The sequence below is a fragment of the Pygocentrus nattereri genome, chromosome 4 (assembly GCF_015220715.1).
Source record: "Pygocentrus nattereri isolate fPygNat1 chromosome 4, fPygNat1.pri, whole genome shotgun sequence".
NCBI classification, from domain to species: domain Eukaryota; kingdom Metazoa; phylum Chordata; class Actinopteri; order Characiformes; family Serrasalmidae; genus Pygocentrus; species Pygocentrus nattereri.
In genome coordinates, this window is record NC_051214.1 from 14084784 (window position 1) to 14228962 (window position 144179).

General features: G+C 39.2%; 3 protein-coding genes and 1 long non-coding RNA gene across 10 annotated transcripts in view; 3 read left to right on the forward strand and 1 right to left on the reverse strand.

Moving 5' to 3' along the window:
* Positions 1-952: 952 nt before the first annotated feature.
* On the forward strand, positions 953-35727 carry rab32a (RAB32a, member RAS oncogene family). Its single transcript, XM_017712996.2, has 3 exons — positions 953-1412; positions 24739-25016; positions 34712-35727. The coding sequence occupies exons 1-3, from the start codon at positions 1199-1201 to the stop codon at positions 34859-34861; spliced, it is 642 nt and encodes a 213-aa protein (XP_017568485.1). The 5' UTR covers positions 953-1198; the 3' UTR covers positions 34862-35727.
* On the reverse strand, positions 32460-39781 carry LOC108436477. Its single transcript, XR_001858528.2, has 2 exons — positions 39669-39781; positions 32460-32734 (listed from the first exon to the last, which is right to left on the reverse strand). It is a non-coding gene; the product is annotated as an uncharacterized LOC108436477 (long non-coding RNA).
* Positions 38792-106834, forward strand: adgb (androglobin). Of its 4 annotated transcripts, XM_017712993.2 has the most exons (36): positions 38792-39046; positions 39676-39835; positions 39991-40083; positions 41208-41279; positions 41733-41921; positions 47352-47491; positions 48731-48817; positions 52600-52775; positions 54430-54531; positions 60227-60321; positions 61820-61994; positions 62598-62688; positions 65117-65267; positions 68589-68631; positions 74727-74904; positions 75004-75067; positions 75316-75426; positions 76669-76777; positions 77278-77410; positions 80221-80335; positions 80786-80950; positions 83671-83815; positions 84063-84188; positions 88161-88254; positions 89569-89700; positions 89835-89988; positions 90063-90250; positions 92747-92913; positions 93171-93319; positions 93509-93620; positions 100736-100875; positions 101380-101535; positions 103710-103800; positions 103913-104012; positions 105832-106015; positions 106294-106834. In XM_017712993.2, exons 1-36 carry the CDS (start codon positions 38967-38969, stop codon positions 106483-106485), a joined length of 4659 nt encoding a protein of 1552 aa, XP_017568482.2. In that variant the 5' UTR covers positions 38792-38966; the 3' UTR covers positions 106486-106834. The 4 variants fall into 4 exon arrangements, with proteins under 4 accessions (XP_017568482.2, XP_017568480.2, XP_017568481.2 ...); XM_017712991.2 differs by having other exon boundaries at positions 93171-93620; XM_017712992.2 differs by having other exon boundaries at positions 84066-84188; positions 93171-93620.
* A 13820-nt stretch (positions 106835-120654) lies between these two features.
* stxbp5a (syntaxin binding protein 5a (tomosyn)) overlaps positions 120655-144179 on the forward strand; it is a 157553-nt gene continuing 134028 nt past the window's right edge. For 3 of the 4 annotated variants that reach the window (XM_017712994.2, XM_037537996.1, XM_017712995.2), the window contains exons 1-2: positions 120929-121216; positions 123500-123597. In XM_017712994.2, coding sequence (XP_017568483.1) covers positions 121076-121216; positions 123500-123597 — 239 coding nt within the window. In that variant the 5' untranslated portion in view covers positions 120929-121075. Of the gene's footprint in view, positions 121217-123499; positions 123598-144179 lie in introns of all 4 variants that reach the window. The other variant, XM_037537997.1, reaches the window with a different exon arrangement.

Consider the following 144179-nt stretch of genomic DNA (forward strand, 5'->3'; position numbering starts at 1 on the left):
TGCTGTTCTTCACAAGTCTATTTTTTGTCTCATGAGAAAGTTCATCATTGAACATGGAGAAAATGTTTTTTCAATGTTTGTATACTGTTCAGCCATCAGTTGTTTTTTTCCACACAGATGGTGTCTTTGTATTACTGCTAAATGTTTCTATGACTAGAATGTGAGAAGATTTCTAAGTTTTAACTCCTCTTTGTGCAAAAGGGATGTATATGACATGGAATCTGGGAAACCTTCAGATAATTTTACAAATCATCTGTATTTCTTTTTGGAATTTTTAAGCTTTATCTATGGATAGTTGCTTCTAGTGGTAACTCGTAGCATTTACCAGTAAATCTTGTGTTGAATTATGAATTTGCAACTGTAACTGCTTAATTTACTAGTAAATTTCATATAGTACTATTAGAATGCAACTCTCAAAAAACAAATAGCCAATATTAAGTATTGTAATAAGTATTGTAAATTGTAATATTAAGTCTTTTTTGTGTTAGTTGTTTGGAGTTGATTCATTTGTTCAATGTAAAAAGTAACTGACATAGCTATCACCTGTTTATATGGTCAAACCTAGAAATGTCTTTCTTTTTCTTTCTTTCTTTATTATTTTTTTGGCAGGACAAATCATGCTGTAAAATAAATATTTTGTATCTAACTCACTGTGTCTTAGCTGTCTGAACTGGTCTACTATCACTCCTCCTTTCACAATGTTAGTTTAGTTAGTTGATTGTCTACGTTTTGTTTACTTCTCCTCCGCTCTTTTCTAGGGCTAGAACTAATTTAGCTGTTTTTCTCTAAACGCCATAAGCGAATTACGACAGGAACGACGACAGCCTGGACAAACCCCTCTTTTCTCAGCTAGTACAGTCACTGTTGCCCATTCACACGCGGGCGTTCAGGGAAACACAACAGGATAGTTTAGCCTAGCCCGTGTGAGAGATTTGGAGATTTCCGGGTCCTGTGACTTATCAGGTGGTTGTCCGTCAGGAGGAGAGAGAGGGCAGACTCTCCGCTTTCCCTTTTACAATCTCTCTTTATCCCCAGTCAACAACTGAGTCCGGCTGACCTGTTGAAGTCCGACTTGCACACACGTTAGCAGACCAACCTGAGGGGAGAGAAAAGTGGAAGTGGTGGTGGAAAGTTGTCGAGTTAGTCGTCTCCCCCTCCCTTAACAACTAGCTAACTGCCACTTTCTCACAGCAGCAGCATGGCTGGCGGTTCGGTGTCCGAGTGTAAGGAGTATCTGTTCAAAGTTTTGGTGATTGGGGAACTGGGTGTTGGAAAGACAAGCATCATCAAACGATACGTCCACCAGCTCTTCTCACAGCACTACAGAGCCACAATCGGCGTCGATTTCGCCCTCAAAGTCATCAACTGGGACAGCAAAACATTAGTTCGACTGCAGTTATGGGATATAGCAGGTAAGACCTGACTTCATTAGGGTGATGGACACGGACCAAACTTACTGGAAGTTCAGCAAGTTTTATTGGGCAGTGAAATTAAGCTGTCAGTCACTTCATCGAAGTCGACAAGTAGTTCGACCTAAAGGATTGTGTCCCAAACCGCGTAGTACTATACTAGTACGTCAAATATAATATCCCACCGTTAGCGGTGGATTCATTAGTGTCTTATGCATAGTGCAGCAGTATGGGGTTTGAGACGCAGGCCTTGTTATACTGGGGAATTCCGCTGATTTTTCCAAACGTCTGTAAACGTCAATCGTTGAGATGTAAACAAAGTAATTCAGAGCGATTATATGTTAAATGATTTTTTGTAGAGAAACGAACCTACTCTGATTTCTTTATTGTGGTTATGATGGGAACTGTGGGTCATGATGTCTCAAACATCAGACAGCAAATTCATAAGCAATTTTATGTCAACATTTCTGTAGCTTTTAGAGACACTGGACTCTTCAGACATCTGGTTCCTTTCACCAAACACTGAAATTCTGACTCGGTACACTTCTCTAGAACTGTACATTTGCGAAGCAAATCCCTTGTAATGACTAGATCTTAAAAGCTGAAATATGCCAAAATTTTGAGAATGTTGGTGGACTCCCCCTTTATCCAGCCCTTAAATTGAAGCACATGACTCTGAGTGATCCATATGCTGATACCAGATCTGTAAACAGAGCCATAAACGAATAAAGCCGTATGTCTGCAGTCATGTTATACGTTTAAGCCTTTTAGCAGAGACTCCCAAAACTTTTCAGAGAAGAAGAACTAAAACAAAAGCGTTTCTGAGCTCGCTGTGTTGTGGCCATGTTAGCGAACATAATTGCAAACGTAATGTAGGTCATGTTGTGGGGCTCTCCACCCGGTGCGAGCGAAAGAGTGGCACATCGCCACATTAGAGCACAACTACAACAGTGCAAAATATAAAAAGGAAAATCAAAGAGGTGCTCGTCTAGTTTCGTTTCAAAGCCAGACCTTTAGTTCAGAACATTTTTCCACTTTTTATTAGATGATCAAGATGGTATTTAACTGTCAGAGAGTGAGAGCAGGCGCAAAAGGGAAGTGAAAATGTTCACCGAAACTCCGAGCGATGACTTAACTGTGTGGCAACGGAAACGAGGCAAGAGTGCGGATTCTAATGTAGGTACTATTTTTTCAACCATGAGAGAGAGAGAGAGAGAGAGAAATTTCATAACTGTTCTATCTAACTAGCTGTGCTTATGAAACCATGTTATGAGGACTGTGTCATTCAGTAGCTGCAAGAGGCAAATGCACAACATTCACACATGAACTGTACTGTATGCAGACCAACTTTTGTCATCCTATTAAATGCAGAGGCATGTTCTACTGCCAAGCCATAAATGTAGCTCAGCATTCTTTTCCTGCTTTATTTGATTTGAACTTGATTCATTCATTGGTAGCAGTTTCATGTGATCCAGTACACCATTAGGACCTCATTACAGCCTTTATAGTGTCTTCATGATACTCTCTTTGTAGACTGCTGTAACTGTTGTCTTCTGTATTCAGTTTAAATGGCCTACTGCAAAAGACCCTGTCTTTCCATTTTGACGTTCATTTTTGTTCTTCCTTCGATTTTTATATCTTACCATAACCCTATCAAACATATCTATTTGAGGACTTTAGCTTTGTCCTCTGTAACCCATTAAAATAGAGTTGTTAGGCCCCATGCATGTCCACATCAGCTATAGTAAAATGCATCAGCGTGTGCAAATGAAACTCCTGTGTGACAAAAGAAGTTGTGGAATGCACTTTGATAGTTTCGGAGCGTTTTCATGCACATTTAGAATGGAATTCAGAACAATTTGAGTTGATGCCACAAAGGAATTTCTGGCTCACGTATGTGCCACTGAATGTCCTGTGCATGCACACCAGTAGGAACTTAACTTTTATATGAAGGCAGTGGTAATGGGTGATCTACCATTTGGAATTCTTCCTAAGGTTTTAGTTTCACCAATATGTCACATATCCACCAGATAACACAACATACAAGCTGCTGAAGCCCCTTACCTGAATGTCTGAGACGCTTCTTTCAGTAATCACTCACCTCACTCTGTGAGGCCAGTTTGAGTTTGACTTAATGTTAGTCCTGGTTGTTGTTGAGGCTGCAAATATTAGATATATACAAGGATCTGCCAGTCTCCTGGGGTAATGACAGCCTTTAGCCATGATTTATCCTTTACCATATCAACCCACTGGCAGGGCCTGTGTGTCCACTAGCCCTGCCTGCAAGGTGCCGCTGTTGGTCAGGTGCATCATGCAGCAGTGTGCTCTCACAGCCTTTTGCTTCAGCCAACCTTAGAAATATGCAACCGATACTAACAGTGTGAAGGACTGTAATATTTACTCAACTCCTGCAGAGTCTGATTTTTGGAAGTATAAGAGTGAACATGACTCATTTAGGTGTCAAAATACTTGGGAAATTCAGATGTGAAACAACGTTCAGCACCATTTTTTCTGAGCCGTGCTTGAATGTACAGACCACAGATTTATCCATTGTTATTTTTATTGTTTATTATAAAATAGCAAATACTAAGTAGAATAATAATGTCAGGACTTATAAGCTGGTGTCTTGCTGTTCAGTAATTTACTACAGGATGATCATGATAAAAATTTTGAAATGTGTGAAAAAAAACCTGTTTATTTCTGTGATATGGTATATAAAAAAGGAAATATAATCCATCCATCAATTTTCTAAGCCGCTTCTCCGTCAGGGTCGCGGGGGGGTGCTGGAGCCTATCCTAGCAGTCTTCGGGCGGAAGGCAGGATACACCCTTGACAGGTCGCAAGTCCATCACAGGGCAGACAGACAGACACAGACAGTCACTCACACACTCAAACCCAGGGGCAATTTAGCATGTCCAATTGGCCTGACTGCATGTCTTTGGACTGTGGGAGGAAACCCACGCAGACACAGGGAGAACATGCAGACTCCACACAGAGAGGACCCTGATCACCCGGCCGGGGGTATTGAACCCAGGCCCTCCTCGCTGTGAGGCGACAGCGCTACCCACCGTGCCTCCCCAGGAAATAAATATAATATAAAGAAAAAAAAAACTCAGCAGGTTTACACCTTCACTTAAACACACATAATTTCAGGCTTAACTAAGACATAAGCACATAAGCTTAAAGAAAATCAGCAGGTTAAAGCTAAGTGTTGAGACCGAGAGAGTGAAAGTAGTGGGGGGTTGCAGCACTCGCAGGTGTCTTCCCCATCTAACACAGACTTGGTCAAAACAACTATACCCTTATGCAAATTGGATGTAAATTGTACATTCTGTCCATACAGGTGCTAATTCATCATTACACATTAAAGGTCTTGGACATGGATGGGCTCAAAAACAAAAGCAAGATAAGCAAGAGGTGCTTTCAGTCAGGCCTAAGACCTCAAAGGTTCCCAAATGGTCACCTTTCACTCTACAGTGATGGTACATTTACATTTACATTTACAGCATTTAGCAGATGCTCTTATCCAGAGTGACTTACAAGAAGTGCTTTGTCAATCTAGAGAAAGTATCTTTGCTAGTTACCAATAGCTTAGAGAAAAAGACAGTCCTGAGCTCAGATACTGCTAGAAACAAAATGTCACTGCAGACACCAAGAGAAAAAGAAACAGAGTTGAACGCAGAACTCTGTGCCATTCAATGCAATACAATAACAATAAGATACAATACAATAAACTACAATACACAGTGCAGTACAATAAAATAAGTGCAGCTTATGGTAGCACCCAGTTCTAACACGTATGTCATAGGCTGCTGCCATGTCTGGTAGGGTAGTTTGAAAATGGGTTTGTGTCCTTATTTCATGTTACTGTGTCCTTCTCAAGGAACATACCACAAGTCTAACAAAGACATAAAACCCAAAGACCCATTATTCCTTTGTGTAATAAATATATTCTTAAGCATAATATTCTGTATTAAAATTCAGGTTTGATTATGGTAAAAAATCCATGTCTCTTCACTAGTTAGGTTAAAAATGGTTAGCATCAATATTGTTACTCTGTATCAGTGGATACTCAAGGATCAGGTATTGGAGGGGGAAAAGTGGTGCCAGTGTATCCCAATATATTTGCTTATATATTTTGCAGAAATCTGAGTTGTTAGGTTTATGTTTTGATGTACATCAATTGTGAGATCACATTGTTAAAGGAGAGTAGATTAAAAGACAGAAACTGCTCCATATGGTGAGGGCATTAAAGAGTTAATACACTGTAGGCGTTTTAGAATTGGAGTCTGAAAATTCCACTCTAAGCCCGCTGACTATCCAGAATGGGCCAAAAAACACTTTGCTTTTTCACAAAAATGCTGGTTTTGAGATACTGTAACAAGTTTACTTGTGACAGCAATATTGTATGATTTACTTTGCCCCCTCTATACAGGGTCAGTGCATGAATGTAATGCCAGTTCATGCACTTTGTGTCAAAAACTCACCCTGCTGCTTTATGTTTGAGGCACAATAGCATCGTGGAGGCACGTGTAATGCAATCTGCCAAGAGGGCTCGAAGGAAGAATGGCCACATTTAGCATTCAGTTTAACTTTAGTGTCACATGTGTGCCAATATCCTCTGAAATTGCTCTACATTGGCCAGAGACTGTGCTGGTTTATGAGCCTTTGTGCCGCACCACTTAGGATAATACGCATCATGAGGTCATCATAAATCCTAAGACTTTATGAAGGGAATTGCAGTTTAACCTCTGAAGCTGACAGTCTGTACTGTGAATATCATATCAGGAAGCTTGCCAGTAACATTTGTGATTTAATTCAGGAAGATGATAAAATACTCCATGACGATGTGGGGCTGGATGAGTTCCATATGTTTGGTTTTCATTTAGGACTGTATGAAGAGACTTGGGTTTTACTTTCATTTTCTTTTGTTAAATAGCTCTAGGGGACTTCACAGTCGCAGATTTTCCATAATCCGTTCAGTTTTTTAAAAAAATACAGTTTAGGCAAAGTAATTTTGTTTCCTGCCACACTGTTTTGTTTCCTTGTATCTGTATATCTGTACTTTTAGTTAAAAAATCATTTGTTTGTTTTTTTACAAATTTTGTGGCATCTTCGGGGGAAAAGAGTCTATTGCAAAGGGAAATCGTACATCAAACTTTTTTTCTGACCTTTCTGTCACTGTATAAAAGTTTTTTTTTTTTTTTAAATGCTACATGTATACTTTTTGTGAGCGAGTGGTTACTTTAGCTGTGACTCACCAAACCTGTCAAAATGCATCACCTGCCCAGTCTGAAAAATGGATGTTAATAACCATTTCACTTCAAAACTAGGAAGTAAGTGTTATTTGTTTTGGAAAGCAGATTGCAATTTTTCTTGACAAGCAGATAAAAATATATTTTTATGTACAGATTTTTGTAGAGTTGGCCTGTAAACATTTGACTCATTAGTGAATATTATGGATTAGATGTCTGTGCCTTCTTATGTTGTCAGATTTTTTTTGCTTTGGCAGGTTATTCTGTTTCCCTCCATGGGTCATATGTAGTCAATTAGCCAAAACATGTTTGGTGTCAAGAGTTTGCTTTTGTACTGTAGCTTCAAGGCTAATACATAGTAGGTTGCAGACACATATGAAACGATTCTAACATGCTGATCTTGTGAAACGTATGAGGTTTCAAATTATTAGTAGGGAACGAATAAAAATTAATACACTTTAGATGACCAGAAAAATGAACAGAGCTGTTTCATATCTGAAGTGGACATAAAGTATGAAGCCAAATAACTTGACTAAAAGAATATTGTAAATCAATAATATATTATTAAAAATTTAATTATTACATGTTTGCAAAATTCTTAAAGTGCTGAATAAAACATCTGAAAACACCTCTTGCTGAAATGCAAGTTAGATGTAAGGTAGTATTGAATGTACTAATGTAGCTAATAAGTACTGGAAGCAACTCAGCCTAATTCATTAAAAATTGTAGATGTAGTAATTTTTAATTTAGCCACAAACCTATAATTAGTCTAGTGCAAATGCCATATGAACTTTACTAGTTTGTGGCCACTTTCTCTACGAAGCCATTTTTCCTGATGAACGAGAGTTGAGACATTTTATTATGTGCTTTTCCTGAGGCTGAAGTCATTTTTCAGACTGAAATGTGATGCTGTGGTGCAAAGATGTCCATACAGGTGGCTTTTTATACAGGCATGATATCTGCCTGCAGCACAAAGTGTGTTTAACCAGTGCAGCTGTGTTTCTACAACAATCTCATCAGTGTTAGATACAATAAATGTGACATTAATGTGGGAAATCACATGACCATATTTCTAAAAATTCAGCTATGTTCATGTGTGGGAATACTGCTGGTTTGCTATGGTTTGCATGGAATAAATTAATAAATTAACTTTTTTTTAAAACTGGTGGTGAGCTTTTACTGTCACGGTTGGTTGTTACCATGGTAACCTGATGAACATTAACCAGGCACTAGTTTATCGTATAGTGTCAGAAATCACATAACTGCATAAAAAACTTAAAGCATGTTTAGCTGAATGTGTGATGTTTTTGGCATGCAGCTCGCATTATGCTAATTTATAGGATATAGGCTTTAATTGCTTGTTAGCTACATTAGCCTCTAGAGGAAAATGAAGAAGCTGCAAAAGTCATAGCATAAGCATATCTGATTAAACACATTTAGGGATAAAGGAAAACGGTGAAAAAGGTTTTTAGCTGAATTATTCCTTTAATTCAGGCCTCGCAGCGTTCTCAAAATAAATGGAAAATTCTGGAAAATCTGTTCCAGATGCCTGTAAGACTGCATTTTTTTTTCTCTTTGCTTTTCAAAGAAGACATTGCCAGGCACACATACTGCATGTGTTCTCATGTCTTGACCTACACCCATTCTTTCTCGGTTCAAATATTCCTTATGTTCTTGTTTTCTGTCATGGAAGAAACAGAAATAAAGAGATTGGTGAAGAGCGAGAGGTCCAGAGAAACTGGTAGAGAGGAGAGATTGCTTGATATTGGACAGGTCTTTTTATAGATATAGCGGTAGAGTGTGAGTGCAGCAGCAATCTGGTCTGGCAGTCTGCAGATGTGCATCTGGTTTACAGAACCAGGGGAAGGGGTGCTGTAGCTGAAATGTCCGGTATGGTGTTAAGGAAGTCATTTTTTTTTTCTTTTATGGGAAAACTTTGGCATTGAAGGAAGGCCCTGCCACATATTTTAAAATTCCCTGTAGATTTGCACCACCAATACTGGTATAGTATTGATATTGGCACTGGTACTGGCACTTAAATGCAGGATCTGTATCAGTGATGCGGATACTGAAACCTATGACCAATACCACAAAACAATTTCTAATGCATGCGTGACAGTAGAGGGAACCTAACATGTTGATGTTGGTGACAAGCAGCAGCAAAAATGCACATGGCAAATTGTGTAACACCAGTAATTTGTGGGAATGCAGTTGTATTGGATGATATACTAGTTGGAAGGTTTTACTTTCACCAGTCTGCCACAAATAATCCAGTTAACAACACACAAACAGTGTAAATCCAACAAAGTAAATGCCATTCTGACAAGCGTAGTAAGTTTTACTTGTTTATAAAAGTGGAATTGTATAAGAATCAGGACTTCTACATAGAGGTAGCATCAGTATTGGTTAAGAATGAAATGGTTACAGATTTCATGTTAACCATGGTAAAATACCTAATGATTATTATTGCCTTTACAAGGTTTAATTATCATGAAAACCATGGACAATTCAGGCTTTGAAAAAACTCACATTAAATACTGCCCAGCATCAACCAGTGTTAGCAACAGTCTCTCAGATGCAGGCAACATGTGATTTTTTTTTTTTGTGTGTGTGTCAGTGTAAACACGGCTAGCAGTATAAACGAAAAACAGCACTCTGTAAATTTTCCAGCCGTCTAAGAGGACCAATTCTTAAGTGTTGGGTGTAAATCATTGCACAAAGGGGGCAACACTTCAAATCTTAATATCTGTCCCACTACTTTAGCAAAACTGTTCCAACGTATTGTGCTATTGAAACAAGCTATCAAATCAAACCGTTTTACATAAAAGTTTGTTTTGAAAGCTTAAATCTTACTATCAAAAACACTACCACCATTGAATCGATGAGGCTGAAGTTGGTTTCATTTTTGCCAGTTTTAAGGTAGAGAAGAGAATGAGAAGAGGTTCCAGAATGTAACTGTTGTACCATTAAAGGTGGAACAGGAAAAATTCTAACAAAAAGCTAACAAAGTTTCAAAGCCGACCTCAGCCTCATGTTAAAACTGCAGGTAGTTTTATTTACCAGAATGTTACCAGCATTAAAAGAAAAATTAAGATATTCTGAATTACCTTTGGGGGGGGATGTTGGTAAGTAGTAATATTAAGCTGCGTCTGTACTGAATTAACATTAAAAACACAATATAACATTTAAAACACTGTACAAATGATATGCCAATGCTTGATAGGGCCACTGGATAGGTAGGTTAAATTGTTAGAACACTGGCACTTTTTTTTGCCTGAGCCTCAGAGCTACCTGAATGTAAATCAGTATTTTAGATTTTTTTTCCCCTGCTCCCAAAACACCTCATTCAACTAATTCTAATAATAACTAATAATCATAATCCTCATCAATAAATCTCATTACCAACCCTATACTGAGCTATGGATGGGTTAGAGTAGGCAAAGCTCTAAAATACACAGGGCACTGGGCTTCCAGGACGACGGATGGGAAAAACTGCTGTATGTGCACTAATGGTATAATCTGTTATCTCACACAAATTCAAAGTGTGATGTCTGCTTCTAATCAAAAGCTTAATAAATAAAAAAACCCTGCCATGTTTTTATTTTTATGTGGCCATAGGTATAACACTGGCAATCACTGTGTGGCCTGAAATGCCCACAGTCTTGATTAACTGAAGGTTCTTCAATCTGATGTTGGTTAATTGTTATCAAGTCACAAACATTTAGAATCACTGAGATAGCATTAATATTTGCAGTTGAGTTTCTAACTCTTGTAATTTATTTTTCAGTATATTGAACCTCAAACTGAATGGAATCCAAGGCCTGAATCAGTGGTTCTCAATTGTGGTCCTGGAATACCACTAAAGAATGAAAATGATTCTTGTTCAGCGGTTGCATCAGGTGTGTTGGGAGCAGGAGAAACTCTAAAACAGGCATGTTAAACTGGGGACTTTACAGACCAAAGTGCTGTGGAGATATTCAGAACATTTACCCTTATCTAACGTCTGAATTCGTTTCATGAAGGTCATGCTAATTAGCTGATGAGCTGAATCGGTGTGTATAAGGAGGCAGTATGCTGAACTCTGCAGTGTTTTGGCCTGCAAGGACTGGAGCATGACGCGCATTCTCTTAAATATGCATTGCAGTAGTAATCCAGGCTCAATATTGAGAACCTCCAGCCTAAACGGTCTATGCATTGGGAGAAAATGCTTCTCAGGACAACATTGACCCAAATTCTGCTTATTTATTGAGATGCCTTTTTAGGTTTTGTGTAATACCAGTCCCTTGCTCCAGACCACTATTAACCTAAACAGATCAGATCACTTTTCTTCATTCAGTCCTCTGGCTCCATGCCCTCCATTAACCCTGTTAATCAAGCACGTAATTGGCAGTTTGGTAGAAGGACTTTAACATGACTTTTTTTTTTTTTTTAACTCACTCTCAACCTAATGATTATGATAATGATCCCGAACAGGATGACTGTAATCGAGGCCTTCAGTGAAGATGTGTGAGTTGGAGCCTGAGTGAAGCCAGGGGCTCGTCCTCCCACTACAGCCCAGAATAGCTGTACAGCTCTCGGGCTGCCTGAGAGAGACGAGCAGATTACAGCCCTGGAGCTCCAGAGAAAACCAGACTGTGCTGCCAGAGATTTGGACAATTCATAAGAGAATGTAGTGTTTCTCTTTCTGAGAGAATGAAATCAGTTGGGTACAGAGAAGGAGGAATAGTTTCAATGGGTCAAACAAAAGTCAGTGTTTTAATCTGAGAATGACAAGACTGTTTCAAGGTGCTGATATGAAGATGTTTTTGTCTTCTATGAAGCCTGAATGAATTATGTGTTTCTTGGCTTTTTTTTGCATCAATATTATTGAATTATTGAATATTAAATATTAATTGATTCTACATTTTGACACCTCTTAAGTACAACCCCAATTAGAATGAAGTTGGGACATTGTGTAAAACATAAATAAAAACAGAATACGATTTGCAATCCTTTTCAACCTATATTCAATTCAATACACTACAAAGACAAGAACAAGATATTTAATGTTCAAATGGATAAACTTTATTGTTTTTTGCAAATATTCACTCATTTTGAATTTGATGCCTACAACACGTTCCAAAGAAGTTGGGACAGGGGCATGTTTACCACTGCGTTACATCACCTTTCCTCTTAACAACACTCAATAAGCGTTTGGGGACTGAGGACAGTAATTGTTGAAGCTTTGTAGGTGGAATTCTTTCCCATTCTTGCTTGATGTACACTTGCAGTTGCTCAACAGTCCAGGGTCTCCGTTGTCGTATTTTGCGCTTCATAATGCGCCACACATTTTCAATAGGAGACAGGTCTGGACGGTAGGCAGGCCGGTCTAGTACCCACACTCTTTTACTACGAAGCCACGCTGTTGTAACACGTGCACAATGTGGCTTGGCATTGTCTTGCTGAAATAAGCAGAGGCATCCCTGATGGCAGCATACACTGTGTGCACAATTATTAGGCAAGTGAGTATTTTGACCATATTATCATTTTTAGGCATATTTTCTAACTCCAAGCTGGATAAACTTGAATGTTTAATGGATTTAAGCATAGCAGGTGATGTGTATCTGTGTAACGAGGGAGGGTGTGGCCTAAGGAGGTCAACACCCTATATCAAGGTGTGCATAATTATTAGGCAGCTTTTTTCTTTAGGCAAAATGGGCCAAAAAAGTAAAAAATTACCAAAAGTCTCTCAGAGGGATGCAGAACTCTTGAAATTGCTTAGATATTGGGGCGTGATCACAGAACCATCAAACGTTTTGTTGCAAATAGTCAACAGGGTCGCAAGAAACGTGCTGAGAAAAAAAGACGCAAATTAACTGCCAAGGATTTGAGAAGAATCTAGCGTGAAGCTACCAGGAACCCATTATCTTCCAGTTCTGTCATATTCCAGAACTTCAACCTAGCTGGAGTATCAAGAAGTACAAGATGTTCAGCGCTCAGAGACATGGCCAAGGTAAGGAAGGCTGAAACCCGACCACCACTGAACAAGACACATAAGCTGAAGTGTCTAGACTGGTCCAAGAAATATCTGAAGACAGATTTTTCAAAGGTTTTATGGACTGATGAATTGAGAGTGATTCTTGACGGACCAGATGGATGGGTCAGACGCCAGCAAGGTGGAGGTGGGGTACTGGTATGGGCTGGTATTATTAAAGATGAGCTGGTTGGACCTTTTCAGGTTGAAGATGGGCTCAAAATCAACTCCCAAGCCTACTGCCAGTTTTTAGAAGACACTTTCTTTAAGCAGTGGTACAGGATGAATCTGCATCTTTCAAAAAGACAATGATTTTTATGCAGGACAATGCTTCATCACATGCATCCAAGTACTCCTCTGCATGGCTAGCCAGTAAAGGCATTAAAGATGAAAAACTTATGATGTGGCCCCCTTCCTCACCTGACCTGAACCCAATTGAGAATTTGTGGGCAATTCTTAAACGGGAGATTTACAGTGAAGGAAACCAGTACACCTCTCTGAACGGTGTCTGGGAGGCTGTGGTTGCTGCTGCACAAAAAGTTGATCGTCAACAGATCAAGAAACTGACAGACCCCATGAATGGAAGGCTTATCACTGTTATTGAAAAGAAGGGTGGCTATATTGGTCACAAATTTTTTTTTTCTCAGAAATGTTAATTGGAAAGCTTTGAGTTGTTTGTTTATAATTCTCACTTGAACAGATGAAAATAAAAAAGTGAGATGGGAAAATGTGTTTTTCATTTAGCTGCGTAATAATTCTGCACCATTATAGTTGCCCAATAAATGTGCACATATAGATATTCTCCTAAGAAAAACAAAACTTCAATTTTACTTTCTTAAACATTCATGTTTGAGGTTTATTAACATTTTGGATTAACCGAGAGCACTGTAGTTGGTCATTAATAAAAATAATCCTCAAAAATAAGACTTGTCTAATAATTGTAAACACAGTGTATGTTGCTCCTAAACGTGTATATACCTTTCAGCATTAATGGTGCCTTCACAGATGTGCAAGTTACCCATGCCATGGGCAATAACACACCACCATACCATCAGAGATGCTGACTTTTGAACTTTGTGCTGATAACAATCCTTGCCGGACAATCCTTTTCCTCTTTGGCCCGGAGTACACGACGTCCATGATTTCCAAAAACAATTTGAAATGTGGACTCGTCAGACCACAGGACACTTTTCCACTTTGCGTCAGTCCATCTCAGATGAGCTCGGGCCCAGAGAAGCCAGCGGCATTTCTGGGTAGTGTTGATACAGTGGGGCAAGAAAGTAAGTCAGCCACTAATTGTGCAAGTTCTCCTTCTTAGAAAGATGAGAGGTCTGCAGTTTTCATCATAGCTTCACTTCAACTATGAGAGACAAAATGAGAAAAAAAAATCCAGGAAATCACATTGTAGGACTTTTAAAGAATTAATTTGTAAATTATGGTGGAAAACCATTTGGTCACCCACAAACAAGCAAGATTTCTGGCTCTCACAGACCTGTAACTTCTTCTTTAAGAAGCTCTTCTGTCCTCCACCTGTATTAATGGCACCTGTTTGATCTCATTACCTGTATAAAAGACACCTGTCCACAGCCTCAAACAGTCGGACTCCAAACTCAACCATGGCCAAGACCAAAGAGCTGTCGAAGGACACCAGGAAGAAAATTGTAGACCTGCACCAGGCTGGGAAGAGTGAATCTACAATAGGCAAGCAGGTTGGTGTGAAATAAATCAACTGTGGGAGAAATTGTAAGAAAATGGAGGCGTACAAGACCACTGATAATCTATCTCGATCTGGGGTCCCACGCAAGATCTCATCCTGTGGGGTCAAAATGATCATAAGAACGGTGAGCAAAAATCCCAGAACTACACAGAGGGACCTGATGAATGACCTGCAGAGATCTGGGATCAAAGTAACAAAGGCTACCATCAGTAACACACTACACCAAGAGGGACTCAAATCCTGAAGTGCCAGGCGTGTCCCCCTGCTTAAGCCAGTACATGTCCAGGCCCGTCTGAAGTTTGCCAGAGAGCATATGGATGATCCAGAAGAGGATTGGGAGAATATCATGTGGTCAGATGACACCAAAATAGAACATTTTGGTAAAAACTCAACTCGTCGTGTTGGGAGGAAGAAGAATGCTGAGTTGCATCCCAAGAACACCATACCTACTGTGAAGCATGGGGGTGGAAACATCATGCTTTGGGGCCGTTTTTCTGCAAAGGGGACAGGACAACTGATCCATGTTAAGGGAAGAATGAACGGGACCATCATGAGATTTTAAGCCAAAACCTCCTTCAATGAGGGCATTGAAGATAGAACATGGCTGGCTCTTCCAGCATGACAATGATCCCAAACACACTGCTCGGGCAACGATGGAGTGGCTCCATAAAAAGCATTTCAAGGTCGTGGAGTGGCCTAGCCAGCCTCCAGACCTCAACCCTATAGGAAATTTGTGGAGGGAGTTGGAAGTCCATGTTGCCCATCGACGGCCCCAAAACATCACTGCTCTAGAGGAGATCTGCAGGAGGAATGGGCCAAAATACCAGCTACAGTGCATGCAAACCTGGTGAAGACTTACAGGAAATGTTTGAACTCGGTCATTGCCAACAAAGGTTTTATTACAAAGTATTGAGTTGAACTTTTGTTATTGACCGAATACTTATTTTCCACCATAATTTACAAATAAAGTCTTTAAAAATCCTACAGTGTGATTTCCTGGATTTTTTTTTCTCATTTTGTCTCTAATTGTTGAAGTGTACCTATGGAAATTACAGACCTCTCTCATCTTTCTAAGTAGGAGAACTTGCACAATCAGTGGCTGACTAAATACTTTCTTGCCCAACTGTACATGGCTTTCGCTTTGCATGGCAGAGTTTTAACTTGCACTTGTAGATGGAGCGACGAACTGCGTTCACTGACAATGGTTTTCTGAAGTGTTCCTGAGCCCATGTGATAATATCTGTTACAGAATGATGTCAGTTTTTAATGCAGTGCCACCTGAGGGATCAAAGGTCATGGGCATTCAATGTTGGTTTTCTGCCTTGCCGCTCACTTGCAGAGATTTCTCCAGATTCTCTGAATCTTTTGATGATATTATGGACTGTAGATGATGAAATCCCTAAATTCCTTGCAATTGCACGTTGAGAAACATTGTTCTTAAACTGTTGGACAGCATTAGTGCTTGGTTATTTAAATCATGAATTATTGGATTTGTGAAGCAGGTAGTAAATAAGTGAAATGAAATAAGTGTGCTCAACTAAATAAATGATTATCTAAAAATATCCTTTTGTCCTCTTACTCCCAGATCTATCACATGATGTTTCACATTCCAGTTTTGCACTGGAGCCACAAGACTAATGTGCAAGCTTTTACCTCACCATTCAGTGTCTTGTAGAGCTGTGTAATATGTCGTGTTGTTGATTAATCTTAAATACACACTTATGTGGTTTCTGACATTGTGTGAGAGATCACTAACAATGGACAAATACATACTGCCTAGATAAAAACAGCATTAGCAGCCAACTTGAAGGCTGAATTGTCTGTACTCTCTTAATAACCCACTGTAGTTTGAGGCAATTCTGTATAATTTAGGCTTGCATTTCGGATGGATGCTAATAAGTTTCTATTACTAGTGTCAAGGGGTCATTAAGTGATCACCCATTAAACATCATATCCCACTAAACCCGCTGTTTTGTACATGCGTCTAGAGTAGCAAGTGACAAAAAGCTGTCAAAGCGAAACTATTCTGATAAACGTGTTGTAAATGTGTAAATGTGGCTCTAGTGTTGATTCTCTCCTGAATATGCAGTTCCTTTGGACAGATTTCTTTCCCTGCATTTTCCCCAAGCTGCTTTTTCTAACAACTATATGTAACAAACTTTATGGATTTACTGCCAGATGTCAGCTATATTAGCCTTGTAGTTCAAATGCAAATCTAAAGACGCAAGCTTCAGATACCAAACGTGTCTTGAATGATCAACTACATTTGGAGAAAGGGGGAAAATTTTTAATTATGATTTTAACATGTAGATTATTTGTTCATGTCCAGTAGTTAAATTAGAAACACATGTAAACTAGGCATGAGAAGAGCCTATGATTTTAAACTATTTTTAAACTATGTTAAACTATTTTAGACTTTTGTCTTTAGTTAATCAGAGGAAATGGCTTGTCTTCTTGTGTGAGGTAAGGAGAGTTCCTCTGAAACCTGTCTCCGCCCTGCTTGGCGAGGTGATTCTTTACTTGTGTCGTTTCCACTGTTTTTAGTGTCAGTTTCTGTTGGGTTAAATAACAGGCTCCTCTGGAGGATGTTAACTGTGTAGACAGATCACCTCTGTCCCTGTCTGGGCGCTGCCTTCTTGTGTCCGCTCTGCCGTCATTACTCGTGTCGTCGGTGAGGTGAGGGACATTGGGGCTGGTCAGTGTCTGAAGCACGTCGCTTGTCACGCTGCGGCTGGAAATGGGGGTTGGGGGTGGGTTGAGAGGGACAACTTGCAGCTGGCTCGTCTGGCTTGGACTGTTTCCATGGCAACACACCCACGAGATAGTAACTGCGATTAGGACCACGCAAGGAAAACTTCTGGTTGCCATGGCTATGGACGAAGAGTTTCCCTTTTCACTGGCTCTCGCCCTCCACTTATTTCTCTTTGCTTTCTCTTTCTCTGTTCTCTTTTACCATCATCTCTTCCTGCACAAATCCACACTGGCATGATCTGAATTGTCCCATTGTTATATTGTAGCGTGGGAGGGTTGAGTTTTGGCTTTGCGTTTCCCTAAACTGAAGATGAAGATTAATGGAATTAGCCTACTGCTAGAACTCGCAACATTTTAATATTGGAATAAATTTACTTTTGGCTCAGAACTTCTTTTGCTGTTCTGATGATGATTTTACACCACTCACACCAGCATCCACCAGTGTCTCAGGCATTGCATTATCGAGAAAATTATCGATCAGAGATGAATGGAGATTGATCCTTGACATTAGGAGCCCAAGGGAGACACAAAAGACCCCTGTTCACCCTCAGAGTGTCTCTGAGAGCACTATTGACAGGCAGCGTTATTGAAATGAACCCGAAGAAAGGTGCCCAATGCACACCCCTGACTGTGGCGCTTTGCAAACAGAGCTCAATAAAGAGCCCTCTGTCAAAGGTTTTACATGCTGCATACTGTATTAAAGGACAGTGGAGCAGTTACAACTAGCAGAGCGTGGTTTTTGTTAAGGTCAGTTGTTTTTAGCAGCATTGAACTCAGCTGCCCACTGAGTATGAGCACCAGTTGATCTTTTACAAATACTTTTGCTTGGTTCCTCTGGAAGGTATTTTATCATGAGATTGAGCTGTTCAGACGGCAAGATGGGTGGAAAGGATAGTATTTTTATTTTATATTATTTTGATTATTATTTTCACAAACTTGGAGCTTGGTGTGAATCAAAAGTGGACTGCATTTCAAATGCCAGTGTCGTGTTTATTGCTGCTTTGTTTTAATATTCACCCGAGCGAAATGAGTGCGCTATGCAGATATATTGCTAAACTCTTACATCATGAGTGTCTACAGTAGCTGTGTGTCTTTCTCATTCTATTCAAACATTAACCTGTCAGTTGCACCTTAATGTTGTCATCCGTTCTCTTTCAAAGCATTTCCTTCTCAGTATTTCCCTTTCTCTCAATGACAAATAGCTGCCATTCTCTCAAGTGCCATTATTAAGATTGCTTGGCCAATATTAAATGGAGCTGACTTCTCCATCGTTTAGCAGTTTTCTCTGTCTCGCCGAGAAGCTGCGGCACCACACACGGAACACCAGCCTTGAGCTCCGAGAGAGCCTGTCAATTAAAAGGCAAGGAGGAAGGAGTAGCTGTGTTACTATGGCTCCAGTCTCGAGTGTAATGCTGTGGAGCTTTTTCAGGGAGCTTTTCCACGACCAAACTGCAGAAGAACGAGGAGTTCTCCTCTTGTGTGTCAGCCCCCCTGGGCATTCACCTGAGGTTAAAAGGACTAAATTTAGCTGGGCAATCAAGTGCAATTAGCTGTCGAGAGACCAGAGGAGCTTTTGGCATGTAAAGTGTACAGCTGAGAGAGTGGAGATAATGAAATGGAGACCATTGGGGGGTGAAACACATGCTTTAGGGCTGTTGCATTAGCCATACACACTAAATGGCTGAAATTAATTTCAATTGTCCTGTTTTAAAATGCTGTATATAACTGTTCTCGACCATTGATACATATTTCTGCATTGATTATACTGTTATATTGTTTTATTTGTTATGGATGGAAACTGTACTTGTTTAAATAAATGTATTCATCTAGTATGTCTCTGACTTAATGCTGCAGTATGGACTGAAGTAGTAACATGTAACAGCATTACATAATGACACAAAATGAAAGTAGATATATTCTGTTACAGAGAAAAAGACAGCAATCAGATTAAAGAGACATTTTAAAAATATAATGACTGTTGACAGGATGACAGTAAACCAATCTCATATAGTGTCCTGGTGACTTTCTTTTCTAAATGAATTTCACTTTGTAAGTAGCCTTTATTTTATCCACTTATTATTATGTTAATACTTTCTGTGCTATCTCTTGTTACAGGATGTGCTAGATATAGCTAACAGTGGTAAAGACTCATTTCTCCAACACTGGGTTTAGCAGCTGGAACTTAAATACATAAGTTTGTAGCTTAAAAGAAGTACACTTTATATGTTGCTGCTTTGCAGTGAATGTTTTCTTAAAAACTTGAAGATTACTTTTTTATTTACAGGATGTTTCCTCTCTTTCACTGAAATACACAAAGCCTAATTGAGCACTGATGGCTTCTGCTTGTGGACAGTGTTTTAGACACCTATGCTTTAATATGCTACTAACTGGCCTACAGAACAAGAACCTACACTTACACATTTTTATCTTAGTTTTTTTACATCTGTGTTTTTATTTCCATATATTGCTCCTCTTCTGTTTGGCCATTTAAACTAAAGGTGGCATCAATAACCATTTTTAAATTCCAAACTAGACCTGCCTTTTTTAAGTAGACAAGTAACTCCACTATAATATTTATTGACATTTTTGAATGGACATACTCATAGTGCACATGAAGCGCAGACAGTTGTCACCCTTATGGATTTTGTTTCAATGCACTGTGCTTTGTGTGCTTTTTAAAAAAAAAAGAGTTTGATGTAGTTCGTAAACACTAATGAAGTTCTAAAACGTACCGTGGCCATGCACTCATTTATGGAAACTAAACTGTTAAAACATTAATTTATTGTTTTTGTGAAGGCACAAAAAAAAAAAACGCATTTTCATGTACACATCTACAAAGACTACAGCAGTTTATCCACTTTCACACTACAACTCTACTCACTTACATTAAAGTTATGAGTGTTTTGGTTCCGATTCCTTTTTGAATGAAACACAGTACAGCCAGTCAGAAAAGAGCTCAGGATCAGTTGTAAGCTGCAGTAACAAAAACAGTCTGTTTAGTTCAAAGGGATACTATACTATATTCTATTCTATACTAATGAAAAAATAAAGCACAAGAAAAATGTAGATTATGGACACTTTATGTATCTTGGACACTTTATGTATCTTGGTAATTTTTCTCTTCATTTAATTATTTGGCTTTAAACAGAAAAAAAAAAACTAAAAGGAATGGGAAATAACATGATTCTTATTCCCAACACAGAGCATGCGTGTCAAACTGGGAATCTTCGGGCGAGAGTGCTGTGGAGATTAGTGGTTACCCTCATCTAATGCTCTGAATTCAGTTCATGAAGGCCTTGCTAATTAGCTGATGAGCTGAATCAGGTGTGTTTAATGAGGCAGCGTGCTGAAGTTTGCAGTGTTTTGGCTCATGAGGACGGGAGCTTGACAAGTGCTTTAGAGTAACAAGGTTTCTGTCCTGTGGTGGCATAGTCTGTGCATAGTCAAAATGATTACGGGGTTATTTCATATTTGTCCCAAGAACTCACTGATCTTGCAGCCACATCTTGGAGCCATCACATAAAAAGTGATGTCAAGTGATGCTGTTCGATCTTTTTCTCTAAAAACATTCCTTAAATGCTAAGCTTGTTCAAAAACTGCCAGCTTTGATTTCAGATGCCGTGATAACTCTGAACTGGGTGTGCTGCTGATGTGAGAGGGATAGGAGGATCTAAAGCAACAGTCAAAGCCCCACAATAAAGCTGGTGTGATCTGCACAGTTTTAATATTTAACTGATCTGTAAGATATGCAGGAGTTTTCCCTATTACTGAAAAGTGTTACAGGCCTATTACGGGCCTTCTCACATGAATGCCTGCTAACACATACACATACACACACCCTCTGCCTTGCGGCACTCTTGCTGCCTCTCTTGCCAGAGAACAAGAGAGTGAAAAGAACAAAGTGGTGTCAGGCGATGGAGACAGGAGTGTGATCAGAGTCCTCCGGTGTGTGAACTCTGATCTGAGCTCTAGCTTAACGCTGCTTACACACTAGAATTTTCTAGAGTCATCTTACTGTTCCAAGCGTGTCTGGAGAAGTCTTCTTTTCATCACTCAAACGATTCTGCCGTCAGGCAAGATTCTGATGTTGAAAGGTATCGCTGTACAGAAGCTTTCTAATGTTTACCTTCATCACCTAGAGGAACAGATATGGTGTCCTTGCTTAGATGACTCCATTTTGCTTCTTACTTGAGAGGAATGGTTACCTTGCTTACCCCAAGTGTAGTCGAGCAACCCAGGCCTGTTTGTTGTCAGAAGTTTGCTCCTTTAGTTTTGTGCTAGAGATATGGGGCTAATGTAGGTTTATTCACTGAAAGCAGTTGCAATGCATTTACATGGTCATTTTCTAACCTCTGGTCATCATTAACAACGTATGCAGAGAAACAGATGGACTACAGTCCATTTGTAGAACAATTGTAGAACTACGAAGTGCACCTGTATAGTAAGTGGAGTTGATAAAAAGGACAACGAGCGTAGAAACAAATCAAATCGTTTTGAGAATGGTTATAGCACCAAAGAGGGTTCTTCTGTTGTTAGAATTTTTGGTGCTATATAGAACTGTTTTCAAAATACTGTATAGAACTATATACAACTCACGGTGCATCAATCTAAAGAACAATTTCACCGTGCAGAAAACCATTTCAGCATTAATAAAAACATTCCCTTAAATAAAAAAGCCCATGAAGAACCATCTTTTTTAAGAGTGTACATAATGTTGATGGTAAAACAGTGGTAAATCCTTTGTACACTCTGCATGTATGTGGTTTGAACATACGTTTAAGTCAAGGTTTAGCTCTAAAACAGTCATGAAACAACAATTTAGGCATCCAGCAACACATTTGTAGCAATTTTCATGTAGTAATAAAGAATCTTTTTAGGGCATTAAAATCTTCAGATGGCTGTTTCTAATCACCACCACTGTAAACACTTGTGACTCAACAAGTTTCTCTAGAAAGCACATCTTAATAATTTATTCATACAGAAATCAGAATTCCACTTTAACAACAACTAAACATATAACTTATCCTGTATAACAGATTAGAGGCTTTAGTGAAGGAGAGTGATTACAAGGCCTGGTGCTGGGTGCTGCTCTGCACATTTGTGTATTTTCCTTGCTCTTAGTCCCCTGACTCATCTCCATGAAGGGATTGATAAGAAGGTTTAAGAAGTCTGCTGTTGACAAATTACACCCAGGCCATTAATGGCGACAGGCTCTTTTCATTCCCGAACAGGTCTGGAATGAAAACGGCAATTAGACTCTGTTTAACATACTGATACATGGATGAATACACCGTAGAATAATGTATTGTGCATGTTAAGCTTTTTAAAGCTCCCTGTGGACGTCATTGCAGGCATGCTGAACTTGCGGCAATGCAGCCTCACTGTCTGTTTCTCTCTTTCTCACTTACACTCCGTTTCATCCATCCTTTCATTCCCTGCTATTCTGCAGCTTGTCTCTCTCTCTCACTCACACACACGGTTCTTTCTTCTTTCTTCCCTCATTTTCCTCCCCCTCTCTATCTTTTTGCATTAATGCTGCAGTGTGTTAGATGAGAAAGGAGGTCAAGCTCAGTTTAATCTTTTCCCTTCTCTTTTTTTTTTATTGGTGAGTCAAAAGACAGCCATTTTCTTTCAAAGCCTAACAGCTCCTGTTTTTCTGACCTCTCTTATTACATATATATGTATTATTATATGTATATATATTAGTGTTGATACAGTCCTTTGATGTGGTATTAGCAGCCACTGCTAAGGAACCCCTCGCTCTCCACATCTCCCCAATCTTTTTTTTTTTTTTTTTTCCCTGTCCATCCAGCTTTCGAAGTCTTTGCACCATGCTCCACTTGATCTCTCCCCAGGCACAATGAACCTTGAGAGAGATGGAGAGAGAAAGAAAGAGCTCTCAGTGTGAATGTGTCTCATATCCACTCTCTCCTAAACTCTCCTTGCTTAGGGCTAGAGCACTCATCAGTACTACACAGTTAAACACAGTGAAGCTGAAAACGTTTAAACAGAAGCCCTTTTTATTACAGCTACTAGTTCATTTCCTTTTTGTTGTTTTTTTTTTGTTTGTTTGTTTGTTTCCCCCTCATTTCTAGAGGCCATTTCGAATGTAATAGGTTTCCTCTCTCTGTTGTTGTAAAACATCTCTTGTTTTAGTGGGTAAGGACATTTTTTGAATGTGCTTACAAACAAGATTTGCAGCATTTAATGGTACTAGGTGGAATTAGGACATCTGTGGAGTTAAAACTTTTCTTTATTGATAATTATTGATGATTAAGATTAAGTGACCCTTATTAGTCCCACAACGGGGAAATTTCACCTCTGCATTTAACCCATCCGTGAAGTGAGACACCACATACACACTAGTGAATACACACACACTAGGGGGCAGTGAGCACACTTGCCCGGAGCAGTGGGCAGCCCAATCCGCAGCGCCCGGGGAGCAATTGGGGGTTAGGTGTCTTGCTCAAGGACACCTCAGTCATGGACTGTCGGCTCTGGGGATCGAACTGGCGACCTTCCGGTCATGAGGCTGGTTCCCTAACCTCCAGCCCACGACTGCCCCTGAGAGCTATGAAATTGATTAGTATAAATTATTGTTTCTTTTGGTATTGTTTCTTTTACCTGATGTGAATAAGTGTCATGTGTGCTAGGGCACATGGTGAAGTATAAGTATTTAATGTTTATTTGTTATGATTTTTTTTCACAGATTTAACGCATTAGTTGTTCTAAGGGCCATATTCCATATTTTTTGTGTGCATTTTATTTTATCCCCAGATTAAAGGACCATTTTCTGACTTCTCTTCATCCCATACAATTAAATGTGCCTTTCACATTCACTTCAATGTCATCCTTAACTAAACGTAGGATGAAAAAATGGCTCAAAATATGCTGTTTTTGCAGTTCAGTTTCAGTTGTGGACTGGGGAGTGAACAGTGAAAATTTAGCAATGTTAAATACTTCTTCAAACAAGAAAACTTTGATTTATGATTATATGAACCCTTAGAAAAAAAAGAGTTTAGTAAGAAGACACCACGGAAGAATGGCTTCATTGAGTAATAATGGTAATGTTTCTTGTATTCAGTTAGACTGAAAGATGCAGACACTGGTTAACAGCCATTCTGCTCAAAAACAAAAATCACAATAGCCCAATGAGTTCCACCAACTCTGCAGCAGTATGTCGTATCTCTGCTACAGCTTGAAGCTCCAAGCATTAATATGAGTAAATAAATTATTAGAGCAGCTATGAGCTCTGTGATAAATGGCGTTAATGTTGATGTGTATGTTTTAAAAAAAGTCACTTTTTTTTGGTGTGAAAAAGCTGTTACAGCTCTCTCTGCCACAAATGGCAACTATCTTGGATGTACTGAATGTGTAACTGCAAAATAAAAACACTGTGGTTTTAAATAGTAAATAATATATATTTATTGCTAATTTTATCCCAATTTTTAGATTATATAGAATTCCAAATGGTCCAAATGATCAACTCCAAATGGTCCATATGGGTCAGTTTCTGTGAGATAGTGTCTTGCATTTTGAAAGTGTAAACATTGTTTGATAGATGTGACATTCTGTATGTTTCTTTGTTGTTAGGTCAGGAGCGGTTTGGGAACATGACCAGAGTATACTATAAGGAGGCCGTGGGAGCATTTGTGGTCTTTGATGTGACCAGAAGCTCCACATTTGAGGCTGTGTCAAAGTGGAAGCATGATTTGGACAGCAAGGTGAAACTGGCCAATGGCAGCCCTATCCCCTCTGTCCTGCTGGCCAATAAATGTGACCAGAAGAAAGACGGGTCTAACAATGCCTCCCTCATGGACAACTTCTGCAAGGAAACTGGCTTTCTGGGCTGGTTTGAGACGTCAGCTAAGGTAACGAGGTAACGTGTGTGTGTGTGTGTGTGTGTGTGTGTGTGTGTGTGTGTGCATGTATATAGAACATAGAACATAAATCAGATATTAAAAGTGAGAAAGTGAGACATTTTACCATTTCATGAAAGTAATTAACTTATTTAGAGCTTGATGGCAGCAACACATCAAAAAAGTTTGGATGGGGCAACAAAAGGCTGGGAAAGTAAGTGGTACTAATAAAAAAGGAGCAATTTGCCAACTAACTCACATGGGTATAAAAAGAGCATTTTAGAGAGGCAGCTTCTTTCAGAAGCAAAGATGGGCAGAAGATCCCCAATTGGAGAAAATTTATTTTGATTTTCGGGCCCTCAAGCAGCACTGCAAAGAAAACAGGCATGATTCTGTACTAGACGTCACTGCATGGGCTCACGTGCGCTTGCTGTGTAATCCATAAATGCAAGTTAAAGCTGTATTATGTAAAGAAGAAATCCTCTATAAACAGGATCTAGAAACACCACCAACTTCTCTGGGCATAAGTTCATTTAACATGAACAAAGCGGAAAAGTGTCCTGTGGCCCAATTAATCAAAAGTGGACATTCTTTCTGGAACTAGTGGACACTGCATCTGCCAGAGTAAAGACCTCCTAGCTTTTTATTAGCACACAGTATAGCATCATATATATATACATATATATACACACACACATATACACACACACACACACACACACACACACACACACATATATATATATATATACAGTATAGCCAGCATCCATGATGGAATGGGGAAGCATTAGTGCACATTGCATGGGTGTCTTGCCATCTTGAATGCACCATTGATGCTGAACGAAATATACAGGTTTTGGCAACATATGCTTCTATCCAGAAGAAGAGGGGATTCTACACAATGGTAGACAATGGTGGACTGTTCTTGGTCCAGGAGTGACACTGAGTTTGTTAAAAGCTCCAGAAGCACTGCTGTGTCTGATCCACTTATGCCAGCACAACACACACTAACACACAACCAACACGCCACTGTTGCTGCAGTGCTGAGAATAACCCACCACCCAAATAATACCTGCTCTGTGGTGGTTCTGTGAGGGCTTTGATCATTAAGGAATGGGGTAAAAGTGGGATAGCAGAGTATGCAGTGAAACAGAAGGACTACAGTTTGTAATTGTAGAACTACAAAGGGCACGTATATGGTGAATGGAGCTGATAAAATGGACAGTCACTGTATATATACAAGATAATTGGACCTAATAAAGTATATGTTTCACATAATCAATTCTCATATGCATACAAACTAGACTTGAGATACACACACTGCCATTTACATACAGAAATGCTGAAGGACACACTAAATGCGGTGCATGGAGTTGCATAGAGTTGCCAAAGTCCCTTCATGTACTACTAATACAGTTGCCCACACTAAGCTGTGTAAAGTCAGCTATTCTAAACTACGTGTTTAACATCTTTGACATAGTTCTTGGAATTAAGGCTAAAATGGCATTTTTGTGGTAATTCTAAATAAGACCATTTATCCCACCCTTCATGCTTGGGTCACGGGTCCAGTATGGGCCAGTAAACACATCACGTGTGGCAAATATTCTGCTAATGAGAGAGATAAGGTGTCCAAAAATAGCTGGATCACTGCACAAAAATAAATAACAGACATTTTAAGTCACAGTTTGGAAAAGCTAATTTTCTTAAGGGTAAATTTGTTGTATTCCTGTTGAACACCTTTTAAGCATTCAAGATAATGGAGACCATTGTTCAGTTGTTCCTAATTACATATTACACTATGTTCTATACAGCCCTTTTAAAAAATATGTGTTCAAGTCCACTGTTGTTATTATTACATGCTTTGTTTATTACAGTCCTTCCGACCTTTCCAAACTGTACTATCAGGTTGTTTTTTGTTGTTAATTTGCTATCTTATGCTTGTAATTTGTAATATTTTACTGCATAGACCACATACAAATGCCAGGTCCCTTCAGCCTGTGTTTGTTCAATACCTGTGAGATGGTCTCATAGCGACTAGTTCTGAGACACAGTGTCACTGATGCCATTAACTGCAAGTCACATAGACAAATCTCAGAGCGCTTTGTGGTTCCACTTCAAGAGTTTTTCTGACAAATTCTCTTAGTGTAATCCCCTCTCTCTCTCTCTCTCTCTCTCTCTCTCTCTCTCTCTCTCTCTCTCTCTCTCTCTCTCTCTCTCTCTCCCTCTCTCCCTCTCTCCCTCCCTCCCTCCACACACACAAGCTCACTCACTTTAAGAAAGTATCTGTGTGTGTTAAGGCTTTTGGGTGTCTGGCTGGTTGATGGAAGGGGAAAATAAAGAGATGTGTGTGTGTGTGTGTGTGAGAGAGAGAGGGTGTATGAGACACAGACACATTACTGACCCCTGGCCTGCCAATTCCTGTATTATGTATTTTGTTTAGGGTGCTTTAACACATATAGTTCCCGCTCATTAAGAGCCCCTTTAAGTAATTACACAGTCATTTGGGAGCCCCTGGTCAAATGACATTGTGATGATTTTTCCAAGTAAAAAGTTTGCATCCTATAAAGAGAACACATTTCTGCAGATTTTAATGCAAAAGCTTTTTTTAAAAATATTTATTTATTTTCCATGAATTCAGTGTATTGGATAAACTATCTAATTTAAATTGTACAAAGGTTATGGCACATTTTACATGTTCTAATATGAAAATGAAAAATCATTAAAAGAAAAGAATGTGTACTTATTTTTATTTAGAAAATCAACAAAACATGGAATTTAAACAAAATTGTTAACTTTTGCATGCCACTGTACAATGCTGCTTGTGAGTAAACTTGGTCATAGATCTGTGCGTATGTATGTCTGTGTGTATGTTTGTGTATAATTAGGCAACAGAGGCCCAGCAGTAAACACATATTTTTAAACGTTTTATTATTGGACTGGTTTTGTTTGATCGTTTCTGCTGTAAGTGGTGTCCACGGTTTGTATTTTGCATTTTCGTATTTAATACATACATTTCTTTTATTATGAATTATGCTGTTAGCATAAAAACATGAGTGAAAAGTACAATTTTTACAGGAATTTCAGCAAAGTATATGATATATCCCTCTTTTGCTTTAGTGACTACATACACTTGCACTGGCATGAACTCTATACATTTGTGTAAAAGCCTGATTTTAGCTAAAATCACGAACATATGCTTCAAGAGACAAGACTCAGCAAACTCTGATCTTGTTGTACAAAGGCCTTAACATGGTGAATGTCACAATGTGCTTAAATTTGAATAGTGACCTAGAAATACTGAAGAATCTTAAACATTTCTTCTTCATTCAGTTTTCTTTGTTTACATTGTTCAAAATTCTAAAGCTTTTTATTGTTTATTTCCAACAAAAATCCTGATTTTCAATGGGGTCACAGAGCTTTAGGCCCTGCTGTATCTTAATAGTGCTCGTCACACATGGAAATCAGTCTTATGAGAACAAAAAAGATGTAAGGTTTGGCCTTTCGATGTAAGTGACTGTTGGACGATGGAAGTGAATGCACTCGTGTATATGTTTACGTGCGTGTCTGTGTGTGTGTTTGCACGCGTCTGTGTCTGTGGCTGATTGTAGCTGTTTGACAGAAGGTGTCTCATCACCCACTCTGCCTAAGCACATGTTTGTGGGCTAAATCTATCCATTAGGGACTCAGCCTCACAGATGTCTGGCGGGGAGCTCTGGCACCTGTCGTATGTGTATATATGTGAGTGTTTGTGCATGTAGCTGTGTCTCTATAGTGTATATGCAGATGTGTCATTCCTCATTTATCAGGACCTCCTTGTGTTCTCTGAAGCCTCCTGTGCCCAAGTGGACATCAGCTCCCCATCTTTTTCTCTCGCTTTCTCTCTTGCTCTCTGGAGGCCTCAGCTGGCTTGTTTTGTTTCACACTCTCAGCCTCATTTTTCTTGATTACTGAAGAGGAATTACAACGGAGAGCTAAAGAGGCAGAATAAAAAGGACAACAAAGCACATACAGTATTGGCTCTCTAGAACCATGCTTGTTAAAAGAGCCAGCTTTGAAATACTGAAGCATGAGCCAGGTTTTTGTTCTTCAGGGCTCATCATTCCAAACTCTGCTTATATTGGACACAGGCAGCATAATATTTGAAAACGTGTCTGAGACTTATTTTCTGTGTTGCAGATCAATATCTTTCTCAGTAATGGTTTGAAAAGAGAGACATAAACTAGAGAGGAACAGTGACTTGAAAATCGGAAGGTGTGCATCTCTGTTTGCATCTCCATGGTTACTTAATGGGCAGTATGTGATTATGGGCTGTTTTTTTAGACACATATTAAGTGAAGACGTAGAGTAAAGGCTCTTTCACACCTGCCTTGCCTGCGCATACCTGTCAAACCTTTTCATTAGTTTGGTTTGTTTTGACAGGTGTGAACACTCCACCCGTATTTGGGTGCGCACCAAACAGATGAACCAGTCTGGTTCATTTCCAAGTGAACTATGCTTTATTTCACTGATGGTGGGAATGCATTTTTGCGATGGTCTACACCAAACAAAGAAAATCAGCATCAAACGAGGAGTTCCTCTTCTTCTAGGTGCAGGTCCGCACTGTGCTGTCACCATAATCTTGACAGATGCTCATATTGTTTTTGCAGCATGAGCTACTGCTAATAATGGCAGATGAGGAATAAAATAAAGGTAATGTATTTGCTTTTGGCACATGGTTCATTGAATGTGTTTCATCAGTAACATGGTTAGTTAAGTTCAAATTGGCAACCAATCATAAATAAGCAGATGTCAAGTAAGCTTTATTATTATTGCTTTGACTGTGATACGGATGTTGATCTCTGTTTTTATGCAAAGTAGGAGTTCTTTGGCTCAAATGGTGGCAAATGTGAGAGTAATAGTGCACTTGAATCCCTGCACAATATCTGACCAATAAAAAAAAGCACTCACATGTGCCATTTGGTGCTTTTTAGCCATTGCAATGAATCAGACTGAATCAAATGGAAAAGATGCAATGGCACAAAAACCCAAACAATGGTTTAGACTTCAGTAAACTAATGGTGTGAAAAAAACAGCCTAAATGGTGTTTTGCCTGTGAAGGGATGCCATCCCACCTATCAAAAAAAAGCAAAACCTATTCCCCTTCTAAAATGACCGACCAGGTCTTTTTTTCTGTTTTCACAAGCCCCAATAAGTTAATTTACTGCTTTCCTTTATTTACATTAAGTGCACAAAATTCAAATGTTGCATTTTGCAGCAAAATGTGTCTGTGAAATCCAGTAACTGTACAAAATGATTGCAGTTTAAATAATTATCATATAGTAATAAAATATCATATTATTATTATTATTATTATTATTATTATTATTAATATTCTATTGTAATTATTATATTTATTATAGTTTAAATATCGTCTCTAATAACTGCAAATAGGTGATTTTCTAAGATGTCTATTGTTAGTATTTCCATCCACATGAGAAGGAAAAGCAGACATAAAAACGAAGGTTAACCACTTAGAGGTGTTTGAAGTGAATATTGGAGCTTAACATCTTCAGGCTTTATGTTAATAAATAAATAAATAAATAAGAGTAACCAGCAGCACAGCAGAATGGAAATTAAGTTACTGCCAGCAGTGTTGAAAGCGCTATGGTGATGTGTATTAACATCCTGCCATTCTAAATGTTGTTGGCAAATGTTGTGGAGAGTTTTGGAAGAGGGAATAAAATGCTGAAAAAGAATCAAAGAAACAACATCCTGACATCCATTAATAACTTATCTATTGTTACATATAAATTACTGTGTGGAAGTTTTAGGCACCTAAGCACCTGGTTTAAAACCTTTTATCTTAGAACTTTCATACATCGTTAGAATAGATTAATATGAATACAGTAAAAGGGAAGAATTTCTTATTTTGAAGAAAGTATTTGATACCTTGTGAGCTAGTTTGAAGAACAAAGTTTGGCTTCAGACGGCTAAAGGACACCTTCAGCTACAGCATAGATTTGTTAAATTTTATCAGCAGTGCACTTAATTTAACATAATGAAGCATGGAGTTGTCCAGGAGTATGCGCTCCTAGAGTTGTGAGTCCAGGAATTGAATAACTACAGCCTCTTAGAGGAAAGTTTTGGAAATAGTTAAACACATTAACATACATAAGATCAGTAAACACTGTATTAAATTTATATTTGTGTGTGTGTGTGTGTGTGTTATATATATATATATATATATATATATGTGTATATATATATATATATATACATTTACTGTCTATATAAACATATATAATGAATGTGTGTGTGTTTGTTTTTCTTTTTTGATAGTAGTGTTTTCTGAACAAATATTGCTTGGTGCCCAAATAATTTATTCTAATGTTCTCAGGTGCCTAAAATGTTTGCAGAGCACTTTGGTAAGCAGTACTGAGTAGCACATGCCATCTGGAGTTCTTGAGGCTGGATAATGGCCATGTTAAAGAATTCTGTATTAATGTGCCAACTCGCAACTCAGAGTTTGACTAGACTAAATGATAGCAGGCTAAATAGGTTTAAAGATAGCTAACAGGATAAACCATCCTCCATTAAACAAACATATAGTACAGTTAGCTTGATGTTAACACTACATAGGAAATAGCATATAGGTGCCAATGGAAATTTGGCCAGATCTACAAAATGGATGATCTGGGTGACAGCCCAGGGGCACCCAATTCCCTAAAAAAGTTTTTATGTTTTGGTACATCAGTTTACTTTACATCTGTAATCTATTCACACAGCACAGTCTAATAATTCAGCCTTAAATGTCCAAAAAGCATTATGTAAATTTGGTGGACAGTGACCTCTATGTGGGATTTTTTAATTTATTATTTTATTTATTTTTTATTTATTTATTTGACATGCATTGTGACATTAATGATCTTCGAGAGCAAGCTGAGGCCTTCTCATTGGCATACCCAACCAATCTTACCATTCTTAGCAAGCCCTTAGCCTTTAAATTAAAACTAGCTGAAGTTCAGCAAAACTATCCTAAGACCTTTTTCAGCAAAATTACTAATGATCAATTATTATTAAAAAGTGGGGTTTGTGGGAATAGGGCACTGCATCTTTATTGCCCAGGGGCACCAAAGGATCTTTTTCTGGCCCCTTATTCACTGGTAATTTTATGAGCAAAACCTACTAATATTGCAAACGTTTCTGCTTTATACTTCTATATCACGATATCTCCATGGCTTTGTGACTTAAAGAAATTACAGGAATATGCACTACTGTAATATACAATGATGGGTGTCTGTCCTCTTCAGTTTTTGTCCTCTCTCAGTGGTCCATGGTTGCTGGGCAACATATGCATTCTCTCCTCAACAAAAGCAATGTTTTAACTATAACTAATAATAATTATTTTTTAATGTAATAATTTTATTATATATTATGGTGCCACTGTTTTAGAAAAGCAATAAATCACTTCAAACATTGCATTAAGAGTTTTATTTAGTGTCTGTTTGAGACTAGATCGACCCAGAGTTGTGTGGACACTGATCTTGCTCCTTCATGTCCATGTTGTCTGCGGTGTTGTAAGTTGCGGTGCCCACGCTGATTGGGACGTCATGTTCTGTGGGGCCCACGGTAATTGTGACAGTGTGGGCTTGTCTCCATGGTAACCTACTTACTAATCCAGCCTTGGGTAATGCTCCAAGGAAACAGAGGTCACATGGCGCACTGGTGGTCAATTCAAGCACAGTTGGACACTGAAAAAAGAGGGAGAGATAGATGGTTACTTGAGGGTCAGACCTAAAAACCTCTGACCTTTGTCTGTCAAGACAGCTGAGTAACTGCTTTGCCTTGGAGCTGTCCCCTTTCAGCTTACTTTATCAATGCTAGAGCTACTCTAGCATCTACATTCATGATCTCCTTGATCTTGGCAAGCCCTTGAAGTGGCACTTCACACTGACATAAGGTTTATCAATATTCATCGTCTTATGACAAGGCCATGGTGGCTGCTTAGAGCTTTCTGCTGCTATACTCTGAGCTGAAGACAAAAGACGGGCTTGGCTTTACTTTAACCCTGTGATTTTATTTTCTGCATGCCCTTAAGTCATATCCTCATTCTTCTAGTATGGGGGGGATGGGGGAATGTAAGAGGAAAGAGATAAAGTATCATGAAAGAATAATGAGGAGAGGAGAGAAGAGGGAGTCTTAGTGTGGGAGTGTGTTGCTTAGCCAACTGTTTTAATGATAATACTTTACTGTCTGTTCAGTCCATTGAGATGGATCTGTCCATTTTCTGACTTGGTGTTTAATAAGGGTGATGAAGAAGAACATTGAACCAACCAGGGAATTTAAAATATGTAATAAAACTAATAGCCTAAATACATTTACTAATTGTTTCATGTTTGTCTGTTTTAGCAAACAAACTATATTAAAGGGGAGTACAGTATGTTTTGATGGAAAATGGTTAATTGGAATGCAACTTAAAGGCACAGATTTCTTCGGGTTGGGGGAGGTTGGGGGTATATATACAGCTCAGGCTATTTTATTTACTGCCTGAAAATTTCCATTGAACCTAAACATGTCTTCTGATATGTGTAGTTATTGTCCATAGTGGTAAAATAAGGTTGAATCTGGACAAAACAAAGTTTCCTTTGGGTACTAAATTTACTTCCCAATGACCTGTATGTACCTCTCTGCCACAATGTGTTTTGAAATATACATTTTAGGCCAAAACTTGGTCAAAACTAAGTCTCTGGCTTCAGTATATCTGTAACTATTTCACATAATAACTTTCTGTGAAGGTGCTTTTTTTTTTTTTTACCTATCACCACCTCCATGAACACTGACTTGGCAAGTTTCTCTGCAATTGACCATTTCACAGCAAACCACTTTGAATGACTTGGTTTCAAATCTTCAAATCTTTTCTGACAATGACAGTCACAGTAAAATCATTTAACTAGCAATAAAGCTGCGGCAACAATTTAAATGTTTGCCAGCTGCCTCCTGTTATCTACTGTTTTAATAGACTGCTGGTAGACACAATGCCAGAAAAACTAGTGAAATGGTTTAACTCTGTGTAACGATTCACTGCCAGATGCTCAAAACCATCAAATCAGATTTGGAAACATGCTTCTTAAATTACTGAATGCGCCAACCTTCGTGCCTAACATAACAAACCAATTTAACTCTATTGAATTGATGGAGCTGATTATATTAATCTACAATATTAGATAGCTAACTAGGTGCAAGTGCCTTTTGAGTACATTTGGCAACAGCCAGTTGGCAAAACAATAGACTAAACATTAAGGCTGTCAAATTTAAAAAGAAAAAAAAAATTACATGGAACAGACCTACTGTATGAATGCTTGAATTAACTTCCTCAGTCATGACAGTTGTGTTATGCAAATTAGTTGGACACCTAAAGTGACAGATTTATTTTAATCCATATTTAATCTAATCAATTGGAAGAAGTAGTGTGCAAGAATATGTGATGTATAAGCTTCCGTTATTTGTTAGCTGGATTAGCTTCATAGCTCTTTTACAAAACAAAACAAACAAAAAAAACCACCAACATGTCGGATCAACTACATTTGGATTAAGGGGAAATTTGTGAAAAGTGCTTTAATGTAGTCAAATTTAGCAACTCAGAAATCTTGGTTTTTGTTAACCAATATTTCATGTTACATAATACAAGTTGAAGATACTAAACACTTTCCATTTGTGTCCCAACACAGGAGAACATAAATGTTGATGAGGCAGCCCGGTTCCTCGTGGAGAACATCCTCCTCAATGACAAAGGGCTTCCATATGAGGAGAGCAATGGCGATCGCATCAAGCTGGACCGAGAGGCCGCACCTGCGGAGAGCAAGTCAGGCTGCTGCTAGCGTCAGGCCTCTTTGGTCCACTTACCCTGTCATACAGGAGGGGATATCATCCAGGGTCTAAGACCCCGGTCCTTCTTGCCCAACATCAGCCTCCCTCCATCCTTCTCACCTCACCTCCACCCACCCACCCAAGGGCACAAGCACATGTCCTGGCCTATGAGTATTGTCTCTCCAGGTGGAAATCATAGCCATGAAGATGATGCCTTGTGTGTTGACCACTCCATTTCTCTCATTCTCTTTCTTCATGCCTTTCTCCAATTTTGAAGAACCATGTGAGAACTGTATATTTGTAGCAAAGCCTCTTAAAGTGTCAGTCCAGTGAATTTTGTTTTGTTTTGCATTTTTGTTACATTACTGGGAAAAAATGCAATCCTATGGCTGTCATAGGAGGGTGTACCAAGTACATCTTTCTGCTATATACAAGTTAAGCTGGCAATGGGTTTGCTGCAGAGAGCGAGCAGTTTTTGTGTGCAATGATCAAAAAGTCAGAAAGTAATAGAACTATCCCTGCGAGGGTTAGCCAGCAACATTTTTAATTTGGAGGTAAAAACAAAAAGGTCTCATGTAGTTAAAAGTGGAATTCAACTATAAGGCATTCACCTGGGGAAAGGCTTGTTAATGTTTTCTCTTCTGCTCTCAAAAAAACTTTTTATTTAAAAGTTTTGATATTTTGTTCAATTATTATCTGTATTTCCTTTTCTTACTTTCTCTTTTTGTCTTTTTGCAGTCTATCAGTTGTCTCCCAGAGTTCAAGCGTAAGAAACTTATTACAGAGAAGAACATTGTCCAGAATGTCAAAGAAAACAAAATACTATCCTCTTGTGGGAGGTCTGTCAGAGGCATATGTGTAAGCACTAACTGGAAATGTGTCGCATGGAGAGTATAGCTGCCTATTGGTGACTCAGTCACCTGTTATATAGATGGGCTGACATTTTGATGATGGTGATGACAGGTTTTTGAAATGGTCTTGAATAAGGTGTTTGAGCACCAGTCTTATCTATGCCTCTTATTCGAGGGGGAACCACAGGCAAATGTAACTTTTTTTTTTTTTTTTTTTAAATGCTGGATTCAACATTTGTTAAGATAACACTGAAGGAAAATAAAAACTTTTAAATAAAAGTCAGTCATTATTATGAGTGTTTGAGTTCATAAAAATCCATGTGTGAATTAGTGCACCAACAATGGTACTCTTTCAACTTTTGTCATGGGGGGTGAGCATGTGCTGTTGCTTACAGAGGTCACCTGACCAGTTTAACGTCTTTGAAACTGGAGACTTTGTGCCAGTCATATGATTACCATACCATACATTGGTCTGTATGCACAATTTCAGGGATCTAAGTGCTGGAATTTGCAGTGAACAAATAATCATCTCTTTCTAAACAAATGATTCCATAAATGAGACAGAGCTCATGAGAGTTTCAGTGCCATATATATACATACACACACACTCACACACACACACACACACACACACACACACACACTACTCAAAAACATAAAAGTAACACTGAAATAACACATCCTGGATCTGAATGAATGAAATATTCTCATTGAATACTTTGTTCTGTACAAAGTTGAATGTGCTGACAACAAAATCACACAGAAATCATCAATGGAAATCAAATTTATTAACCAATGGAGGCCTGGATTCACACACAAAATTTAAGTGGATAAACACAATACAGGCTGATCCAACTTTGATGTAATGTCCTTAAAGCAAGTCAAAATGAGGCTCAGTATTGTGTGTGGCCTCCATGTGCCTGTATGACCTCCCTACAACGCCTGGGCATGCTCCTGATGAGGTGGCGGATGGTCTCCTGAGGGATCTCCTCCCAGACCTGGACTAAAGCATCTGCCAACTCCTGGACAGTCTGTCGTGCAACGTGGCGTTGGTGGATGGAGCGAGACATGATGGCCCAGATGTGCTCAATCGGATTCAGGTCTGGGGAACGGGCGGGCCAGTCCATAGCTTCAATGCCTTCATCTTGCAGGAACTGCTGACACACTCCAGCCACATGAGGTCTAGCATTGTCCTGCATTAGGAGGAACCCAGGGCCAACCGCACCAGCATATGGTCTCACAAGTGATCTGAGGATCTCATCTCGGTACCTAAGGCAGTCAGGCTACCTCTGGCGAGCACATGGAGGGCTGTGTGGCCCTCCAAATAAATGCCACCCCACACCATTACTGACCCACTGCCAAACTGGTCATGCTGAAGGATGTTGCAGGCAGCAGATCACTCTCCACGGCATCTCCAGACTCTGTCACATCTGTGACGTGCTCAGTGTGAACCTGCTTTCATCTGTGAAGAGCACAGGGCGCCAGTGGCAAATTTGCCAATCCTGGTGTTCTTTGACAAATGCCAAGCGTCCTGCATGGTGTTGGGCTGTGAGCACAACCCCCATCTGTGGACGTTGGGCCCTCATACCATCCTCATGGAGTCGGTTTCTAACCGTTTGTGCAGACACATGCACATTTGTGGCCTGCTGGAGGTCATTTTGCAGGGCTCTGGCAGTGCTCCTCCTGTTCCTCCTTGCACAAAGGTGGAGGTAGTGGTCCTGCTGCTGGGTTGTTGCCCTCCTACGGCCTCCTCCACGTCTCCTGGTGTACTGGCCTGTCTCCTGGTAGCGCCTCCAGCCTCTGGACACTACACTGACAGACACAGCAAACCTTCTTGCCACAGCTCACATTGATGTGCCATCCTGGATGAGCTGCACTACCTGAGCCACTTGTGTGGGTTGTAGAGTCCATCTCATGCTACCACGAGTGTGAAAGCACCACCAACATTCAAAAGTGACCAAAACATCAGCCAGAAAGCATAGGTACTAAGAAGTGTTCTGTGGTCCCCACCTGCAGAACCACTCCTTTATTGAGTGTGTCTTGCTAATTGCCAAAAATTTCCACGTGTTGTCTATTCCATTTGCACAGCAGCATGTGAAATTGATTGTCAATCAGTGTTGTTTCCTAAGTGGACAGTTTGATTTCACAGAAGTTTGATTTACGTGGAGTTATATTGTGTTGTTTAAGTGTTCCCTTTATTTCTTTGTTTCACATATTATATATGTGTGTGTGTGTGTGTATACATATAAAGGAAGACAAAGACCCTAAGCAGAGAAGTCGTTCTACCAAAGAAGGTTAAAGAAGAATAAAGTTAATGTTTTGGAATGGCCAAGTCAAAGTCCTGACCTTAATCCCATCGAAATGGTGTGGAAGGACCTGAAGCGAGCAGTTAATGTGAGGAAACCCACCAATATCCCAGAGTTGAAGCTGTTATGTATGGAGGAATGGGCTAAAATTCCGTCAAGCTGGTGTGCAGGACTGATTAACAGTTACCGGAAACATTTAGTTGCAGTTATTGCTGCACAGGGGGTCACACCAGATACTGAAAGCAAAGGTTCACATATATTTGCCATTCACAAATATGCAATACTGGATCATTTTCCCCAATAAACAAATGACCAAGTATAATATTTTTGTGTCATTTGTTTAACTGGGTTCTCTTTATGTACTTTTAGGACTTGTGGGAAAATCTGATCATGTTTTAGGTCATATTTATGCAGAAATATAACAAATTCTAAAGGGTTCACAAACTTTCAAGCAGCACTGTGTGTATACATATCCTTTTACACATGCAACAATACTTTTAATAATTTATCTGTATTGTTCCTCCTGAGGTGAGAACTTCCTCACTCTCCCCTGACCCCCGAACCCCTTCACCTTCTTCTTCTACTTCCCTCCCTCTTTCCTCTCCCGAACTTCGGTATCTCTACCTAAACCATGTCAAACCATATATTCATCGGACTGGTGACCAAACTGTGCCCGTGCATTGTCCTCTATATGTATATAGAGTTTTCAAGGTGTTCGATTATTTATACACTTACAGCTCATGGATATGCTTTTGTATTGACTTCACAAGCTGGAAACCCACAGAGCACGACAGGCGGTCCCACGTGGCGTCGTCGCTTAGCAACATTTCAAACTTTCCTCAGTCAGTGCAAACAAAACAAGTCAGACCTAGTCATTGTTTCTGTTCTTGCTGAATAAAGTTAACCTTATCTTTCGCAGCGAGCGATAACTGAATGGAAAAGGAATAGCTCATGAAACAATGTCGAAGCAGCCAGCAAAGAAAAAGGAATCTTTATCCAGTCGCGTCCCTTCATCGCAAGGACAATCGCCCACTAAAGAGTAAGAACCATTATGCTTGATAGCTAACAAACGAATGACATACAGTCACTTGTTGACTTGCTAGGTACTAGCTAAGCTAGCTTAAGTAGCTAGTTAACCAATACATGTAAAAACATAAAGTTATCTCTCTGGACTAAGGACTAATTTAGCCAACAAATAATCTCATTATTATCACTGTATTTAATGTGCACTCATTTCCTTAAATGAACTAAGCTAACCTTTACCTCACGGGTGGCGGGGACGACATAGCAAAAAAAGGCATTTTCACGATACTCGATATGCGTCATGATATTTACTTTTTCTGAGATTTGATAAGATGGAACAGCAATAGTTGTGCCACATTTAACCAAGACTATTATAACTATGAGTACAATGATTTTTATTATCGTTTCACATATTGCATTGCACTGAAGCCCATTAAACAGGTCTAACTGGCCTAATTGTGCTCTCTTTGTAACGAAACCTGCATTTGGTCAGTGCTTTTTAGATACTGATATACGTGACATTCTCAAAAAGGCATATTGATATAATGATAGATATTGTCATATTGCCCACCCCATACAATCTAATTATTGGCAAAGACACAAAGAAACATTGTAGTGACAGAAAATGTAATACGTACACTCTAGGGTCTCCTCATTAGTGGTCAGTGCATCAGAGGGCCCAGGGGACCTGAAGAGGAGCCGCTTCCCTATCTGGCCTGAATGGAATGAGGCTGAGGTCAGTGCAGAGAAATGGGACGCAGCCAAAGGGGCAAAGGATGGAAAAGCAGGGAAGAGTCCACTCAGTGTAAGTGCACAGCCAGTAAAAAAAATCTGCCTCATCATTGAATGGTTATCTGTGAAATAGGCTTGTCTATTCATGGGAAAGAGAGAATGTAACATCTTTGTTTGCTCCTTGTAATATTATTGCACTGAAATGCTTTATATTACCAATTGTTTTAGCAATTCTTTGAGGACCCAGAGGGGAAGGTTGAGCTCCCAGCATCTTTAAAAGTTCACACCTGGAAACGCCCTTCAGAGTACATAGTAAACAAGGTAAGGATGTTTGAGTTGGAAGAGTGGTTGGTATGTTTCAGTGTCCTTACAACTTTTGTTGTGCTCCACTTCCTCTGATTACAAGACAGTTTAGTGTTCTCTCTGCCACAAAACAACCCTTCAAATGTGTTTGAGCTGGGAAAACAACAACTGTGCAGTATTGCAGAGCAGAATCTCATTTTTGCATTTGTTTTCATGTCCATGTCCAAGGGTGTAGCCTGGAGAATATGCCGTCTCACAGAGAATGTCAAAAACATGTCTTTAGTCAGCTGTGCAGACTGTTGGATCTGTTTTCTTAATCACATGTATTTAGTGGAAGCACAGTCCTTGGCTCTGTTTCTCTGCCTAATTGAAGAAATCTGCTTTTTTTCTACTGGTCTCACATGAGCCAGTGTTGTAATTAAATTTCCCCGTTCTCAGCAGAAGCGGCACACAATTACACCCGCTTGACTTGTGGTTCATAGCTATCAGTGCAGGTCATGGACCGAAGCCACAGAACAAGAGATCCGCCACAGTCATGAACGCACTCAAGCTCAGCTGGTGCGGTGAAGCCAATCAGCTTGCCATTTGGTCGGCTGCGTGCAAGAGGTCTAATTGACGGAATGAACTAGGGTCAGCTCCTTGGTTTCATTTCTATGCCGACAGTGGGCCATGGTGACAGAAGGAAGTCTTCTCTCTCTTAGTGTGTAGGCATTTCCAAACAGTTTAATTCAGATTTGATTAGGGAGCTTTTAAAGTCCATTAACGCTTCATAATCAAGCATTCATAGAGCCTTGTCCTCCACAGAGCACAGGCTGCAGTGGGTCAGCATGATCAGTGAGAGTGATGAAAATAGACTTTTTGTGGGTGAGAGGCTCAGAGAGAAGAGGAAATGTAGAGAGAGGGAGGGAGTGCTTAATGAATAAATGCATTTTAAACAGGAGCCCAAAGTCTCCATGGCCTGGTCCGGGAAGTCTTCATCCATAATAGAGTTGATCTGCAGCTCTGAGAGACCACCTTTTGGCACAAAATTAATGATGGTTCAGTGAGATTAGATATATCAGTTATGATCGTTCCCAAATGAATACATTGAGCTGGTGATGATTTTTGTAACTTGGTATTAAAATTGTGTCATTTTGTGCCAGACTCTGGTGGTAGTGGAGAATGAATCAACCTTTGATCTCACTTCAGCTAATGAGCATTTGCTCTCAAGTGAGGTAAGTCACAAAACACTTGCTTGTAGCATTGATTTCACAGACATTTCCATTGCCACATTTACTGCATTGCTGGCGTCACAGATTGACTCAGAAGATGACAGACTGAACTGTTAGGATCTACTCAACTTGTTCACCTCGACCAGTTCAGTTTAGTGCGCAGGTGGAGTCCTGGTACTGCCATTTGGGATTCATCAGAATACAACTGATAATGCTCTCATCACATACTATGGAGGACAGCAGATTTTTTCTCTTCCTGTCAATATAAATGATTTACTCGCCAGTCTGGGTGCCTGTTAGACAAAACAGTGTTGGGCAGTGAGACAAATATCTGCTAGATCATATAAGCAGAGCTGGGCAGCAAGACAGAAACAATGCTAAGTGCGCTGTGAATTGGTGCAGTTCTATAAGACTATAATGCCTTTTTTCACTGCTGCTTACATCTCATTCCCTAAGCTCATGCGCTGGATCATCAGTGAGATCTACATTGTGTGGAAAGTCTGCAGTGGAGCAGTAGGAATGGCAAGTGAGGCTCCTAATCCCTGGAGGCCATGGGAACATATCTATTCCCTATGTAAAGTGACGAAGGACCACGTGCCCCAATACAATATCTATGGGAAGTACGTGGTTAGACTATACTGGATGGTGAGTTGTGACAGCTAGATCTTATGTAAGTTGTCATTAGAGTGTGCTTTGTGTGTGAATAGTTGCACAAAAATCTGTCTGAAAGATGCAAAAATGATATTTAAGAAATGCACAATTATTAATTAATCTTGTGAAGAAAAAATACTAGAGTCACTTATTGCATCAATGCAAGACATTAGGTCTTGGAAGTACAGTTATTATTGATGTTTTGCTATATGTTTGGTTTTCATTAAATATCATTTAAATGTAATTAGATAACTACATACTAACTAAACCTGTTAATTGTGTAAAGAAGCACATTTACATGTGATTTAAATTTAGTATTGATGATTTGGGTCTGCGCCAGTTTTTCCAGTTTATTTCACTATTAAAATATGTCAAAACATGGCCAAAATTACTGGTAGCACAGTATCTTTTTTCTGATGCCAATATTGAACCTTTCAGTACTGGCCAATACTTACAAGATTGGATTGGATTTTTTTCCCCACTATTTGATCCAGTATTTTCAATATATAAGGTGAGTACCATCACCTTTAGCCAGAATGTAAGGGATAGCTTTTCTTTACATAAAACAAGACTATGCACAACAGTAACTTTCCATTTTCAATGTAAATCATAATAAAATATATATCTATAAACAGAGATATCTCTATAAATTTCAACAGAATTCTCTGCTTGTTTCCATGCATTTTGAATTTGAAATCATTACCATAAAATTGCAATATGCTTTTGTTATTATTGCCTATTCCTGCAATCTCTAAGGATTAACACTTGCTACTTTTTTAATGAACTGAAGTCAGTTTGCAGCAGTGCAGCAGTTCCACCTGTGAGAGGCTGTAACAGTAAGCCAGTGCAGCCAGTGCAGCAGTTCCACCTGTGAGAGACTGTAACAGTAAGCACTTACGGGGAAATTGTGACTCATTCAAACCTCTTACAGTGCTGACCCAAAAAAATACGTTGTGGCACCCTATTAGAGGAAGCCCACACTGACCTTAGTGTGTTGCTGAGGCTGGCTGGCAGGCAGTGAAGCGTGATTAAGAGGTGAACCCCTCCACACCTACTGCCGCGTACATCCTGCAGGCAGTGATTAAGTGAGAACATGGCTCTTATCAGACAGCCGGGGGTGTGTGTTTGGGTGTGTGTGTGTGTGTGTGTGTGTGTGTGTGTGTGTTTCATATATCAGTGAGTTTCTTCCACAGACAGAGTGCCTCTCTAGAATACTTTATTGATCCCAGAGGGAAATTGCAGTTATTACATTTGCAACCATTTATGTAAAAGAATAAACACTTTAATAATTTAAAACGCCATGGGCCTTGGTTGCTCTTTGACCTGACATGCTTTATCAGAGTACATGTAGCATATTGATGTAGATCAGCTCTTGCTAATAATCATAACCATATGATCATATTTTAAATGTGTGTTTGGAGAGAAAATTCACATTATGATGTGAAAGTAACTTTTTGTATTTTGCCCAGAAACTGGTGCTTCAATCAGGCTTGAAATTTTGGTATGAATGCGAATACAACCCGAGGATTTGTAGAAAGAATTCCAAATGCAATCCAAGCTTGACAGTGTTCTGTCTGAGCCCGCCCCGATTCACATCATTCAAAGTTCTCAGTCTGCAACTGACCTGAGTACAACAGAATGATTCTCGATACCATGCACTGACAACGGTAGCCATCATTAGATCAGTGTAATTAGGTATTACACACATTTTGTGAAACTGCTTATCCTTCTGGGTCGCAGGGGGGTGCTGGAGCCTATCCCCGGACAAATAAAATCTATGGACAAATAAAAAAAAACAAAAACAAACAAAAAAAATTAAAACAATTAATGATTCAGACCCTAGAAATCTGCAAGGATTTTGTAATGATATTGTCAAACCCAAGATATTAAACTTTTTTGCCTTTTGATTAAAAATAAATAAATAAACAAATAAATGTGATTTTATGTGTGTCCAAATGTTAAACACTGGTTAAGTAGTGGCTAACATTTTTGAGTTATGCTCAAAATGAGCTAAAATCAGTCACTACTGAAACATTTGGTAATGCTTTGGTGGTGTTATTGTAGTAGTGATAAAATGTAATGTCCAATAATTTATTCTTATAAAATAAACACAATTAAGATATAAAGTCATTCAAAGCAAAATGATTTTAGTCTAATGTAATGTTGAAATATTTCAAGCTTTTCCAAAAGTTCAGACAGAATTTTTAGACTCCTATCTCAGTGTATTTAGTTAGTAATAATACTACTACTACTACTGTTACTACTACTACTACTACTAATAATAATAATAATAATAATAATAATAATAAGTTGTGCAGTAACCCAAAAAGATAGTAGTTAATATCACAAACATAAATTACCACCCAGCATTAACATACACCCACAAAAAAGTTAAATATGCAGACCAGTTGTCTCTCTCTCTCTCTCTCTCTCTCTCTCTCTCTCTCTCTCTCTCTCTCTCTCTCTTTTTTTTTTTTTTCTCTCTCTCTGCAATCAAACTCAAGTACACTTCAGTTAAGGACAGTACCCCTACACTGATGCACTCTGGGCATTTGAAAGGCTAACTCTTGACACTTGTAGCTAGTCTGGAGTCATTTGGTGTAGAGTTGAGTCTGATATGATAGGGAATATTTTTATCTTAAGTGAGGTAGTGCTCAAAAAACGCAGTTAAAATGACATGAGAAAATGACTTTTTTGTAGCAGATCTATGAGTATGAATGTTATTCATCAGGGTTTCAGCTGTACAGATTTATCATTGATTAGTTACTGGCAGCTGTCCCAGACTAATTTAAATCATGTCTCATGATAGCTATGATAATGTTCCTGTAGACTGCACAAGCATTTCTGTCAACATTTATTTGGTCTTTTTTGAAATCTTAATTTTATTTAAGAGTGACAGACAAAATGACACATACACAGATTTTGTCAGCCAGTATTTTTCATGCAAGCCAGTATGCTCTTAAATTAAAGATTCAAAGTCAAAATTCATTATTTATCAGCAGATTATTTTTTTTAATTCAGGTTTGTTGGATGATGCTTGTGGAACTCAATTTACAAATTGTGCCATATATTCTCACAAAAACCACTCCTGTGTTGCTTTAGACTTGTGCTTGGGATCATTATCCTGCTGAAAGGTGAAGTTTCTTAAAAAGCTTTAGCTTTTTAGCAGACTGAAGCGGGTTGGCTTGCAGTATCTCCATTTGTTTTGAGCTGTCTGTCCATTCTTCATTTGAAGATGCCCAGTCACCACTGAGGAAAAGGATCCTCACAACATGATGCTGACACCCCCATACTTCTCTGCTGAGATGTTTATTGAGAAATGGGCATTGTTTGTGCAGCACAGAACATTTTGAACTTTAGACAAAAATCTGCATTTTTGTGTTATCTGATCACAAAAACATATCCCACATTTTAGCTGTGTAACTCTCGTAGCTGTGTAGCTCTCTGGAAAATTCCAGAAGTGCTTTGATGTGTTTTTTCTATAGTAATTGCTTTTTTCAAGTCACTGTCCCCCAAAGGCCAGGTATATGCAGAGCTCTAGATATCATAGACTAGTGGACCTTCACTACAGTCTCAGACACCTAACTCTGTAGCTCTTTCAAAGTGATTCTTGGTCTTTTGGTGTCTTCCCTTGCAAGTCCCCTTCTTGCTCTGATCACTGGGATATAGACACTTGGATGTTTTGTAGCTTTTTCATATCTTGTGCATGTCTATAATTTTCTAAATTCCTTAGAATGCTCTCTGGCCTTCATTTTCACAACACTCCTTCAGATTCACAGTCTCACCAGTAGTACTGGAATTAATGGTGTATTAGATCCAGAAACAATGAACTTTTCACAGGCAACGGCCTAGTTAAGCCAACTGAGACCTTGACAGGGCCATATACATTATCTGTGTTAACATGGAACTTCCATAGCATAGTGATTGAATACTTACAGTATCTCACAAAAGTGAGTACACTCCTCACATTTCTGCAAATATTTTATTGTATATTTTCATGGGACAATACTATAGAAATGAAACTTGGATATAACAGTCAGTTATATCCTACTTGTATAGCAGTATAGATTTACTGTCCTCTGAAAATAACTGAACGCACAGTCATTAATGTCTAAATAACTGGCAACACAAGTGAGCACACCTCACAGTGAACATGTCCAAATTGTGCCCAATTGTGTCGTTCTCCCTCCCTGGTGTCATGTGATTTGTTAGCGTTACAAGGATCCAGGTGTGAATGGGGAGCAGGGCTATTACATTTGGGTACAAAACATACTGGCTACTGGATATTCAACATGACACCTCATAGCAAAGAACTCTCTGAGGATGTGAGAAATAGAATTGTTGCTCTCCACAAAATTGGCATAGGCTATAAGAAGACTGCTAACACCCTGAAACTAAGCTATAGCATGGTGGCCAAGGTTATACAGTGGTTTTCCAGGACAGTTTTCACTCGGAACAGGCCTTTCCAGGGTCGACCAAAGAAGTAAAGTCCACATATCCAGAGGTTGGTTTAAAAAAAATAGACACATAAACACTGCCAGCATTGCTGCAGAGGTTGAAGAAGTGGGAGGTCAGCCTGTCAATGGTCAGACCATATGCCGCACAATGCATCAACTTGGTCTGCATGGCCATCCAAGTTCAAGAATATGGATTACTGGAACCATATCCTGTGGTCTGACGAGACCAAGATAAACTTGTTTGGCTCAGATGATGTCCAGCATGTGTGGTGGTGCCCTGTTGAGGAGTACCAGGACAACTCTCTCTTGCCTACAGTCAAGCGTGGTGGCGGTAGCATCATGATCTGGAGCTGCATGGGGAGCTGTGGTTCATTGAGGGAAACATGAATTTCAACATGTACTGTGACATTCTGAAGCAGAGCATGATCTCCTCCCTTCGGAAACTGGAGGACTGAGGCAATGCTAGATAATAATGGTGGTCACACAAAATATTGAGCACAATTTGGACATGTTCACTGTGAGGTGTACTCGGTTGTGTTGCCAGCTGTTTAAACATTAATGGCTATGTGTTGAGTTATTTTCAGAGGACAGTAAATCTATACTGCTATACAAGCTGTAGACTGGCTACTTTAAGTTATAACCAAGTTTCATAGTGTTGTCCCACGAAAAGATATAATAAAATATTTGTTAAAATGTGAGGGGGTGTACTCACTTTTGTGAGATATTGTATGCAAACATCATTTTTCAGTTAGTAATTTTCTTGCATAAAATGCATATCACTTTACATCAATTCATTTTGCGGTTAGTGTTTCAAAATATCATTTACGGCATTTAATATAAAATAAAATAATATACGACACAGCACAAAGTATCATTTTTGATAGTGTCATTTGTAATCTAGTTGAGTCTAATGACTTTTAACTGGTTTGAATGCTTTTGCAAGACACTGTATCTCTCTCCGTCTCAGGGTTGCTGGAGGAAGATCACTATTGATGACTTTTTGCCATTTGATGAGAAGAGCAATCTGCTGCTTCCAGCTACCACTAACCAGTCAGAGCTTTGGCCTATGCTGCTGACTAAAGCTATCCTTAAGCTAGCCAGTACGGAGTAAGTATTTCATGAGATCATTGCTACAAAACTCTGCAATCAAATGAAGTTCCCAGAATCAAATGATGAAGGTGTTAGGTGCTCTAAAAATGATAACATAGTGAATCCAAGGTAGGCCCTTACCATGCTCTCTCATACTCACTCACAGGAATATTAGGCTTGCTTAACCTTGATAAATCGAGGGTTTAAGGCTCCCTTTATGAATGTGCCAAATGAATGTTTGAATGGTGGATTTGTCAAAGGTCAGTGTGTGTAAATGTTTAATCTAAGTCAAGAAGGCAGAAGTTGCTGGGATCTGTGAATCATTTATCATGTGCAGGGAAAGTTCACAGGAAACAACAGCAATATTTTTCCTGAGGCTCCTCTGGGATCTTCTGGAAAAGGCAGACACATAACAGCTGTTCACCTGAAGAAGTGACAGGCAATGTCACTTTTCCTCCTTTATTTGCAGGCTTATTATTCAGTTATTAATCTTAAGATTCATTATACAATATACAATAATGACTTATATGAGTTATTGAGTAACTAAAAAGTAATTATGTAAGTTATGTAGTTTTGAGAGTGTGGGTCCACAGACAGTCTCTTGGTCCTTGTTTAAGGGGTTAAGCCAGTGATGCAAATGACGGTGTGTCATTTGACTTGGTGTGAGCATGGAGAAAAGAAGAGCGGTGAAATGGTGCAGTTAATTAATAGCTGCCGGACTGCTTGAATACAGCATCCCTTGAGGCACAATTAGTGCATCTGCCATCTGGTTTCTTCAAGAAAGAGAGGGAGAGAGAGCAATAGGCCACACACGCATACACACACACACACATTGACACATGCTCACACACACAAAGAGTCATCTGATTTCATGAAACCGCAGCATAATGAAGTTATACGGCATATAGAAAGATGTTGCTCATGGTGGGAATGCAACCAAAAGAAAGCCTCGGTTCCCCTGTGGAGCTCATTTCAGTCAGGATTTCACATCCATGGTTTTAATTCCTTCACTAACACTGAGCTGTTTCTTTATATACAGTTATTGATGCTATTTTCATCTTTCTCAGCTACTCTAATATAGTGTCTGTGACTGTGAATTGAGTGTGGCCTGCACTCAAACAGGTCACTACAGGGAAATAACCAAGATGGCTCAGTCAAGTAGGGAAAATGGCCTAAATTAACCATGAGGACAGCAATGGTATTGATGCTCGCTGGTGCTGGAATTGACATTGCCATTGTCACTGTGTGTCCCTTCAGTGTGGTGCCAAGCCCCGGGAGAGAGCTGGGAGAGTTCACTGTCATCCACTGTCTGACTGGCTGGATACCAGAGATAATACCCCTTCAGTAAGACTCTCTTGCTCACTACAGCTTTCATATTGTGCCTCTGTTATTTACATAGCAAGCCATTTTCCTCATGGGATGTAGGTGGTGCGTTGCCCAATTTCTATTGACATTTATTTCCCAAGACTATAGCTCTGAAATACTCCTACTTACATATCATGCCTATCATTGTGTAGCACTGCTGTTCCAGTCTGTATTGACATTTATTTCCCAACCTTAAGAAGATAAGTTCTTAAGATGATAAGTTCTTTGTCCAAAATGCCTCAGTAAGACAGACTAAACAGTCCGATGAACGTACAGTTATATGTGGAATTGTGCAATTATGTGGGTTTTCTATTGAAAATAAGTTAACACAGTGAACACGATTCTCAATTACTCTATATTTGCTACATTGATCTATTACTCTCCCTCTGGGACTAGGCATGGGCCAGGCTGGACAAACAATGCCACAGTGATTAGGCAGTAATGGCCGCAGACGTTGGCCTCCCATAGAGTACGCTTCTTTCAGCACCTCCCATGAACAAGCAACCAGCAACATGCATGTCTTCCGTTCTTTCATGATTGAGTTAGCGGGCTAATGTGAATGTGGTATGAGGCATGACCTGTGGTCATGGTCTTACAAGGGCATGTTAGCTCTGCAGCCTTCCGAAGCATAGCGCCCGTGTCGGCTTTGTTTCGGCAAATGCTGCAGGGCGTCTTGTTTCGTACGCTCTATTGAGTTTCATTGGTTCGGAGGCTTCCGCTGAGACCTTATCAGTGTACATGCAGAGAGAGAGAAAGAAGTGTGTGTGCGTGTTTGTGCATTGTGTATATACACACACAGTTTTTCTGTCACATTGCTCTAACAGCGTGAAGCATGACATGACAGCAGAGCGTAACTGGGAATATATGTTTGTGTGAGAGAGAGAGAGAGAGAGAGACAGAGAGAGAGAGAGAGAGACAGAGAGAGAGAGAGAGAGAGAGAGTGAGAGTATCTTATTGTGTTCATTTTTTGTAAAGCTCCTTTCTCATAATTTCATTTGTGTTGTACTAGGGCTTAACCGATATGACAAAATTTGTAACTGATAAGAATGAAAAGAATACTTTGAATTGACGTGATTCGAATACTAGCCTGTTGCACAAGAATAAAATATGTTAAATCAGCACAATTGCTGTCTTTTAGTCTGTGTTCTTTGGCAGAAATTTTGTTAATGTTGGGGTTGGATATGTGGCAAAAATTGCAATATATAAAGGCATTTTTGTGATACACAGTACGTATCAAGATATTTTGTGCCACGCTTAAAATTGCTGATGAAAAATCCTCTCTTTATAATGAAACATGGAGTTGGCCGGTGTTCTTTAAGTACTAAAAATGTCCATGTCCATGCTCAGAAAAGCATATTGTATGGCATAATAACAAAATGTATCATGATACATTGTCATTTTACCCACTTCTGTATTGATGTAACACTTATTATTAATGAGCAACTGACTATCTCGTTTGATTCATGTACATGCATGGTTTTTAATAACTAAAATTTTAGAATAACTTATGATATAGACCAATTGTATCTGGTCTTTTCTGATCTTGCAAAATATGTGATTGTAAAGGGGCATGAGGTCACTTGTCTAGAATTTGGTGATATTGTTTTCAGTATGTTAAAAAAAAAGTTGCCATATTTTCTGTATTATCTGAGTTCGTTCAATTTGGCAAGTGTTTGGAAAATTAGTTCTAGGGTAGTGGTGGTGTGATATTATACTGCAGTTTTCTTTGGCATGGCTTTTACCAGCAAATTTTAAATCTTTTTAGACATTATTCTGTATGTATTTAACCTTCAATTAAAATAGCCATTACATACAGATTATGGATTTTTCAGATTCATTTTTGAGGACATTATATGTAAGATAATCCCTTTGCATAATGGAAAGTTGAAGGAAAATAACTGGAAAATAGGAATTTCTAAAACTGCACACAACTGTTCACAAAAAAAAAATCAAGCTCTACTCATGCTTCAGATCTGAAAAAATGTTTCTGTCCACCTTTCATTGTGATGCAAGAAGCATTGAGAAGACAACTCCCAAAAAGAATAGAAACTGTAATAAAGGCAAAAGATGTACACACTGAATAATGAAATATTTGATTATATATATATATATATATATATATAAAAGAGGTGAGGAAGAGGGTGCAGGCAGGATGGAGTGGGTGGAGATGGATGTCAGGGCTGATGTGTGACAGAAGGATAGCAGCAAGAGTGAAAGGGAAGGTTTACAAGACAAGTGCGTCCTGCTATGATGTATGGTTTGGAGACTGTGGCTCTGTCTAAAAGACAGGAGGCTGAGCTGGAGGTGGCGGAGATGAAGATGATGAGATTTTCGTTGGGAGTGACAAGGATGGACAGGATTAGAAATGAGCAGATCAGAGGGACAGTGAAGGTGGAGCAATTTGTAGATAAAGCCAGAGAGGCCAGGTTGAGATGGTTTGGACATGTGTTGAGGAGGAATAGTGGATATATTTGGCAAAGAATGTTGGAGATGGAGCTGCCGGGTAGAAGGAGAAGAGGTAGACCTCAGAGAAGGTTTATGGATGTAGTGAAGGTGGACATGGAGATGGTTGGTGTAAAAGTAGAGGAGGCAGTGGATAGGGCAAGATGGAGGCAGATGATCCGCTGTGGCGACCCCTAAAGGCAGCAGCCGAAAGAAGAAGAAGATATATATCTATATATATCTATATATATCTATATATATCTATATATATATATATATATATATATATATATATATATATATATATATATATATTGAAATGATGCTGGAAAATGAATAATGTACAAAATTTTGACTGGAAATAAAGACATGAAGAGTGGTCTTTTTTTCACACTAATATATATATATATATATATATATATATATATATATAATATATATATATATATATATATATATATATATATATATATATATATATAATATATATATATATATATATATTGCTTTTTTCTTTGTTTAGTCTGATGTTTCAGTTATCCTGTATGTTGTAACAGTATTTCAGCTGTTTCTAAATGAACTTTTTTATTGCCCTATTTAAACCATCAAAATGAAATATTGATGGTGTTTAGTGTGCATGTGTATATATTAGAACAAGGCTTCAGGATTTCCTGGTGTTCTTTATTCCATGTTGCGAATCTGCTGTTGTGCCAAGCTCCATGCTTCTCTCTCCAACTGCTCCCATTCAAGCCTGGCTCACACATGACAGGGAGGAGCAGAGCAGGCCAGAAAAACACGGCACTTCCAGTGCCTCTCTGGCTGACAACTTAGCAGTATTCCCTTCCCTAATCCCTAAATCTATCCCTTTCAGCTTAGCAAGGTAGAAATTAAATTCCTAAAGATGATGGAAAACATATCTGAAGGTCAAAGGAATGGTCTGTTTTTAATACACCATATGTACTGTCCATTATTTCGTTGCCTGTGAACCTTAATGTTGTGTCTGTGTTAAATGTGGACATAAACCTGGAGTATTTGCGTACAGTGTATTCATTAACAGCAACCCGCTGGTTCCCTCTAATTGCCATTTATTGATTAGTGTGGGAAGATATGCTCCATGTCTGTTCAGCTGGTTTCACGTTAGACATTGATCTCACAGCAGGTCATTAATCGGATACAAGCGACATTGCATTCAATTAGGCTTGAACACGTTTTGATAAGCCAGGATGATTAAACACTGCAATACGATGGTTAAACTGCCACTTAAGGAGGGATGATTGACTGTAGACTGTCCTAACGCTGTGTTTGGATGGCATTCCTAGATCCCGATATGTGGGAAAAGTGTGGGAATTCCTGAAGAATGCCATTCCGAGGTTCCAGATCATGGAGGAGAGCTCAGAAGAAAGGACCTCATCGGCCGACATCACTCCTGCTAAAGATTCACAGGACAATGAATGTAACATTGAGTCACCTACTCCGAGCAAGGAAAATCACAAAGGTAGTGAAATATATACAGGAGCAGACATACAGTACAGAGACAAAGTTGCATTAATAATTTTTGTTATTTTCTATACAATAATTGCTTTTTCACTGAAGATAATCTAGACATCAAAAATTTGCTTTATTAATTTTTTTAAATATTCTATGAAAAGTCAATAATTGGTAAATAATATAGTTAACATGATGCTATACATCTTTCTCAGTCCTTTTGGAATTATCTACAGCTCTGTTTATGTTTATTTCTGGACATGCCCAAAATGTTTTAAATTTGTACAGCTTTCATCAAATATTTTAAAACCTATGAAACTATATGGCACTAACATCAAATTAGAATCATTTTATACATGCATCTGCAACAGTTTTTTCCAAAAACATTGGGCATGCTGTGCAGAATGTAAATAAAAAATACAAATACAAATCATATTTTCAAAGAAAAATACTTCAAAGATAACATATCACAATTTGAAACTAAGAAATGTTACTGTTTGTTGAAAAATATATGCCAATTTTTTATTTGATGCCACAACACATTCCAAAAAAGTTGGGACAGGGACTAGAAAAGGCTGGTAAAGTTGTGTACTGCTTGAACAAATAGTGCAACAATTCAAGAATAACGTTCCTCAACATAAAATAGGAAAGAGATTTTCATCATCTACAGGACGTAATAACGTTAAAAGATTCACAGAATCTAGTGAAACCTCTGTATTTAAGGCACAAGACCAAAAACCAGTATTTACTGTCCGTAATATTTGGGCCCTCATGCGACACTGCATTGAAAACAGGCATGATTTTGTAGTGGAAATCACTGCATCGGCTCAGAAACACTTCTGAAAAACACTGTCTGTGAAAACAGTTCAGCGCTGCATCCACAAATGCTAGTTAAAACTCTTAAACGCAAAGATATAAGCATATATAAACTAGATCCAGAAACACTACCGCCTTCTCTGGGCCCAAGCTTATTTAAAATGGAGGAAGTCAGAAAGTGTTCTGTGGTCTGACAAATCAACATTTTAAATTCTTTTTGGAAATAATGGATACTGTTGAGCAGCTGAAATCCTATGTTAAGCAAAAATGGTGAAACATTTCACTTTCAAAACTACAGCAATTGGTCTCCTCAGTTCCAAAATGCTTACAGAGTGTTGTTAAAAGAAGAGGTGATGAAACATTCAGTTTGTGTCTAAAACTATTAGCTAATTTGTAATACTTCACCAAAAGTGAAATCCTGCCATCAGATGCAACACCATATCACCCAATGTTAGTCAGCCTGCAACAGATTACTAACAAGAATAAACTGTAAGCTTCAGTTACAGTCTGTAATATACCTCAGCTTATTCATATGATCATGAGTGATTCTTTCTCAAAGGCATAATAAGGCTTAGCTTTTTCTGTCCTAATCTTTACACTAACTACTGTGAAAATGTGTCAGATCTTCTTAACATGACCTTCACCCTGTCATGTCAAAAACAAGCTGAGATTTTCCTCTGTGAAACTGTTCCTAGTACTATTCTAAAAGAATCTGACCACCATAGTCATGTCAACTGAATATTTCTCATGCATAATTTATCAATTAGTGATGTTTCTGTTCTTGTAGTGGACCAAGACTAATGTATTCCCAGCATTTAAGTCATAGTCTGCTATGCATTTACTTTCAGAGAAAAGGAAAAGCAAAGATGGGGACAAAGACAGAAAGACCACCCAATCCAAAGAACCAACCTCCACCCAGCCAAATACTACCACTCAACCTACAGCTGACAGTGCGTAACTTTTTGTGTGTGGATGTTTGTGAAAAAAGAGACCTTTTTGATGTTATGTTTATGCCCATATGTCAATATATGTGTTGCTATTCTTCCTACCCAAGAAGCATTATTCACTCTACGAAAAATGCAGCTGATCATGAATATTTCATTTTCCAGGCAAAAACGCTCTGTATTTTCTGAAAAACATATCACGAGTTCTACTTCACAGTGGGCTGCAGCTCTCATACCATGGCAGCTATAGTTTTAATTGGGCCTGAAATTTTTAACCAAACACAAACGTAGACAGAGAACATTCCTTGTCCAGAGTTTTAACACCCACACCTGACTATAGCCTCACAAAATGGTGACCAACACCAATCAGAGACAGAATAAAAATAAGTTACATAGTGACAGTGATGACTTGAGCTGTCGCGATACGTTTAGTCCACAATTTTTGTTTACAATAGAGTGTTCACAATACTGCAGTCTCACAATATTTTGAACAGAATTCGAATAAAGAAAAATGATGACTGTTATCATATTGTTGCAGAGTTTACTGACAAGGCTAAAGCTGGGTGGCAGGAGATGTGCAAGAGAGATTTGTTAACTGGTACTGATCATTTGCAAACTTTGATGTTTGAACAGTGTAGTTGTACTAGATGACATAATTAATAGAATGTCCATTCTAAATGATACATTGATGCATCAACATGATGCACACTGTCATAGCTTTGCATTGCAATATCACAATATCATGATGAATTGTCCACCCCTACTGACTTAACTGTCATTAGATCATCAAAAACCAAACCATGAGAATAGTCAAATTATCATTTACAATTAGGTCTAAACTCTTCTTTAACTGATCATCATTGATCATTTTTGACTACATTCCAAGTATTTATTCTAAATAAACATTAATCAAACATTAAACATTAAAATAAACACAATCCATTGCTCACATGCTCATGCTGCTGTCACACAAACAAATTATTGGATTTAGTGTGTCTAATTAACCCCTTAAAATCCATGGAACTGTGAGTGCATGTAGATTCCCTTCCTCGCTCTCATAACTACATACTTTATTTATTAGTTCGTAGCTGTATAAACTAATGTATGAATAATTGATCTGTTCATGAAAGTTTTGAAAATTATTTTCTAGGTTGGACAAACATTACAGATTATTGGCAAAAATCTCATTCAACTTAACTCAGTTATGTAATGATTCTAAATTTATTGGTTGAACTGTTTTTTTTAGTGTTCTGTAAAGCTTGTCCAGCATTGCAAAAAAATGCCTGTAGTTAAAGGGGAATTCCACACATTTTTCAAGTTTTCTACATAAGTCATTGGTTGAGATGTAGACAAAATCATTTAGAGTAGTTGGATGTTAAAGGAACATTGTAGAGAAACTTACAGGCTCAGATATCTTTACAGTGGTGTTGATAGGAACTGAGGATTGTGATGTCTACAACACAAATGTAGCCATTTTATTTACTATCCAAAACCACCAGTGAACCTATGAGTTTTTATGCAATGCTGATGATGATTAAATAGTGAGAAATTTTCTGCATCCTGCATGTACCTCTCCACCATAAATGGTTTTAGAAATATGTTTTAGGTGAACAGCTTAATCACAAAAATATCTTAAAACAAAGTCCCTGACTTCAGAAATCATATTCATAACCATTTTGAGTAAGAACTGTCTGTGGGGAGCTTTTAGAGGTGGATGTCTGGTTCACCATCACTGTGAACAATTCTGACTTGGTAAGTTACTCTAGAATGGAACATTTAACATCAAACAACTCCTCAAGGTTACATGCAATTCAATTAATGTAAATTCAGTATATAAATATAAGTATAATTTGATGAATTCAATGAAAAACCCAGTCATGAAATTTGAACCCAACCTGAGCCTGACAGATACTTCAGAAAGAAACTACCTATCATGACCAAACCTAGACATGAATAGTGAAGACCCCTAGGGTGTGGACAAATATTTCAAGCTCTACTGACCGCCTGTCCACAGGAAAAGACCTCACCTGCTGCCACGCCTTGCTTCCTCTGTAGGTTCATGCATTATGGAACCTCTCTGATCTGCGTGTATCATCAGCATGAATAAATCATATAGCTAACCCTCTTGTCTGCTGTGATACAGAGAGAGAAAGAGTGTGTATGTGTTGCGTGTACGTCCTGGATTACCAAAAGAGTCATTAAGATGGTTTATTCTCAGGTATGCCTGTAGTGTGCTGAGCACATCTGAATTATTTGGCATGCCCCGAGGGTGCAACTGCCTTTTTGTTACTCTCCAGTTCATCTGTGAGGTGTGCTTTGGTGACGCACATACACAGAAGCACACACAAAACCACAAAATTGGCAGAAAATTGACAGTGGTTTGAGAGAAAGCGCTCAAATCAGTGGATGTGCTGGCATGGATGCTTGATTTTCCTATTAAGAGAAATGACGAGCAGAGCTTTATGGCTCTTTTGGGTAATTAGTCTCTGTAAGTGAATGACAGAATTACATCAGGAGGGAGCTAAAAGGGCTGCTATTGAAATATTACTTTCTCCATGCCTATCTCGTTGACTTTTTCCTTTGTTTCTTTATTGTTGTGTCTTTCACTCTCTGTCTCACTGCTTCCATGTGGTCAATACTAATTAATTAGGGAAAGATTGTAACATGCTGTGACATATATAAGTTGGCACCAAGCCCTAGATCATCTATGCCTCAAGCAATAAGTCTCTGCCTCTCTCTGCTACACACACACATAGACGCACGTAGCTCGTTCTATTAATATTATGGGAACATTTACTGTGCGTTTTCCCCAAGAACATGAAGAATAGAGCATCTCATTAACCTTGCCTAGGACCCTGCTCCATTTATTCAATTCTTTAAGGATAATGTCGACTGTATCTCTCTCTCTCTGGAAGATCAGGGAATATTCACCTGATGTTCTTGACTAGAGATGGGAGGGTTACTGGATTTAATGACATACCCAAAGATTGTTATACTGTTCGACATATTGATGTTTTTGATAACTCTGTGCAGCATATGTTACCATCTCTTTGAAGGTGCAGTGTGTAAGATTTTTTGGGGCATCTATTAGCAGAAATAGAATATAGTATATAAAGCCATGTTTTCATTAGTGTGACATCCCCTGCTATGTTATCACAAATTGTTATGTTTTTGCTAGCTTAGATTGAGTTCTTCTTATATACATAGAGAGTGAGTCCAAATCCAACACAGGCCTCCATGTTGCAGCACAATGTTTCTACAGTGGGCTAGTGCGGACAAACCGAACAGTGGCTCTAGAGAGTGTCCTTCGCATTTTTACATTGAAGTGGCAGCTTGAAATTGGTGGTGCTATAGCACTAGTTGGAAGACATAAATAGAAGAAAAATCAGAATTGGTAGTTGAGCTGTCTAATGACGTTGAGTTTAAAAAGATGGGATGACTTGTTTCACATGAAATCCTTCACCCTATCAGCTTGGTAGCATCGTGTTCTTGTATTTTCCCCCTTGAGGTTCATTTATAACATTTGTGGGGTTTTATGTACCAAAAAGGTCATAATTTATTTTTACATTACTATTTTCCAGCCTCTTCTTATTCCTTAAAATTAAACAGGGTTTTTACTAAGTATCATAACATGAAATTGTATCCCCATTTATGGCTATATGTGATGAAATTAGCAAGCTAACGCAACAACATGGTAGAACATGTAGAAACGTGGTGCTGCACCATGGTGGCCTGTGTTAGACGAGGACTCACTCTCTATGTATATCTAAAGGATTCAATCTAAGCTAGCAAAAACACAACAATTTTCATTTACAGCATTTAGCAGACTCTCTTATCCAGAGCGACTTACAAGAAGTGCTTTGTCAATCTAGAGAAAGTATCTTTGCTAGTTACCAATAGCTTAGAGAAAAAGACAGTCCTGAGCTCAGATACTGCTAGAAACAAGATGTCACTACAGACACCAAGAGAAAAAGAAACAGAGTTGAACACAGAACTCTGTGCCATTCAATGCAATACAATAACAAACAATACAATAAACTACAGTACACAGTGAAGTACAATAAAAATAAGATTTTGTCATTTGTCATTGCAGAAAGAATATTTACATATTACTTTGAACATGGGATACCAATAACACATACAGTAAGCTGTTGAAGTATCCTTACAGGAAATGTTATCCCCATTTATGACAACATGTGATGGAATTAGTACAACCTCTCTCTCCTGCCATTGTTCTGCTCAGTAAAACCAGATAATATTTGCCTGACATTCTTGGCTAAAGATAAGGCAGTTACTGTTTTTAACAATATACTGTGGTATAAAACCCAAGGGTAAATAAACTTTTTTTATATTTCTGATAAGTGAGTGTGGTCACCATCTCTCTGAATGGCATAACCATCCAATCCCAATTCACCCCTTGCCCCTACCACTGAGCCCTTAGCCCTCTGTTTGGAGTGGTGAGAGAAATAAAAGAAAAACTGGCAAGATGGCTCCATGAGTGAGCAAATAAACCCACAAATGTATTTTCTCTGTTAAAAATTACGATAACCATTGTTTTATCTTAGTTGAATGTCATTTCAATGTATTATATTTGTTTTCTTCTTAACAAGCATAAAAAATCGCTAATAGCATGCTAATGTCTCAGTAGGTAGCCAGCTAACTTTCCTGTTCCACCTTAATTAGTTTGTCAGTTCTGATGTCTGAAGCACCACAATGTCACTGCTGCTCCATTTAAGGTGGAACTGAAAAATTTGAAGCTGGTGAATAGCTGCCTTCAGCTTCGTAACACCAAATAATTAGCAGTGGGCGATAATGAATAATTGTCTTTTACCCCCTCTTTGAAAGCATATGATGCTCTAAATGTAACTAAAGCCCAGCAGTGAGGTTGCTGAACGTTTCCCTTCTCTGCCACCGCTGAAGACGGGCTGGGTAACCTACAGAGCAGTGCTAGTAGCCTGTTAATGAAGCAATGTTTTTGTTTTTTGTTTTTTTTTCTTTAATTTGAGAGTTGTTCCATTTCATAGGGCAAGTTTTCAACCACTACCCGTTGTAACTCAGTTCCGAGGGGTTAGGGTGACACTTGAAAACAAGGGGTAGGGGTAAAAAGAAGAAATGGGATTGGGCCCATGGCCAGGAGTCCAAAAGTCCACCCCCCCCCAATCACTCAGTGCAATGCTAGTCAGTGTGTCTTATAGGGTACATGTGCCAGCCTTAACCTTCCTAGCTTGGAAGCATCAATTAATAGTGGCATGCCAATGTAGAATGTAGAATTGGACAGTAAATTGAATAAATTGGGGAGAAAACAAAACAAAAAAATCACAGTAGAAATAGTGATTGCATTCTCTGTCTCTCTCTCTTTTACTCTGATCTGAATGGGCGAATAGCTGCTGACAGATCTACTCTCTTTTCGCTGAGCTGCTTTGTGTGTAATAATGGTGCTGTTTTTCCTCTCTCGGCTCATATACGGTATCGGCTTTCCATTGTTTGAAAACACTTCGTTGCATTTTTCGTGAACCCTTCTTAATTGTTCTTTTCCCAAACTGAGGGGGACTTGGAAGTGCTTCGTTCCAGTGTGCAGCGATGCATACAAAGAGCTTGGATAATGGGAAGAATAATCTCCTTTCCTCTCCCTGTCTGATGTGCCTCTTTTTCTCTGTCTCTCACCCCCCCATCACATACACTCTTTCTATCTCTGGTCTAGGCAGCATGCCTCCTCCTGCTCCTCAGATGGTAGTGTGTGCCAGTTACCAGCCGTTGCACCTGCAGGAGAAGAGGACCTCCGTGCTGGGCCAGATGGTATTCTCAAAGCTCTCTCCCATAATGCCACAAATATTGAAATATATTCGACCGACAACAACAGACAGCTTACAATATGCTAGTCTTCAATGCCGCCCATGACAATGTCCCTTAAATCCAATCCTGGAGACCCTGCTCTAACATGCTCGATTCATCTCATTTCCTTATTCTCTAACCATTCAGTTAGATCAGGACTGTGGGAACCGGAAAAAGGTGTAGTGCTTGATGGAATAGACTTATATTATAAGGTTCTTAATAATGTTTGGAAAAGCATACAATTTAACAGTTCTCATTTCCACCCCTACAAGAATATGGAATTTCTAAAAAATGCATACTACCATGCAAAAGTTTTGAATCCCTGTGCATATTTTGGAATCAGTGTTTTCCATTGTAGGAAATCAGTTTGTTTGCAGACAAGTTTATGAAATTATTCTATTGTACAAGTCCTATGCAACTTAACATGTTTTAAATAATTAGTAGGAAGCTAAGAGGCTTTAAATAACAATTCAGAAATTATAGAGATGTCCAAAATGATGAGCAGAGCAGAGAATCCAAAATGACTAAGAAAGATGAATAGCAGTGAGTTGTAATAAAATTATTATCCAGGATTTGTCATATTACAGTATTGGAGATGAATTTAAATAACTTGACAAAATCATAAACGTAATTTTAAGATGTAATCGTATAGTACAGTATCATTTTATTCCCTTCTTGTTCTTGAAATTTTAAAGTCTTTATATTATAAACATTACATTGTAGAGGAAAATGGGGGGAAATGCCCATTTACTGTCAAGCTACATGATAACTCTTTATGAATTCAGCATGTAAAGGATGATGAGGCATAGTTAGAAGAAATAAACTGGAGCAGCAGTCAATTTTTTTTATAAGAACCCCCCCTCCCCCAAAATAAAAAAATTAATAAATTCAGTAAATTCCCCCAGGCATTCAGGTTTTTTTTTTTACCTTATAAGTTGCAGTTTTATAAGAGTAACGGAAGAGGTTAATATAGGCAAATTTTAAATTGCAGTGTATGTGTATTCTGTAATCAAAATAATATATACTAGAGGTTCTGATTTGAGATCTGTGATTCTTGACTATTCTAATATAAACTCTAATATTAAAAGGTATGGAAATTCTTCATGAGGAAAGGGAGAGAAACCTACACTGTAGTAGTTTCCTGTTATGTGACAAACTGCACCACAGTAATGGTAGTTATTGTTTAAAAGCCCATAATTACTAAATGAGAGACTTACTCTTCTCATCTCTTAAGATATAGTGAGGTGCCCAAGCCCATATATCTGAAGCTCATTATTTTATTAGTTTTCTCAAAACTGTGATCTCCTTTTCTCCTTCCACCCATCTCTCCAATCCCTCCCTCCATCATGTGCTCAGGCTATATGCTACTCTGTTTGGCTCAGTGCTGGCTGTCTAATCCATTATTAACTCTCTGTATTCTATAATCCATGGTGGTGGTTGTGTGTATGTGTGTGTTCTCTAGTCAGACTCGTCAGAGAGACTGAGGCAGTATGGGCTCTCCCAGCTCTACAGTCACCCCGTGCTGCTCACACGAACCAGAGCCTGCCCCCTTGTGGCTGCCCCAAAATCACCCCCTGTGCCTCGCTGGAAACTTATCCGCCCTCGAAAGGAGAGGAACATCACTGATGAACCCAAGGGTTAGGGCTCTGTGTGTATTCACATTTGTGTGTGTTTGAAAAAACCTCATATACAGACACAATGAGGTTTTATCAGTTTTTCATTGAATAGGTTGGTGAAAAAATATTCAGTTCAGCCCACAGCCCTAATTAGTTTTATTAATATTAATAGTTGATCAATTAATAGTTGATTAGCCAAGACATTCAAACGCTCCAGTGCAAAACTAAAGAAGCAAACATGTCTTGGCTGATGCGACAAGCTTCAGGCTGTGGCTTAGAAGGAAAGATAAGTCATGGGGGAAGAAAGGGTTCTAGGACCAGCTGCAGTGGGTGGCAGGGAGACATTCCTGCCACTGCTCCAGTACCAACAAATCTTCCAAGATTAATGGAGTGAAGCATCATTAAGGCATGACTCCCAGCTGACAACCTTGCAGCTGGCCCAATGGCACCATTGGCGGTGGGACAGGTAGCAATGCCTAGCAGTTATCCTGCCTGTGCATTGGTAAAGGGAAATTGTGTAGATGTGACTTAGTGACATACTATTCTATTAAGGCAGAATGCTATATGTTGTGGAATTTATGTTTCGGTGCCAGCCTCTTTTGCTAAATGTGATGTTTACCACAGAGACTCCAGTCCAGAAGCCTGAACAGTACATAGAGGTGGCTAGTCCCTTCATCAACTTCAAACTCATGACCATGGCTGGACTGCTTCAACAGTAAGCAGTGTGTGTATGTGTGTTTATAATGAGCTGTGTTTCCATGTCAGGAATAACTTTTGTTTCTTTAGGCAACAGTTTGATGAAAAGGCAAATTTAGATGGTTAGGTTTTGCTTCTTTAGCTTAGAACTGGAGCTGCTAGTCAAACTGTGCTAACAAACACTGAAAGTCCGTAGTCACCCAAATTATTTCTGTTAATACATACGCAACATTTCCTCTCAACCTGCTCCAACTGGATCCAAATCATAATTCAGGTCTCACATACAAGTTGATGTGGTTTAGAATAATGTTTCCAAACCCTGTTCCCAGAGGCAAATTGCCCTGCATATGTTAGTGTTCTACAGCTCACTAATCAGCTTGTTAACAACCCCTTGCTGTGTTGTAGTGGGTGTATTAAAGCAGGGAAAGCATTAAAGTGTGCAGGACAGTGTTTCTTCAGGACCAGGATTAGGAAACACTGGTTTAGAACACAGTATGACTTACTTTAAACTATATATAAAAAAAAAAAAAACATTCTCTGTGTAACTAAAAGGTGTTTGATTACTGGAATAATTTATTTTCTTCGCACAAGACGACCAAAGACAGGGCTAAGGGATATCACAACACAGATGCATCATGGGGTAACACAGAGAAGTGAGTGTACTCAGGAAATAAGTATAATATTTGATTGCAAACTTGACAACTGCATTTTCTGCACCAATTAGCCTCAATCGTATGTGTTCAGACCTGTATACACATGAAGAAATGCATCACTTGCTAGACCCACCAGTGACAGTGACCAGTAAACCCTAGGTATTATTAACTCTACATACCTGCATAATGATGTTTTAGAACATGCCCCTGTACTCCTGTGTCACAGAGTTTGAAGGCGAAATAGCAACAGAAAGCAGGTAATATAGTTTATATGTGTTGATAAGGTCTATCCATGTAATTTTAATAAGTCATATGCATATACATAATTTAAAATGAATGCCATAATTTAAAACAAATACACATATAAAGATTTTGGCATTTATTTGTGAAAACAGTTTGGGTGACTATTGACTTCTAGTGATTGTTAGCACCATTAGCCTAGTAGCTTCAGTTCTAAAGTAAAGAAGCCAAATGTGGACACCAAACATATGACTGATGGACTGCATTTGGACTAAGAGGAAATCATGTAAATCTGATTGAACCGTTCTTTTTAAATTTCATTTTAAAATTAAATATCTTTGAGAAGGGACGCTGCCTCTCAGCTCCAAAGTGCGCAACATACCACGAAACCCTGGTTCTCAACAACTGAGAACTGGCTGGCAAGACTGTAGGTCACACAGCAACGTAGTCTCGCTGAGCTAGTAGCTAACAAAAAGGCAAAGAGACAGATTTATGATGAAAATTTGGAGACAAATGGACTTATTCGCAGTCACAAGCAGTGCAGTTCATTTCCTGGAAAGTTTAACCTGCAACAAGAGACTGCCAAACAGTGAAAACTTACAAAGATAAAGTCAGCTTCTCGTTCAGATTGCCCCATTCCACCTTTCAAATTCGAATTCAAAAGAAATGGGCAAATAAGAAGCTGACTTCAGCCTCATAAAACAGTCGAAAGTTTTACAAGAAACTATTCTACTTTTGAGGAAAAGTTTTCTGGTGGAAAAGGGAGGCAAGCGGCTAAAGCTTAAAGCAGAGCAAAGTAGCTAAGTCATTTTTGTTTATATTTTTTTTTAGCCTGACATTGGCACATACTGGACATAAAATGTTATGGCTCCAAAGGTGGTTTGATTTTTGATGAAAGGCTCTTCTTAACATTTGGGTTGTGACTCCTGACCTAACCTAGCTTTTAATGCAGACGGTGCTGGTCAGATTTCTCACTCATCCAGTTATGTTTTCATTATGTGCACGTCACAGAGTGTCTGGGCACACACTTTCAAGTTCCACCTTTTACATTCCATCAACATTATGTTATAAATTTTAATTTAGAACATCGATTTTTGACATTTGTGAATCGATTCAGAATTGTCCACGTCCACATTGGGATGCATCCAAGAATTGATTTTCCCCCCCACCCCTAGTGTCTGTGCTGACTGCAAGGTTTAGGTGTGTGTGAGCTGTTTCTGGATGTGCAGGTGTTATGAGGATGTGTAGTATGAGATGGAGGGGTGGTGTTAAGCATGCTCTTATTTTATGTGTGGGAGGGTGCAGTCAGACAGCCAGACAGCCATCAAGCCTCAACATCGATCTGTGTCTGTGCGCCGAGCCTTTCGCCACGTTCATGATCACAATTCACTCATTCAATTCAAACATCCATGCCACTGCCACTGACAGAGAGGCTTTATTGTCCTGTGCCCTATGATAGGGTGGTGGTGTTGTTTTCAGGCAGATTTAGCTCAGTATTTGTGTAAGGGCATTAGTGTTTGCCTTTTGACTGGATATATGTGTATTCTGCTGTAGGGATTCTCAACCAAATGGCAACAGGAGGCGGGCGTGTAGCTTTAATCTGGCTTCATTCAATGAGACAGAGGAGAGCGAGGGTCCCAACCCCACCCAGCACAACATCACAGACAACAGCCTCAACTCACTGGATGCTTTGGAAAGCACCGAGGTATGTTAGGGGGCAGCCCATGTACTTTTACTTCATCTTTGCCAATTTAACTGAATAGTAACCAACAATAATGACCAGAATATTGGAAATTCAATATTGTAAATGCAATTGACCTCTCTGTGGTGTGCCCAAAAAAGCTTTACAGCACATACTCAAAAATGGTAAATTGCAATAACACTTTAATTTAGGCATATTTATTAGGCTGCACAACACCTACATGAGACATCCATCAAGACAACTGACATAGACCTACATAAACATTTATTCCAATAGGCAGCAATGTGTCATAGAAGTTGCACATGAGTGTCAGTTGACATTGATTTTTTATTAGATTTTGTCACAACATTTTTAAGGTAAAATAACATGGGAGGACAGTATGTAGGACAGTATGTCACAGTAACATAATGCTGATAATGTAACATAGTGTAATGCCGGGGAGTGAGGAGGCGGACGCATACGTTGAGATAAGCGACTTTTATTGTGGGCAAATCCAGGGTCATGGTCAAGATGGTCCAGGTTCCAATAGCCAACACAAACAGAATGCAGGTCAGACATGATAAACACAGAAACACCGAACCAACATACAAACACGACCAAACAGTACAAAGACCAGCGAAAAAAAGGGGCAAACACGGGGCTTATAAAACACAGGGATAACAAGGGACAGGCGGAAAACAGGTGGTGACAATCAGGGGCAGAGTCACAAAACAAGGGGCCGGACTAGGATCAAAACAAAAAGCACATGGACCGGACTGGGATGGGGCCAATCGTGACACATAGATTGTTACAACATAGGCTAGCTGAACAAAACTGAGTTTTTTGTATGGCCCCTGGGTAAAGTGAATTCCATATATAAGCTTTACAACATATTTAAATATAATAGTATTATAAGTCAGTTGTTATAATGTGCTGCCATTTCAGCAGTAAAGTCAAAAATCAGTGTCACCAGACACATTTCAAAAACATAGGCTTTAACTCACAATCAGCATTCCAGTTCATCGTAAAGGTGCTCAGGTTGACGTCAGGTTCCTCTGCATCAAACTTGTCAAACCATGTCTTAATGGACAGAGAACATGTTTCCACTGGCTGACACTTGGCATTGTGCATAGTGAGCTTACATTTGTGTGCAGCTGCTCGGACATGGAAACTAATTTCATGGCACACAATTCTTGTGCTGATTTTGCTTCTAGAGGTAGTTTGGAACTCTAGGGAGCGATTCAACAGAGAATAGACTTTTTTTCAGCATTTGGCAACTTTGCTCTATAAGTTTGCATGGTGTGCCACTTTGTGACTGAGCTGATGCTGTAGAGATTGCATAGCTATATGCTTGTTTTTATCCGTTAGCAATAGTTATGGCTAAAACCCCTGAACTCAATAATTAGGATGGGTTGTTTACATACCTTTGGCCATATAGCATAGGTGTTATGTTAAATGAATATAAAAGCAGCGTTTATGACAGACAGTGCCTGTAGGGATAAGGCTTTATTTAGTTAATTTTTTGTAGGTTTATGTTTATGTCATGACAAGCTTATGCAGGTGTCATGGAGTACTATGAATACTGCCCTACAGTGTTACTGAATTTACCTCCATGCTAAAATCAGCTTCTTTATTGCACACAAGAAAGAAAACTATTCTTGATAGACCCTAACAGTGTGTTACATGCATACAACACCTCACACTATCTCAAAAGATGTGTTATTTTAAGGCAGTGGTTTTCAACCCTGTTCCTGGGGTACACTTGTCCTGCACATTTTAGTTGTTTTCTGCTTTTACACATTCAAAAAGTGCTTGGTAAATAGCTGATTAGCAGGACAAAAATTAGAAATTACAGTTGTATTGATACTGGATTCTCCACTGCTTTGTGTAGGTCCAGCTATGCTTGGCATAGTGACGCACTGGTTCTCTGGTGCAGAACAACTGTGCTCTGCAGCTTTCTATGTAAGGTAGCTAGGGGGTTGGAGTGGACCCTGCCTGGCCCTGCAACTCCTCTGTCCAGCTCCAATGTCACTGCCTTTGTCTCCTCGGCCTAGTGAGTCTGCCGGCGGCCTCTAGTGCCTCAGCAGGGGCAGAGAGAATAGGGGGAGAGCGGGAAAACGGGCAGTGCATTACGTAAAAAGGGACGGGTCGCGTCCTCCGTGGTATAAAAAGCAGCACAATTAGCCTGTCAGTCATCAGGGCAGATGTCTCGCAGGGGGTTTAGGACAGATCAGCCTGAGGGAGACGGAGCCATAGCGTGTGCGTATGCTCATGTGCCTGCGTGTGTGCGCGCAAGTGAGTGTTTGCCTAGTGACTAACAGAGCGTGCCTTTGTGTTTGGGTGGAGGAGGTGACGAGATCACATGGAACTGTGTGGTTAGGATGTTAAGCAAAACCCATTTTACTGTAATGTAGTAAAGAGAATTAGGTGTGCTGATACTAGGAGCTTTTTTTACCTCAGGAATGTGTGAAATGCAGCTTTGCCCAGTGAAGACGCCACATTAACACAGTATTTAGCAACTCAGTGCAAAGCAGCATGTACTGTTTCTCTTCCCTTATCTTCTCTTCATGCTTCTTTCTCAGATGTATGGTGACTCATGGCCTGTCTGTGAGTCACTGGCGCTGTCGTTCGTTAGATGTGGTTCAGAGAAAACCCCTAATTGTCCTCCATATTTAAAAGGCACAGTTGGACAACTCCTTGGGCTTTAAAAGGCTTTATAAGTGGCATGAGGTTGGGTCCAATTATAAGAGAAAAGAGGGGAAAAAAAGAGGAAAGTTCTGAGGGCCTTGGGAAAGACTTTGTTGCCATGGCGCCACCCACTTTCTTCTTGTGGTCTTAACGAGTTGTCTTAAGCTGATGTAAAGGAGCATTTTGGCTGATACTCTGATGACACATCTTAATTAGCAACTAAATACTGACATGCTAATCAGACAGCACGGCTAATCCCACCAACATCCTAATGTCCTTTTGGTATTTATAACTCTTCCTCTGCTGTCGCTGGTTAGTTACAGGAGAATATTGTCAGCAGCATGAGGTCAGCTATGTTCACCTGTCAAATTAGCAGCCGTCTCACTGGACGTTTATACTGGGCTGAGAGGATGCTGGCTTGATCGGTGTTGCTCATGAAGCCTGCTTCTTTATTAGCATTTCTTTTAAAGAGACCCATCAAGGTCTTCTTCTGTGTATTTACTCACATTCCTGTACACTAGAGGGCAATTTACATACAGTAACATGCAAGAAAGGCCCTGCTTATTGAGTGTGAATTAATTTGTATCTCTGTAGCTTTTTTTTACATCTCTCTTCTGCTCTGTCTTTCTCTGTATATACTCTTCTTTCTGCCCTCAGGTAACAGCAAAGCACAAGAAGAAGGACGAAATCATCACTCAAGGTAAGGCATGTTCACGTAGGCCACTCAACCTTACTGTTTATCGTGACTGTCCAAAAAAAACAACAACAACAACAACAACAAATTTCTTAGTTTTTTTCCCCATTTTGCATTTGCATTGCATGGACCAATAGAAACACTACTCAATTGCTTGGAGTAAAATGTCTTTGCATTAACTTACATTAAAATTGAGAACGTTTTTGCCTTTGGCTGTAAAGTTGCCATTTTGGAGATACTTGTTTTTCTTTGGACAGCGATGATATATTCTTGTATTTCAGCACCAGATACAAGTTATGTAATATTAGTCCGCAGCATACCCTCACACCGCTTATTCATGCTCTAATAGAAGCAAGTGGAGTCATATGATGATCTAATTTCAATGAAAATCAAATCGAAATGCAACTAGTAAACACAGGCTCTTTTTTTGTAACAGTACCCCACCATCTATCAAGTGGATGTTGTGAAAGTCTGTTTCATTGTCTGCGCGACTCCTTTGTAACAGTGTGCCAATCGGAATGGAAGTGAATGTGAATCAGTATGAAGACATATGATAATTCACTGCACTGTTTTTTGTATACCCTCCGTCAGTGCAGTGATGCTAATAGCTGCTTTAATGGGATATGATAGCTGGCTGAGTGCTCTGCTATCACCATTTCACTTTTTCCACCATCTTTATCTTGCTCTTTCTCTCACCTAGTCTTTCTCTTTTTTAATAGCATTACACAAACAGACAGACACCCACCCACACAGGCACACAAATACACACAGACGTGCACACATGTGCACACACACACACACACACACACACACACACACACACACACACACACACTATCGTCTCCATCTCTCTGATCGTGACTCTGCACTCACCCCTCATCACGACAGGCCAATTACATGCTTTCCTAGGAAGCCTAGTGTGTTGCTTAGTAACACCTGGAGTGAGCTAAATGAAGTGGGCTCTGCAATGGCTTCACTGGAGCATCTATATCTCTTCTTATCAGGCTCGACCTTCCCCCTGCACACACACATGCTACTTATCAGTTTTGGTTTCTTTTGTGGAGTTCTTTAAAGCATCAGGAATCTGCAGTACTCATTCCTACTGGAATGTTGTCTTTGCAAGGAGCTCAGTGGTTAGGTCAGCTGCCTTGCAACTGTAGTGAGTACCATGGGAACATGACCTTGTACAGAAGGGATGCAGTTTCAAAAGTCCCTTCCTGCTGAGCACCACTGCTGTCCCATTGACCAAAGTGATTAATACAAACTTATTCCAGGGGTGAAACTCCTGCCACTCTTTTCCCCATCCCCTGTGGCATGCTTCTAAATGCACCTTCCCTGGATAGCAAGATTCTCGCACTCTAAGTAAATTTCATCCTGCACCTATGTCTAGGAGCAGCTAAACGCCCCCACCCCTGCAAAATTCAAGCCTTAACTATTCTAATAGCCTGCCAAAGTGACCTTGGATAACTGTGGAAGAGCAACTTCCACCATAACCCCAGACTTGCAGAAGATGAGAATTGTCAAAGGCTTTGACAAAGAAATAAAAATTATAGGTGTAAGATGTAAGATGTTTGCTAGTTGCTGTTAACCCTTAAAAGTCTTGAGTTATAGTTGTCACTTTGTTGTTCTACATAATTACTGAACTAGACACTAGTTTTGGAAATTCTTCAAAACTTTTCTTATGAATTCCCCTTCCTTATGTAAATAGATTATAATATATCTAATCTCTGCAGCTAAGGTGTGTTTGCGTAGTTGCTTATGTAAATGTAAATGTAAAAGTATGTCTTTGAAGGCGAACAAAGTTAGTGGATACGTTGGTTTTAAGATTGGAAGGATATGTTTCTGAATAAGTAGTGATTAAATTAAATACTGATACAGCATGAACCAAAGTTCAACTATGTGAGTTTGTTTTTGTGTCAGCCAGCAATAGTGCTCCAGAGATTTTTCAGCTTTCTAAGATGACCAAGTGTAAGTTGTTCTTATTTTGTTTTTTATAAGAGCGCAGAGGGAAACTTGATTGAAGATAGTCACCCTCTCTGTAGAATGTTCAGTGCAGAAGGGGGCAACAAGGCAATTTTGATGTCCACCACCTACTGCTTTAGTGGATGTATTCTGCAAATTGAGCTTTCTTGTTGAAGTGTCTTGCTGTAGAGCATGTTTAAAGGTGGCTGCGTACATAAAACTCCAGGTGGGATATTTTGATAATGTCATTAACCTAAGTTAAAAAAGCCTACCAGCATTAAAACTACAAAGATGAAATCAGCTTTTTATTTGTCAGTTTCTTGTTAGATTTTTCTCTTTCCATCTTCAGTGGTTTTGCGGTTATTATAGCGCCTGAGGTGCCAGAATGCAACTGCTGCATCATTTAAGATGGAACATTGAAAATTCAAACATGAAGCTGGCAAATAGGAAGCCAACTTCAGTGTTGTGTTAAAACTGTAGATAGGATAGTTTGATAGTTTAAATGTCCTTATCAGAAAAATCTTACGAGCATTAAAATAATAATTAGGATATGTTGATGGCCTAAAGCTTATCGGAGGGAAAGTATGCTAAGTCTTTACTGAACTAACATAAAAAACAATAAAAAATGTAAGCGTTTGAACCTCTCATGGTCATATGGCACCACCTTCAATGTTATTGCACATTTGATATGGTTTTCATATGTTTACATTGGCTGTATATGCAGTGGCTAAACAATTATTTTAATGTTGTTTTGCTGCTAATTTTATGTGTAGTTTTTAATATAAAAATTTGTGAAATTATTTTAGTTTGTGTATCAGTAATGTTTGAAAATTTACAGCACATTTTAACAGTACTGTGATAATATTGATAACCATGATAATTGTGCTGATTAGAATCATGATATTACATTTTCATATTGTTTCATATCTAGATGGAAGTGGACAAATACTAATAGATTTGATATATTTAATGTTGGTGGCTTCTTTGTAATTTTCTGTTAATTGTTTCCTGCTTTTTTCTGGGACTGAATTATGAATAATTTATACTTAATGAGCTTTTTTTTTTCCTGTTTTCTCCCCAATTTAAGTCAGACTTCCTAGGTCTTTCCATCAGGCAATACTACCAATATTAACAATCTCGCCTGTCTGCCAGCTTAGAAATACAGAGGCCAATTATGCTGCCTTAGGCTCCTGGCCATAGATGGCTGTAGTATCACTGGTACTCAAACTCTCTGTTTGGATGATCTCTAAGTTTTGAGCAGTATTTTATGTATTTACCTAATTAACTGTATGTGAACATAATGGATTACATTCACATTTGATTTACATTCCATATCACCAGTCTGCACTTGTTTTAAAATCAAGATTTAACAAATGTAAAATAATGTTTATTACAACATTAACTTTTCATCAAATTAAAATCAAAATACAATACAGACATGTGCTACCAATTTAAATTTTGAGCAGATTGTCTGCGCTTCCCTCAGCAGGCTGTCTAAAAAGTCAGAATCAGAATCCTCAATTTTTACAATGCTTTTATTCACTAAATTAACTGTGACTTCTTAGGTTTAATATTGTAGGACCCACAAGGGCAGAAAAGTTGAGCTGTGTGTTCCTGTTAATTCACAAGCTCTTTGGAGAAACCCGAAACAGTCAATCAGACTTATCAGCCTGTTCTTCACCCCTCCCCTAGGTGTAACTTTAACACTGTGTAAATAGAGACTGTTGAGTTGACCCACATCTCTGTCACTGTTTCTCACACAGCTCAGGTCAGGGTGGCATGGACACACCTCGGGCTGTGTCACAACACTCTTTGTGACAGGGCACATTTACACAGATCAAACCTGGTGCTGCAATTTAGTTGATAGAAATGCCTGAAATAGAGCTCATCATCACGACTCCATACAGTTTAGAGTCGGGCTGTCACGGCTCCAGTCCTGCAGGGCTACAGAAATTCACAGATCTGTGTTTTGCACTGACACAGCTGATTCCACTCATGAAGTGCCTAGTAATTAGCTGATGAGTTGAACCAGGTGTGTTACGTCGGAGAACACACTAGAATACACTACACACTCATTAATTTTCAGAGCTCCAGAATTAGAGTCGGACACCCCTGGTGTACTGTTTTGTCTGATTTACCACTCTTGATCCAGCTCATCAGGTAATTGTCAAAGCCATTCATAAGTTGGTGTGTGCTGGAACAAAGAACACACAAAAGTAAGGCATTATGTGGCCTTTCAGGTCTTAAATGGGAATTTCATCGGTTGTTCAAAGTTTCTACGTAATTTGGCCTTTAAAATATTAACAAAGTAATTCAGGGTGGTTCGATGTGAAATGCTTCATTGTAGAGAAACTTACTGAGTCAGATTTCTTTACAGTTGTGGTGATAGGACTCAGGGGCTGTAATGTCTGCAACACAAATGTAGCCATTTCGCTTGCTATCCAAAATAACCAATACTATTGACCTGTTAAATCTGAAAAAATAAGTTCTTTGTTTATTGTATTGCCTTACAATGCCCTGCATGTACCTCTATGTTATGAATGTTTTAGGCCAAACCTCAGATCAAAACTCATAAAACACCATCAGTCACGAGGTAACTTATTCATAATTATTTTGTGTAAAATCTTTCTGTGAGATAGCTTTTAGAGACACTTAACACTTCAGACGTGTGGTTCCTGCCACTGAATAGACTGAGAGATTCTGACAGTTTCTCTAGCATTTCACATCACTTTGAATGACTTTGTTGGCATCTTAATGACTGAATGGTGCAGACATTTTACAAAATCAGGAGAAGTGCAACGCCTCTGCTTCATATTGATGCTCTGCCATATCTGAAACAGCTGTGTTCAGTATTATCGTACGTGCATTATAAGCTAATAATTAGTTGCATGTATCATTTATCTACTCTAATACTAGGTTAAGCATCCAGTTGTTTTAATGACATTGCCAGGTAAGGATTATGCCTGTGTCCTGAGATAATTCTTGGCATCTTTAGCCAACTCTTCCACAAACATTGTGCTTCATATCTGAGCAGAACACAAAGTTGATGGAACATGATGGAATACAAACACTGACTGGCCAAACCTCAGCCCCAACTCTCAATTTGGAACAGCAGGTGAAATGCTGACATAGGCCCAAACTCTTTCTGAAAAGTTTCCACTTAGTGGACGAGCAGACTAGAATGGACATGATCTCTCAAGAGACTGGTATAGTCCTTACCTGACAGGATTGGTGCTGTTATTAAGGCAAGCGGATTTGTTTCCATGTATTAGGAAATAATGTGGCAAATTTTTTGTCCAGGGAGCTTATTTTAAAAATATTTCTGCAGTTTGTAATATTCCTGTATTCAGACTGGACTATTTAAGTCCTGTGACTGAGCAGTATGCCTGAGTTATGATGGAAACTAGGCATAGGGTGTCCAGGGGTGCCATTTTGCACAATTTCTATTTAATATTTTGACCGATGTGCACCATTGACATCATCCTTTATAAGCATGCACTGGTGGAGAAAAGGGTGACCCCGGAGTGACTTGGCATCAGGCACATTGCTCAAGGACAGCAGTGGTCAGAGGTCAGAATTCCCAGTCCCTGAGTCAGAAAACTTTTGGGTACCTTTATGTTACATGTCTTATTGCTCAGTTCCGTTTTTTTTTTTTTTAATCTTTTCACCTTCCCTGTTCACAGCTGAATTTGTAAGGGGTCCATATCTGTCATTAATGTTGCACTCCCCTGCTCTGAAAACACCTACATACACTCATTCTATCATCCCTGCTGACACGCTGCTGGCAGTAGATGATGACAACAATGATATGTGATGTGAAAACAAAAACAAAATAATCTAAGTGGACTATTCAATGGACTATTCTCATTACATAATTTCTCATTATTATGTATCCAGTCTAAGACCACATATGAAAATGGGTCATCTTATTTTAAAAGATTAGATTTTTATGTCCCCACAGCTCTGTACATATCAGCGTAAAATCGGAAATATGCCATTTCAACCATGTAATGTGAACGTAAAGTACACTATATTTCACTTTCTCCTGTAGAACTCATAAAACCACTGGTACTCCTTTAGATACATTTATTGATACTTAAGATCTCTTTGGTTCTAGCTAACACATTTGTGTTTCTCAGATGCTGAGACATTGCCAGTGCCTGACACAGAAAAAGAGAAAGCAGAAGAAAAGGAGAGAGTGCAGACAACTAAAGAATCAAGCCATGACCCACTACAGTCCCAGGAGGTGTTTGTGCAGGAAAAAGTCATGCTCCAGGACACCTGGGTCCACCTGCAGGACTTCCCTAAATGCTTCCAGTGAGGGTCATTCAGAGAAACATTTATTACTTACACTCAGTGATAGCAAATCCCAGGTGTCATGTTATGTCAATTTGATGTTTTTGTGTGTATTTAAAGGACACTGCTTGTTTTTCACAAGCCAGATGCTTACGCTCATCACGTTCAGAAGTCACAGTTTAAGGTAAAATTAATTATTGGACAATGGGGCCGTTACAATGCTGCTGTTATATAAGTTGTGTTAAAATGAGACCAGAAGTGGTACTGCTTTTGGGGCAGTGCAGGGACATTTTTGAAGTGTTCACCATATTTTGCAAGAGTTCTGTGTTACACAAGCTGAACAATCTGAAGGAGTCTTAGATGGTTTCTGCTTGGACATTTTCTTTTGGTTGTTCCAAAATACCAAGTTTAATGCATCTATTTTCCTCTTAGAGCACCATTGCACCTAGAGTGTCTGCCACTGCTCTGCCAAACACAGTAGGCTCAACCAACTTTCCAGCCTCAGGGAGACTGCCAGACTCTTCTGGAGCAAGACAGATGCAGGTACAATGTACATATGTACAAATGTGAGAGGCCTTTTAGGTTTATATTGGTATGGTAGGTATTTGTTGATGTCTCTCAGACACATACTATCAGACCCCTTACTTTACCATTCTTATACTCTAGCATACTCATTATATACACCATCAGCCCCTCATATGCATATGAATGAGACACATGACACTGCACGGAATTACATTGTTAACATATTAGCAAATTTAAATGTGCAGGAATTCCTCTTTAAGCCCATGCTGTTGCATGCAGATACATTTCTAGGTACATAGAATGGCTCTGGCTAGTTAATTTATGTTTCACTTATACATCTGATGAGCCTGAAAATTTCATGCATCACTGCATACTTTGTACAGCGCTGCAGTTAGCATCTTCTGTTGTTAGCATACTAAGCGTTCGCAAATGTCAGGGAATTAATCGAATTAATAAACAATACTATTATTTTGGGTTATTCATGTGAAGTACCACATTCCTATAACACCTCTGGTACTCTCTGGTAATCTCCACAAATTAACATCATCAACATCATCATCACTTTTATGTATATTGTGCTTCCCCCATGCTCAAAGACACTTTACAATCACAAACAAGGCATGGGATTTTCCTCTAGGTTCATGGACTTAGTGCAAGTATTGTTCATGCTGGTGTGTCTGAGAGGTTGTGTAGTGTGTGGAATGTCAAGTTTAATGTATAGCCTAAAGGGTCTTTCTTAGACTAGTGCACACGTTCACACATGCATACATTTTCACATGCCCTCATATGCACAAAATGTTGACACACATTCACACACTATTAGTCACTGGCACACATATAAAGTAAATGCAAACATAAACTGCAGGCTTTTTGCTTGGTGGTGGTGCATTGTTTATTATCTTAATGTTGTTTTTGCTCACCTCTCCCTGTTGTGCTGCAATATTGGTGAGCTGTGCTGTTTTATCATAATCCTCAGAGAGTACTGTAGTTTGATTTAATATTGGGTAATTACTGTATATGTGTGTTTCTATGTGGTTTTACTGTGTGTGTGTGTGTGTGTGTGTGTGTGTGTGTGTGTGTGTGTGTGTGTGTGTGTGTGTGTGTGTGTGTTAATGTGTATGTGGACAATAGACCTTGTCCTCTTAAGAGACACATCCAAAGACAAAACACATTAATATTTACAGTTTCTGTCCCAAAGGACAAATGAGCTTATCTCTCTCTCTTTCTCTGTTTCTCTTTATTTTGCTGCCGCTCTCTAAGGGTCTGGATGAGAAGAGCTGTCACTTTCTGTTTGTGGATAGCCTGTTACCTACAGAGATTTTCATCTGTTTCTCAGCACTGGTACGCTGGGGAGACTCCATGAATGAGAGTAAGGCACAGAAACATATTTGTGCACATGAAGGTCCATGTTAGAGCTTTAACTGGGCCTGAAATCTTGGTCTTATGATCTTGAATGTAGCTTAATTGTTTAAACAATATATATATATATATATATATATATATATATATATATATATATATATATATATATATATACACACATATATTTCAAATTCTAGTCTAACTTCTTGTCTAATGTGTGTATCATATATTTAGGGATATCCAAAAGTGTGAGTGGATGTTTGAAAGGGTGGACGATATGGCAAAACATTTGCATGCTACATGATGTGTAGCACATTATTTTGACACACAGATACAAAATTGTGGGCAGAATGGTGTTCAGTCAGCATTTCATGTATTTATTTCACATATGTTCTTCAAGTATTGGCAATATCCACTATATGCTCAGAAAAGCGTGCTTATGACAATATAACAAAATTGATAAATTATCATCATATTGACCGCTTCTATGTGTTTGTGTGTGTATAGACAAGGAGTATGTATTCAGGCCTGGGATTCTGATGGCTGAACCTTTCTCCTGGAAGAGCATTGAAGCCCAGTTTCCTGAGATTCATATCCAGACCACTGCCTGCAAAGCAGAGCTTCTTTCTCTGCCAGCAGGGTAATATAGCCCATCATCATAATCTGTGGTCATGATCATTATGATAACTCTAACCATAACATTCACAGTCATAATCATTAAAAAAAACGGCAAGCACACTTTAACAAGTCTTCTCATCAGTGGGGTGATAGAGCACGTAACCATATAGCCATATTCAAATCCATAACCACAACAATCATTATAATGAAAACCATATCCATATACAGAACCCTAAGTAAAGATCATGATCAGAACTCTAACTATAACAATCACATCATGATAGAAACAGCTTGGCAGATTTCAACACTGCTCTCCCTAGACTGGAATAATACAGGACATAACTATAACTTTAACATAATTCTTCACCATAACAGTCACCACCATAACCATAACAATGATCACAACCAAACGTATGCCCTATCTATGATCATATCCCTAACCATAAACAATGTATAACTATGATCAAAATAGTTCACCACAATTCACCATAACAGTAGCTGTCACACAATAGCCATATAAATGCCAGTAGAGTATGCATACTGATTAGTACCTGTAAAGTGGCAAGTCTTTTTATGTTTATTGAAACTCCTATGATACAATGACAAAATTGGTGCGTTTACTATTTTCTGCATTATCTTACATTAACACAGTTTTCTTTTTCAGTTTACTTACCTTTCCAAAAAAATGTGATACAGTTTATTCATGTGGAAATTCTGTACACATTTGACTAAAGGACAGCTTGCTAACTCTGCATATGCTTGCTGTAGGTTCTGTTTCTGATAATGAATCCAGGAAGAACCCCACAGAGAGAGAAGGAGATGACCCAATCTGCTATTTGTAGCACTGTAGTGGCCTAAAAGCAGGGGGCCTACATTCAGAGGTTGCATGCTGGGAACAGGCGGATTTATCTGGAGGCAATATAAAGGGTGGGGGGGTCGATGGGGGTGTTGTGGGTGACTGCTGGCCTGCTGACTGCTGACATGACTTTTGCCTCCCTATGCGAGGACAAGAAAAAACAAAACGCAGTTTTTATTAGGTAATCTTGGCTCTGTGCCAACCATGTTCCAGTTATGCTGTATTTCTAGGGTGTTTCCTTGTTAGGATCTCATCTCTAACTTTGTAGCGTTTCCTGTCTCTCCTTATTTTTCTCTGTGCACTTTATAGTTCTGTGGACACTTGAGCAGTTGCTAGACTGGGCAGGATTACAAGGGAAAATATGCTCAGTGCATCTCCTCTGCTGATCTGCCAATCCTTGCCAATATCATGAACCTCTGCTTTATTGTACTTTTTTTGTTGTAGCTTCACACTGGGTGAGCTACAACAGTAGTTCAAGCAACAGGCCAACCATCCATCTACAGAAAAATCTATCTATCTATCTTTCTATCTATAGTTATAGTATCTAAAGTCAACTTCATCAAACATCACCTCTTTTCTAAGTTGGACTGTATTGGGTTCATGTTGCCTATTAACATGAATACAAGCCCATTCTTCATTATGAAGACTGTTAGGGAGGAGAGCATCTACTGTAACTGTAATATTATTATTGATCATTAAGCTCATTTGTCAGTTATGTAGATGAGAGTGTATATTTATGTTGGTTAAATGGATCAATGTAGACTACACTGTTTTTTTGTGATTAGTTAATGCCATAGTTTACAAGCCCACAGTTGACTCATTTACAGTTGACTCATACTGTATAGTACTGTGCAAATATCAGAGACCACCCTTTTTCCTTATTTAATATTCAGGTAAAATATAGTACAAGTAACAAAATTTTCATCATCAGCAAAAAAAAGAAAACAACAGCCCAAAAAACTAAATCATTTTTTTTTGTATTTAATGCATCCACACTTTGCCTTTGCCTTTCATATAGGAGAAATGCATTCAGTTTTTCAAAGAAATATGCAGGGATATTTTTTACACATCTCCACAGTACAGTCTTAGAAGTTCTACTTCTCACAGTCCAAGTAATGGCAATTACAAATTTAGACTTAGTCCATCATATAATCTTATCAGATATATCTCCTTTAGCCAATTTAGATCCACACAGAGAAAGAAATTTACAAAGCAGCAAATGTGTGTTTGGGTAATTGCTTCTGTGAACGTTAATGTCTCTTTGAAGGGGATCATAATGTCGGTGACACCTCTGGGAACAGCTTTTGTTGGGGGGTGGTAAGATTGGGAAGATGGAGAGTTAAAATGGCACTAAGGTACTTTTTTCTGACACTGAAAAAATGAGTAAATTGTACTTAACATTACAATAACTTGCCGTTTTGATTAGAAATGAAATAAACAAAAGACATTTGCACAGTACACTTTGTTCCCTCCAAATAAGCATTGTTTTTTTTACCACTTCACCACCATTTCCCTTTAACAAATTTAAAATTCTGTTAAAAACAGCTGGGCTGTTATCACAGAATCTGTACTTTGTGAGCTTGATGTGTTTTATGGCTAAATAGGACACAACAGAGTAATTGAGCTGCATCTCATGAGGCTCATACATCACTTGTACATTGCAAGATTGTACATTAATCCCTTTCGATTTTATTTCTTTCCCCTTTTTCAGAATTGTTTCAGACTGTAAATGTTGAGTTGTGGTTCTTTTGAAGAGTGTACTGTACAGCAGCAATCCAGGAGAGGAGCACAAAGGACATTTGGCTAGCTTTTAGTGGTTTATTAGATTATATTTTAATTTAGTATGATTTGTGTAACGTCTGAAACAATCTGATTTAATATTAAGTATTAGAGAGCCATCTGAATCCTCATCTCTCTCTCTCTCTCTCTCTCTCTCTCTCTTTCCCTTTCTCTTTCACTTGCACCCTCCCCACCAGACGTCACCTTTTTTGTATCCACACGAGGGCACTGTTAGGTTTCCATCTACAGCTATACAGCAGGACCTCTTTCATGTTTGGAGAAGAGGACGTAGTGATGCCCCACCTTAATAAGGTATCCGTGTGTACTCTAATTGAGAATTATTAGAAAATGTAATATCACATATAACATATTCTTCCATCCAGTGGGACAGTCTGTATTATATATCGCCCTTATGCCTATTTAAGTTGTGCTCACACAGGCATGTTTAACGATTACTCAATTATGCTTAAGTAACTTAACATGACTTGATTCATTCATTTGTCCTCTTGATAAAGTGGCAGTAATCAGATGATTTATTTTAAACTGTCCTATTTCTACCTAAGTGTTTTGTAATCCTTGAAATGCTATGCATGGTTTGTTATTGTTCAGTCCATTGTTGTTGCTTGGCCATTTCTGTACAAACTCAATTACGCATCAGTTACAAATATAAGACAATTCTACTGAACTTCTTAGAACTTCTGAGTTAACCATTTGAATTGTCACTCTCTCTTTTTCCTCCTTTTTCTCTCTTCCTCTTTGTAGGAGAGTTTGAGGTTCTGTGAGCAGGCTGGGTTGATTCTTAAAGCTCTAGGTGGAGTGGTCAGCTCTTTCTCTGACCCACAAGAGCTGCCTTCAGCCACCAGGTCGCTGGAGGAGGCCATCTGCCCTCCATCAGACAGCAAAGTGGCAAACAGAGAGCACTGGAAGGTGCGTGACACTACACACACACACACACACACACACACACACACACACACAACATACTGTGTATATATATATATATATATATATATATATATATATACACACACACACATATATATACACACATACACTGCTCGAAAAATGAAGGGAACACTCAAATAACACATCCTAGATCTGAATGAATGAAATATTCTCATTTAATACTTTGTTCTGTACAAAGTTGAATGTGCTGACAACAAAATCCCACAAAAATCATCAATGGAAATCAAATTTATTAACCAATGGAGGCCTGCATTTGGAATCACACACAAAATTAAAGTGGAAAAACACACTGCAGGCTGATCCAACTTTGATGTAATGTCCTTAAAACAAGTCAAAATGAGGCTCAGTATTGTGTGTGGCCTCCACGTGCCTGTATGACCTCCCTACAACGCCTGGCCAGTCACAACGTGGCGGATGGTCTCCTGAGGGATCTCCTCCCAGACCTGGACTAAAGCATCCGCCAACTCCTGGACAGTCTGTGGTGCAACGTGGCATTGGTGGATAGAGTGAGACATGATGTCCCAGATGTGCTCAATCAGATTCAGGTCTGGGGAATGGGCGGGCCAGTCCAGAGCTTCAATGCCTTCATCTTGCAGGAACTGCTGACACACTCTAGCCACATGAGGTCTAGCATTGTCCTGCAGTAGGAGGAACCCAGGGCCAACTGCACCAGCATATGGTCTCATAAGGGGTCTGAGGATCTCATCTCGGTGCCTAATGGCAGTCAGGCTACCTCTGGCAAGCACATGGAGGGCTGTGCAGCCCTCCAAAGAAATGCCACCCCACACCATTACTGACCCACTGCCAAACTGGTCATGCTGAAAGATGTTGCAGGCAGCAGATCGCGCTCCACTGCGTCTCCAGACTCTGTCACGTCTGTCACATGTGCTCAGTGTGAACCTGCTTTCATCTGTGAAGAGCACAGGGCGCCAGTGGTGAATTTGCCAATCCTGGTGTTCTCTGGCAAATGCCAAGCGTCCTGCACGGTGTTGGGCTGTGAGCACAACCCCCATCTGTGGACGTTGGGCCCTCAAAACATCCTCATGGAGTCGGTTTCTAACCGTTTGTGCAGACACATGCACATTTGTGGCCTGCTGGAGGTCATTTTGCAGAGCTCTGGCAGTGCTCCTCCTGTTCCTCCTTGCACAAAGGCGGAGGTAGCGGTCCTGCTGCTGGGTTGTTGCCCTCCTACGGCCTCCTCCATGTCTCCTGGTGTACTGGCCTGTCTCCTGGTAGTGCCTCCAGCCTCTGGACACTACGCTGACAGACACAGCAAACCATCTGTGGTCCCCACCTGCAGAACCACTCCTTTATTGAGTGTGTCTTGCTAATTGCCAATAATTTCCACCTGTTGTCTATTCCATTTGCACAACAGCATGTGAAATTGATTGTCAATCAGTGTTGCTTCCTAAGTGGACAGTTTGATTTACTTGGAGTTATATTGTGTTGTTTAAGTGTTCCCTTTATTTTTTTGAGCAGTGTATATATATATATATATATATATATATATATATATATATATATATATATATATATAACTGACATGGTGATTGAGACACACAAGTCAGGAAGAGTGACCATGCAAAAAGGAAACTAGAGAGTGAGGCCACCAAGAGACCTCTGAAAGAATTTCAAATCTCAATGGCTGAGAATGTAGAAATGAGTACTTCACCAGTCACAGCTTTAAGGGTGAGTGGCAAAAAGAAAGCCACTGTTAAATAAAACTCACGTGACTTCTTGTCTAGAATTTGCCAGAAGGCACTTGGAAGACTCTGAAGTTAGCTGGAAGAAGGTTTTGTTGTCTGATGAGGCCAAAATTGAGCTTTTTGGCCATCTGACAAATTGCATGTCATTATTATCCTGTACACACCATCCTCACCGTGAAGCATGTTTGAAGCATGATTGCAGCATGATGCTGTGGGGTTGCTTCTCTGCAGCAGACCCTGGAAGGCTTGTAAACGTAGAGGGTAGAATGAATGCAGCAAAATAAACTCCTGGAGGAAAATCTTTTGCAGCCTCCATACACTTTGAGAATAGAGAGTCTGCTTTTTAATCAGTGTCAAACATTGTTATTCAATGTTCTGTGAAAATGAAACATGAAAACTTCCAAGGCACATTTTTTTAGGCAGTGCATCTACAGTACTGTGCCAAAGCATTAGGCACCTGAGTAATTTGATTGAAAAACTTATTTATCTGGGCAGCAAAAATAATTTATTTAGTCTGAAAATACATTAATATTAGGATAAATGCAAATTACATTAATATGATAGATAATTTATAAAAATGAAGCCCAGTGTTATTTGCAGTTAGTTGTGGTTTATCTCAATCAAAGCTTCATTAAATGAAATTAAGTTAGGTGTGCTGGTGATGGAATTTGACAAATCCGGAAGATAGTTGGGGAAATTCGTGGGAAATTCTGGAACTAAACCTTGGTCTCCTAATTTTATAGCTAGCTCAGAAGGTATCAAGTACTTTTTGGAAACAAAACATTGTTTTTACTTTTCAATACATTCATGTTTGTTTGCATTTATTCTGATGTTAAAAGGTATTTTTATAAGCAAAAGCACTTATTGCCTTAATAATTGGTTTTAAACATGCTCACATAAACACAGACACACACTCTTAAATACACAGACACACAGTGTATCAGGGGGTTTGTTGTTGTTTGTTTTGCTCTGCAGGTTTTTAATGAAGCAGTGTGTCATATGTTCTGCTCTGTGTTGGGGCGGAAGTTAACCTCTGAAGAGCTGTTTGCAGTGCAGGCCCTGACTAGAGACCCTGCACTCAATTGCAGCAGCACAATGGACACACAAGACACACTTTCAAGTATGTTTGTATGTGTGTGTGTGTGTGTGTGTGTGTGTGTGTGTGTGTGCGTGCGTTCGTGCGTGCGTGCGTGCGTGCGTGCGTGCGTGTGTGTGTGTTTATCAAGCACTTCCCAGAGGAATTTAGTATTTCCCTGCTTTCCTAGCAGCCTGTGTGAGTGTGCATGTGCGCTTGTGTGTATCTTTGTGTGTACATAAGTGTGTGTGTGTGTGTATGCGTGTGTATGTGTGTGTGTGTGTGTGTGTAGCAGATGGTGCTCCAAGGGGCTGGAGCGGTAGGCAGGCCACGGAGCAAGAGAAGCAGGCGGCCATCATCCTGCAGGCCGGCTGGAAGGGCTACCTGGTGAGAGAAATCATCAGTGCTGCCAGACCAGGTAACACATTGCTGCCCCCTTTAACCAGCCCCTAGAGACTTAATCTAACCTGCACCTTCAGCAAGACACACTGAGATGTTACAAGAACAGACTTCTTGTAAACGAGAGGACATTGTGTTCTCACTTCTCCTGCACAAAAAAGAGCTAGATTGTTTGAAACTTATAGAATATGGCATCATACAAAAATCATTTAATATGTGTATCAGCAACACAATTGTTTTTAAATGACTGAAAATACTGATTCTAAATTATTGCTGTATACATACACAATGATACATTTTGAGTTGCTTTTGCATTTACACAAGGTGTTATATGAAAAAAATATTTGTAGTAAAAATAATTAGATCGAAAATGAATAGAGAGAGTCTTGACGAGAACAGTGGTGCTAGGTGGTTAATGATTATAGGTTTGGGTCAGTTTAACGGTCAGCCAGAAAATGAGGCTCTGCTGATTGTAATTTCAGTCATTCCTGCCACTGGCAGCCAAATAGGAACCCCATTGGCCCTTAGGGCATTTGCTGTTCCAGACCTTCTATTCTAGACTTTTAGATGTCTAAATGTTTCTCTTGTAGGACAACTAACCCTTACGTCAGGGTTAATGGTTCATTTGATCAGAGACTGCAGAGGGTCCTCTTGGTTTCTCCTGCAGTGTGTGCTTCTGTGTGTGTGTGTTTATGTGCGTGAGCACACGTGCGCTCAGTCCCTCCAGCTCACACTTATCAATGAAGCTGCCAGTCACTCTAAGTGAGCATGACAGGCCAGAGAATAGCACGCATCTCCTTCTCCATCTTCATCTCCCCTTCCATCTGGATCTATCCCTCCCAGCATCTCTCCTTCCCCTCACTGACAAGCTGATGGATGGAAAGAGAGAGGAAGAATCAAAACAGATAGAGGAAGGAGAGGAAAAAACCTATTTAAAAATAGGAACAGATAGCACTGACAAATTAGAGAGAAGTGACTGAGAGAGAAAGAGGGAGGGAGGGAGCGAGCGCACAACAGAGTCTATTAATTTCAGACAGCCATAGGCAGACTTCTCATCCAGGAACCACAGTTTCAACTCAGTGCATGTGGGAACTACACCAAGCCCTAAAATCAAGACAGTTTGTTCCAACTAAGCAACCAGGCTAAATGCAGTCCACTTGAAACATTATTTTCCCAGAATTCGTCATTTATCTGTCTGAATTTATCGTTCTTGCATAGATGACCATCACTGTTAGAAATGTGTCATTCAAATGGCAGCGTGACTCATTTCATAAGCTCAGAAAGTGCAAAGATGTCAGTGCGTTTTCCAGAGATTTTGCTTTCAAGGCACTCAGCTTGAGTCAAGTAGACGATGACACTGCAACTTCACCATTGCTGATACTGCCGTCCACATTGTTTCTGAAAAGTACTGTGTCAGGCGCACTAGCTCAGATATTACCATAAAAAAAGGAGAGAGAGAAAGCTGAGTTGTACTCAGTGGTTAAGGAGTAATTCTGCCATTTCATTCAAAATTTCTCCCTAATTAAATAGTTAAGATATAGAGACACATACTTAGAGTGGTTACTTGTGAATGCTCCATTCTGGAGAAACTTCCCAAGTCGAAACTGTGTACCATGATGGTGATAGGTGCCTGAAGTGTTTAAAGCTGTACCACAGGAGGCGTATTACATGAAATAGTTTTAAATATGTTGTGTGATAAAGTCTGAGTAATTGATTTTTTATGATAGTTTTGAGGTTTTTTTTTTGTTTTTTTTTTTAATTTTAAAAGATTTTAAATACATTCAGGGTAGACAGATACAACCCCTAAATCAGGAAAAGGATGATGGGATGATGTAGAAAATGCAAATAAAAAAGTAGTGATTTCTAAAATTTACTTTGACTTATATTTTATTGCAGACAGTATGAACACAAGATATTTCATGTTTTGTCTGCCATTCAGGCCTGCAATACATTCTAAAAAAGTTGGAATGGGGGCAGGTTAGTGCTAGTAATGAGGTAAAATAAGTAAATAAAAAGTAAATAATGATGTGATTTGCAACAGGTGACTGTAACCATGATTTGGTATAATAGCAGCATTAAGGAAAGGCTTAGTCCTTCAGGAGCAAAGCTGGACCACGGATCGCCAGTTCACCAACAAGTGCAAAAAAATTGTTGAAATGTTTAAAAACAATATTCCTGAAAGAAATATATGAAGGGATCTGCTCACATTACAAAGGCATGGCTGCAGAAGAAAAGGGTGTGGGTGAAGGACTGGCCTGCCGGCAGTCCCGCCATTTCCCCAATAGAGAATATGTGGCACATTTTAAAATGCAAAATTCGTCAACCAGGAACCTGCACTGTTGCACACCTTAAAATTTGCAGGCAGAACGGGACAAAGTTAACGCTTCAACACTTGGTGTCCTCAATTCCTAAACATCTGTTAAGGGTTGTGAAAAGGAATGGCAACTTTACAAAAGGGAAAATACTTTCCCAACCTTTTTTGGAAGTTCCAGGAATAAAAATAAATTGTTTGTTTGAAAAAAAACAAACAAATAATAAAACTCATGATGTAAAACATCAAATAAAATACGATTGTATTGTTTTCAGTACAATACATACCATACCAGCTTTTTCTGATTTGGGGTTGTACATGCAGGGCTTGTTATTGAAGAAAGAATGTGTATTTTTTCATAGCTACCTTACCTACCATACTTATTTATTTTTATATTATATATAAAACATGGCATACTTTTGTTGCGTTATGTTCACTGTTCATTAGTAAATAAAATGACTGTATTTCCTATGCAGACATCACAACCTGTCATTTTTATCACTTCTCTTTAATTCATACCAAACGGTCTGAATGACGTTTTTATATCTTAAGGCACCTGCATAAGTAGATCTTTATTATGAAAAAAGATTGTGGGTTTGGCAAGGACAGACAAATAGCCTATGTTTTTGCATTTGCATTACAATTTCAGTTGCATTCAATTCAGAATTACATTTACAACTAAGGTTACATCCAGATGTTTTTGAAAGGAAGATTTAGGGGTATTAACTCAAGGAATAATGGACATAAAGAACAGAAGTTAATACAGAAAATGAAGCCGCAGATGGTTCACAGATGATATTGAAAAAAAAAAGCACTTTGCAAAAATAAGCATAGAAATTGACAGCAAGTTAATTGAAGATACATATAAGTAAAGGAATAAGAGCTTTTAAAGAAAATTCTCAAATGATCAGTTCAGAGAGGCCTACAGGAAAGAGAAATTAAAAAGATCTTTTAATTTCTCTGTAGTTTCTCTTAGACAATCAATAGAAAAATATGACACCTGCTGCTCATGATTGTCCTGAGCTTAGTAGTCTCACATGTTTCCTTTTAAGTTTTACTAGAGATGTCAGTAGAGTCAGATTTGCCAAGGACATAATGCCCATTTCTTATTGAAGGCTGAGAACATTCTCAGTTTTGAATATCTATTATAATTTTTGTCCGGCAGAAGTGCCTCATGTTTCCTGTTTGTCTAGTGCTGTTTTAGGAGAAACATCTGTGGCAAACTTGATAAAGAAATTAAACATAATAAGAATCACATGAGATATTACATATCAACGTTTCAGTAAAAAGTGTTTCTCTGGGAAACCATATTTTTCAAAATCTGATTTTTGATAGTCATACATGAATTTTTAAAGGGAGGTAATGTGATTGTGAAAGCCATGAATTTAAACATGGAAGCTGAGGAGCAGACAAAGAAAAAATACACTGCACTCTTTTCACAGTGCAGACCAACAAGGTGGGTCCTTTTAATGAGGCGGGGTCCTTTTAATGAGTTCTGTGAATTTAATTAATGAAAGATATTTCTGGTTCCTGTCTTTTTATCCACGATACAGGCAAATGTGATGTATCTAAGTCTGCTATAACTTCAAGGTGAATAGTCTTTTTTTTTTTTTTAATGAATACATAATGCTGATTTTGTATGGTACATGTGTGTGTGTGTTCCTGCATGCGTGCATTCAGGCTCTGAGGAGAATCTGAAAGTTGCTCAGACTCTGCTGAAAATGTGGGCTTCTGTGGAGTTGGATATGGAGAAACATACTGTGTCTTTATTGAGGTAAATTGCTCTTTTGAAAGAAGGCTCTAACTATCTTTTCCCCTCTTTCAAATTCTCTTTCTCAGTGTAGTACCATCTGCCGTGTCCTATGTGTAAAGCCGTTTTTCTACTGCACAAAGTACCGGAACCTTAGGCACCAGAAAACTGGAACTGTGCTTTTTCTATTGGCAATCAGTCAAGATTCCAGTTTTAGCTCTGTTCACTACGGTCTGGTTAAGACAGGAAACATAACTGCCATTTTTATAACGATTTTCATGTTCAGTGAAAAATTTACGGGGATTCCGACCCTTTAAAATTCTGCAAAAATAAATATGTAAGATGTAAATAAAGTATTTCCACACGATTGAAGGTAAAATCTAATGTTAACTAATGTGATTTTTTTTTGTTAGTTTGAGGCAGACACCTTTATTTCAATAAAAGAAAGATGAAACAACATGTAAGACATGTCTAGAAACTCAGGTAAACAATAAAAGGACTTTTATAGGTACCATGTCACAACACAACTTTTACTGCTACTATATAGACGGTAGTCTGCTTAGCCCTGTAGTTTTGCAAGCCAGACATCTGACCAGCTATATTAATGCTTCAGTTAATGCTTCAGTTAGAAGGAAGGGTAAAACAAAATCCTGATTGTGGCCAGTGTGCTGGTATAAGGGCATCAGGCACAGTGGTGTGGTTTTTAAACCTTACACATACAAACTAGCCACTTTTTATACAGACTTTGTTGGTATGTCTTTTGTAGTTGGAGACTATAGTCCATCCTTTTCCACAACTTTTGTTAATCTCTCTCTATTTCTTCATTAGTAGTCAGTTTCTGACAATAGAACCACTGTTGGCTGAATAACCTAGTGACCTAGTAGTGACACTGAAATGTCTAATAAAGCTAGTAATGCAGCTACACCTGATACACTTGGACCAGCAGAACACTAACATGACATTACTGTGTTGGTATCGCTGCTTTGCGGAGAATGGTTCACCACTTAAATAATGTTTGACCAGTGGTGGTCCAATGGTGGTCCCTTTCCAATGATGGGTGGTATAGAGGGTGCTGACAAATCATTCATAACAACATAGGTTGTGTAGTCAATAATTGTATCCCTTAAGAGTACATATGTACCAACCGTGTCCAATCAGGCGTGTTTCTGCTTGTTTGTAAAAAAAAAAAAAAACTTGCAGCCCCACCGGCCCTTTGCAGATAAGATTGGATACCCTTCATCTATACGATAGGTGTATCAGATAAAACGGCCAGTGAAGTAGGTACAAGGTCTTTGTACCTAATAAATAAACAAATGTATGTGTGTGTTCTTTCTGTAGGTACATGATCACTAATAATGAACGAATGATGGAGTTATTTCCTTGCAGAGAGGATGAGTGGACCAGAATAACCTTTGTTGACTACTCTGTTCCTCTCCCTGAGATATCCAACTCCTGGATGCTGCTCTTTAGGTGAATTTCACTCACAAAACTAAAATACTTGCATCCTTATTTCAGTATCATAATATTAAGATGTACATGACATTAGATACAATGTATGCTACATAACATACAGTGCTTTTCTTAAAAATGCTGTCTGCTTATAGGGAGGTGTTCCATGTTCCTAAAGCTCTGCTCCTGGTGGCTAAGATGTACTCTCCTCTACCTGCCTGCATTCTGCATGTCATTGATAATGATACTGGAGAAGAATTACCTAGAGTTTTCCACAGAGTTGAGCCATATGTATACACCCCAAATAAGGTATATGCAATTATTCACTTGTATGTGTGGATGTGTAGTTGAATAGATATTTATTTATTGCTTACTCTTCCTAGGCTGGCTACACGTTTTTGGCAGAGGCGCATACTGGGGACACGCCACTGGTAGGAGGGAAGTGGCGAATGCGACTGATTGGTTGTCGAGAGCCACTGCCCCAACTGGCCAGAGAGGCACCAGCCACTAACTTCTCAGTGAAGGAGTTCAAAGATTATTACGTCCCTAATGAGAAGAACATTATCTGCAGGTCTGCACACCTAAATTTACACTATATGTTAAAATTTGTAGACTCTTGCAGCTTCAGTAACAGCCTTTAGCCTTCTTGGAAGGCTTCATACAAGATGGTGGAACATTGCTGTGAAGATTTAAGCCACAAGAGCATTAGTGAGGTCAGGTGCTGATGTTGGCTAATTACAAACCCAATTCAAAAAAAGTTGGGATGATATGTGAATTGAATTTCATGCACTGTCCCAACTTTTTTAATCAAAGTGGTAAGCAGTGAACCTTTGATTTAACACTTTAATCTGTATTTTATCAAAAAAAGAAAAGATATTTATTGTTTCATATTACAACCCCAATTCCAGTGAAGTTGGGACATTGTGTAAAACAAATAAAAACAAAATACGATGATTTGCAAATCCTTTTCAACCTATATTCAATTGAATACACTACAAAGACAAGAACAAGATATTTAATGTTCAAATGGATAAACTATTGTTTTTTGCAAATATTCACTCATTTTGAATTTGATGCCTGTAATACATTTCAAAGAAGTTGGGACAGGGGCAACAAAAGACTGGGAAAGTTGAGGAATGCTCAAAAAACACCTGTTTGGAACATTCCACAGGTGAACAGGTTAATTGGAAACAGGTGAGTGTCAGGATTGGGTATAAAGGGAGCATCCCTGAAAGGCTCAGTCATTCACAAGCAAGGATGGAGCGAGGTTCACCACTTTGTGAACAACTGTGTAAGCAAATAGTCCAACAGTTTAAGAACAACGTTTCTCAATGTGCATTTCATCAGCTACAGTCCATAATATCATCAAAAGATTCAGAGAATCGGGAGAAATCTCTGCAAGTAAGCGGCAAGGCAGAAAACCAACATTGAATGCCCGTGACCTTCGATCCCTCAGCCGGCACTGCATTAAAAACCCACATCATTCTGTAATGGATATTACCACATGGGCTCAGGAACACTTCAGAAAACCACTGTCAGTGTACACAGTTCGTTGCTCCTTCTACAAGTGCAAGTTAAAACTCTGCCATGCAAAGCGAAAGCCATATATCACCAACATCCAGAAACGCTGCCGGCTTCTCTGGACCAGAGCTCATCTGAGATGGACTGACGCAAAGTGGAAAAGTGTCCTTTGGTCTGACGAGTCCACATTTCAGATTGTTTTTAGAAATCATGGACGTTGTGTCCTCTGGGCCAAAGAGGAAAAGGACTGTCCAGATTGTTAACAGCGTAAAGTTCAAAAGCCAGCATCTCTGATGGTATGGGGGTGTGTTAGTGCCCATGGCATGGGTAACCTCCACATCTGTGAAGGCACCATTAATGCTGAAAGGTACATACACGTTTTGGAGCAACATATGCTGCCATCCAAGCAACGACTTTTTCAGGGATGTCCTGCTTATTTCTGCAAGACAATGCCAAGCCACATTCTGCACGTGTTACAACAGCGTGGCCTCATAGTAAAAGAGTGCGGGTACTAGACTGGCCTGCCTGCAGTCCAGACCTGTCTCCCATTGAAAATGTGTGGCGCATTATGAAGCGCAAAATATGACAACGGAGACCCCGGACTGTTGAGCAACTGAAGTTGTACATCAAGCAAGAATGGGAAAGAATTCCACCTACAAAGCTTCAACAATTAGTGTTCTCAGTTCCCAAACGCTTATTGAGTGTTGTTAAGAGGAGAGGTGATGTAACACAGTGGTAAACACGCCCCTGTCCCAACTTCTGTGGAACGTGTTGCAGGCATTAAATTCAAAATGAGTGAATGTTTGCAAAAAACAATAAAGTTTATCAGTTTGAACATTAAATATCTTGTCTTTGAAAAGGATTTGCAATTCATAGTATTTTGTTTTTATTTATGTTTTACACAACGTCCCAACTTCATTGGAATTTGGGTTGTACCAGCTTTACAATTTTTCATAAATATACATTAAATGGATGTCTGCAGCACGTCACAAAAAAAAGTTGAGACAAAGGCAACTGAAGAGAGGGAACACTGTTACATTTTAAATGATGTAATCATGCTTATATTTAAAAGGAGCATCCAGCAAAGTAGCATGATATACTCCTGACAAAGGAATTATACAATACTGTGCAAAAGTCAAAAACTACCCTTCATTTATTTAATGTCCAGTCAAAAAGATGGAGTCAGGAGAAAATGATTACATTGAAGCCTTAACAATTAAATATGATCTAGTTTGTTTCTTTATTACAACTTCCATTCTTTTCAGAGCATCTGCTTACATTTTTTGAAGGTCCCATATCTAATCTTTTCAGAATTATCCCCCAAACAATGAATAACTTGTACGTAATGGCCAGTTTGACTGGAAATTAAATACACAAAGAGTAGTGTCTTTTACTGCATATTTTATTAACACATCAGTACAGGTTCCATATAGAATGTTTATTCTGTATTCTTTGCAGTCAATAAATTTACGATTGAAAAATTAATTTTGAAAAACTGGTGCTAGATTTGTGTAAAGGACTGCTTACCCAGTTATCTGTCTCTCAGGCACACAGTGAAGGTGTCAGGTGATCATGTAGCCACAGTGCAGTTCCAGACATCAAAAGCTGATGTCCATATTAAACTTAGCATCCTGGACCACGAGAAAGAGGTGGCAAGCAAACAGGGCAGAGGTCATGTCATCATTCCTGTCTACTGCTTTTCAGCAAGCAAAGGTCAGTTAAACACACACAAAGTTACACATTCATGAAATTGTAAAACTTAAAGCAAAAGCAAACTTATAGCACTTGTTGTGCACACATTTGCCACTGTATAGTTTGTGGCACTCACTGGCTCTCTCTGTTTTTAAAACTTCACTTGACATCCTATTCAAACAGACAATCACTCTCTTATTTTCTTATCTACTGTCCAATGCTAGCAGCTCTCATGTGTATTTATAGAGTGTTTATTTGTGTATGCGTGCGTGTTCCAGACTCTTCCGGCAGTGCCGATGAGTGTGCGGGGGCGCAGCGGTCTCAGGACGGCCCTGACGGGGGTCAGAGAGAAGGAGGTGCAGAAGGAAAGGCGGTGGGGAATGAGGACTGTCCTCCCCCTGCCTCTGAGCGGTTCCCTGCCGAACTGGTATCCATCAATGCAGACAAACTCTTGTTCATCACTGTCACTGATACTGTGCCCTGCATGTGTCTGTCTGTCTCAGAGAAGGAATGTGGTATCTGGGTTTTGTTTTTATGTGACAACACATACATGGTTGTTTTTTATAGCCCAGTCTCATTATATGTGTCTGTTTGTGGTTTTGTGGTTTTGTCTCAGGGTCATAAATACATTGTTCAGGCTGAGGTGCTTCACAAGAGCTGGCCTCTGGATGACTCACTGTCAGACTTTATCCAGACCCTCAGATATATGGAGCAAAATGAGATGAGAGGCAAGTACAATGGTCACATGCTTCCTGTTCCCAACATAAAGGACTGTCAACCAATCAACTGCTGGCCTCCCTTAGCCTTAAATAATTTCTCAGTTTAGCCAATCCTACATGCACGTCTGGTATTGTATTTATTTTTTTCCCCTTGTGCTTACAATATTAGAAGAGTCCACACAATATTTAATTAGAAAAATCATTACTTAGGGAAGGTCATTCAATGTATAAAGTGCAATAATAAATAAATGATTACATAACATTATAACTGATAGAAGGGGAGCTATGAATAATGAAAATCAAGTCAGGAAACTACCATCTTAATTTAAGTTTCAGCTTCCCTTTGACTCTTAATTGCCTAGTCATATTTTATAACAATTGGCTGTCATTTGTAATCAGATTGTTTCCTGGTCTAACTGGCAATGCAACAGCATGGACCTTTCTATGAAATTAAAGTTATCAAGTGCTGCTGTTAAGCTAATTATATCAGATGTAGTCAACAATGATTAGAACATATTGTGGTGGCAAAAAATTGTAAATGCTGTAATGCCATATCATTTAGTGCTTTTGACTGATTTGAATTAAGCTTCAATGAAATGGTTTATCACATTGAACATTGCTGTGCATTGATGCACAAAGAAAAAATAATGTATTGTTTACAAAGAGTACCATGTTCCAAAGTCCCTGTAACCATGTCACAGAATTCAGACGTTCACGGAAATTGAAAGAAGAACCAGTTTTAATGTAGAAATCCACATCCAAAATCATAATCAAAAAACAGGCAAACAGGTCAATACACAGAAAGCTCCCTATAGTCCCTAATTCTGGAAGGCCCATTAATCGGGTACATTTGTTTTGTCAAGGATCCACATGAATCACACAACTTCAGGGTATAAATGTGAAAAATCATCCATACACTCAAATCTGTGAAAAGAAAAGATTTTTGCACAGATTTGAGTGTGCTGATGCTTTTTTATATGTTTATGTTATTCAGCACCTCAGCCCCTCAGCCCAAGTCTGATACTAGATGAGCTGTGTTTTTCTCCTTCATTCAAACTTGTATGAAAAGGTACAAATATGTACCTTTTCTCTGGAAAGAGTGAATATAATGAACCTCTAAAACGTAGTTATGGTACACAATTGGATCTTAAGACCAATGTTGTACCTTTGAGGGCACAATTACATAGTTTATACCTTGAGACATCTGCACTGTACCTTTTTTTCAGACAGTATAGGATGTACAAACATTAATTATACATAAAACAGGGAACAGATGTTAATAATACTCAGAAGTAGATAACTGTTCCACTGCCAGCTACTACGACATGAGTCAGCGGTGATATAAGTCCACAATACTATATCAGCATGCACCTAGGATCTATCATCCGGACAGTGTCCCTGCCAGTCTGCCTGTGGGTGTCCCGGAAGACCCAAGTCACATATGATGAAGATCCATTGACACTGATGAACAGAAGAGATATAGAAGAGATGGGTAGAGAGATATGGGAAAAGGTTTGTAAAGACTCCAGTAAACATGGAAGTAGAAGTGAGACATGACAACAGTTCCTAAAAGACCAATCCACTGTCACAGTATTGCTGCATATTGGTGTTGATAGAGAGCTATCGGTTCCACAGGTGTTACTGACACCATGTTGCCCAACACAGAAAAGCTGGAACACAGATCTTCTTGGTGGGCTTTTGCAGCAGGACTGGGATCAAAGCTGCCACTTGGGCAGTGATGCCAGATGTACATAAGAGTTAATGGCAGAGAGTTCCCAATTGCCCAAGTCTCATTGCTTGGTGAAGACCACAAGTGTATGGATCCCTGTGCTGTTGTAATAACATGGATCTCCACTTCCACTAAAAGTGACCAGCACCTAGCACATCAGTCTTTTTGACTTCAGGGCTTTTTAAGTTACATTGTAATTCATTGATACATTTTTAATGGAAATCTTTTTGCTGCCTCACAATGACTAGTCTGGCATCAGCACAGCATTGTCAGCAGAGCTAGCAAAGACAGTAGAGGTTTACTGTCTGTGGAGATGAGATGAAACCAAAGACAATGCTTCGTACTGCCTTCTGTCACCTTGCTTCAGATGTGTAGGGAATGGCCCTATGTGAAGATGGATGGGTATTGTCTGTTCCTAAACCCTTCCTGAGCCTGATGGGCTTTTGTCCAGGGCTTGAAGGAGGAGGAGTGGCTGGCAAGGGCTCACAGGTGTAGATCAGTGAAGCTGCTTGCTGTGCTGAGTGAAGCTTTCTTGAACCATCTGTGTGATGATTTCCTGACTGCAATGGAACTGGGTGTGAAATGGATTTGAAATAGTTACTAGGTTTGTTTACTTTATTCTGCCTTCCTGCCAGGAAGTAGAGACAGGGATAGGGAGTCAGGTTTGTAGGTCAGATTGGTTTGCACTACTTTTTGCTACCCTTGCTGGAATGCAGTGATTAGTGTCTGCTCTTTCTAACCACTACTGATAGCCAAGGTGTGAAATCTTCTCCTCACTCTCCTCTCCATGGAATGGTCTAACATGAGCATGAACAGTACTGTGAAGTGATGGAAAGTGTAGAACCAGTTCTTCTTACCTTGCTGCTCCCAGGTGGCAGTTGATGACCCAAGCAGTCTCTTGACTGTCATAGAATGACCCTATAAATGAAATCTTAGAGGTTAATTGCTGTATTCTGGGCTACATACAGGCTATACTGCAAGAGGAATTGTCTGTGAGATCTCAAGGACACGTCATTCTTATTAAAGTGCACAGGCATCTTCCCTGAAGGAGAAGAGTTGGTGGTACTAAGAAAGATCAGTGGCAGGTTTAGTAGCTAAGTTGTTCACTGGTGAGTTGTGGAATCTGTTATTAATGAATCTGTTGTTGTGGGCTTACAGTCTTCTCTCATAGCTGCTTGTGAAGCTAAGGTTTTCTCAGCTCACAGGAGCTTTGACAACCTGACTTAAACATTCAGAATTCAAATCTGGAATTGCAAACAAGACACAATGAATACACCTCGAGATGGAGCACTGGGGACATATCATTTGATATTGGTGTATAAAAGATGTACGTAATCTTTTATACACCAAAATTGTGGTGTATGTAAGATCTGTTTTTTATGATTTATACTTCTAACTTATTGCCTGAGTTTTGTTTTTTTTTTTTTTTTATGAATTTGTTGATTCTGCCTTTTATGTGTAAATATATGTGTGGCTGTTTTTCCTCCTTTTTTATGTTGTTTCATATGATTTTGGGCATCTGCCCAGGGACAACAGATGAAAGTGAGCCTTTCGGCTAAATCTGTCATGTTCATAGTTATGTATATTAATGTGTGCCGTCCCCACTAAATAAACATAATAAAGTAAAGTAAAATTGTCAGGCCTCATCTGGCCTCTTCTGATTTGAATCTGGGTTCATGTTTTCTCATTAGAGCTAAAGGAGGCAGAAGAGAAGCATGGTGTGTCTCGCTCACCTCTTTGATTAGCCACCAGCTTGCCATCAAAATGATAATGAAACCCAAATAAATTCAGCTGGAAATGTGATTTTGCCACATCCTGAGGCGGTGGGATAAGAAATAATCGCTTGCTAGCTTTGGGTCAGCTTAGTTGAGATGAGTTGAAACTCGGGGAGCCACAAAAATGGTTTGTTTTAGCTGAGTAGTCAGACAGGAAAAATATAACTGAAATAGAAAAGGGAAGAATTGTGGGGAGTGTGTGTGTGTGTGTGTGTGTGTGTGTGTGTGTGTGTGTGTGTGTGTTTGTGTGTGTGTTGGCCTACTACTTTTAAGTAGCATGTGGAGTGAAATGGATAAAACATTTTAGGTTTGCATGACTGCCTGAAGATCATATGAGTAATATCATTACAGAATGTCTTTGTCTTTCTAAACCCTCGGTCTTCAGTGTGCTGCCTTTACAACAAGCAGAACAATTGACAGCACATTTACATTAATTTAGAATTGACTCTAGAGTTAGTTTTTTTTTGATGTAATACAAATATGAACAAAAATTCATAAAATAGGACATAAAATAAATCAATAATAATGCTAGACAAATATCTAACATTCTGATGCAAATTGAACCTGGTGTCATTATAAATGACATTGCCTTTGGTTGGGTAGATATGGGTAGATTTAGATAAAAGACATTGCCAGTAGTTGGGTACAACAAGTAGCAGTCATGGTGAAGGAGCTTCCTAAAGGACAATGTTGTTAAACAACACTCAACTGAAAAAGCTACAAGGCCAAAGCCCTTAAACATTCCTATTCATACAACTGATTCTATAATACAAAAATGGAAAGTTAATGGAACCACAACTAATTGTTTTTATTGCTTAAAAGGTGTTGCAGGATGACTTGAAAACAGCAGAAGCAACAGTTACACAAAGAGCAATAAGCACATGAACAGCACCACAGTCATCTTCATTCCAGCACCTCGCATAAAACTCTTCTGCTAAAAAGAGGCACTCTTTAGCAATAATTCATAATAATGTTTGGAGGAAGAAGGGTCAGGTATTTCATCCCAAGAACAACATGCCCACAGTCAAGTATGGAGATGGGATCATTAAGATATACAGCTGCTTCTCTATACACAGTATTGGGGCAATAAATGTCATCAAAAGAAATATGAATGGAACAATGTACTGGGGCATATTAGAAAATTTAATCTCATCAGCCAAGAAACTGAATCTGGGGAGAAGGTGAATGTTTCAAAAAGACAACAAATCCAAACAAACAGCCAAAATAACTCTGACTGGTTTGTAAAAAAGAATGTGAATGTGATTCTGACTTGAATATCATTGAAATAATTGCACTGATCATTGCAAAGGACCCTTATAACCCTGGAGAAGGGGTTGGCAACTCAAATGTTAAGAAGAGCCATTTTGAAAAGGTTCAACAAAAATCGAACCACCTTGGGAGCCACAGCATTTCACGTCCATGTTATTGAAGTAATGTTTCACCATCTTGGCTGTGAACATGTCTCAGTATGTGCTAATGTCCTAGTATAGGCTAAGAATATAATATAAATGAAAACACAGAATTACTTTGCTCTAATATAAGCTTTAGCTCAGCTATAGACACTTTTCTCGCATCTTCCATAGGAAACTTTTCCGCAAAAGTAGAACAGTTTCTTGTAAAATGTCTCTTAATGTTAGTTTTTTACGAAAATGAAGTCAGCTTCTCATTCACCAGCTTCTTGTTCAAATTTTCCCATTGCGCCTTAAATGGTGCCTGGGGTGCCAGAATGTAGCTAACTAGCTATGTAGGTAACTGTTATACCATTGAAGGTGCAACGTGGAAATTAGAACAGGAAGCTGCCAAGCGAGAAGCTTTGCAACTTTGTTGTTAGTGTTTGACAGCTTCTTGTTGCAGATTAAATGTATCAGGAAACAAACTGGAGTGTTTATAAATGCAAATAAGTCCTTTAGTCTCCAAATTATTGATTTCCAACTTAAATCTTTCTCTTTGCTTTATCATTAGCTGCTAGCTAGGCAAGATTGTTGTCTGTGCTGCTGTGTGACCAGCAATCTGGCCAACCTTCAAGGTTAGAGGGTGAATAAGGAATTATACATAGAACTCCAGTGTTTAAGACCATTTATTGTTAAAACTGTGTTAGAACAGTGTGTTAGAATGATCACCAGGGTTTTATTTTACTGCAAAGGAGGACTATTTTTTTTTACTTTCTGCTGGGGAGCTGAAACAGGGCAGTAACAGATCTGCCTGTTGCCGACCCCTGGCCTAGAGGAAAGGGCCAAAATGTAACTACCATGCTGCAAAACGTTAATTACCTCTTAGCTGTAATTTTTTTAAAGTACAAAAGCAAAAGACAGTTTGTGTGTACATTTGAAGTGGATATATGCATTGGAAGTACATGAAATAACAAAAAAAAGTGTCTGAGTAGTGTTTCCCTTCACTGTATGAGTGTGTGTGTACAGAACAGTCAGTGCCTGTAGTGCTTTGAGAGCCCATGGAGCATGTATGTCTTTCCTGCTGCACGTGCCTCCTGTTTCATTTCCCAGGAAGCCTGTGGAAATGGGTCAATGGGAAGTCAAATGAAGTTGGCTCTTGGCCTCTAGTGCCCTGGGAAGTATTTCTGGAGGAGAAAGAATTGAATTAACCCAGTTAAAGTGAGTCCCAGTGGAACAGGAGCAGCCTTACATGGCCCCATATACACTTACCACGCACCAATCAATATATCCACACGGGAGGCACCCTGAGCCTTGCTGAGCACAGTTTAGCCCAATCCAGCCAAGCCTGGACTGACCTGGGCTAGCATACTCCCCCTGCTTTAACTTCCCTCTCTAACGCTTTTTTGAACTCTATGTTTGTCCGTTATATAGATTGCTATGGGTCTTTATTATGCATTCCCTTTTTTCTTTGTTATTTCCACAGTAATTGGTGAAAAATGGATTTAAACACTTTCACTTATGTATTTTCTTCTTGTCAAGCATCACAATCTTTTCACACAATGACATCTGATTATTTTCTATCCTAGTCACATGCATGGCAGTTTCTTTATTAAATAAACTGGCCAAGCCTGTTACATTTACAGTTTACGCTGTAACAGTCCGAGCCCTTTTAAGTGCATTTTAAGTGTCTATTTGAAACTTTCAGTGCCAGACTGATTGGTGTAATGTTAGATGATGGTCATGTTCACATGGTGGATTGCTACTGACACATAGCTGTCAGGACGGAGGATAAGACTTCAGATTGGATCAGAGCCTGTCACCAAATCAATCCTTACGGACTCCATATGAAGTTGTCAACCTGTCCAGCAGGACGATGGGTGTCAGCAGTGTTATTTATAGGAAGGCCAAAGAGAAAAAAAGGTCGGAGATTTTGAGTTTGCATTAATGTGGATGAAAGTACATTCTGAATGGAGCAACACTGCCATCTAGCCTGCTTTGTGTCCACATGGAATTACACAGGATCAGCAGAAATGCAAGTGAGGCAGAGATTTTCTTCAACAGATGGCACCATTTTATCATAAAACCACTACAACAACATTATTAAATGACAAAATTCAGCGGATTTTTGTACTTTAGGTGCATCTTGAATGTTATATGTTATTAATACATTTTTATGGGTTTTTTTAACCGATGGTTTGATCAACTGTCTTATATGTTTAATGTGTACAGTGGGCGGAGAAAAGCCAGAGGATCTCACCACACCTGCCAACAGCGAGGCACAGAAATTAGCCATGCCTAAAACCACCCGTAAGTCCAAAGAGAAGGACAAAGACAAATCTACATTCAAGCCAGGCTCCAGGATGGAACAAGTCAGTGTGTCTGTGTTTTGTTTGTTAGTTTTTTTAGGTGTGCTATGCAAATGTTATAGAGCGGCCTCATATTGCTTCTTAATGACTCACTCTCATGAGCAAAATGAGACATTTCTTCATCATGTTAATTTTTTCTTTGTGTCTACATATGGAGTTGCTCAGAGAAGTGTGATCCACCTCATAGATAGTTCTCTCCAGAAGGAATTGTGTTGGGCGGCGTTAAATAGGATTTAATATATGAGTTTTATTTTTAACAGACTGTGTGATTATAGAGTATCTTTAGACTATGAGTCAGACCTCTCATCTGATATTATGACTCAGTGCATTATAATAAAAAGAACTGAAGATCCAATATAAGATTTTTTCTTTGCATGTATGTGAGTGTGCATACTTGTTAATTGAAATTTGTTTGTATGTGTTTGTGTGTGCCTGTGGCGGTGTGCCCACGTGTGGGAGGGTTAATGTATGGATGCACAATGTATGCCTGTGGCTGTGTGTATATAGAATCTGGACATGAGTAAACCTCACTGGATTCTCCGTCTGGTCACTGAGCTTTCGGATACAGAGGGGATGGAGGTGAGAAAGGACACAGAAAGACTGGACCAAATCAGAGCCATCAAACTAGCCTGGGAGGCTGCTGAGCCAGGAAGAGCAGTTAAGGTCTGACATCACGCTTTTGGCTGAAGGCTTCAAATTAGCCAATACACATTTGCCTCGCTTCTTTAATTTTGCACTGGAGCTACAAGTCTAATCTATTACTAAATGTTATGTTACTAAATTTCTAAATTTCACTAACGTCTAGCTAATAAGTAGGAGTATAACAATACATCGTGACATCATATGGCAATGCCAAATCGATACAAAGTGCATTGTGGAGAATGGACGTTCTGTCAATTATGTCATCTAATCCAATTGCATTGTTTGATCAGCAAAGTTTCCGAATGACCAGCTAGGGCTGTGAGATTAATCACTTTTAGGTTGAAATCATAATTCATAAAGTGTGTGATCTTTAAATCACAAGAAATGCTATTGTAATTATAGTCTGTGTTATCAATAACTTTGTCTTAAATTTTAAGTCAAGAAATTTAACCTAAGCTTCTGAACCACCTGTAAATGAATCAGACCATTCATAAGCAACCAAACACCTACATGCTGTGTACTGGACAAATATCACTAACTGACCGTCTGTAACACTACATTCTGCAGTCAAGCTAGAAAATGCGGCCAAAGTTAACAAGCCTGGACCTTGAATTTATAGCTACTAAATGCCAAATCGCTCTGCCCTTCTACAGCAGTGGTTAACAACTTGCTCGAACACTTCCTTTCCCATTCCAGTATCAAAAAGAAGAAAGCTGTGCAACAACATGATTTTTTTGTTCAAAATATTGTTAGAATCCTGAATCATGAACCCACTGTCTTGCTTTGAATTCAGTCATGTGTTATGTATTATTATTTCCCTACTAGTATGTATATGTATATGCTTATACTCCATCAATTAGCATTGTACAACCAGCATTTCTAAATCATCACATATGTTCCTGTTATCTAAAAAGATCTACTAAAAATGCAGACACACAGTTTGAGACAAATGTCTGATGTCTATAAGCTTTTATCTACAATGCTACATTGCACTACAAAAAAGAACAAATTTCCTGAATTTCAATCATTTTATTTGATGATTTTAAGTCATTTAAATACACATACACAAACAGGCTAAGCATGCAATAAAAGAAGATGTCATGAGTATTAATTTAGAATAATATAAGAAAATGATACAGATCAAATAAAAAAAATAAATACCAAGCAATGTCAAGTTTTAATTAAATGCTAAATTAAAGAGATACATTTTTAAATGTTTCTTAAAAGTGTGCACAGACCTTGACTGTCTAATAAAAGGTGAAACTGAGTTCTACAGTTTAAAAGCGTAATAACTAATAGAGGTCTCTGCATGTTTTCTGTATTTTACAGAAGGTATTTGCAAAAGGCCACTATTTGCAGATCTAAGACCACGTGTTGGAACATAAACAAACAGATATTCTATTCATGCAAGCAGAAGTTATAAGGTCATTTAGAGCTTTAAAAACTAGGAGTAGAACTTTAGAATCTATCTTGAAAAAGACAGGTAGCCAGTTAATTTCTTTCAAAATAGGAGTGATATGATCTCTCTTTTTTGTTTTTGTTAGGATGCGTGCTGCTGCATTTTGTATGAGTTGTAAGGGATGTACTGTTTTCTTAGAGAGTCCAGTAAGAAGAGCAATACAGCAATCAACTCAAGCTTGTAAGAAATGCATGAACAATTTTCTGTGCATCGCACTGACATAGAAAAGGCCAGACTTTAGCGATATTCCTCAAACCAAAAAAAGCTACTTTAGTCACTGCGCTTACAATGGTAATGATAATGGTGATAAAACAGAACAGATTGTAAGATTACACACAGGTTTCATTTTTGTATATTGGTATATGGAGCTGAGGTATATGAATTTTAGTACCAAGGATCAGTATTTTTTGTGATTTAGTCATGATGTTTAATGAGTCAAACTAGCACAAAACATTTGTCAATGAAAAAATCAGCTGTCTAACTATTTAGCAAGTGTGTTAAGCATAATTACAGCATTATGGTATAGGTGTAGCAGCATCATTCAAATTCAGTGCCTGGCTTGTGTTATTTACATACTTATACAACACAGATTGGCCAAAATGAAAATGATTTGCTGATTTTGAATCTTGAACACTGTGTATGTGCATACACATCCACACACACACACACACACAAGCATAGGTAAGATTTGTGTGCTGAACTATCTGCCCCTGGCCTGTTGTTAATTCTTATGCAGGCTCTTCAGTCCCGCCTCCAGTTCATTAACAAACATCTGAGGACACTTGAGGATGCAGCAGAAGGAGCCGAGATCATTACTGCCGAGACAGGTTACACACCCACACTAGCTAAAAACATCATGACATAATAATTTAAAAGTTGAAACTGCATTTTCCCGCAGTGTTGAGTGTGTGTGACTGTGCAAGTTTGTTTTCTCTGTAGGTGTTCAGTCTCAGTCCCCTTCCACTCCCTCCAGCTGTGAAGACAGTGTAACTGTTCACCAGAAATACAATTATGTCATGGACTACACACCTTTCATCAGGTACAATACACAAAGTGTTACTGCGATATGAATTTCCACAGTAAAACAATGCTGCACTGACAGAACAGATCAAACTACCTATGCAGCACTGGAGTGATGTAATTAGATAGGCAGAAATGTAGTTTTAGAACCAAAAAGTGTTTCCCTGCACTGCGCTTGAAGAGTGGAGAGCAAATAACCTAATGACGTAATCATTCAGTTATACGGCTAATATCATAACACACCTGCAAAGCTCAAAAACTACTTCATCCTGAACTATTACCGTCTAAAAATACTTTAAATGTGCTGACTATTATACTTTATGTGTAAAATGTGTGAAACAGTATTGGGTACTGTCACAAAAATATCACCATAAGAACTTTAAAAAGGGAACATTTCACTGGAAAATCAAATGCACACAATTTTAAACTTACCCCAGATGTAGTCTATCAGCAGATACATGTTTGGAATCCAAATTATGCTTTTTTAGTTTAGAACCAGAGTGTTGAAGCCAACATTGCTAACAAACACTAGAACTCAATAGTCACCTAAATAGGCCAAATAATTTCTGTAAAAATACATCACCAAAACATCTTTCAACCCACTCTGCATCCAGGTATTCTTTAAGGTTGCACAGATCAGATCTTGGATCAGATTGTTTCATATTATGATGGCCATTGTCAAAAATACTGTTTGTGAATACAGACTGTGTTGTCTTAAATTGGTTGCCCAAAATGACCATCATAATATGGAACAATCTGATCCAAGATCAGATTACTTTGTAAATATTGGTCCTGGTGTTGTCTGAAGCAGAAGTTTTGTTTATTTTTATAGCGCACAGTAAATCATACTACCACATTGACGAGCCTATGTGACTTAAAAAGACTTGAATGCCCAGTTTTAGAGATGTGAGAAAAGTGTTAAGGATGTATTTTTACAGAAATTATTTGTGCTATTTGAGTGACTATTGAGCTCTTGTGTTTGTTATCAACATTAGTCTCATGGTTTCAGTTTTAAACAAAACAACTAAATTTGGACTCTAAACTTGTCTTGTCTAGTCGACTACATCTAGGTGAGTGGCAAGTGTGAATCAGATTTTTTACCAAACTATTTCTTGAAAGAATTAAGCATGCTGCTTGTTTTTGTAGGCCTATATAGAAAATAAAAAGAAATGTATTTACTAATATTTGGAGGCTTTATAGAAAAAGCTGTTCAAGGAATGTTGGCTGTTTGTAATTTGTGCTGTTTGCTTATGGCTAAGTTGATCAGATCTCCCAAAAAATCTACTTGTGGCACATTCAGTCACACTGACACATTGGTATGATAATAATTTATTGCTTTTCATTCAGCCGTAATATGCAACAGCTTTATCAAATGTCACATATTATGATACATATCATGCAGCCCCAACACACGCAGACACGTGCATACACACAATCATCTTTATCTTTGCATTGCTATCATACTGCTTTGCATAGTCAAATCATTGCTTCTTCTACAAAGTTAATCGAATTTAAATTGAGCGAAGTGGAAAAAACTTTAATACTTGGTTTGACGTGCTTAAAACTTTCCGTGAACTTTCTCTTTGTTTTGTTCTGATGTTGGTGCTAATGAGTGGTCTATGGTTCTGATATCTCCATGTCAAGATCAAGCAAACTACCTGATAGTTTTTCAGGGCATACTGACTGATCCAGCCAAGAAGTGTAAGAAAATGCTTGTTACAGCAGCAGTGCCAGACCGAAGTGCAGAGCAGAATGAAGTGAAATCTTGCACCTTTGAGAATGGTGAAAGCAGGGTATAATTAGTTTACTATGTACCTCTCTCTTCATGCTGTGTGTAGGAGGACTGGCAAGCAGGTTCGCCTGAAGGATGCACTGATAGAAGAGGAACAAAGAAAGGAACGTTCTGAGAGGATTCAGAGCTTCCGCCTGCTCCGAGACACGGTGCTAGAACACCGCAAACAGGAGCTGATCTCTCGTAGGGAGCTGAAGAGGAGACAGCTGGAGACTTATGATGGCCTACAGGTCAGTGTGTTCAACCCTCCCATTATTATAATATTAATGTGCTCATTATTGATGGGCAAGTCTACTTAAGTAATTAATTACATTTATCTCTTTTACTACTTAAATGTTTTCAACATTTTAAACAGAATTTCTATGCTTGTTTCAATGACCTATGAGATGTCTCAAGGTGTATATGCCATAGCGGACCTAGAAGGGTTAACACCAGGGTTAACCTTTAGTCAGCAGGTTAATAAAGATATTGTTCTTGGTTTAAAAACTCCTACTACTGACTGTAATAGGGGGCTCTAGCCGAGCAAAGGCAGAAGATCCTGGAGGCTCGTGAGGCACTCCGCTCCCGCCTCCTAGAGGAAGAGTCTAGGAAGAGAGAGGCAGTGTTAGCCCTCGAGACAACCCGACAGGCTGAACTGGAGAAAAGCCAACCCCGGCAAACCCCAGCAACGGCACGCAAGAGTGGAGGCAAGAAGAAGTGAACTGATTGGCTAGAACCTTGTAGCCATTAAATTAGTCATCTATGACAATGTGGTAGGATGTGGTAGATACACTAATTTAGTGCATCAGTTATATTTACATCAAAACATTTGTTTATAAAAAGAGCGTTCTTTACCGTGTGTGGCTTAAAAAAAATTACATTAATTGAAATTAGTTGGCTAGTTCTACCAGCATATTCAATACAATGCACAGTAATTCTTTAGTCTAGGATACTTAAGGTATTGGGGTAATCATTGCTTTTGAACATCCATCATAGAAAAAAACCTGTACTGTTATCAGATTTTCTTGTTATAAGTATGAAAAGTGTCATTAAATACTTTATTAAACACATTAAAAGTCTGAAATCTTAACATTTAGATAACCTAGAACTACACTTAATCCAGCCTTAGCCCTGTGAGCATCCTGTAACTGTCAGGTCATCTGGTCAATATAATAATTTCTAGACAGCGATTATAGTGTTGATTATAGATTTACGTGGGTCATCCAGATCATTAGTGATTCAGCGGCTGAATGATTTGCTTTGCCCAGTGGAAACAACAAGGGAGGCTCCGGTGGCCCAGCCTCATCACTCTGACTTTCAGGGAAATCTCGCCTTTGTCGCATTTGACAGCTGGATCAAGGTCAGTGTATCAAGGAAGCTGAGAGAGACAGCAAGTCCTGACTCTTAATTGAAATCGATAAAAGCTAAAGACCTTCAGTTTAGACAAAAGAAAGGTGGATTTCCTGTCTAAAAATATTACCAGTGAAAACACAGGCAAGCATCTGCCCCTTCTACCCTCCATCTCAATGAATTCTATATGTGAACAACTTAAAAAAGACGGAAATGAACAGAAAGTAGACATTTACATAACCTTCCTTGCCAAGCTTGCACATACCGCCCCCAACTTCCGATCCAGCAAAGAATAAAACCTGCCACATTTATGAGGCTGTAACAGGAGCACTGCAACAATAGCTACCCTGAAACCAGTCATCTAATCATTAGGATCAGTTAAGCTGAGTGCCTCTCAGCACCTGCACTTTAGCTCAACTTTACTTCACAATCTGACACAAATAGAAACAGAAATTGCACATTTAGCACCTGTGTTGTCATGTGTTTGAGTAAACATACCCGTTGTGAACAAATAACTGTTCCACACATGTCCAAACAGAGAGAATCTCATACCTAGCCAGTCAAAACAAAAAGTGTTTTCTCGCTTGGTGCCACATATAACCACTTCCAATGGTGCCACCTGCTGGAGCACAGAGCTCATGAAGTTTGAACTCTCAAACTAGTAGATTCAAATCTCCATGACTTGTGCTTATTATTTGAATAGACTCTTGACTCTATGTATTTGTCTGTCTGAATTTGTTGTGTTGTCTGGAGCAAAAAGGGTTTTGTCTCAAATTACACTGCAATCGCTGCGCTTCAGGCGACCTATAAATAGTCTAGATGTCTTATTTGTTTTCTTTTTTTTACAGCAGAATGATGCATTTGTTTTTCTTTTGTTTGCTGTTTTTTTGAGTGAAAAGAAATTGTGTAGTGTAGTGGCCCGTAAGTGGTAGAAGTTCTCAGGTTACCTCTGCTTTTTGAAAGCTAGCTCTGTTTCTCAGAAGCCTATTTTCATGGATTTGTTTTTTTCTGTTCCAGTGGGCAGGAAGAACACTTTCTTGTATCCACTCTTATAATGTCTCTGCTGATAACTGTGAATTGTGCCTAGATCTATCCCTCCCTCTCTCTCTCTCTCTCTCTCTCTCTGTCTCCCTCTTTTGTTGTTTTCCATCTGCTGCCGACACAGGCACACAGGCACATGCAACACACTTGAAGTGGTCTTAACTCTGACACTGAGGAATGAGTCATTGCAAAGGGTGTGAATTGTGCTCTGGAGGGACCTCTGCAGTGGCTTAAGGTCAGATGTGTGTGTGTTTGGGTATGCATGTGGTTGTGTGCATCCTCTTCTTTGTAAATTCTTGAGGATGCAGCCTGTCAGTTCACATCCAACCGAAGAAGCTTTATTTCTCTGCGAACCGCATGAGAGAGCTAATCGCTAAGCTGTGGTGAGGACACACACACACACACACACACACACACTTTCACATAAAACATTTTAGCGAGGCTACTTAAGATGTCAGGGTCTCTGCTTGGGTCCGTTTCTTCAAACATGCCCTAACAGTATATACAGTAGTGGGCAAAAGTCAGAGATAACCCATATTTAATTTCTAGTCAAAATGACCGTTGTTCATTTTTCTGTGTAAGGAAAAGAACAGAAAACATGTCTGACAGACAAATGCACAGAAGCCACAACAACTAAATATAATATCAACATTTTAGTTTTAAGTGTGCCCACTCTTTGCTTTTATTACAGCTGTCATTCTTTAGGGGAGACTTTCTTTCAGTTTTTCAAAGGAATCTTTTGGGATGTTTTTCCACCTCTTAAAAGTTCAGTCTTAGAGGTTGGTTGCATTTTCTGCTTTTCACAATACAAGTAATGCCTCCTGTTTTTTTTTCCTTTGACCTTTGTCTTCATTATGCAAGTAGATTGTTTTACATCTACAACCCCAATTCCAATGAAGTTGGGACGTTGTGTAAAACATCAATAAAACAAAATATGATGATTTGAAAATCCTTTTCATCCTATATTCAAATAAATAAACTACAAAGACAAGATATTTAATGTTCAAATGGATAAATTCTTTTCTTTTTTGCAAATATTCACTCATTTTGAATTTGATAAATTAAATTAAGTATGCTTGCTAACCGCTTGTAAACGCATTCACATGATATTAGTGTAGTCTGTCCGGCCTGGGGGACGTCACACTCATAAGTGTTGAGTCAGTGGTTGCCTAGGACACATGCTATGGGGGGAGAGGGAGGGGGGGAGAGAGAGAGAGAGAGAGAGAGAGAGAGAGAGAGAGAGAGAGAATAGCTTTAATTGCATCTGCATCATACCTGGCCAGTTATTCATTTAATTTATTTATTCATTCTTTCATCAGTTTCTTCACTTGTTCTCTCATGCTTACAATGGCCCTACACCTGCCACCTGCCAGGACAACAATACAAACTCAGGCTTTGTGTGTGTTTGTTTGTGGTTGTTTTTTTGTAGCTCTCTTTTGAAAAAGAAAGAACAGTTGCAGAGACTCGATGCACATACGATGCTGTGCAAAATAATTATTTATTCAAATAGATATAAGATAACTCACTTGCATCAGGAAGGGAAAAGCCAAACAAAGAATTTTACTATATATTATTAAAACACATCACATCTGTGCAACACCTGACAGCAACACTTCACATGATATAATCGGTTCTTAAAGCTTTCATCAGATTTCATCTATAGGATGTGTGTGTATATATGTATACAAACTACGGTGCTGTGTTAATATATATCCACAAATGTATGAAGCTTAACCTAATAAATGAAAGCTTTCTCAGAAGACAAGTATAGGTGTGTGCCATGTGTGAAGTACTGATATATTCTTCTAGTGTCTGCAGTCTCCTGTGTCCTTGCTCCCAGTGATTGGCTCAGAGTTTGACAGACAGGACTGTGTGTTTGACCCTGTACTGCATCTGCCCCTCAAACAGCCCATAGAGCTGTCACTCCCTTTAGACTGACTGATTGACATCTGTCCTTTAGGGTGATAAAACACAGTGAAGACATGTGCAAAGGTAAAAGTCCACCACCTCCCCACATACATTTAAAGGAACCCAGACCCCCCCCACCCCCCACTCCAAAAAAAAAACAACCTTACAAAACTAAATACCAATGTGGCTACCATTATAGACATCAGGTTAAAATCAGCATGAACTTAAGAAAAAGCGTATGCGTGGTCTCTTAGAGGAAGTAGGTATGTGCCCTTATGTTCTCTAATCTTGGGTAAATTGCATGGGTTGCCATCTGTGAGGTTAGCTGAATTGACTGGATGGTCATAATGAGGGACATGTTACTGTGTACTTTGCTCTAGTGCAAAACTTTAGTTTTCGTCTCATGAACTGGCCTAGAAGCAGGGGTGGGGGAGTAGCGTCTGTAGTTGTAGAACTACAAAATGCACCTATATAGTAAGTGGAGCTGATAAATTGGACAATGAGTGTAGAAACAAGGAGGTGGTCATAATGTTATGCCTGATCAGTGTATCTTGCTGAAATGTTGAAATTGGAGCAGTTTTGTTTCAACAGTAAATGCTTTGCACAAAATTCTCTGGTTTGTATTCAGTTATTTTTGTTGATTTTTGTTAGGAAAAACCTGGAATGATCGACTTTGCCTTTAGTCTTATTTTTGTTGGATATCACGCCTTTGGGTGTGTAAGTTTGATTGTTGGTTACACTTTTTGGTGATCTTCTTGTATATTTGCAGCTTTTCAATTGTGTGTTTCTTTCTGGCACAGGATTAAATGCAGTGTTTTGTTCACACTATCACTTGGGCTTGTTTGGTCTGTCAGGTGGAGATTCACATTCTGGCAATCACGCTTAAGTAGTGGTTGACTGCCTATTTCACTGCTCAGCTGCTTCTTAGCCTGCTGCATTTTGTAGCATCATTAGTTCATGCATAAAATAATAACAAAAGGCCTGGGCCAAAATCGCTGTTTAAGCAAGGGCTGATGAGCTTAATGGCAAATACTGATAAGCTTTAAGAGATGAAAAGCTGGGTTAAGACGTTACTAAAAAGTACTGTAACTCAACAGAAGTCTGTTCCAAAGATCTGTAGATAGACAAGATGAAGATTAACCTGCACCAGAGTGATGTACAGTGGGATTTGTGGATAAAAAAGAACTGTTCGTCTATCTATCTATCTATCTATCTATCTATCTATCTATCTATCTATCTATCTATCTATCTATCTATCTATCTATCTATCTATCTATTTACTAATCTATGACTCACCTCAACAACAACTGAATTCTGAAGTGTACAGGATCTTAAGTGCTCAGATTCAGATTCTGTATACTATAAATACTGTACCTTAGTAGTACAGAAAACACCCATGTGTCAGGCTTTACTATGCTGTAGTAACTTAACAGAGCAGAATTACCACTTTCTGTTTCCCTGCTATGCCTGACAGGAGGCTACACACAATACTACAATAGGCCTTATGGATATTTCTTAGTGTGTCATTGATGTTACTCTCTGTGAGCAAACTAGTGAGAGAATGCCCTTGTGCAGTACATTGTGATGAAGAAATGTCAGGCTTAAACTTCCAAAGCCTCCTTTACTCAACCCAATCAGTTCAAAATGAAAGTGAGATTTAAAATTAAACAGAAATTGGTATGCTGATAGGCAGATAGACGGATGAATGGCTTATTGCACATGCACTCCAATCAAATTAGAATGAAAATTGCTCAGTTTTGATTGAACTGCATTTGGAGCCTGTTATATTTAAACACATTAGTTTCATGGCTGATTTTCTTTTTGGACTCGAGTCAGAGAGTGCTCCGGTAACCAATAAAGAACTCTACATTCCCTGTTTAAAGAGATGAATGAACTAAATTGATTGCCATCTGCAGCTCAGTATACAGGCGTTCATTGGAGCTACTCTGCATCTTTTACACTTGTGGCTCTTCAAAGATAAAGACAGACCACTGTAAAGCTTTGTTACTCTTCACAAGAACCACATTCCTGTTATCCTCTTAAAGTGATATTTGTTTGACATACTCAGTGATGCAAGTACACTTAAGGGCTTGGGAAAGACTACATGAATGTCATTTATATATATATATATATATATATATATATATAGATAGAGAGAGAGAGAGATAGAGAGAGAGAGAGAGAGAGAGAGAGCCTTTAATATTCATTGTTTTCTCCTCTGAGTTAAATAATCACTACAGTGATTACCTTATTAATGGGCATCATTAATTCAATATCTATGTCAATATGGTATTCTAGCCCTTGATGTGTGCCAAGAAAATATTTGTCACACCATTACACCACCTCCACCAGCCGGCAGATTGGCAAGGTAGATTGGATCCATGGATTCATGCTGTTGGCACAGAATCTGACCAATTTGCTTTCTGTTCTTGGCTGACAGAAGTAGAACCTTCTTCTATCTTCTGCTGTTATAGCCCAGCCACCTCAAGGTTCAATGTGTTGTGCATGCTGAGATGCTTTTCTGCTTAAAACTACAAAATAACTGAAACCACATTTTTTCCCCATTCTTAAGGTAGATGTAAACATTACCTGAAGCTGCTGGGCAGAATCTGCATGATTTTATGTACTGCATGATTAGTTGATTAGATAAGTGCATGAATGAGTAGGTGTGCAGGTGTTCCTAATAAACTGCTCGATGAGTGTATCCTGTAAATGTGTTGGCTACGTGATCTCGCAAAACAAAACCAAAAAAAAAAATCAAAATAGACTGTTTCAATAGATTGATTGTATGGACTGGGGAGTGGGTGGTACATTTTGAAACTTTGACAATGTTTACATACCCCATCAAGCTCTTATTTCAAGTGAGGACAATTTGGTTTTCTATGAAGTGGGCTCTTTAATCTAGACTTAATATAACTGTAATGAATCACAGATGATATTATTCCCTAAAGAATCGATAAATGTGTCTGATGATAAGGACCAGATGTGTTGGTTATAAAAGGAATTTGCGAAGGTCATTATATTTCCTTTGGTGCATCCTCTGAGTGGCTGTGGTTGAGTGTCCTCTTGGCCTCCTCGAGGTTACCAGACCCCCACTGCTTACACAGCTGGCCAAGATCTTACCTCTGCCCCTCCTATTAGACGCCCTTACACTGTGTGTCCATCCCACCGAGAGTCCAGAGCTGTGTGTTTTTGCACAAGTGTGTGTGGGAGTGTGAAGAAGAATAAAAGCGACTCTTGAGGACAATTGATGGGCAGCATATCACTGTTGATTATTCTCTCTTTTCTCTTGCTTTCTATTTATCTGTCTTCCCTACCCCCATGGTGCTGTTGTCATTTCTACAGCAATTGTTCAAAGAGACCGTGTAGAACATACATTTGAAACTTCATTAATCTGAAGAACTGCATTGTTCATTTGCATAAAAATGACAATCTAACTGAGATTTCCATACTCCTGCCACAAATGTTTTTTTTTTTTTTGTTGCTTTTTTTTTTTGCAGCTGTTGTAAAAGCTTTATAGGACATTGAATACAGCATTAGTAAGTACAGCAACATAAATACAGTGTGTTTTGCCTTAGCTGTGAGTATGGTCTTCTGCCAAGTTTAATCCAACTCTACCCTCTAGATGATTAGGAAAGCATGTGTCTGAAGTATATTTTGCCCAGCAATGCATTTTTACCATATCGGACAGGAACTCCAAACTGACTCACACTGGTAACACAGTATACAGAAACATCCCTAACAGTGTTATCATTTATTAACATCATGTTATCACCTAACAATCGTATGATCTCATGGTAAACATTAACAAAAATGTCAGTTGTACAATGACACAAAAGCTAGTGTGTAAGTATATAAATGTGCCCTTAAAGGTACAGTAATGATCTTAAGGCTCAATTATGTACCTTCAGTTAGACTTAGGTGCTACATTCAATTCCCCATTGGAAAGGGACATATTTGTACCTTTTCTTAACCTAATGTGTCAAATCTGGAATCTGGAATCAGTGTAACTTTTAAAACTATATAAACATAGTCCATTTTTTACACACACACACACACACACACACACACACACACACACACACACACACACACACACACACACACACATATTACCTAGACTTGAAACATCAGGTCATATTGCAAATATCTTTTATCATTTGACTTCAGAGATAGGTCAGTCCTTTTTTGACTATCTGTAACTCTATTTCAGTCCACCACTCAGGTCACCTCCTGCCAGCCATTGTCTTTTCTGTTTAGTTGTTTTTTATTGTGAATCACACGGAACAGTCACAGATACTGCACAAAAGAACCAAGGACACTTTATTTTTTATAATTGTATGTTACATTAATGGTTCTGTGCAAAAGTCTGAGACAGTCTTTCATTTATTCAATTCCCAGTCAAAACAGCCATTAAATACAAGTTATTTATTATTTGAGAGATATTTCTGAGGTGATCAGACAAATCCCTTTAGTGCTTTAAGGAAAAAGAATAATCCGGTCAATAAACCGGAGTTACCATAACTGAAGCCCAAAAAATTCTTAAACGTGACAGAGAAAATTATACTCCCAACCACTGTGCAAGGCCTGGCACACCACCAAAACTGTCACCATAAAAAGACGGTACTTAAGTCTTCTGTCTTTGAGACTAAGAACAGGCACTGACACTGAAATATTTAATCTTCCAATCATGATGGATCTTTTTTGAGAATTGATCCTTAAACAAATATATTGATACTAAGGGTTTTCCCCTTTCCCCCTAATAAACTAAAAATCTAGAATCTATAAATATCCATAAACAGATCTCCAGTTCTCATACACACAAATGTGCACAAAGCAACATGAGATGGTTGTAAATGCTCTGTAATGGCACATCATTTGGCATTAATTCAAGCCACTAGTCCATTTATGTGGCTGTGTACTTAATACTAATGCAACACTTTTCAAACATCATTTCTGATGTCCCCATTTACTGGTTTTCACTGTAGAAATCACAAAGATTTCCCTTCTTTATATGTACACATTACTTTTCAAAGTTTAGGTATAGGTTTTGGTATAGTACCCTTGGTATTACTTAGCATTAGATTGAAAAGTAAATAAATGCCATCCCTGTTTGAGAGACAAAACAAAATTAAGCTCCAATTTTGCTTCAGAACTGAAACAAAAAGTGTTTCTTGCAGCCAACTTCTACAACTGAACTTTTTAACGTTTGGAAAAAAATGAAAGCAAGTTTCCTAATAAGAGTGGAATCCATCCATCCATTTTCTAAGCCGCTTCTCCATCAGGGTCTTGGGGGGTGGGGGGGGTGGGGGAGTGCTGGAGCCTATCCCAGCAGTCTTCGGGCAGAAGGCAGGATACACCCTGGACATGTCGCCAGTCCATCGCAGGGCAGACAGATACAGACAGTCACTCACACCAAGGGACAATTTAGCATGTCCAATTGGCCTGACTGCATGTCTTTGGACTGTGGGAGGAAACCCACACAGACACTGGGAGAACATGCAAACTCCACACAGAGAGAACCCCGGTCACCCAGCCAGGGAATTGAACCCAGGCCCTCCTTGCTGTGAGGCAACAGCGCTACACACCACACCACCGTGCCACCCAAGTGGAATCCATAATAAATTAAATACTAAACATTTTGCTGTCACATTTAGTTGTTGAAGGTTATGTGTGATTTTCAGCTAAATACATGTTTTCTGATTTTTTCCTGATGCTGAAATTAAATAACTTGGAGGTTGCTGACTTTTACACAATACTCTACATGCAGTGACCACATCACTGATCTGTCTTACATGGGTCATATTAAGGTTAGGGTCACTCATCAGACCTTTTGCTGTATGCTACTGCAGGTTGTAGTGTATTTGCACAATCTTGGCTGTCAAAGGCCATTATGTGATATGTGTGGGGTGTGTGTGTGTGTGTGTGTGTGTGTGTGTGTGTGTGTTTGTGTGTGTGTGTGTGTGTGTGCGTGCGTGCACATTTTTAAGTAGTATTTGCAAATTGTGTCACACTGGCATTTCAAAAATAGGTGTTGTGTACTTGTGTGTATGAGTGTCTGTGTGTGTATGTGTCATCACCATTATGTAAAGATGGTCATTATGAAGTTCTTTTCAGGCCAGACCACTTTCACCTCTCTTCTTCTTCCTTGCAGGCTTAGTGGCGGATTAATTTAAACACATCCCTCAACATAATGTCCTCCGTATTAGACACACTTTACCTGGCTACTGATTTATACCTCAACATTCAATGTAGAATGTACAATCTGCATATTCAGCTTCTTTGAATTATTCATGGCTTGCTCGAGGTTACCAGGACAACACCATTGTGACATAGCACGCCCTGCAACGATGTAATAAAAGAGCGGCACTGCTGTTTAATCATCAACCTGCATAAGTAGGTGCTTTGTTAACACTTAAAAAAGGAGGGGCCAAGCATACCAAGGAGAAAAGGTCCCTACATTTGATTGGATAAGCAGTTTATTACATCACCTATTGTGATGCGCTGAGTCTCCATGGTGATGAACAAATTCCTTTCCCACTCATCTCTTTATGCCTCTGTGGCATGTAACCGCCCCCCAGTCTCCGACGATGACGGCCGCGAGAGCCGGCAGGAAGGCGGGGCCCGAACACCCAAACTCAACAAACCCAAACTGACAAACCTCGGCGAGGACGGCAGAGAGAGAGCCGCAAGTATGGAGGGGGCGGAGCGCAAAGCCCGAGCTCCCCCGACAGACGTGAGGAGGAGGACGAGAGCGCTGGTGCCGGCCACTAGAGGCACCGGAGCAAGGACGAGCTCCGCTGTCCTGGCCCCGCCCCCTGTTACGCAGCGAGGCCGCTTCACTACACCTCACGTTCGACCCAGGCGGCCAGCTGCCAGGTGGAGGTAACGGGGAGGCAGAGCAGCGAGCTCTCGTTCCCTCTTGGCCTTTTAAAAAGAGCTGAGAGGGAACAGAGCGAGAGAGAGGTACAAGCTGCAGCAGCAGAGGACTGAAGAGCTGAAAAGCTTGAGTAAGCGATTGAAAAGTCTAGCTAGCTTAAGCCACTGAAAAGTGGCCAGCTTAGCGTAGCATTGGTTCTGTTTGTTGTTTACTTTGTGTGAATTGCAGTGAATTAAAGAAACATGGCTGCTGCAACCCTGAACCCTACTTCCAGCGTCCCCCTTGAGCCCGGGGTAGCGCACGTGGTATATCATATACAAATATATCATATGTATTCATAGACAAAGATGTCTACTGCATCTTTAAATAAATGACTGAATTATAATAATTACCATTTGCTGTGACTGGCCAATGCAGCTTGTATATGCTATATGCAAGATATATTAAAAACAAAGCCCCATAGATGGCACAGAGTAAGTGAATAGCAATCTTTAATCAGGTGCTGTGAGGCTCTATTATTAGTGTGCTCCTGACTGCATGCACATACACTACATCAGGCAGGGGACACTCACTATGGTTACCCTGCCGTGAACTTTGGCCCCTCTGTGAAAAACAATACTGACCGCCATCAATGGACAGGTCTTATCAAAGCCTGCTAAAAAGCAGCCAGGACACAAGGGATGCTCCAAGCTGAATACTAAGCTAAAGTGCCCCCCCCCCCCCCCCCATCTCTTTAGCAACATGAATAGGATGAGAGCATAACAATAGAAAAAAAAACATTACATTAAATCACTGATGCTCCTGTCTGCAGCTTCACAGACATGTGCGCTTTTATGTGTGGGTGGGTGAGAGATTGGTCAGTGCCTCACACGTAAATTAAGAGGGTCCTCACCTTATAAGGGTCTCTCCACCTCTCCCCACTCCCAATAAGGAAAGGAAGGCAGTGCTTACAGGCAGCACAACACCATCAGAGTGTGGGGAATCAAAGTGCTCTATTTCAGCCTTATAAAGACTCTAATGAACTAATAAAGGCCACACCAGCCTCTCCACATTTGTAGAAAGCTACTCTTTTGAATAATCTATTTCCTCCTGTAAATTGTCAAGTGTTCTCAGTTTCACTATACAGTGCGACTAAAAAGAGATTTTTCTTCAATTGGAGTGACTCACCAGTCTAGTTAGTTATTGATCTGAATGGCACAGCTAAATATGTGTATGATGGCCTAATTCAACTAAACTTGAGTGGCTTTCCTGAAAACATCTTTGCATTTAAAGAAATAATGATTAGGTTAAAGTCTTTCACTGGGTTTCAGTTCTTCCACTATAAGGACCATTCTACCAAGTTAGCTCGAGCCAACAGGAAAAAACAAGTACATAAAAAAGTACCTTGTATATTTCTAAAGATTATGTTCTGATCCAGTCTATAGGTTTTAGTCTATAGGTGGAGTCTCATTTTAGCCACACTCCTGCATTTTAGAGAAAGGATATAGCTAATGAGACTGCATCCCTGTCTCTCATGGCCACTTGCTAAGCAGTTAGATCTCATTGTTTTGAAGTAAATGTGTCTTGAAGTCTCAATATCAGTGCTTAACCATAAGAATTGTCACATTTTCTGCACTTATGTTATATATTTCTGTTTAAGTGAAAACTATTGTGATTGTTTTGTGTGTACAACTGTTCAAAGCTGTGTTTCATATGCTGAGTTATGCGCACAATGCAAAATTGTCACTACTGAAAGAATCACTACTGAAACATTTTGTACATTTTTGGAGCTGTTATTATTACATTGGTTATGACCAAATGGGAAGTTCAGTCATCATTATCATCATCGTCGTTAACCGCTTAGTCCAGATATGGTCACGGTAAGGTTCAGTCATGCATTTTAATAAAATAAACTTAATTAAGGCAAAGGTCACCCAAAGAAAAAGGATATTTTGTCATTTTGAACATTTCAGCCTGCAGTGCATCATCTGAGTATTAAAAATCTACTACATCTTGTTACATTTCCCAGCTTGAACACTAACTTGCACTAAAAAAAGATTAGTGCTTGTACCCTACAGAATTACTTGCTTTGAGACACAGCTACTCTGATAGCACTAAGATGATCTGAACACTGCACTTTTGGGAAACTGCATCCTTATCTCACATGTCCTTGCCTGCTCTTGTGTTACAGGAACCCCTGTAGTTCAGATCCTGATAGGTTTTCCACAAGCTGCAGTCTGATAACAGGGACATGAGATTTGCTCAGCATAGCTGACCGTGGCTCGACCTAATGGTCACCATGCTGGCTCTGTAATCTGAAGGGAGATTAAGTAGATCCCTCTCCTCAGCTGAAAAAGATACATAGCTTTCTGTTGAGAGGCTCCTGTACAGTCAGCATGGCTGCTATTTCAACTCTAAAGGCTAAACTATTTGTAGTCTCCAGCTACAAATGCAGTATGGTAGAGATGGAACTCTTGAAATGCTACCCAACATTATACCTTTATTTATTTCCATTTGCAAAGGAATCATGCTGATGTACAAAGTAGTCACCTTCCAAAATGTAAAATAATTGTGTGTATTAAGATTCACAATGATATCATAATCATGTTGGTATCAGCAGATGTTTGCTTTAAAAAATAATCACCAGTAGAAATATGTTTAGATTTGATTGCTATTGTAAACCACTATTCCATGCATAATTTTTTTTAAAATACTCAAGCAAAACATTTGGGCTACTGTGCTGAAACCGTTTATTAATTTTACTGCATTTGTAACTGTAATACATCATATATTTCTCTGTAACATTAATCCAAATAATGTAGTTTCTGTTTCTACATTTTGTAAATGTATGTCTGCTGATGCAAATACACATAAAAATATTGCATATATGAAAAATGTCATTACAATTATTGCAACACTCCCATATCGTTGCATCCTTGGTCAAATTTGTGCTGGGATGTTTGAAAGTCAAGACAATTGTGGTGGATTCAGGTGTGCTGGGCCATCAGTTAACACTACAAGAAACTGATGTTCAACTCAGTGTCATTTTAAAAAGGCTTATGTGTCCAGTATTACTGCAATTCCTGAAAGACTGTAGACTAAACTTCCTGCCAGAAATGTGTAAAAACAGTAATAAAGGATTTATACGACAACTGTATGGACATTTCCAAGCTGCCACTGTGTGTACTGAACATATCGCTTATAGTAATTAGCAGTTCATGAATGAATTATTTTTTAGACTCTTTCTGAAATGTGGACTTAGAAATGCTGCTATTGATCAAAAGAAAAACAAACATCTGTAGCGCGATTTATTTAAACAGGCGGTTAGGAAGTGTTAATGCCCGTCGCTAGCTGAGCTGAAGATGCTCTCCTGAGGCCCCACCCCGTCCCGCTCCGATTGGCTGAATCTAGCCACTGCAGGTGCAGCGCTCTGCCTCCACTCAGCTCCTATTGGCAACATGCCGCCACTCCAGGTGCACGGCGCTGCCTCTGTGTCACGTGATGCCGGGCGCGAGCTCAAAACCTATAGCGCGGAGGCGAGTGTGAGGAGCTTTAAACATCCGGGTGTTGCACTGGGGGAGAGGGCGGGGCTGAAAGAGAGAAAGAGGGAGAGAGAGAGAGAGAGAGAGAGAGAGAGAGAGAGAACTAAAGAGGAAAAAGAATATTTTGAACTTGTGGGACGTTTTTTGAAATTACGAAGTTGACATAAAGAAAACAGAACGAGAAAAACAGAAAAGAAACAGACAGCAACAGAGAAAAACAGACTGCAGAGAGAAAGGAAGACGCAGTGGAGTGTTCCGTGAGGAGAGGGGCGGTGCGAAGAGAGAGAGAGAGAGAGAGAGAGAGAGAGACGCAGCGGGACTTCGAGTTGGAGAAGACTAAACGGTCGCCAGCTCTCCTGAAAAAAACTCTGAAAAACATCACACGTCAACGTGCTGGAGCCGCACGCCATGGACGACACGGTGACCAAACCTCCCGAGCAGTAAAAAAAAATGTGATATTTACAGACAGCCACCTCAGAGAGAGAGAGAGAGAAAGAGAGAGAGAGAGAGGCTCCCCCACCCCCTCCTCTTTTTCCTCATCCTCATCTTTACCGGGTAATCTCGTCTCAGGTGCTCCGTCCTCCGTCGTGTCGACTGAACCTGGGGGGAAAATGAAGAAGTTTAACATCCGGAAGGTGCTGGACGGCCTCACGGCCGTGTCGTCCCCCTCGTCGTCCCCGCAAACAGGGGCTAAGGAGAACGACTTCATCATCCCGGAGACCCTCCAGTCCGAGCACTTTCAGCTCTGCAAGGTGTGTGAATAGGCAATAGACGGCTTGGCAACTGTTTGCTTTGCTGATTTGCTTATGGATTCGGTCCGTAGAGTTCGTGTTGTCTATGAATTGGCGAGCTTTCCGCTCTTGTCGACTGAACGTGAACTCCTTTAAGACTTAAAAACGATGTAATGTAGCTTGTATGCGGTTCGCAGAAGATAAGTCGTGTCTCTTTCCAGGCAGGCAAATGCGACAGCCAGCGCCGTTTTCTCTGTTTTCTTGCCAAGAGCTGTTAGAAGGCAGATAGCTGACGCACATTTGGCAGGAATGGAGATTTGGATCATTCAGTCCTGCGGGGCAACGATGCTCCACTGTGAAATACAGCCAAAACTGCACTGCTGCGTTGTGTATGTGCGAAAAGACAAACGGAAGCGTCCGTTATTATCCTCCATGTCCACGGAGGAAGAGATGCCACAAGAACGTGTACATGATTGAACGTTGTTGGCCTGACCCTGCTGCCCAGTGATGGGGAGCGAAGACGAATAAAGCTACAGTTTGTGGACAGGGAACGCTTCAAAGCAGCGACTCTGTTTATACAGTTCATTTCAAAGCGTAAAAATCAGTTTTGCTCGTCTCAGAATTGCGTTATCGCAGCACTGGAGAGCGCGGTGTCTGTGAAACGCACCATCACCCCGTCTGCGGTTGATTTTTTTTGTAGCGTTGAACCACCGCATGGTGTGTGATGAGAGCAAGTGTGTGTGTGTGTGTGTGTGTGTGTGTAGGCTCTACGTGGGGGAGGGGGGTAAACAACCCTACTCTTGCATAATCTGTTGGATCGGGATTAAGATGTCAGTTGGTGAGCTGTAATGTGGCTGGTATGTGCAGGGGAGCGTTGTATCACACAGATGAAATGATTGCTACCTCTCACTTTGTATCACACGCACACGCTCAGTTGGTATATTATCTTAACACCCAGGAGCAGCCTAAAGGAAAGCTGCATCCATTACTACACGTGTCGTTAACGTGCAGCATCTTCTTGCGGAATCATTCAGCCTAGCTGTATGTCATAGCATCATTGCGTAGTCTCTATCTACTCTTTGTGGCTGTTAATGTTATTTATACTTTATATTTTATACTTATAAGTATAAAGTATTTATAAAGCATAATTTGCAGTTCGTTTGTGACAAAAGTGGCAAGTCCCCACAAAACATTTGCCATGGGGTCTGTGGTGAAGCAGATGGAGAGATGGAAAGGGCCGGCTTTCATGAGCTTGTTGTATTGTCCTTAATAATCAGTGTAGCTCGCAGTAGGAGAGGAAACTAAGATAAGGACAACACAGAGACACCTGTAAGTACTGTTTTTAGCGCCATACAGTAAGTTCGTTAGGTCTGTTACACCCCGGACTGCCCTGCATGTGGTGAGTCTGGACCGGAGCTTGTTGCTCGGCGCGTTGAGACTGAAGCACTCCGGCAACTGCAGGTGCCCGCGCGCCGCGCCGCTTACGTAAGACGTTTAGGCCTCACTCTCACACTCTCATTAAGCAAACACACAAAGAGATGACAGCTGCAGAAAAGGCTCTTGTTGCAATATGCAGTAAACCCGTAAGATATGGTTAGTTGATAATGGTTGGATAGTTATATATATATATATATATATATATATATATATATATATATGTGTGTGTGTGTGTGTGTGTGTGTGTGTGTGTATATATATATATATATATACACACACCCAAATACACACCCAGTTCCACTTTTATGTGTGTGTGTATGTGTATTTATATATATGTGTGTGTGTGTGTGTGTGTGTGTGTGTGTGTATATATATATATATATATATATATATATATATATATATATATATATATATATATATACACCCAAATACACACCAGTTCCACTTTTTTGTGTGTGTGTGTATATATATATATATATATATATATATATATATATATATATATGTGTGTGTGTGTGTGTGTGTGTATATATATATATATATATATATATATATATATAATATGTGTGTGTGTCTGTGTGTGTGTATATATACATATATACATATACACGTGTGTATATCTATATTTGTATACACACACATTTTAATGGAAGTCAAATATGACAAATCAGTTTATGACAATCTTCCATCTGAAATGCCCTCATATCTCATATGTAGTTTTGTGATATTTCTTCATTTTACTCAGTACTGATTTGATGTCAGTAGGTGTTCTTTTGAGTCCTTTTACGTACAGTTTTAATGTGAAACTTGCTTATGTTCTCTCTCATATGCCTTTTTTCCCACATTGCCCTCCTGGATGCCCAGACTGTCCGCCATGGCTTTCCCTATCAGCCGTCTTCAATGGCATTTGACCCGGTCCAGAAAATCCTTGCCATTGGGACTCAGAGTGGAGCTTTACGATTGTATCCTTTATTCTCTTCAACTGTCTTATGTGTTTTCTGTGAGTATGCATGTGCATGGTTCTTTTTTCAGATAGATGACAAGAAAACACCCGTAAGTACTGCTTTTTCAACTGTTAAAATGTGGGCATTTGTGTTCGTCTCTGTTCGTCACACTGACTAAGTGCAAAGTGCTCTTGGACTCTGTTCACTAACACCAACGGCGACACTTTTGCCTATGTTGATCTCACGTCTCGAGCTATGACTCTGTGTGCTCATGCTGAAATAGGAATTTGAGCTGCACATTGTACTATGAAGAACACATTTGAGATCAGGCTAATGGAAATTGTCACTGTCTGTTCAGCTTCCCGTTGCTGTGGTTGACAGGCAAAAGCACTATTTTGATTTGTAAGCAAACAGAAACAGTTCAGATCCTATGCTTTGGGAAGCTTCCTATTAAATTAAATTAAATAAAAAAAAAAACTTCCATTGAAATGAAGCTTTATGAACACAGCCTGTTTTTCAGTGTTAATCTTACTTTTCTGAGTAACTCGCTTGCAGGTGTGGCGTACCCTTAAACACCTAAATTCTGTAGCCTAAGTGAAAAGATCGCTTTGCTTATTCTCAGCATGTCCTCACATTAGACAGAGTTCTTGCATATCATATCTGCGGATGGGTTCTTCCTTATTCCAACCCCGACCGGTCGAGCTGCCTCAGTAGAAGTTGATGCCGATGGCACTTGAGAGAATTGGCCCTCTTTAGAAATGGATCGCTTTTGAGGAGCTAGCTGTCAGTGAGTTGTGATCAGATAACAGTCTGCTGCCTGGAGATGAAGGGTATGAGAACCCTGGGACGATGCCCTAATTTTGTATTAGTCGAGCTCCTTGTCCCTTCACCCCACAGTCCCTTTCTTCCTCAGTGCCCCCAGCTTGTTAAAAATATTTTATTTATAACGTACTTTCTTGTTCTGGTTTACCAGAACTACTCCTCCTTTATTTCTGTGTTCATCTTGGATATTTAATTACAAATCACTGGTAATTCACACTTTTGTTGCTGTTTTCAATCATTTTGCCAAACAGCTTAAAGTTTAGCTGGTGAATGAATTTCTATGAACAACTTTTAGGTGGTGGAATAACCACATGGTTAGTAACTGACATGGTTATTATCTTTTATAGTTCATAGAGTCAGAACAGCACTGGTTTTGTTTGAATTGAGGCAGATTTTTTGCAGTGGAAATACATGCCATGATTCATGATTGGACACAGGCTCCAGTACTAAGACAGGCAACTTGAGGGTGCAAAAAGAGGGATCTCACACTTGGCCTGGCTGCTGAGAGGAGGTGTGAGTTTTGAAAATGCTCTGATGGGATCAGCCTTGTATTGTTTGCTGGCTGACCGAATGCTGCATTGATAGCATCTTTTGGCTCTATGGAACTGCATGGTCAGGAGTTGTGTCTCTTTCTCTGGCGGTGTGGCTGCTCTCAGTAGTCTGTTAGCCCTTTCTTTCTGGATCCTGGTTTTTCCTGTCTCTGAGGTTGATAGAAAGTGGCAGATCAAGGGGCTGGAGCGGCATGCGGGCAGAATCGTCCGGAAGATTACTGCAGAAAAAAAAGGAGAGAGAAGTCTACGGTTTCATGCCGGCGGGCTAATGCACCGTGATCCCAAAAAAGTGTGCTGCTCTCTGCCGTCCTCCACAGGCTGGGGAATGTGTTTACTGTCCCCAAAGTGGCACAGCTTTCAGACAAAAAGTGTTGGGAGAGAGAGAAAAGGAAGGAAAGGGGAGGCAGGTGACATGGTTTGAGGGGAAAAAGGAAAGAATAAGAAGGACACAGTATCTTCTGTGTTTTTGTCTCTTATGTCTTTTGGCAAGAACTATTCTCAAAAGGGCTGTGCTTGTAAAATAATAAAAAAAAAAAAAACGCTTTTGCCCATTTAACTTATGCTTATTTGAAGTTTTGGCATTTGCTTTCAAGTGGGACCTGATTTAGTTCTACCTTAAGACTAAGCATCAACATTGCTGCCAGTTTTTTAGGTGGACTTATCAGGAACCTAGAACAGCAGTACACTACAGTATATGGACAAATGCATGTGGACACCTGACTATGACACATACATAAGCTTGTTGGACATCCTATTCCAAAACCATAAATGGGCAGTAAAATGGAGTTGCCTCCACTCCGTGTGGCTATAACAGCCTCCACTATTCTGGGAGCCAGAAGAATATAAGTGACTGGATTTCCTCCACACCAAACTCAGCAAATTTGTGTCTTTATGAACTTCATTTGTGCACAGTGACACAGTCATAATGGAACAGGAAAATGCCTTTCCCAAACTGCTGCCACAAAGTTGAATTTAATTGTGTTCAGTGTCTTGGTATTCATTAACATTATCCTTTGCTGGTATTATGGAGCTTAGCCCAAATGCTGAAATACAGGCCTAGACCATTATCCCTCCTTCACCAAACATCACTGTTGGCCCTATGCATTCCTGTAGGTAGTGTTCTGTGGGCATTGACCACACCCAGATTCATCCATCAGGCTGCCAGAGAGTGAAGTTTGATTCATCACCCCAGAGAACACATTTCCACCGTTCCATAGTCCAACGCCATGGAAACCAATTTCATGAAGCTCCCAGTGCACAGTTCGAGTGCTGATGTTGCGTACAGAGGCAGTCTTTGAGTAGTGAGTGCTGCCTCTGAGTAGTGAGTGATACAGTTGAAGATTGGCGATTTTTAAGTACTATGTGCTTCAGCTCTGGGCAGCTCCACTGTGTGAGTTTATGTGGTCTACTGCTTCGTGACTGAGCCTAATTATTGGAGCGGTCCACATACTTTTGGCCATATAGTAATAGGCCATTTAGTAATAGATAGCTGGTTTTCTATGTGACTCTTGTATTCATGGCCTTTTGCATTGTTTTAGTAAACTGGGTTACTTGCAGTCTGTTTTTGGTGCTGAGCTTCTTTCCAGCAGCCTGGTGCCGGGTGGTCGCTGTCCTTTGCAAAATGGATTGTTAAGTGCAGAAGAGAGAAAATGGCAGACTCATAACTCAGCCAGCCACACAGGCCCACTGTCTCTGGCTTGCTCACAGATCTATTGATCAGATTCTCTCTCTCTCTCTCTCTCTCTCTCTCTCTCTCTCTCTCAAACACACACAAGCAGAGATGGTGGTGCGATGACTTCATGGGAGAGCAAATGCATAGCAAGTAGTCCCCTGGTTGTGGTCACCTCTCTGGCTTCTGTAGAGCTTTTCACTGCTCCCTGCTGAAACATGAATGTAATGAATACCCTCTCCCAGTCATATAAATCAAGTGGAGTTGTCATCATTAGTGCTTGGCTAATATGTCCTAGCTAATAAAAATCAACTGATATTAAGGTTCCCCACAGTTACAAGTTTTGTTAAAAATGCAGCAAATGAAAAAAAAGGGTATTTCTTTAAAATTGCTAATTTTATATCAAAATAAATACAGTCCTCTGACATTAAGAAAAATGTGCACTTGTGATATTTTAAAATCATTCATGTTCTTATACCACTCAGCACAAAAACTCCAGTTGGCCCTCACTAGCAATCCATTTTATTATAGGCTGATGTAGTAAACTCAAACACATAAATCTTGATAATAAATAGCAAAAACATCTAATATTAAAATAACATCTTAACACACAGAAAAAAACTGAGGGAAATTTTAAAAGATTAAAACAAACCAAGAAAACTGCTAAAAATGCTGTGAAGCTTCAGCCCAACGCTACGTTGTATGATTCATGTAGCATATTGAAAATTGACAGTTGTTTAAGACACATGTTAGGCAAATAGTTAGCTGCATTAAACCAAAACTTTGAGGGTATGCTTATTTTTTGACTACATGCAATTCAACACCTGGGTCCACTAAGTCATCACCCATGTTGGGTCCTTGAGCAAGGCACTTGACCCTCTCTGCTCCAGGGGTGCCATATTATGACTGACCCTACACTCTGACTCCAGCTTTCTACAGACTGCAAATAACCCATTATGCAAAGTAAATAACTTCATTGTACTAAGTGTATAAGTATAATGACACTTAACCTATTATTGATTAGTGGAATTTTTAGCTTCTTCAAAGTGGTTTGTGTATCGATTGCCATATCAGTATTGATAGTATGCAGGTTTATTTTCTTTGACCTTAAAAACTTGTACCTTTCTCTGGTGACACATTTTTTCCTGAATGTTAGTTCAGCATAAATGTATAGCTGCACATGCATTACCTGGCATGCTGAACCTACTAGGCTAAAAGTGATTTTCACTGTAGAATCTCTAGTCACTCTATAATTTAATCCATGTCAAGGAGTCATCTGTCTGACCGCCTGGCATTGAACAACTGACCTATCTTTGATCCGCCTTTATCATAGAAACAGTTGTCACCTAAAACTCAATTTTTTTTATTTAGTGTGGCAACTCCTGTCATCTGATCAGTCGAGTCGATATAGCTGTATAGGACAATTGATTTTGCCTGTCATTATGCAGTTTTGCGTAAATTAGAAGGCTGTGGCTTAAATGAGTGGTTGCTGAAAAGTAGGCTGCATCTAACAAATCCGTAAAGAGATAGTAGGGATGACAGTGTTTTGCAGGAGGATGCTGTTTTTTCCAAGTCAGGGGTGTTATGGCTGTTATAAGCATGTTGGAGTGCATTTGTCTTGTGTCGTGTTGGGTGTGCGGGACTGAAGGCGATTCACACACAGAGACTCAGCCTGAGGACACACATGCCATGGCTTATGTAATACACTGAAGTGAGGCTCATCATTTGAAGTGTGCGCGCTTCTGTGAATGTGTGTTCTGGGTACAGCTCTGGAAAAGAAGCTTAACTCCTTCCTCCCTGCCATCATGACACAACAGCAGCCATCTGATGCTGCGCGTGTGTGGGTGTGTATCCGAGCAGAACTGCTAGCCTGTGGCTGCTAGGGATAGTCTGTCAACATGGATGTGGCCGGATGTGATCGAATGCATCAGTAACCTTGGCCAGATTAGTGTTTCCCAGAGGGAGCGGGACATGGTAACAGAGATGCCCGTCAGACTGATCCGCCTCAGACAGCAGGACTTCCAAACCTACTCCGTTTGCACTCAAGATATCATTATTGAGACTGACTAGTCTTCTCCTTCCTCTTGGTTGTTTACGTGGGATGTTAATGTAACTTTTATAACTTATGCATATTACATTTGTACAGTTCCGTGTCTGACATGCAGTGGAATCAGAATGTGTTAGGTATTGGAATGCTTTATTGTTACTGAAACAAATAACAGCAATAGAGATGAGTTAATATTGTACTGGCATTACTTACAAATGGCTGATGGATTACTCTTATTCTGGTATGTGTGGTCAAAACCAGCAACAAATAAAGGAAATAGAATTCCTAGAAATCTGCTTGAACAGAATGGTCAAGTCTGACCTGGTGAAAGATTTCTTCTAGCCATTCTTACTTCCATTGGAACTTTAAGTTCACCTAAATTGCCTTTTTTATCTTTAAGACATTCCATCTTGATGTTGGGGTTATCGTTATGGTCAAAATGACCTTTGACAGTTTACATGTTATGTAATTAGGGATGCACGGTGATGTCAGAATCATATCAGTATCAACAGATGCTTAAAAGAATACCAGCTTTGAACAAACGTTTAGGTTTTAATATTTCAAAACCATTGTTGATGTATTAATTACACTGCAGAAGTGCAGAATGTGTGTTGCCAAGTGTGCTAAAATGCTGCTGTGCTAAAATATTTGCAAATCTTTTTGTTTTACTACATAAAATTAGGTGTTAAATTTCTCTGAATTGCTAATCCCTTTCTAATGTTTGTGATGGAAATTAGCCCATAGTTCCCATTAAGGATGCTCTGATAGGGGAATTGTAGGCTGATGTCAATAACTGATTCTTCATGTACATATGTAACGTGGAGCGAGGAGGCGGTCGCATATGCTGAGATAAGTGAGATTTATTGGGGGCAAATCCAGGGTCATGGTCAAGACAATTCAGGGTCATAGAGCCAACACGCATAGATCGGGGGGCAGACATGACAAACCAGAATAAACACAGCAGACAGAGACATCAAACAAGAGATTCAAAGACCGGCAAACACAGGGGAAAATGAGGGACAGGTGCAAAAAATCAGGGGCGTAGTAACCAAACAGGGGGCAGGACTTAAACCAAAACAAATGCACATGGAAGACCAAAACAAAGGAGCACATGGAGTAGTGGGAGGAGCCAACCGTGACAACATATCTGCTGATACCAGTACTAATGCAGTTACTTAAACATTTATAAAATTGGAAGTAAGACTGCCTGTATTAGGATAGAAAAAAATATATTTATTTGTATAAATACAAATGCTAAAAAATGAAGAAATTATAAACATTTTAGCACAGTAGCATCACAGTAGCATCACCGTAACGTTCTGCTTTTCGGGAGTAAAATAAATACATTAGATGTCTGTTTAAAATATTGGTCAAATCTAGATAGATCTGTCTAATGCTAATATTTTGTAAAGCAAATATCTGGCAGTAGAGATATAATTGGATATTGTTGTGCACCTCCCATATTGGTGTATTGGTGTATGTAGGACAATGTAAATATGAGGACATGCTCTGTATTCTGTACAACATAGGCTTATTCCTTGTTCTTCTCTGGCTTTCACTGCCCTCTCTGACACACACACACACACACACCACAGACTGCCATGTTCCAGAGGCATGTGTAGTAGTGCTCAGTTTGCTGTTTAACCCCAGCAGAGGTCATGTGAGGTTCATTGTGTGAGGTGAGCAGGCTTTGTTACTGCTGCCAAATCATCCTCACACGGACCCTGCAGCTGTTTGCCTCATGCTGCTGGAATATTCCCTCAGAATCCTCACAATGTCCCCCAGCATCCCTGCAGCTAATCTCAAGTCTCCATGCATTAGGGTTGAATAATATGGACAAAATACTGGATCGCAATTGAATTGCTCCATGTTGTGATTGCAATACACAGAACCATATTGGTGACCAGTATTGTGATGTATTCTGCACATTTCATCAAAATTAATTACATTTGTTGGAACACACAAATGCCTTGATTATTTCAAACACCTGCAGAAACTCATCTGGAGAGAGTTGGAATGGGCGAATTGGTGAGGTTGCTCCCAGCATGCAGTAAAACATTTAAAGCCCATTGCCTGAAGATGGATTAATTGTAGTCTCAGACTAAATTGCTTTGCCAGTGGTAAATTGCCACTGGAAATTTTTGTGTAGGCTTAGGCTTTATCTGCGTCTGGGGAAACTGCTCCTGAGTGATTTATCTGAGGGCATACTTACATATCGCAAACTTTGGTGTAGTACATCTCTGTATTGTGGTACCGATTAACAAACGATATACTGTGCAGTCCTACTTTGCATTAGCAGCAATTCAGAATGACTATCTACCTTGCAGATCAGCTTCTTTTTACCTTACCCTTACAAAGAAATGCATGTTCTTACTTAATATTCTCATTTGTCAGCGTGAGCAAGGAATCTGTCCATCTGAAATGCAGATATTTCTTTTATGTAACCTAATAAGCCAAGTTTTATCTTTAGCTAGACTGTTTGTACTTTACTGCCGCTTGCCAGAGGAGCCCTTTTAACTCTGACAGGTACATGAAAAAGGGGGCGTACATACTCTTGAAGCTGGTTGTCATAGAAATGTGCCCTTTGTGACGTCCTCGGAGAGGCTATTAAATAATTTATAGTACAATTATCCCCACCAGTCCTTGTTCCTGACTCCTGATCCTGATTCTGAGGTAAACTGATTGCTAACTGGGTGACCTTCTCTCAAATGGGGGCATATGATCCACTGTATTCTTGTAAGGCTTAATGGTGAAGTTGAAAAGAGATTTAATATAGTCTCCACTCCTGTAAAGCATTGCCTTCATTCAAAGCGAGGCAGACAGATAAAAAAGTGGCATTTGTTGGCAAGTAAGTAAAAAAAATTAAGAGGAAGATGGGCATATTCTGTCGTAGTGTTCTCTGCTCAGGTTGGCAATACTTAATGCCTGTAAGGTCACCTGCCTGTTTGGTAATTACAACCAACAGATGCAGCTCTAAGCTTCATCATTTTAAACTCGCACAGACACGCACATAAACACTCAAACGCATAAACACACATGCATGTACAAACACAGACGATTGCCAAAACTAACTGTGTGATAATTTAGCCCTTTCGGTTCAGTGGCTCTGACACATGCAAGTTACAGCAGTTTCTCTTTCACAAATGCACACACACCAATTCACACGTCATTACACTAACGAGGCTGGCCGAGCCGTCTGACTTGGCCGTCACTCAGCTAATCTCTCTCCCCATCAAAGGCTGCCCCAGGCTCATCGATTTGTTTCATCACTGCTTCAAAGAGGCTTCCAGGCCCACAATCTTTTGAACCCTTTTCATTGCAGCCATTCAACCACTTCTGCACCTTGCCTGGCCAGCCTGTCTGGTTCAGGTGATGCCCTCCAAGCACACAAAAACATTAGTCCTAATGTTTTTTTTTCTTGTGAGGATCAGCTAAATATCCACACATACAAAATTGTCATAATATCCTGTTATTGTGAGGATTATTAAGAAATGGCCAGTTGGGCTTCAGTTGGAACTTTGTAACAATTTGTTGAATTGGCGCTGGATTGCGACTAAATCTGCTGCGAACAAGGCTATGCCCCCTCTTAAAACAGCCAACAAATTTGTCTAGTCTGTGCTTTTTTTTTAAAAAATTGATTACAGTTATCAATCGAGTGCAATTGATAACACAAGCAAAATGTAACTACACCATTATGGAATGGAGCTGTTTTTACTTTGCAAGAGTAATGTTTATTATGGGTTCCCAGCACATATTTACATACTTATTTGGAGTGATTTGGGACTTATCAGTCATGCTAATTGACATTACACCTTACGACAGGCCTCTTGCACAATAGGAAACTGTTGCACAACAGGCATATTAAGCTCCAACTTCACTACCACCATTCCTTCACAAGGTCTTGGATTGGTTTAAAATTTTCACACTCCATGTACTCCTACCCTACATCTAGTCCATAAAAGTTACAAGATTATGCCTGGCCCTGTGGGGCGAGATTAAAAGCGCACACAAAAAATACACACAAACTTGGTTACTTTGATAGCATGTATTTACTTAAGTGAGAGAATATGAGAGGACTACTCTGTGTGACCTAGACAGGTGTTACAGTGTTGGGATTGGTATCACAGAGAAATACAACATTCATTTCTATAGGGTTTCAAACGCAGTAAAATTAATGAAAATCTAAACGTTTTAGCACAGTAGCTCTGCATTGCCTTAACAATCTATTTTTCTGAAGTACAATAATTGTCATGAGATATTGATTTGATCTCTATGATTCAGATCATTTTTTTAAGTATCATCTGCAGATACCATTATAATTCATTGTACATCCCTGTATTTTGGGAACAACAAAAAGTTCTAAAATGATATAATAATAAATTTTGTGTCTTAATAATCTGTATTTATCTGTCACTTTCTATGAATAAGTATTTGATCTGTGAGATTTGGTCACCACTTTCCAAATATGATGCATTCTGAATGTTTATATTGTTATCAATTTCATTCTCAATGCTATACAGCCTTTTCAGTTAATATGGCATTGTCTACAGCTCAGGTCATCATTGAACATTTCCTCATTTTTGTAGCATCCTACCAATTATTTGAAACCTATTCAATATTAGCATCTCATTAGTCATTTTTAAACATGTGTGCAACAAAATATATTTAATGTAGTTGAAAACAGCAATTTCAAACTTTTGAAGTTTGAAATGTACATACAAAAATCAAAATACACACATCTGAACAATAATGTGTGTGAGATGGCTCAGTGACAGGTGTGACCTTGACAAGCAGTATGGATCATGCTTCTCTTTCTATCTTTCTTTCTCTCTCTTTCTCTCTGTCTCTCTCTGCATTGCCACTTTGCAGTGGGCTGGAGGCCCTTTCCATCGAGCGGCAAGAAGTGGAGGAAAAAAATATAATTCCTTGCGCTTTTCCTCCTGCGCTCCCTCCCTCTCTTTTTCTGCCCTCTGTTGCTACCCTTTTTCCTCCTCCTCTCTTTCACTTGGTTACTCAGCAAAAGCAAGACCACACCAACTTTGGCCTCATTCTAGACTTTATTTTTGTGGAGGGCAAAAAGAAGAGCTCTTACATAAGCAAAAGCTACTAAAAATACTTCTGCTTTCATCACTGTTGTGGCCATCTCCACGGTAATGTGCCTTCAGAGGCGAAAGTGAAAATATTAAACAGAAAAAAGAGAAATAGAAGGAAAGAAAACTAGATGAATAAATGGGAGAGAGCAAGAGAAAAAGGCATATTCATCCGAAAGCTTTATGACCTAATTCCTCAAATATGTGTCAGGGCTGATGGAAAGTGCTGTGTCATTGATGTGAAATTGTGCTGAATCATTACTGATGTGATTTTGGAGTCAAGTACTGCTGGGTAATGTATAATTTTTTAACAGTATACTGGTACTGGTGTAACACAAAAGCATTGTTTTGATGATACCAAGAATAACTGGTATCATCTGCTTGGTGCTTCAGAATGTTTTGAAAGAAGAGTTAAACATACATAAAAACTACATAAATAGCAAACTGTCTTCCTTAAAATGTGGATTTTGTCCATTTAATGTTCATGGTACCAGGCAAAGTGTCATTTTATTTTATGCAAAGATAACGGGGCAAAACAGTCCAATCAACACACGCTATAAATGGCATTATTCAGGAAGGAAGGGGTCATTAACTTTATGAATGTAAATGTAAAGGCCATTTTTGTTGATGCCAAATTTTATAAATACCACCTAACACTGGAGCCAGGGGCGTTCTTCTCACTGTCATCCATTTCATTGTTTCCACCGCGTGATGACTATGGCCCATCTGCTGCCCAGGACTACTTTTTTTAACTCCCTTCCCGTGATCAAGATTGATTAAGCTTTAATGGTTCATTGAGCTGTTACACATAGAGAAGCATGTTCAAGAATGCAAGATGTTTTTTGATTTTTCAAACTGTTAACCTAATATTAGAAATATTTTATATTGTAAAGATTAGTTTTTGTTATGCCCAAGTCTTGCTTTGAGAAAAGAAAATGATCATTTACATGTTTGCCGTGTAAATGTTTTCATTGCCATGTTTTTGATATTCAAAGTTGTTGATGCAATATGTAAATACTGTTAAATATAGTTATTCTTACTATAAATATAAGTAATGAATCTTAAGGGGTTAACCCCTTAAATGCAGGCTTACTTTACAGACATGACTGTATTGAAGTTTAGACCCTCATGTGTGCCCTTACAGTTGAAGAATAATTATAAATGCATAGACATTACCTATTGCCTGGAACCCCTGGCCACAGTGTTTTACATGCAGGCCACTAAAAATGCACAGCACAGTTCCCACTTGCCTCAGAGATTTTTATTTTTATTTTTATCTTATTTTTTTTTTTCATTTTACATATTAACAAATCTGTATTGTCAGACACTGAACTAATTACATCAAATTTTCATCAAAAAGCAGATTTTGTAGGAATGTCACTGTGAACACGGATATATTAAGGTATAGTAAATGTGGTGGCCCCCCCCGATGACCTGGTCCACCTGAATACCGCATTTTTCTCACCTGATTTGTTCCTCGCTTGTGTGCCCCAGCTCTGGTTAGCAGTGCTCTGAGCTTCAACAGCCAGAGAGCCCATGCAGCAGTCCCAGTCTGAACAGTTGAGTGCATTAGATACATAAACATAAACACACCAAACCAAGCTGGCCTTAAGTATCCTATTACTCTGTTGCAGAGGCAATGCTAAATGGCTAGCAGCATTTCATAGTAAACATAAAGGTCTGCTGGTTTAACTCTTAGAAGACTAGAGTTACTGTTGTGTTGTACATTCAGTTTACATTATATTATTATTTAGATTTGATTGCATAATTACACTATTAATTATATAGATAGTTAAGTCTTCTTCTTTCGGCTGCTCCCTTTAGGGGTCACCACAGCGGATCATCTGCCTCCATCTTGTCCTATCCATTGCCTCCTCTACTTGCACACCAACCATCTCCATGTCCACCTTCACTGCATATTAAATTTTCATTTGATTTGCATTCTGTGTTGACAGGTTTGTTTTAATGTCAAAAAATCATAGCCACTCTGTGATGTGAAAACCTTTCATCAGATTTAAACCATGGTCATTGTTATTTCCTTTTAATTATAGACACAAATGTGGCATTGATCGAGTTTAGAATCTACAATTTTGGCAGAATCTCTCCACTTTCAATGAGAATTAATATTTAGGATTGTAACAATACAAGACTGGCTGAAGCAGTACTAGTTTGCCATATATTAATATGTTAATGCTTCCATTTTGAGTTTGGACCTTTCAACTTTAAAAAAGTACAGTATGTGTGCTTTATACTGTCCCAATCTAATGCTCTAGCCACAAGCTAACACAATAGCCACAAGCTAATATGCTAGTCACAGTATAACAATACTGTACAATTTGAAGCTTTGTATTGTTACATCCCCAACAAAATTATATATGTTTTGGTCACGCTAGGCGTAAGTTCTAGGTATTAATGCAGGGGATCATTACTAATGACAGAGCTTTGAATGTTATTTTAAGTCATCTTTCACACTTCTATTGCCCAGTTTAATCTGTTTTATGTCCTCTGTCATCATCTTGTTCTTCCCTACAGAAAATTTTCCAACTTCACTGACTGTAAAGCAGCTATAAAGACTGAAGTCTGCTTTTCTGACACTCAGCTGATTTGAAGCCTGTCTTTCGAAGCTTGGCTGCTAAAGGTGTCTGTCAGCTTTCTTTTGAGATTGACAGGTCTGGCCTCCCTTCCTTGGCAGCTATAGAAATGAGATAAACCAACTAGAGGTTTCAGTCAGATTTGAATTTTATAGATGACAAATTTGACATGTGCTCTCAATCAAATTGCAGTAGCGTGGTTGGGAAGACACTATTTTGTTAAACAGTAAAACTGCAGGTTCTTTAACTTAGCAGCCTTAATCTGTTTATCTCAGTTGTTCATATGCAAATTTGTATTTGTGTTAGGGTATAGATACGTTTTAGAACAAGCTATGCCTCCTCTAGCAATTGTTTGGACATATTCCACCACCGCTTTCACTATACAGCCTTTGTGATGTATAAACAGTGTAAACACAGGGAATCTTCTACCCTCCCCTTTTATACACACCCACAGACATACACAGTAAATTTAACTCCTTTTAATTCATACTAATTCCCGACCTGTGCTTGAAGCGGTGCTCTTCAGCTGCTGGCTGACACACAGTGACCGTATAGCAAGGGGGTGGGGGTGCGTTGGGTATGTGTGCAACGTGTTGTGTGATGAATCACTGTTTTTAATGTGCACACAGGCACATGACTGGCATGCGTCTTCAGCACACACACACACACACACACACACACACACACACACACACACACACACACACAAACTCTGCGGACCTGTGCAATTTGGTATGTGTGTGCATGCCTAAGGGCTTGTTTGTGTCTTTACGTCTGATTGGCTCTGAATGCCGATTAGGCTGTGATGTCAAATGCACGTTGAGGGGGATGGAGAATGAGAAAAGTGAGAGTGAGAGAGCTCTCTGAGGAGGGCACTTGGTGAACGTGTGTCTGTGTGTATATGTGAGTGTGTGTGAACAAGCCTTCTGGACCTTGTCTTGCGGTGGTGTAACCTTCCACAATACTGGTTCTGTGCTTTAAACAAGTAGCTAACTGCAGATACTTTTCCTTATGGCTATACCTTTCCTATGTAACTGTTTTATATGGGAAGCAAGCAAATCACCAGAAGTTACCTTTGAATGAAATTAATCTCAGTGTTAAAAAATCTCAGAAAGACAAGCCTATGAGGTTTTTGGCAAAGTATGACACTTTTATCTATAAAGATAGACAAAAGCATACCAATAACAATAGCAGCAGTCATACTAAGCCTGCATTTTATGTCTACAAAAGTGCACTTGTTGCTTAACATGCTTAGTTTTAGCTTTTATTTTTGATCTCAGCGATTTAGTTTATACATTAAAAATATAAAAATGAAATTTTAACTATTACATTTTTTTAAAACAGGAGTTTGGTTTGATTTGTGAAAATCTAATATTAAACAGTGACTAGTAACATTTCAGTTTTTACTTTATTTTTACCAGGACATATAATTTTCACATGTCCAAATTGTAAATTTGTAGAAATTGAGAAATATTAACAGCTAAAACTACTTGCAGTAAAATCAATTCAGCCATAATTAGAATGTCAGCATGTCAAATTACTCTTCACTTACATGGACCTCCAAATCCACTTTATAAACACAGGAGGGGGATTTGCCAAACATTGAATTTAGTGTATCCTGCCTTTCGCCCGAAGACTGCTGGGATAGGCTCCAGCATCCCCCCGCGACCCTGACGGAGAAGCGGCTTAGAAAATGGATGGATGGATGGATGGATAGATGGATGGATGGATGAATTTAGTGCAGGAAGAAAAGGCTGTTTTTAAATACAGTAAAATGTGACATTCTAAGATCCTGCTCAGGCAAGACTTGTATGTTCTACTACAACAGCAGCTAGAAGGAAAACCACTGCCAAAGTGATTCAGACGTTATTTTTTGTGGGACTGTGTCATGGTGTTATGAATTAATAAAGCAATATTTAAATGAGGTAATAGTGCAGCAATGCCTCATACTGTGCAACATTCACCAGTAATTCTTGTTTATGAATCTGCAGTTGTGTTATAACCATGCTATTTACTCTTACCGTCACTGTAAATCTAACTTATGTCATACTTAGGTCTATTTTTAGAGATAGAAATCAATATGTTGTACAGGCAAGTGTTTGATGATTTAGGCATTCAATATTCATGATGCTAAGGAAATACTAACTGTTAGTGCACAGCAGCAGAGATAGTTTGTACCTGCCATTAAAATGGATACAGATTTAGGCCCAATCCAAACTGAGTGTTATAAGGGAAAAAAAAGAAAAACCTGCAAAATGGCTGTGGGAGCTACCAAAGAAACCCGCAAATGTAAGTATTTTCTTTGTTAAAAATGACAGTATCTATCACATTATCTTAGTTTAATGTCGTTTCAATGTATTCTGGTCGATTTCTTCAAAACAAGTATAAAAAAACACTAATAGCATACTAATGTTTCAGTTGATTGCTAGCTAACTTTCCTGTTTCACCTTAAATAGTCCAGCAGTGTTGATGCTTGAAGCACCAGAATGTAACTGTGGCACTATTTAAGGTGGAACGGGAAAATTTGAACAAGAAGCTGGTAAATCTCTGACTTCAGCTTCGTATCACCAAAGAATTAGCGGTAGGCAATAATAAATAATTGTCTTATACGCCATCTCTGAAGGCATATGATGCCCTAAATATAACTAAAGTAGTGTACCCAGCAGTGAGGTGAATTTTTCCCTTCTCTGCTGTCACTGAAAACACCATGGGTCGCCCGGAGAGCAGTGCTAGTAGCCTGTTAATGAAGCAATGTGTTTTGTTTTGTTTTTTTTTATTTGAGGGTCCCATTTTGTAGGGCAAGATTTCAACCACTACCCTCTGTAACTCAGTTCCAAGGGGTTAGGGTGGCTCTCAAAAACAAGGGGTAGGGGTAAAGAGAAGAAATGGGATCGGGCCTTAGAGTCCTAAATTAGAGCTCTAAAGCAGACACTATATTACTAAGATGTTGTTAGTCCACTGGTGGGTGCGTCCAGCTGTTGTTTTGCTCATAGGTAGAAGGCCGTCTGCTATAAATGTGTGACTCTCTTTAACAAATGGCCCAGGATGGGACTATGGCCCAGGACAATGGACTACTGATTATGATGGCAAGTGGCTGCCTGGCTGTCCATTTGGCTTTAGTAGCCAGTTACTAAACAATCACAGGAGAAGCACCAATTATTGTCGGAAGACATTCTATTGGGTTTTATAACTAACTCATCCTGGCCAAAAATCAGCTACCTTCACAGTAAGGAGCCATTTGAGTGACATGAAAATGAAATGCTCACTGGTGTCACAATGGTAATTGTTTACTACTGGTGGCTAGGTAGTGTATAGCTAGCTTAATGAATAGCATGTGTGTGTCCTGCAGCCCTGGTGTACAGCAATGAAAGTTATTAGGTATGCACATGGGTGCTTGTGTACTCTGTTAACCATTCGAGATACCAGAATTCGAAGACTGAAAACACTGTTTAGGTATTTCATTATGTTTCACTGCAGACCAAGAAAATACACAGGCCAACAGTTCAGTGAATGCATAGATTTGCTTTTATTTCTAAGTACATAAACCTGCTTGCCAGCGCTGAGCTATATATATTCTATATGTTATTAGCTCAGTCCAGAACATTATAAATGTATTTCTCTGACATGTGATGCGTTGGCACAATGTCCACTGAGCAGAAAGTACCTTATATAGAAGATGAGTCCTCATCAGAATCCACTGGTGGATGACACAGGTTATTTCTGACACGCTAATTAAAATGTAATGAATTTCATCCAGATATTCCATTTTGAATAACTTTCAATTTAAATTCTTTATTGAATTGTATATTTTCACACTATAAATTCAGAGTAAATGTTAGAGTTATATACTCAACCCAAGCGGTATTTGGGGGTTTGCAGTGTGAAGTATGGGTTTTCTCCCCCTGCTTATGAAACATCTTCCTTCTTTTTATTCCCCCACTTTCTTTCCTCCTTCTGATCTCTCCATGGCTTGAGAATGCCTATGGCAGTGGTTGCTGAGTGTGCCAAAAAAGGTCCCTCAGTAATAAGCTTTTGCAGTCCTCTGGCTCTTACACACACAAACCCATACACGTACACAGAGTCCTAGCGTCCATAGAAGTACTTCCCCTATAACAATTCTCAGGTAGCCTTTCACTCTTATACACAGCTGCTGCAGAGTCATGCATTTTCAATGGCTTTTCCATTGTTGCAGGCAGTAGCGAGTGTGTGTGTGTGTGTGTGTGTGTGTGTGTGGACCTGTACCTCCTCATTTCATCCTTTCACACACCTCCAGTGAGAGAGAATATGCTGTGTTTGTTTTTTTGAAGGCCAACTGTGTGTGTGACTATTTGTGTGCAAGTCACCTGTGGTGTTTTGCAAAAGTTTGAATACTCCTAGTATTCAAATATTTTGTTGATTTTATGGAAGAAAATAAGTTGCTGCTTCCTTATCTGCAAATGCCTAAAGGCATTCTTAACTTTTAAATTAAGTTCATGTAATGGGTTTTTATTCTAGTCATTATGGTCCCCTTTTATTGGTCCGTTTGTCATGACGTTTTGACATAGCATAAATGGCAGCTAGCTAGGCCTGGCAAAGTTATTATAGAATCACATGATCAGAAATCATATGGGCTGATTACAGTTATTTAAGATGACTGGCAAAATCTTTCACAGTTATTAGCTTTTAAAATCATGGGTGAACTTCCACTGGCTGTCCCTCGCTGTCTTCAAATGGTGACTGAAGACTCATTTCTTTGTGAACCATTTCAAACAACACTAATCAAACTATTATTGAAATGTATTGCACTTATGCTGTGTCTGAAATGATGTATTTTGTGTCTTTCTTTCTAGATATCAGCATTAGCCTTTGTTTCTGGCAGTGTCTCAGCTCAAGGGTACTTTGGCTTCTAACCTATTTATAATAGCCAAGATAAATTCTCTGAAGTCGCTATGGATAAGAGTGTTTGTAAATGCTGTAAATGTAAATGCAAAAATATGTTTACGTCACCATAAACAGAATGTGAATTTGGGTTTGTTTTCATCAGTATAGCAATTTGCATTGTGAAATGTCATGTCGTTAGCTGTTTTTTTTTTTTCTCTTCTTTTTTTTGTGGGGTATAGAAAACCAAACCCTCGTGATCCAGGGGACCAGTCTGTTGTCTGGACAAGTGAAGTTTATTAGTTGCACACTCGGATCTCAGACACCCAGCTAGCCCATAAGACATTGGGCTAACACAGTTATGTAGCTGGACTGATGCCAAGATTAGACCCAGCTCATATAGGACAAGTAAGAGGTGTGACAAACACAACCATATAGGGGTAAACACAAAACTAGGCATCCTAAAATACAACTTCAGCACATGCACACAGATACAGAATGTATGACACAGATACAATAAATTCCTTCAGGGGTATTACAGTGTTCGTGTAGTTTAAGCAATAGTTTTTATTGTGAGCAATATTTTTAATGTCTTTTGGTATATTTGACAAATTTGTTATCATAAATCATTACATTTAAGACAATACACAAAAAATATCCAAGTACATAACTACATAAGGAACAAAAATGGATATTAAAATGTGATGAAATAGAAAAGCATAATCTGTAAGTGAATCAAGGAAAAAAAGTGTCCACAGTAGGAGCACCCTCTTCCAGGCTTAACTAAGCAGTGTGTATACAAGCAACCAAAAGCTCCCATGAAATAAAATCAAGCAGAAATAGAATCCATTGGCATCTAGGAATAGATAAAAACAACTTTTGGCTGGTGCTGAGACTGTTTCTCTGTATCAGTTAGGCTTGTCAGTTGATCATCATAACTAAAATAATAATAATAAAATGTAATAATATAAGTAATAATAATAATAGTTTATTTTGTTGTTTTTATATCATATGTACACACACGCACAGACACGCGCACACACACACACACACACACACACACACACACACACACACACACACATCCGTATAGCTGAAATGCGAGTGTGTACATGTGGATTTGCTGTTTATATTTCCAAAAAGGCTGCTGAGTGCATCTTGCATTCCATAAATAAGCCCAGTGTTGATTCTGATGAGATGTGATATAAAGATCTCTCTCTCTCTCTCTCTCTCTCTCTCTCTCTCTCTCTCTCTCTCTCTCTCTCTCTCTCTCTCTCTCTCTCTCTCTCTCTCTCTGCACCCCACCCCCTCTGTCTTGTGAGTACAGTAAATGAGTTTGTTTTGTGCCTCTAATCAACTGTCATACTGAGCTTTATGGGCTGGGACCTGGGGACTGAAGTCTAGAGAGAGAGGGAGAGGGAAGATCGACAGGGAGAGAATGAATGTACAAGAGAGAGAGAACACAACTAAAGGAATTAGGGACATGCAGAGACAGCAAACCCCCCCCAACCCCCCCCCCCCCCCCTTTTTCCCGCCTGGTGACTGAGGCTCAAAGCTCATGCAACATCTTTTACAACATACAGCAGCATTTACATAATGCACATATACAGGATTGTGATCATGGAGGGGACGAGAAAAAGGATGTCACTCATGCACAGTAGGCCCTGCAGTGACAGCAGGGTGCATCCTTTAGATGGTATGGGATTCTGAGCACACACACAGATTTCCTAGAAAATGATCGCTGTTCCTGTCCTGGTCAGCGTAATGTGTGATTACTGGGCTCTAGGTCTGCTATGCTATGTTAGTATGACATTATCATTTAAAACAGTAGTTTAAAGAAAATAAATGCACTGGAACTACAAGGCTTATGTAGCTAAAATAGAATGGGAGTCTATAATATAATATAAATGCTACAGTGTGTCACAATTTTGACGATAAATACAAACAATAGTGGTTATTTCAACTACCATTAGCCGATATCATTAGCCAAATTTTTTCAGCTCTTAAATTTTAGTTCATGAAGAGTTGGTTAGCTGATACCAAACCTGGTAAATCCATTAAGTGCTGAATGTTGAACGTTGATGTTTTATTCCATTAAATATGTACAAATAGAGTATAAAATGATTTATGTTTAACCACTTACTTTGATGCATTCTATGTGGTGTACCTGCTGCACAATGCTATGCAAACCTACACTGTGACACTGTGTGGTGGATCCCTTGTGCAGTGGGCTTAATTCTTCATGCAATGTGTGTTACATAGCTTTAAAAAGCAGTAGAGGCCTCCATCATGAAGCTTGATTTTTTTTTTTTCTAAGATGTGTTTGGTGTTGCATTTCATTTCATTTACTTAACCTCAAATTAACCTGCTGATATGGTTTCTGACACTGTATGACATTCTGTTATCTGTAAAAATCAACAAGCTAAAAACAGTAGCAGAACCGATATTATTAGCAAGCATCTTGAAATTTGAATTTTTTGGAGGTACAGAATATGTCGGTCGGTATCAGAAACCAAATAAATAGGCTGTTTGAGGTTACTTAACAGCTCATGTGGTTTGATGCATGTGAAGAGTTAGACATGTAGTTTGAAAAATGCCAATTGGTATAAGCTTCAATTATTTGTTTGCAACATTAGCCTTAAAATTAGCCTGTGCAAAACTAAAGAAGTGAGAAAACTTTCATTACTAAAGCTGCTTGTAACAACTGTCAACTAATCTGAGGCATCCACTCTTCTCCATCCATTCACCCTTATTGTTCTTTACCTCCTCAGCCTGTATGTCCCATCTACCTTCATCTCTTCTCTCTTTCCTCCCCATGTGCCTGTGTGACATGGGTAGTTATTGTGAATGGCATGCTGTGAGAGTGACCTGAGCCTGTGAGCATGGTTGAGACGACCCTTGCATATGATCCAGGCCACATGTGCACATATGATCTGGTGGCATATGACAGAATGGGGGAAAATGAAGGTCAGC

Excerpts from the sequence above, each read along its gene's own strand:
- rab32a (XM_017712996.2), top strand. The coding sequence starts at position 1,199 with ATGGCTGGCGGTTCGGTGTCCGAGTGTAAGGAGTATCTGTTCAAAGTT. Across the intron at positions 1,413-24,738 it reads GCAGTTATGGGATATAGCAG|GTCAGGAGCGGTTTGGGAAC; the intron begins GTAAGACCTGAC and ends CTTTGTTGTTAG. Across the intron at positions 25,017-34,711 it reads GGTTTGAGACGTCAGCTAAG|GAGAACATAAATGTTGATGA; the intron begins GTAACGAGGTAA and ends GTCCCAACACAG.
- adgb (XM_017712991.2), top strand. The coding sequence starts at position 38,967 with ATGTCGAAGCAGCCAGCAAAGAAAAAGGAATCTTTATCCAGTCGCGTC. Across the intron at positions 48,818-52,599 it reads CCAGAGATAATACCCCTTCA|ATCCCGATATGTGGGAAAAG; the intron begins GTAAGACTCTCT and ends TGGCATTCCTAG. Across the intron at positions 74,905-75,003 it reads GACTTCCCTAAATGCTTCCA|GACACTGCTTGTTTTTCACA; the intron begins GTGAGGGTCATT and ends GTGTATTTAAAG.